The 130,340-nt window shown below is 39.9% G+C and overlaps 3 protein-coding genes across 23 annotated transcripts; all 3 read left to right on the forward strand.

The window, feature by feature from the left end:
* The first annotated feature begins 271 nt into the window (after positions 1 to 271).
* BRDT (bromodomain testis associated) lies at positions 272 to 71,458 on the forward strand. 17 transcript variants are annotated; one of them, XM_063625461.1, is made up of 24 exons: positions 305 to 430; positions 548 to 592; positions 802 to 870; positions 1,218 to 1,387; positions 1,624 to 1,719; positions 14,923 to 14,962; positions 16,962 to 17,190; positions 19,184 to 19,321; positions 22,592 to 22,706; positions 30,064 to 30,236; positions 30,843 to 31,193; positions 31,961 to 32,089; positions 33,351 to 33,539; positions 34,420 to 34,592; positions 34,666 to 34,955; positions 35,045 to 35,158; positions 35,415 to 35,555; positions 47,164 to 47,225; positions 48,233 to 48,283; positions 50,360 to 50,531; positions 58,538 to 58,638; positions 60,879 to 61,084; positions 61,586 to 61,766; positions 71,243 to 71,458. In XM_063625461.1, exons 7-24 carry the CDS (start codon positions 16,999 to 17,001, stop codon positions 71,309 to 71,311), a joined length of 2,847 nt encoding a protein of 948 aa, XP_063481531.1. In that variant the 5' UTR covers positions 305 to 430; positions 548 to 592; positions 802 to 870; positions 1,218 to 1,387; positions 1,624 to 1,719; positions 14,923 to 14,962; positions 16,962 to 16,998; the 3' UTR covers positions 71,312 to 71,458. The 17 variants fall into 17 exon arrangements, with proteins under 17 accessions (XP_063481540.1, XP_063481543.1, XP_063481535.1 ...); XM_063625465.1 differs by lacking the exon at positions 14,923 to 14,962 and having other exon boundaries at positions 304 to 430; XM_063625457.1 differs by lacking the exon at positions 1,624 to 1,719.
* A 14,005-nt stretch (positions 71,459 to 85,463) lies between these two features.
* Positions 85,464 to 123,251, forward strand: EPHX4 (epoxide hydrolase 4). 5 transcript variants are annotated; one of them, XR_010117474.1, is made up of 8 exons: positions 85,544 to 85,959; positions 88,143 to 88,228; positions 99,038 to 99,195; positions 101,733 to 101,861; positions 106,806 to 106,909; positions 109,363 to 109,511; positions 114,935 to 115,038; positions 122,575 to 122,650. XR_010117474.1 is itself a non-coding variant. In XM_063625526.1 (8 exons), exons 1-7 carry the CDS (start codon positions 85,729 to 85,731, stop codon positions 119,331 to 119,333), a joined length of 891 nt encoding a protein of 296 aa, XP_063481596.1. In that variant the 5' UTR covers positions 85,544 to 85,728; the 3' UTR covers positions 119,334 to 119,341; positions 122,575 to 122,652. The 5 variants fall into 5 exon arrangements, 3 of the variants coding, with proteins under 3 accessions (XP_063481594.1, XP_063481596.1, XP_063481595.1); XR_010117475.1 differs by lacking the exon at positions 122,575 to 122,650 and adding an exon at positions 119,300 to 119,318; XM_063625526.1 differs by lacking the exon at positions 114,935 to 115,038 and adding an exon at positions 119,300 to 119,341 and having other exon boundaries at positions 122,575 to 122,652.
* Positions 123,252 to 126,490: 3,239 nt separating this feature from the next.
* LOC134734819 (lysophosphatidylcholine acyltransferase 2B-like) lies at positions 126,491 to 127,867 on the forward strand. Its single transcript, XM_063628211.1, is given in 2 exon segments — positions 126,491 to 126,579; positions 126,581 to 127,867. Coding segments are annotated over 2 exon segments (1,356 nt in total). The 5' UTR covers positions 126,491 to 126,510.
* Positions 127,868 to 130,340: the final 2,473 nt, after the last annotated feature.

Below are 130,340 nucleotides of genomic sequence, written 5' to 3' on the forward strand. Positions count from 1 at the left end.
AAAAAGCACGAAAACATCAGAAGCCAAAACTCAAGAACCTCTACTAGGCTAACTGATTAGTGAAAACGTCGTGTTAACAGCAAACGCCTTGAGGGTAGCGCTCCTACTCCTAAACCCCCAGCTCTCTGCACGGCAATCACCCGAACCCACTCTGCCTGCCCTAACAGGCCTGAGCTGCCCAGCTCCTACACCTTTTTTGCACCTCCCGGGACTGGGCGTGGTCACGTGACAGGTTCAGACCAATGGGCAGGCCGCCCGCGGGGGGTCTCCCATAAAGGCCCATCTGTCGCTGCCGCCTAGCGGCCGCCATTACAACAAAAACTGGCGGCGAGGAAACGCGGAGAATTGTTTCCTTGCACGACTTCATTTTGTGCAGCCTGAAAGGGACAATCACATAAGGTCCGTTTTGTAATATACAGGTAACATACAGGTAATGTAGCCTCCACAGGGGGTGCTGTCTTAGGGCGGCCCCGAGGCGCGGCCTTGGGTGGGAACAACCGTTTTTTCCCCCTCTCCCCTCCCCGACCCCATCAACATCGTGCGACAGTCCGGGCAGTTGAGAAGGCCACCCCGCTTCGTGCCTGCAGCCCAGGTGAGTTGCCAGTCGCTTTCCTTTGGCCTAACCAACTTCAGGCTCGTTGCCCCCAAGGGATCTTTTTCTCTCTCTCTCCCTCTTTCCCCCTAAATGTCTGGTTTTTCTTCAAGGGAGGGCTGGGAAGGAGGAGGTTGGGGCGAGGGAGTGGGAGGTCCAGTTGTCCAACTGCCTCCTCCCATTTTGAAAAATACTCATGGTCTTTGTAGTTCCTCTTAGGTCTTGGACTGGTGTGGATCGCTGCTGCCTGCACTGTAATTTTGGAAATGCAGGAGAAAGTACGGAGCTTTTAGCTTTAGCTGGCATTTTGTGTTTATTCTGCAAGTGGTCATTTGGGACGGGGAAGTTCGGGTTCTTGCTTCATTTATTTATTCAATTAACTTTATTAAGCCCCTGGAACATGCTGAACCCTCTTTTGGCTACTGCAGAATTGTGGTGGGGCTTACTTCAAGGCACGCTGGCCTGTATTAAGAATTAAGATAGAGGAGGCCGGGTGCAGTGGCTCGCCCCTGTAATCTCAGCACTTTGGGAGGCCGAGGCAAGCGAATCACCTGAGGTCAGGAGTTCAAGACCAGCCTGGCCAACATAATGAAATCCTCGTCTCTACTAAAAATACAAAAATTAGCTGGGTGTGATGGCAGGCGCCTGTAGTCCCAGCTACTCGGGAGGCTGAGGCAGGATAATCGCTTGAACCCAGGAGGCGGAAGTTGCAGTGCACCGAGATCACGCCAGTGCACTCCAGCCTGGGCGACAGAGCGAGACTCCGTCTGCCCCCTCCCCTCCAAAAAGAAAGAGGTATGTACAGGGACTTTGGGACTCAGGGGAAAGGCCTGGGTGGATGGGAGGGAATGAGAGAGGCTCCTGGGCAGAAGTGATAACTCATCTTGATTTTGAGGGACAAATAGAAGTTAGACTAAAAAGTGAGGAGGGAAGCTCAGGTAAAGAGAAATTTCTCAAAGGCATGGATGTATGTACACCGAGTAGGGTGGGACTGTGGATAATTGCTTTTTTTTTTTTTTTTTTAAATACAGATAGCTGCTATGGCTGGGCGATCTCAGAGGATGGCCTGAGTGGCTCACGCCTGTAATCCCAGCACTTAGGAGACCGAGGCGGGTGGATCACCTGAGGTCAGGAGTTTGAGACCAGCCTGGCCAACATGGCGAAACCCCATCTCTACTAAAAATACAAAAATTAGCCAGGCATGGTGGCGGGTGCCTGTAGTCCCAGCTAGTTGGGCGGCTGAGGCAGGAGAATTGTTTGAACCCAGGAGAAGGTGGATGTGGCAGTGAGCTGAGATCGGGCCACTATGCTCTAGCCTGGATGACAGTGAGACTCCATCTCAAAAAAGAGATGGGCCTGCTGTGTTGCCCAGGTTGGAGTACAGGGGCTATTGACAGGCACTGTCATGGCCAACTACAGCCTCAACTCCTGACCTCAAGCGATTCTTCTGCCTAAGCCTACTGGCTAGCTAGTACTACAGATACCCTGCCTCACTGTGGCTGACCGTGTTGGGAATTGGTGAAGTAGCAAGAGATGAGTCTAGTAAGGTGGCCAAGGGGGCAGATTATAAAGGGGTTTGTATAGCATGAAGGACAGTGATTTGAACTGTATGATCTTAAGCAACACCATTGCATAATTTATGTGGTGACTAGTGATTGAACAAAAGCAGTGGTTTATTGGATGGAGAATAGGAAAACAGTAAGTATCTCGAATATTTAAATTATATTCAGCAGTCATTTGTGCCCATGTATTTGATACTTTGAAGTGGCTGAGATTGGCATAAGGTGGGGCGGCAGGGCAGCAGGGGTGTGTGTATAGATGGAATTAAAAAAAAAAAAAAAAGTCCGGGCATGGTGGCTCACGCCTGTAATCCCAGAACTTTGGGAGGCCGAGGGGGGTGGATCACGAGGTCAGGAGTTCAAGACCAGCCTGGGTAACATGGTGAAACCCCGTATCTACTAAAAATACAAAACAATTAGCCGGGCATGGTGGCACGTGCCTGTAATCCCAGCTACTCTGGAGGGTGAGGCAGAGAATTGCTTAAACCTGGAGGGGCAGAGGTTGCAGTGAGCAGAGATCACACCACTGCACTCCAGCCTGGGTGACAGAGTGAGACTCTGTCGCAAAAAAAAAAAAAAAAGTGGGGGGAAGGCAAGGTGGCTCAGGCCTCAAATCCTGGCATTTTGGCAGGTTGAGTCAGGCAGCCAGGAGTTCAAGACCAGCCTGGCCAACATGGCAAAACCCCATCTCTACTAAAAATACAAAAAAATATTAGCCAGGTGCAGTGGTTCATGCCTGTAATCTCAGCACTTTGGGAGGCCAAGGTCAGAGGATCGCCTGAGTTCAGGAGTTTGAGACCAGCCTGGGCAATATAGTGAGACCCTATCTCTATAAAAAATACAAAAAACTCTGCAAAGAGACTGTATCCCCAAATTCTAGCTCAATGCTTTGGCACCATTTGTAGGTGCTTTATGTTAGTACATAGTCAATAAATGAACAAATAGAATTTGGAAAATGGTATCCTGGAAACCAGAAGAGCATTTTAAGAGTCATAATAGTTTAGTGCAGATGTTCCTGGGAGGTCAAGAATCAAAAATAATTCATTGGATTTAACAATTTAGCATGGTAAGTGTTAATCTTAGTGTAAGGGGAGTTTTAGAGGAATGTTTGGGGAAAAGCCAAGTGTGAAGTAGGCTGTAAAGACAGTGGGTGGAGAGAGAGGCCACAGGATCATGCTGAGGGGCTCAATTGAAGCTCTCTGGCTTCCTCTGCAGTCCGGCAGGTGCACTGGCCAGAAAGGGGCTCTTCTGCTGAATGCTATGCGTCCGCTTCAGTAAGAGAAAAAAGGTGGAAAATGCTCTGGGATGAGGTATGGAAGAAAAGATTGAGGCCACAAGAAAATGATAGGATTAAGAGAAGAATTTTAAAGGAGACTTGACAAAGTTTATATGGAGGGAAGCTAGTAGATAAATGTCGAAGATACAGAAAAGATGGACCAGCACAATGGTTCATGCCTGTGATCCTAGCACTTGGGGAGCTTGAGGCAGGCAGAGGAGTGCTTGAGCCCAGGAGTTCAAGACCAGCCTGGGTAACGTAGTGAGGCCCATCTCCAAAAAAAAAAAAAAAAAAAAAAAAGAGGGACCAAGGGCCTTCCAGGGGTGGTGGGGGAGTGTTATCTAGAGTCCCTGGGAAAACAGTTCTAGATAGAAAAAGTGCCTCATCCTTAGACTGAAGGGAGAAGCAAATGAGAAGATTGAGTCATTGTAAGGAATAAATATTGTAATTCATTTCTTTTTTATTATTATTTTTATTTTTTTATTTATTTATTTTTTTGAGATGGAGGCTCACTCTGTCGCCCAGGCTGGAGTGCAGTGGCGCGATCTCCGCTCACTGCAAGCTCCGACTCCCGGGTTCAGGCCATTCTCCTGGCTCAGCCTCCCAAGTAGCTGGCACTACAGGCGCCTGCAACCACGCCCGGCTAATTTTTTGTATTTTTAGTAGAGACGGGGTTTCACTGTGTTAGCCAGGACGATCTCGATCTCCTGACCTCGTGATCTGCCCGCCTGGGCCTCCCAAAGTGCTGGGATTACAGGCATGAGTGACCGCGCCCGGATTTTTTTTTTATTATTATACTTAAAGTTCTAGGGTTGTGCAGGTTTGTTACATACGTATACATGTGCCATGTTGGTGTGCTGCACCCATTAACTCATCATTTACATTAGATATTTCTCCTAATGCTATCCCTCCCCCCTCCCCCCCACCCCAACATTGTAATTCATTTCTATGAATTACCTCTGGCCCAAATTGAAGCCTGATCTAAGTTTGTAGAAACTATTTTCTCCCTTGGATTGGAGACTGCTCATTTGATGGTGTAGGATTTGGAATTAGTGTATGAGCTCATCAAGGGCCAGGTTACTTTTGACCTCCAGAATCCAAGCTCTTTAGTTCTATGCTGTACTGTTTCCTGAGATTCAAGTATGCACATAGGGCAACACAATTTAATAACTGATTACAGTTAGTAATCACTGAGGGAATTCAAAAATTTGTCCTCTGGGTGTTGTGGCTTACGCCTGTAATCCCAACTCTTTTTTTTGAGACGGAGTCTCGCTCTGTCGCCCAGGCTGGAGTGCAGTGGCGCAATCTTGGCTCACTGCAAGCTCTGCCTCCCGGGTTCACGCCATTCTCCTGCCTCAGCCTCCCGAGTAGCTGGGACTATAGCCGCCCGCCACCACGCCCGGCTAATTTTTTGTATTTTTAGTAGAGACGGGGTTTCACCGTTTTAGCCAGGATGGTCTCGATCTCCTGACCTCATGATCCGCCCGCCTCCGCCTCCCAAAGTGCTGGGATTACAGGTGTGAGCCACTGCGCCCGGCCCGTAATCCCAACTCTTTAGGAGGCTGAGGCAGGAGGATCGCTTGAGCCCAGGAGTTCAAGACCAGCCTGGCCAGTATGGTGAAACCCCATCTCTACTAAAAATACAAAAATTAGCCAGGTGTGATGGCGGGTGCCTGTAATCCCAGCTTCTTGGGGAGGCTGAGGCAGGAGAATCACTTGAACCCGGGAGGCAGAGGTTCCAGTGAGCCGAGTTCACGCCACTGCATTCCAGCCTGGGTGACAGCAAGAAAAAGATTCTTTTTTTTTTTTTTTTTTGAGACGGAGTCTTTCTTTGTTGCCCAGGCTGGAGTGCAGTGATGTGATCTCGGCTCACTGCAAGCTCTGCCTCCCGGGTTCACGCCATTCTCCTGCCTCAGCCTCCTGAGTAGCTGGGACTATAGGCGCCCGGCTAATTTTTTTTTTTTTTTTTTTTTTTTGTATTTTTAGTAGAGATGGGGTTTCACTGTGTTAGCCAGGATGGTCTCCATCTCCTGAGCACGTGATCCGCCTGTCTCGGCCTCCCAAAGTGCTGGGATTACAGGCGTGAGCCACCAAGCCCGGCCAAAAAAGATTCTTTTCAGAGTTCCCAAGGTTATTTATTTATTTATTTATTTATTTTTATTTATTTATTTTTTTTTTTGAGACGGAGTCTCGCTCTGTCACCCAGGCTGGAGTGCAGTGGCGCGATCTCGGCTCACTGCAAGCTCCGCCTCCCGGGTTCACGCCATTCTCCTGCCTCAGCCTCTCCGAGTAGCTGGGACTACAGGCGCCCACCACCACGCCCGGCTAATTTTTTTGTATTTTTAGTAGAGACGGAGTTTCACCGTGGTCTCGATCTCATGACCTCGTGATCCGCCCGCCTCAGCCTCCCAAAGTGCTGGGATTACAAGCGTGAGCCACCGCACCCGGCCCAGAGTTCCCAAGGTTATTTTGAGAGTTATTGAGTGGGCAAGAGACATGTGGTTTTCAGGCAATTTATTCATTCAACCGTAGACTGATGTAACGAGGGGATGCTACATTTTTGTGTGATTGTCTTCAACAAAGTGAATTGAACTTTTCATTATCATTTGTGATACATTGTTTTTGAACAGTTGTAATGAGTGGTTACTATGTAACATTGAATTCTTGACATTAGATTTCATCTGCTCATGACACATTTTTTTTTTTACTACCATTTTCTTCTCCTACTTGTTTTTTTGTTTGTTTGTTTTGTTTTTGAGACAGAGTCTCCCTCTGTTGCCCAGGCTGGAGTACAGTGGCGTGATCTCAGCTCACTGCAACCTCCCCCTCCAGGATTCAAGCAATTCTCCTGCCTCAGCCTCCGAAGTAGCTGGGACTACAGGCACATGACACCACACCTGGCAAATTTTTGTATTTTTAGTAGAGACAGTTTCACCATGTTGTCCAGGCTGGTCTTAAACTCCTGACCTCAGGTGATCCATTTGCCTTGGCCTCCCAAAGTGCTGAGATTGTAGGTGCAAGTCACCATGCTCGGCATTTTTTTTTTTTTTTTTGAGGCAAGTTCTCACTCTGTCACCTAGGCTGGAGTGCAGTGGTGCAATCATGGCTCACTGCAGCCTTGACTTCATGGGCTCAAGTGATCCCCCCACCTCTGTCTCCAGAGTAGCTGGGACTACAGGTGTGCTCCATGATGCCCAGTTATTTTTTGTATTTTGTGTAGACACAGGATCTCACTATGTTGCCCAAGCTAGTCTCGAACTCCTGGGCTCAAGTGTTCTTCCCACCTTGGCCTCTCAAAGTGTTGGGTTTACAGACATGAGCCACCGTGTATGACCCATCTTTCTAGAGATATATCCACAGGTAAAAAATGTTTTGAAAGGAGAAATAACAAAATGACAACTCACTATAAACATTAGAAGCAATAGTGGAGGCTGGGCGTGATGGCTCACGCCTGTAGTCCCAACACTTTGGGAGGCCGAGGTGGGAGGATCACTTGAGACCAAGAGTTTAACAAGACCAGCTTGAGCAGCATGGTGAAACCTCATCTCTACTAAGAAAAAATTACAAAAATTAGCCAGGTGTGGTGACATGCACCTGTAGTCCCAGCTACTTGGGAGGCTGATGTGGGAGGATGGCTTGAGCCCGAGATTGAGGCTTCAGTGAGCAGTGATCATGCCACTGCACTCCAGCCTGGGTGACAAAGCAAGACCCTGCCTGTCTCAACAAAACAAAAAAACAGTGGACTTTCACTTAGATGGGTTAGACTGCAGATTATAGTTGCCAGTATAATGGTAACTCTATACTTTTTTTCCCTCCTTAAGGTAGCATATTGGAATGTGAGTGTAAGTGCTTTTTAGAGAGAACCTTAAATTAACCAACATGTTTACTTCTGACACTTCGCAAGTGGTTAGGACCCACCATTAAGATGAAAATTGTCTGGGTGCGGTGGCTCAATCCTGTAATGCCAGCGCTTTGGGAGGCTGAGGCAGGTGGGTCACTTGAGGTCAGAAGTTCAAGACAGCCTGGCCAACATGATGAAATCCCATCTCTACTAAACATACGAAAATTAGCGGGCCGGGCGCGGTGGCTCACGCTTGTAATCCCAGCACTTTGGGAGGCCGAGGCGGGTGGATCACGAGGTCAGGAGATCGAGACCCCGGTGAAACCCCGTCTCTACTAAAAATACAAAAAATTAGCCGGGCGTGGTGGCGGGCGCCTGTAGTCCCAGCTACTCAGAGAGGCTGAGGCAGGAGAATGGCGTGAACCCGGGAGGCGGAGCTTGCAGTGAGCCGAGATCGCGCCACTGCACTCCAGCCTGGGCGACAGAGCGAGACTCCGTCTCAAAAAAAAAAAAAAAAAAAAAAGAAAATTAGCTAGGTGTAGTGTAATGCCTCCCTGTAATCCCAGCTACTAGGGAGGCTGAGGCAGGAGAATTGCTTGAACCTGGGAGGCAGAGGTTGCAGTGAGCCGAGATTGCTCCATGGCTCTTCAGCCTGGGAGATAGAGTGAGACTCCGTCTTAAAAAAACAACAACAACAAAAACCTCTTTTGGGTTCTTTTGTAGGACTCTTGTGGTGGCTTTTTTTTTTTTTTTTTTTTTTTTGAGACAGAGTCTCGTTCTTTCACCCAGGCTGGAGTGCAGTGGCGCAATCTCGGCTCACTGCAGGCTCCGCCCCCCGGGGTTCACGCCATTCTCCTGCCTCAGCCTCCCGCGTAGCTGGGACTACAGGCGCCTGCTACCTTGCCCGGCTAATTTTTTGTATTTTTAGTAGAGACGGGGTTTCACCGTGTTAGCCAGGATGGTCTCGATCTCCTGACCTCGTGATCCGCCCGCCTCGGCCTCCCAAAGTGCTGGGATTACAGGCGTGAGCCACCGCGCCCGGCTGTGGTGGCTTTTTCTGTTTGTTATTAAAAATTAAGAACTAAAATTAATAATAAAGGCTTTAGGGAAAGTGAAATAGTAAAACTGACAGCTGTCTAGCATAGAAGTTTGCCAAGTATCATAAAAAGCCACATAAGCCCATTTTTATTTTATTTATTTATTTATTTTTTTTTTTTTGAGACGGAGTCTTGCTCTGTCACCCAGGCTGGAGTGCAGTGGCGCAATTTCGGCTCACTGCAGGCTCTGCCCCCCGGGGTTCATGCCATTTCTCCTGCCTCAGCCTCCCGAGTAGCTGGGATTACAGGTGCCCGCCACCTCGCCCGGCTAATTTTTTGTATTTTTAGTAGAGATGGGGTTTCACCGTGTTAGCCAGGATGGTCTCGATCTCCTGACCTCGTGATCCGCCCGCCTCGGCCTCCAAAAGTGCTGGGATTACAGGTGTGAGCCATGGCGCCCGGCCATAAGCCCATTTTTAAATGTTTAAAAGAAACAGAAGATTAAAGTAATTGAAACAGATGAGTAATGACAGTGGATACATTATAAAAGGGAAAATTTTTAGTCATATATTGCTGGACAGTGAGCTTCACTTCGCACTAGAAACCAGGGCCTCCGGCCAAGAAATGCAGAGAATTCACCACTGAGAAGATAATCAGATTATCAAATATTAGCTATTGTTTTGCTCAGTGACAATGATATCAGAATTATTTGTTAATGTTTGGTCCATTCATGTTCAAGCCATCTGTGGCCCTCAATTACAGTGTATTTAAGGCTGTTATTAAAATTTTCAAGCATACAGAAAGGTAAAATAGTACAAAAAACATCTCTGTATATCGGCAGTTGTCAACATTTTGCCATATTTGCTTTTCTATATAGCCTTCCCACAAGCCTTTTAAAGATATATTACAGATATGACTTCACAAGTTTTTTTGAGCAACACTTAACATTTTTTCCTGTACACCTTGCTATTATATTTATCAAGATGAACAGTCCCCTAGATTTCCCTAGTTGTCTCAAAATGTTTGTTATGACTGATCTTTTTCTTTTTTTCTTTTGCCACCTTTCTGGCTGGAAATATGGCTGATGTTTTAAAACCAAGATTTGATATAGAAAAACCAATTGAGTTTGGTTATATGGTTCTTCCCGCCCCCTACCCCCCGCCTGCTTTTCCTGAGTTGTATGTCATGGATCTTAATGTAGAGTCATTTTTCTTATTTTCTGTAATGACCTGGACTTTTGTAAAATAGGCCATTTTAGCACTGTCTCTTAGAACTTTTCTGCCATGATGGCAGTGTTCTATATCTACATTGTCTCCTACAGTAGCTGCTAGCCACATGTGGCTATTAAGCACTTGAAATGTGGCTAAGTTTTTAATTCTGTTAAGTTTTGGGTAATTTAAATTGTTATGGTTAACTAGGGGCCATCATACATCACAGCTCTAAGTCCCTGAATTTTCTGTAAAATAAAAGTTATATCTAAAAGCTTGATTAGGGCCGGGCGCGGTGGCTCACGCTTGTAATCCCAGCACTTTGGGAGGCCGAGGCGGGCGGATCACGAGGTCAGGAGATCGAGACCACAGTGAAACCCCGTTTCTACTAAAAATACAAAAAAATTAGCCGGGCGTGGTGGCGGGCGCCTGTAGTCCCAGCTACTCGGAGAGGCTGAGGCAGGAGAATGGCGTGAACCTGGGAGGCGGAGCTTGCAGTGAGCCGAGACTGCGCCACTGCGCTCCAGCCTGGGCGACAGAGCTAGACTCCGTCTCAAAATAAAATAAAATAAAATAAAAGCTTGATTAGGCTGGCTTGGTGTCTCACATCTGTAATCCCCAGCGCTTTGGGAGGCTGAGGTGAGAGGATGACTTGAAGCCAGGAATTTGAGACCAGTCTGGGAAACAGTGAGACTCTGGCTTCCCCCTTTCCCTGAAAAAAATAATTAACCAGGCATGGTGATATGTACCTGTAGTCCTGCTCGGGAAGCTGAGGCAGGAGGATTGCTTGCGCCCGGGAGTTCAAGATTGCAGTGAGCCATGATTGAGCCACTGCACTCCTGCTTGCGTGACAGAGCAAGACCTTGTCTCCAAAAAATGTTTAAAAATAGAAATAAAATCTTGATTACATTCAATTGTTCACATTTTTGGCAAAAAGGCTTTATAGGTAATTTATAGGTACTATGTACTTAGCCATGTTAAATACTACAGAGAAGTCTAGGAAGGTAACTGAGGAAGGCCAGTGAGGGATATGGAATTATGGAATGTTTTAAGGTATTTATGATTTGTGGGAGAGCAAAAACTTTTGTGTTAGCGCTGAACATAGTGGGAGAGGATTTGTATGTATGTGTGTTTTAATAGATTTTATTTTTGGCTGGGGGCAGTGGCTCATGCCTGTAATCCCAGTACTTTGGGAGGCCGAGGCAGGCGGATCACGAGGTCAGGAGATGGAGACCATCCTGGCTAACATGGTGAAACCCTGTCTCTACTAAAAATACAAACAATTAGCTGGGTGTGGTGGCGGGCGCCTGTAGTCCCAGCTACTCTGGAGGCTGAGGCAGGAGAATGGCTTGAATCTGGGAGGTGGAGCTTGGAGTGAGCCAAGATTGCACCACTGCACTCCAGCCTGGGCGACAGAGCGAGACTGTCTCAAAAAAAAAAAAAAAAAAAAAAAAATTTATTTTTTAGAGGAGTTTAGGTTCACAGCAAAACCGAGCCCGAGCAGTAAATAGTGTTCCCATCTACCGTGTTTCAACACTAGTACAGCACCAGAGTGGTACGTTTGTTACAATCAATGACCCTACATTGACACGTCATCACCCAACGTTAATAGTTTCCATAGTTTCTGTTTTGGTGTACATTCTATAAGTTTTGACAAATGGATCTACCATTATACTGTCATACAAGATAGTCTCCCTTCCCTGAATATCCTCTGTGCTCTGCCTATTCCTTCCTCCCCAAACCCCTAGCAACTGCTGATCTTTTTACTATCTCTATAGTTTTGTGTTTTTTTGGTTTTTTGTTTTGTTTTGTTTGAGATAGAGTCTTGCTCTGTCACCCAGGCTGGAGTTTAGTAGGGCCATCTTGGCTTACAACCTTCACTTCCCAGATTCAAGCAATTCTTGTACCTCAGCCTCCGAGCAGCTGGGATTACTGGCAATGCGCCACATTGCCTGGCTAATTTTTGTATTTTTATTAGAGACAGGGAAGTCTCACCATCTTGGCCAGGCTGGTCTTGAGCTCCTGACCTCAAATGATCCACCTGCCTCGGCCTTCCAAAGTGCTGGGATTACAGGCGTGAGCCACCATGCCTGGCCAAGTTTTGCCTTTTTTTTTGAGAATGACATTCAAGCTTTCACGATGTCTTTTCATGACTTGATAGCTCATGTCTTTTTTTTTTTTTTTTTTTTTTTTTTTTAAAAGGAGTCTCACTCTGTCGCTTAGGCTGGAGTCCAGTGGTGGGATCTCAGTTCACTGCAACCTTTGTCTCCTGGGTTCAAGCGAGTCTCATGGCTCGGCCTCCTGAGTAGCTGGGATTACAGGCGTTCACCACCATGCCCGGCTAGTTTTTGTATTTTTAGTAGAGATGGGTTTTCACCATGTTGCCCAGGCTGGTCTTGAACTCCTGACCTTGGGTGGTCTGCCCACCTTCACCTCCCAAAGTGTTGGGATTACAGGTGTGAGCCACCACGCCCAGCTAATAGCTCGTTTCTTTTCAGTGCTGAATATTTCATTGCATGAATGTAGTAGAATGTATTTATCCTTTCACCTACTTAAGGACATCTTAGTTATTTTCAAGTTTTGGCAATTATGAATAAAGCTGCTATAAACATCCTTGTGTAAGTTTTTTGTGTGGCAAGGTATTTTTTAAAAAAATCAAGGCTGGGGAATGTCTGTAGCCAAAGATACCAGTGGAAAGTAATTCTAGATAAAAAATCAAATGTAGAAAATGAGGCAGGGAACCGTGGGCTTACCTGTAATTCTAGCACTTTGGGAGGCCAAGGAGGGCAGATTGCTTGAGCTCAGTAGTTCAAGACCAGCCTGGGTGACATGACAAAACCCCATCTCTACAAAAAACAAAAAACAAAAAAAAATGAGCTGGATATGGTGGCATGTACCTATAGTCCCAGATAATCAGGAGGCTGAGGTGGGAGAGTCGTTTGAGCCCAGGAGTTTGAGGCTGCAGTGAGCCAAGATCATATCGTTGCACTCCAGCCTGGGGGACAGTCAGACTCTGACTCAAAAAAACAGTAGAAAATGAAACCATGAGACTGCAGAAAGTATATTGTGTAATATATATATATATATATATATATTTTTTTTTTTTTTTTTTTTGAGCCAAGATCGCGCCACTGCGTTCCAGCCTGGGCGACAGAGTGAGATGCCATCTCAAAAAACAAAAATGTAATACATGGTAAATAATACCATATGTAAGGTTCAAAAATGTTCACAGCTTGGTCTGTAGTGATAAAAGTCAGTGGAGTGGTTAACCTTTGTGGATGAGGGAGGGTACAGTGACTGGGACCCCTAAAAAGTAGGTTAGCTTTAAATAATTACAAAGCCAGGGTAAGAGCCAGTTTAATTGTGACATCCATCTTTGTTATTAATGATTTTTCTTTCTTTTTTTTTTTAATTTTACAGGTGAGGTCTCACTGTGTTGCCCAGGCTGGTCTTGACCTCCTGAGCTCTTTTTTGAGACAGGGTCTTGCTGTGTCACCCAGGCTGGAGTGCAGTGGCACAATCTGGGCTCATTGCAGCCTCTACCTCCTGGGTCAAGTGGTCCTTCCACCTCAGCCTCCCGAGTAGCTGGGACTACGGATGTGCACCACCATGCCTGACTGATTTTTGTAATTTTTGCAGACATGGGAGGTTTCATCTTGTTGTCCAGTCTGGTATTGAACTCCTGCCCCAAGCCATCTGCCCTTCTCAGCCTACCAAAGTTCTGGGATTATAGGCATGAGCCACAGCACCCAGCCTATGACTTTTATTAAGTGCTATATTTCCATATATGTGTAACATGAAAATCGTGAAAGTAGAAGATTGATAACCACCTTCAATTCATTTTAATGTAGTAGTACTCAGTCTTGGCTGCACATCAGAAGTAACAGGGAACTTTTAAGAAACCAACAAAACTGATTCCCAGGCGCTCTCTCCAGAGATTGGGACCTGAGCATTGGTATTTTTAAAGATCCACAGCTCCTCATACCTATTAGGATGGCTAGTATTAAAACAAAATATTACTACTGGCAAGGATGTGGAGAAATTGAACTCTTGTACATTGTTAGTGGGAATGTGAAATCATGTATTGACCATGGAAAATGGGATGGGCTTCCTCAAAAAATTAGAAATAGAATTGCCATATGACCTAGCAATTCCACTTGTGTATATATATCCAGAAGAATTGAAAGCAGGATCCTGAGATACTTGTAAATCCATGTTCATAGCAGCAGTATTCACAATATAGTCAAGAAGTGGAACCAACCCAAGTGGCATCAATGAATGAATGGATAAAGAAAATGATACACATAGAATGGAATATTATTTAGCCTTAGAAGGAAGGGAAATTCTAACACATGCTACAACATGGATGAATCTTGAGGGCTTTATATTAGGAAAAATAAGCCAGTCACAAAAAAGATAAATAATATGATTTGTCACTTTAATGAAGTATTTAGGGTAGTCAAATTCATGGCATCAGAAAGCAGAATGGTGGTTGCCAGGTACAGCGGGGACAGAATGAGGATTTGTTGGTTAATACGCACAGAGTTTCTGTTTTGCAAGATGGAAAAGTTCTAGAGATTGGTTTCACAAAAAACATGAATATACTTAACACTGCTGAACTGTACACTTAAAAAGAGTTAATATGGTAAATTTTGGTATGTATTATGCCACAATTCAAAAATATCTACAAGTGATTAATATGCAACAGGAGGTGAGAGCTAATACTACTTTAATTCAGACAGATATATTATTGGCTAAGTGTTAACAGTGGTCTTTAAAAGTGGGCAACTTATTTTTTTTTAATTAAAATAGAATTTATTAGCTTTTAATATAAACAAGTAATAAAAACCACATAAATTGTAGCATTCTTTTCAAAATAAAACTGCAATCAATACTTGAATCTCCAAGCTCTGAATTCCATAAACAATATTTGTGTTTTTTTGAGGTGGTAGATTGTAATATTTTTATACTATTATTTATCATTTATGTCTCTGTCCTTTAAAAATGATGGAAACTGCAGCACAATATGATGTGAAGCATTGCTATAGTAGAGGAAGTACTCCTGTCCCAGAAATGCTTTGTTTATAAGCAAGATTCCTAGGATTAGATTTGAGAAAGTAGGAGAAACAAATTTCACATAGTTGAGAACACTAACCTCTTTTTAGTATTTCAAATTTAGGTGACATTATCGGTCTCCTAAAATTATTTGCTCTTTGCCTTTTAAAGCCTGAAGTAAGAGTTTCTAAGGGTTATGTAAGTATTTCTTAAATAGCAGGACTTAATGGGACACCTACAGCTTGGTAGCATGTAGGACGATAAAACAGCTGTTCATATCACCTTCTATCATTAGGGTCCAATTCCTTTTATTACATGTTAATTAACACTGCTCTTCAAAATCTTCCTTTAAAGAAACTTCGGTGATCAAAGCATATAGAGCACAGCTCTGCAGGTAACTACTTTTAAAAAGAGGAGGGCATTTTATGGAGATACACGGTATTCCAAAAGTTCAGTGTAATTTTAAGCTTTGATACTTGTAGAAATATAAATGCTACAAACCTTTACAAAACCTTATCTGAACATTTTTCTTCTGCTTTTTTCTTTGAGACAGGGTCTGGATGTCGCCCAGGTTGGAGTGCAGTGGCCCACTGCAGCCTTCACCTCCTGGGCTCTACTGATCCTCCCACCTTAGCCTCCAGAGTGGCTGGGACTACAGACACATGCCACCATATCCAACTATTTTTATTTATTATTATTGTTTTACAGATAGGGTCTCACTATGTTGCCTAGACTGGTCTTGAACTCCTGCACTCAAGCAATCCTTCCACCTCAGCCTCCCAGGATACTGAGATTATAGGCATGAATCACTATGGGCAACTTATTTCATAACTACTTTTCATTTTGCTCATGTACTTGAGGTGTATTATGTGCACATTGATAGTACCTTTATTATCCTTAAAGTAATGATGCTGTCTAGGAATATTAAGTACTGTCTTTCTGAAACACCTATGAAATTTAAAATATATTATTCTAGATGTAGCAATATGTGCCACAGAGTAACATTTTAATCTAATAAATTTGGTTTTAAAATAAATCACTTTGGGTCGGGTGCAGTGGCTCACGCCTGTAATCCCAGCACTTTGGGAGGCCGAGGAGGGCGGATCACCTGAGGTCAGGAGTTCCAGACCAGCCTGTCCAATGTAGTGAAACCCTGCCTCTACTAAAAATACAAAAATTAGCTGGGCATGGTGGCAGGTGCCTGTAATCCCAGCTACTCAGGAAGCTGAGGCAGGAGAATCACTTGAAGCCAGCAGGCAGAAGTTGCAGTGAGTGGAGATTGTGCCACTGCACTCCAGCCTGGGCGGTAGAGTAAGACTCCATCTCAAAAAATAAAAATAAAAATAAAATCACTTTGGCTGGGCATGGTGGCTCCAGGTTGTAATCTCAGCACCTTGGGAGGCCGAGGTGTGTGGATCACCTGAGGTCAGGTGTTTGAGACCAGCCAGGCCAATATGTTGAAACCCCGTCTTTACAAAAAATACAAAAATTAGCTGGGCATGGTGGCATGCATCTGTAGTCACAGCTACTTGGGAGGCTGAGGCTAGAGAATTGAACCTGGGAGGCAAAAATTACAGTGGGCCAAGATTGCGCCATTGCACTCCAGCCTGGGCAACAGAGTGAGACTCCATCTCAGAGAGAGACCATAAATAAATCAATCACTTTTTTCAAATTAGCCAGAATATTTTTTTACTTTTTCTCTCTTCATTGAATTAACATTGTAGAATACTTACATACTTACACACTGATCATATCTTTAACATTCTCTGTTATTTCTTCCAACTAGGAATTTATAGACTTTTCTTGCTAAGACCTCAATTTGTGTTTTTTTGAAAGGCAGAAAGACTGAGATGTTGAAATAATTTAAAACATCCAAGACTAAGGCATATATAGTGAAACTTTTACTACTTGTATATAAAAAGTTTGTGTTTGTTTAAAAATTGATTCCTTTGCCATTTGGCTTTTTTTTTTTCATCCTGTCTTAATCATGATGTGCTTTAAAATACAGTATTTGTTGCTCTTTTTCGAGACGGAGTTTCACTCTTGTTGCCCAGGCTGTAGTGCAATGGCACAATCTTGGCTCACTGCAACCTCTGCCTCCTGGGTTTAAGGGACTCTCCCACCTCACCCTCCTAAGTAGCTTGGATTACAGGCATGCGCCACCACGCCTGGCTAATTTTTGTATTTTTAGTAGAGACGGGGTTTCACTACATTGGTCAGGCTGGTCTCGAACTCCTGACCTCATGTGATCCACCCGCCTTGGCCTCCCAAAGTGTTGGGATTACAGGCCTAAGCCACTGTGCCCGGCTTCTGTTACTCTTGAATAACACTTTTCAGCTCCTGTGGAAACCATTCCTAAAGTGCTTCTGAAGTACTCAGTTTTTGTTTTTCAGGACATGTACTTGTAGACAGGATTCGAAGCAGTTAAGAATGTCTCTGCCAAGTCGACAAACAGCTATTATTGTTAACCCTCCTCCACCAGAATATATAAATACTAAGAAAAATGGGCGATTGACAAATCAACTTCAGTATCTACAAAAAGTTGTCCTAAAGGATTTATGGAAGCATAGCTTTTCATGGCCTTTTCAACGTCCTGTGGATGCTGTGAAACTAAAGTTGCCTGTATGTATGTCTTCAACTATGTTAGTTTCAAAAAAAGAAAAATCCTGTAAATTTCTGTAAGACATAACTAGTCTTTAATATTATAAAACATATTTGGCCAGGCGTGTTGGCTCCCGCCTATAATCCCAGCACTTTGGGAGGCCAAGGTGGGCAGATCACCTGAGGTCAGGAGTTCGAGACCAGCCTGACCACCATGGGAGACCCCCGTCTCTACTAAAAATACAAAATTAGCCGGGCGTGGTGGCACATGCCTGTAATCCCAGCTACCCAGGAGGCTGAGCAGGAGAATCTCTTGAACCTGGGAGGTGGAGGTTGCGGTAAGCGGAGGTTGCGGTAAGCCGAGATTGCGCCATTGCCTGGGCAACGAGTAAAACTCCATCTCCAAAAATAAAAAAATATTTAACAACTGATTTATTTAGCATCATTAAAGTCTATCCCAATGAGTAATTTTTTCCAAAAAAAAGCTTATTTTTCTGAGCATTCGCATTCTTATTTCTTTCTTTTTTTTTTTTTTTTTTGAGACGGAGTCTCGCTCTGTCGCCCAGGCTGGAGTGCAGTGGTGTAATCTCGGCTCACTGCAAGCTCCGCCTCCCGGGTTCACGCCATTCTCCTGGCTCAGCCTCTCCGAGTAGCTGGGACTACAGGCGTCCGCCACCACGCCCGGCTAATTTTTTGTATTTTTTTTTTTTAGTAGAGACGGGGTTTCACCGTGGTCTCGATCTCCTGACCTCGTGATCCGCCTGCCTCGGCCTCCTAAAGTGCTGGGATTACAAGCGTGAGCCACCGCGCCCGGCCCTCGCGTTCTTATTTTAATAATTTGTGATAAATTGTAATACATGTTTTCTTATTATAGTATATGTCACTTCACCTTTTGGATGCAGAGTTATCTTGAATTTTACCTTTTCCGTGAAGTTTCTCTTGACACCTCCTGGCAGGCTTAGTTGCATCACATACAGAATTTGACTTTAGGTCTTACATTAGGAATTTTTAGCCATTCAGTAATGCAATGGTTGAGTAGTTTACAATATAGCTAGTCAACCTGAAGCTGGAATTTTATTCTATGGAGTCAGACTCCATAAAAACAAGGTTCTTTTTCCTCATGTCCTTTTTATTTTCAAGGATAATTTTATTCTGAAATTCTTACCTTTGTTCATCTTTATTGGCTTTTTTTTTTTTTAACATCTAAAAATAATGCCATAGCAGTCAGCTTTGTTTCTCATTACTAAAGGTTCTAGTTTCTAGAATATGGCCTTTTTTTTTTGAGACAGTCTCACTCTGTCACCCAGACTAGAGTGCAGTGGCGTGATCTCAGCTCACTGCAACCTCTGCCTCCTGGACTTAAGTGATTCTTGGGCCTCACCCTCCCAAGTAGCTGGGAAGACAGGCATGTACCAGCACGCTTGGCTAATTTTCTGGGTTTTTTTTGTTGTTGTTTTGTTTTTTGAGACAGAGTCTCGCTCTGTCCCCCAGGCTGGAGTGCAGTGGCACAATCTTGGCTCACTGCAACCTCTGCCTCCCAGGTCTGAGTGATGCTCCTGCCTCAGACTCCTGAGTAGCTGGGATTACAGGCATGCGTCATCACGCCAGGCTTATTTTTGTATTTTTAGTGGAGACGGGGCTTCCCCATGTTGGCCAGGCTGGTCTTGAACTCGTGACCTCAGGTGATCCACCCGCCTTGGCCTCCCAAAGTGCTGGGATTACAGGCGTGAGCCACCATGCCCGGCCAATTTTCTGTATTTTTATTAGAGATGGGTTTCGCCATGTTGGCCAGGCTGATCTTGAATTCCTGGCCTCAAGTGATCCTCCTGCCTCGGCCTCCCAAAGTGCTGGGACTACAGGCGTGAGCCACTGCACCCAGCCAGAATATGGCTTTTTAAAGATAATCAGTTGTTCTCTGTAGTTACAGGTGTATAGTGTATTAAATTTCTTTGTGTTATCAGTAGTTGTAATGTATTCATTCTTACTAACATTTAGAATTTGTTCAAAACCGTAGGATTATTATACCATTATAAAAAACCCAATGGATTTAAATACAATTAAGAAGCGCTTGGAGAATAAATATTATGCGAAGGCTTCAGAATGTATAGAAGACTTCAATACAATGTTCTCAAATTGTTATTTATATAACAAGGTATGTAAGCCTTATGTTATACTTGCTAATTCTTTGCCATTACATATAGGAGAGAAATGTATAAAATCATGTGATCATTTCAGATTTCAAGTCTCTTCATTTGAGATATTTTACGTATGTGTGTGTGTTTGTGTGTCTGTGTGTGTATATATAATTTTTTTTTTTTTTTTTGAGATGGAGTCTGGCACTGTCACCCAGGCTGGAGTGCAGTGGTGTGATCTCAGCTCACTGCAACCTCTGCCCCCAGGTTCAAGTGATTGTCCTGCCTCAGCCTCCCGAGTAGCTGGGAATACAGGCACCCGCCAACCTGCCTGGCTAATTTTTTCTATCTTTTTTTTAGTAGAGACGGGGTTTTACCATGTTGGCCTGGCTGGCCTCAAACTCCCGACCTCAGGTGATCCACCCACCTCAGCCTCCCAAAGTTCTGGGATTATAGGTGTAAGCCACTGTGCCTGGCCGAGATCTTTTACATATTTTTAAGGACAATACTTTTTCACTGAATTTCATAATTTTCACATACCAATACTTGTTCAATCTATTTGCTATAATATTTTTGTGCCTGAATAGCTGTAGTGGCTTGTTACGTTTTTAAAAACTGAGATACCAATGAGAGCTAGTTTCTGTGAATAAGGTATTTCAGAATGTTTTCTATTGCATTCCTGTCATTTTAGTTATGAGATAAAGGAAAAGCCTTAGTATATACTAATCTTCATTAAATTTTCACAGTATGGATCCCTGGCCATAACCTAAAAAGCCAAACCAATTGCCTACTTCGAAACTTCACAAGTTGATTTAAAGATCAGATATGTTCTGGTCAGGCACGGTGGCTCACACCTGTAATCCCAGCACTTTGGGAGGCTGAGGCGGGAGGATCATGAGATCAAGAGATCGAGACCATCCTGACCAACATGGTGAAACCCCGCCTCATTAGAAATACAAAATTAGCTGGGCGTGGTGGCGTGTGCCTGTAGTCCCAGCTACTTGGGAGGCTGAGGCAGGAAAATCGCTTCAGCGCAGGAGGTGGAGGTTGCAGTGAGCCTAGATGCCACCATTGCACTCCAGCCTGGTGACAGAGCAAGACTCTTTCTCAAAAAAAAAAAAAAAAAAAAATCCACTTTCCTGGGATGAGTCCTTTGACTCTCCCTTTTGCCTTTCCCTGTCTCTTGTTTCTCCGTCTAAAAAAAAGATCAGATATGCTCTTTGTGCTATCCCAGTAGTAGTACTTGGATTTGTGTTAATGAATTTGCCTATATGATATATGTAGAGATTTTATTTTATTTTATTTTTTATTTTTATTTTTTGAGGTGGAGTCTCGCTCTGTTGGCCAGGCTGGAGTGCAGTGTATGTGGAGATTTTAAACTTAATCTTCATATTGGCTCTCATCCATAAAATTGGATTTGTGTATTTGGTTTTCTTCCATATAGTATTCCCATTTCCCACAGTACTGTATCCTTTTCTAGCTGTTCTAGGGCATCTAAATATTTTAAAGCTTATATCTTATTTAAATATGATAATTCTAAGTATTTGTGATTTCGTTTATTCAGAATCACTGGTGAGTTGACACTGAATTGTAATAGAAAGTTTGATTTGGCTCCCAAGAAAACTACCAATGCCAGCTTATATGTATGAAAGATTTAAAACTATTAGCCAATGGGAATGATTTTTTTTTCTGAGACAGGGACTCACTGTGTTGCCTAGGCTGGACTTGATCTCCTGGGCTCAAGTGATACTCCCACCTCAGCCTCCTAAGTAGCTGGGATTATAGGCACACACCACTGCATCCATCTCCAATGTGAATTTTTAAAAAATCAGTACCATTGGCAACTTCATTTTAATTTAACTACAATTCCAAAGGGTCCTTTCAGATGTAATATTTTAAAATGAAGTTTAGTAATTTTCCTGAGCTACCTTAGAAATAAATGTTCTCTTTATTTAAGAGAACTGTTGCTTTGTAAATTACTTACTTTTTTTCTCAGTCATAAATTGAAGCAAGAGGAAGACTTGTAAGTGAATAGTTAAGATTGAAAAATTGAATATGTTGGCTGGGTGTGGTGGCTCATGCCTGTAATCCCAGCACTTTGGGAGGCCAAGGCGGGTGGATCACAAGGTCAGGAGTTCAAGATTAGCCTGGCCAAGATGGTAAAACCCTGTCTCTACTAAAACTACAGAAAGTAGCCAGACACGGTGGCAGGCACCTGTAATCCCAGGTACTTGGGAGGCTGAGGCAGGAGAATCGCTTGAACCCAGGTGACAGAGGTTGCAGTGAGCCGAGATTGCACCACTGTACTCCAGCCTGGGAGACAGAGTGAGACTTTGTCATTGAATATGTTGGTAGAGTTGGCTTAGAAAAAAATATTAAAAAATTGAGTCAGTGCTACAGTGTTATTCTATTAATTAGTTAATTAAACAGAATTACTTCTAATCAAACCATGAGATACTTTGTACAGCCATGAGTAAGTTTTGTTTTAACCTATTTGTGAGTAGAACTTCTCTTTTTTTTTTTTTTTTTTTAAGACAGAATTTTCGCTCTTGTTGCCCAGGCTGGAGTGCAATGGTGCAATCTCAGCTCACCACAACCTCCGCCTCCCAGTTCAAGCAATTCTCCTGCCTCAGCCTCCCGAGTAGCTGGGATTACAGGCATGTGCAACCACACCTGGCTAATTTTTTTTTTTTTTTAAACGTAGTTTTGCTCTTGTTGCCCAGGCTGGAGTGCAATGGCATGATCTCAGCTGACCGCAACCTCTGCCTCCCGGGTTCAAGCAATTCTCCTGCCTCAGCCTCCTGAGTAGCTAGGATTACAGGCACGCACCACCATGCCTGGCTAATTTTGTATTTTTAGTAGAGACGGGGTTTCTCCATGTTGGTCAGGCTGGTCTCAAACTCCCGACTTCAGGTGATCCACCCCCGTCAGCCTCCAAAAGTGCTGGGATTACAGGCATGAGCCACCATGCCTGGCGAAATTCTCAGTTTTAATGCCTGTTTGATTTAGTAGGATTGGTTGGATTGTAATTCTTTAGTGTTCAGAAAGCCATTTGGGTCCTTTTTAGAAGTTGAAGGAGTAGGATGCTAGAATTTTAAATGTGAGCTGCTTTCAACCATAGAGAATAAGAAAATAAAATGTGAGCAGCTTCACTCTTTTCTAAATTTATAAGAGATGAATACCGCCTAGGAGTACTGTGTTACTGCCTTCCATAAAGTGGGCTGAATTTAAAACATTTGGTACAGTGACCATACTGTATATGCTTATGGTATATTTAATATATTTTGTAGCCTGGAGATGACATTGTTCTTATGGCACAAGCTCTAGAGAAGCTGTTTATGCAGAAATTATCTCAGATGCCACAAGAAGAGCAAGTTGTGGGTGGTAAGGAAAGAATCAAGAAAGGTAAGGCAGGAGGGAAACACTTTATGCTTCTCTCTCTTTTTTTCCCCTCTCTATCTGTCTCGTGTGTGTGTGTAAATCCCTCAAAGGAGACAGACATCCAGAAGTCCTACATCCTATTCTATTGATAAAAAAATGTCCATTTAAAACAATCTGCCAAACCTTGATCACAAGGATGGGTATCATTCAAGAATAGTGAAGGCTGCATTGATTATGGCCTCGGAGCCAGCTTTCTTGTAGCATAATGCCATTCACATAGTAGGGATTTAGAAAATCATAGCTGTTACTACTGTTTTCAGTGGATCTTGTATCTGTGCTGTACTGATAAGAATGCCCAAATTGCTAGTGCTGTCTGTATTAAAAAAAAATTTCCATAGCTGAGAATGAAATGTTAGTATTGGGTTGGAAGATTGTCTTTTTTTCCTAACTTTTTCTTCACTCACAAACATCTTTAGAGGAAATCATCTTTTGTTTTTTTGAGACGGAGTCTCGCTCTGTCGCCCAGGCTGGAGTGCAGTGGTGCAATCTCGGCTCACTGCAAGCTCCGCCTCCCGGGTTCACGCCATTCTTCTGCCTCAGCCTCTCCGAGTAGCTGGGACTACAGGCGCCCGCCACCACGCCCGGCTAATTTTTTGTATTTTTAGTAGAGACAGGGTTTCATCGTGGTCTCGATCTCCTGACCTCGTGATCTGCCCGCCTCGGCCTCCCAAAGTGCTGGGATTACAAGCGTGAGCCACCGCGCCCGGCCGGAAATCATCTTTACAACTAATAATCATATCATTTAAATATGGTGTTTCAAAAATCTTAAATCTTAAGTATTCAAATAGATTTATTGTAGAGGTTAACCAAGAATGTAGTAAATGTTGGTTTATCTTTGGATCACTTAAGCAGTGTAATCTTTAAGTTCTTAGTCATTCCATGTTAGTTTCCTCATTTATAATATCAGGAAAATATTTATTTATTTATTTATTTAATTTATTTATTTATTTATTTGAGATGGAGTCTTCACTCTGTCACCCAGGCTGGAGTGCAGTGGTGCAATCTCGGCTCACTCTAAGCTCTGCCTTCCAGGTTCAAGTGATTCTCCTGCCTCAGCCTCCTGAGTAGCTGGGATTACAGGCGTGTGCCACCATGCCCAGCTAATTTTTGTATTTTTTAGTGGAGATGGGGTTTCACCATGTTGGTCAGGCTGGTCTCAAACTCCTGACCTCGGGTGATCCACCCGCCTTGGCCTCCCAAAGTGCTGTGATTATAGGCATGAGCCACTGCACCTGGCCTACATTTAAGTTTTTTGTTAGAAATAAAACTTGAAAAAAATTACAAGACAGTGCATTATGGAAAAAAATTAAGACTGCATTATGACACGTGTCAGATGAAATTACAAGTAATACATGCTGTATTTCAAAAGAATGAGAAATTTTATTTCGAGACAGGGTCTCATTCTGTCACCCTGGCTGGAGTACAATGGCACTCCACGATCAGTTCACTGCAGCCTCGAGCTCCTGGGTTTAACGGTCCTCCCACTTTAGCCTCCCAAGTAGCCAATATTAAAGACATGTGCCACCACACCCAGCTAATTTTTTTGTTTCTTACAGAGGTGGGGTCTCATTTTGTTGCCCAGGCTCATCTTGAACTCCTAGCTTCAAATGATCCTCATGCCTTGGCCTTCCAAAGTGCTAGGGTTACAGGCGTGAGCCACCATGCATGGCCAAGAGTGAGAAATTGATATGTGATGTGTGCTAGTACATTTTGTATCGCTATAAAGAAACACCTGGCTGGGCGTTGTGTCTCATGGCTGTAATGCCAGCACATTGGGAAGTCAAGATGGGAGGATTACATGAGCCCAGGAATTCAAGACCAGCCTGAGCAGGATAGGAGGACCCTTTATAGAAAAATTTGAAACTTTGCCAGGTATAGTGGCATGCACCTGTAGTCCCAGCTCCTCAAGAGCCTGAGGTGAGAGGATTGCTTGAGCCCAGTAGGTTGAAGGTGCAGTGAGCCGTGATCACACCACTGCAACAGAGCGACAGAGGCAGACCCTTTCTCAAAAAAAAAAAAAAAAAAAAATGAAAGAAAAGAAATAAATACGTGAGGCTGGGTAAAAGAGGTTTATTTGGCTCATGGTTTTGCAGGCTGTAGAAGTATGGCACCAGCATCTGCTTAGCTTCTGGGCCTCAGGAAGCTTTCAATCATGGTCAAAAGCAAAGAGAGAGCTGTTGTATCACATGGCGAGGTGGGGGTAGGGAGGAGGTGTTCTTTTAAGCAACCAGATCTTGTGTGAACTCATAGAGTGAGCACTCCTTCATTATGTCGAGGACAGCACCAAGAGATTTATGAGGGATCCACCCTCATGACCCAAACACCTCCCACACCAAGACCCACCACCAACATTGGAGGTCACATTTCAACATAAGATTTGAAGAGGACAAAACATCCAAACCATATCACGCTGGAAAAGTTGGGAAAGGCTTTAGAGGTGATATAAGTTATGTTTGACCTCAAAAGATAGGTGGGATTTGGCTTCAGAGTGAATGTCTAAGTTTAAAAAACTTTTGACAGAAGCATTCCACTACCAGAGTCATGTCTTTGTTAGTCACAGTGGTAGGAAAATTGTCATATGATGGTAGCTAGTTTAAAATAATGTGGTTACGTACATGTTGATAATTTATGGCAAAGAAAACTTGGTGTTAAACTGATAATGTTGATTGAGCAAATACTTGAGTGCTGATTATGTTCCACAACACTGTTCTGTGCTCTTGAGATATTATCAGTGAATAAAACAAAAACTTTGCCATCTTGGAATTTATATTCTAGTAGAAAGTGAGAGACAAACATGAGAGATTCCGTGGAGGCATCATTGAGAAGTGAAGATTTGAAAGAAGAACATTCCAGCTAGAGGAATCAGCTAGAGCAAAGGCCTATAACAGATCTTTTCCTTCTCCATCACTTTGAGCCAGTGCCTTCATTTGTGAACGGATCTTGCCATCTGAGCCATTTTATTCCTTTGGTTATCTCCCTTTTTTCTTGGATAATTAATCTCTCCTCCTCTATGGGGTTAGTCTCATTACCCTATAAACTTGCTCTAGTATCTCATCTTTAAAATACTCCTTTATCCATATCCTTCCAGCTATTGTTCCTTTTTCTTTCTTTCTTTCTTCCTATATACTCATGTAGTCTCCTTAGCACAAGTTCTAGCTTTAGTTCACCACCAAAAACGTTTTGTCAGTCAGGGTCACTTGTAGTCTTCATGCTGCAAAATTTAAGTAGTGTTTTTCTATTCTCATTTTATTTGACTTCTGTCAGTATTTACCTTAGAAGACTACTGTGTCTTTCTTAAAATGATTTTATTTCTTCGTGCACACACTAATCATGTGGACTTACTTCCCATTCTATAGTTCTCTTGACCTGGCTGGCTACATCTTACCTTTATAGTGACATCTTAGTTGTCAGCTTTAGAGAGGGAGGCCTTCCTTGGCTACCCTCTCCATAATAGTTCTCTACCTTAATTTAGTCAGTAACCTGTATATTTCCTTCCTAACACTTAGCATCACTTGTACTCAGTTTGATTACTAATTTTTTGTCTGTTTCTTACACTAGACAGTAAGCTCCAAGAGCAGATACTATGTCTGTCTTGTTTATTTTTGTGCCCTAGCACCGAAAATGGTGCCCAACACACAATAGGCATGCAGTAAATATTTACTGTGTTTCTCTCATGTACCAAGTACCTACCGCATTAGGCACAAGGGATTTAGGTGTGACCAAAACAAAGTCCCCTTACCCTCACAGAGCTTTTTATTCTTGTGAGGGATAGAGACAAAATTAAATAATTGTAACTGTTCCTCACTATGCATATCTAATTAGCTCCTGAGTTCAAAGAGCAACAGTTGGAATATCAAAGGATGTGAGATTATCTGAATGTATTTGATTGCTAAGTTTCAGAGAGTAGTGACAACTCAGATATTGAGGAATATCAGCCCTATCTTAAAATACATTCAAATTTACTTAGTTCCTGAGTTTGTTTTGCAAGAATTGAAGAGCCAGAAATAGCTATATGTTGTATATCAAATGTGATAATGGCATGGAAAAAATAAAGCAGAATAAGAGCTAGACAGTTGGTGAGTGGGGATAGGTAGAGTGAAAATGTTATTTTATATAGGGTGGTTGAGAAGGTGACATTTGAGTAAATGCCTGAAGAAAATGTTGGAATGAGGTATAAGGATATCTTCTTTTAGGCAAAACAAATAGTCTGCTTCTGCTTACCAAATTTGAGCAAGAGTGAGGTAAGGGCAGAGGGAAGTAATAAGAAGTGAGGTTTGAAGTGAGGTAGCATGATGCCTCCAGCTTTGTTCTTTTGGCTTAGGATTGACTTGGCAATGCGGGCTCTTTTTTGGTTCCATATGAACTTTAAAGTAGTTTTTTCCAATTCTGTGAAGAAAGTCATTGGTAGCTTGATGGGGATGGCATTGAATCTATAAATTACCTTGGGCAGTATGGCCATTTTCACGATATTGATTCTTCCTATCTATGAGCATGGAATGTTCTTCCATTTGTTTGTGTCCTCTTTTATTTCATTGAGCAGTGGTTTGTAGTTCTCCTTGAAGAGGTCCTTCACATCCCTTGTAAGTTGGATTCCTAGGTATTTTATTCTCTTTGAAACAATTGTGAATGGGAGTTCACTCATGATTTGGCTGTTTGTCTGTTATTGGTGTGTAAGAATGCTTGTGATTTTTGCACATTGATTTTGTATCCTGAGACTTTGCTGAAGTTGCTTATCAGCCTAAGGAGATTTTGGGCTGAGATGATGGGGTTTTCTAGATATACAATCATGTCATCTGCAAACAGGGACAATTTGACTTCTTCTTTTCCTAATTGAATACCCTTTATTTCCTTCTCCTGCCTGATTGCCCTGGCCAGAACTTCCAACACTATATTTAATAGGAGTGGTGAGAGAGGGCATCCCTGTCTTGTGCCAGTTTTCAAAGGGAAAAGTTTTCAAACTATACTACAAGGCTACAGTAACCAAAACAGCATGGTACTGGTACCAAAACAGAGATATAGACCAGTGGAACAGAGCAGAGCCCTCAGAAATAATACTACACATCTACAACTATCTGATCTTTGACAAACCTGACAAAAACAAGAAATGGAGAAAGGATTCCCTATTTAACAAATGGTGCTGGGAAAACTGGCTAGCCATATGTAGAAAGCTGAAATGGATCCCTTCCTTACACCTTATACAAAAATTAATTCAAGATGGATTAAAGACTTAAATATTAGACCTAAAACCATAAAAACCCTAGAAGAAAACCTAGGCAATACCATTCAGCACATAGGCATAGGCAAGGACTTCATGTCTAAAACACCAAAAGCAATGGCAACAAAAGCCAAAATAGACAAATGGAATCTAATTAAACTAAAGAGCTTCTGCACAGCAATAGAAACTACCATCAGAGTGAACAGGCAACCTACAGAATGGGAGAAAATTTTTGCAATCTACTCATCTGACAAAGGGCTAATATCCAGAATCTACAAAGAACTCAAACAGATTTACAAGAAAAGACAAACAACCCCATCAAAAAGTGGGCAAAGGATATGGAGAGACACTTCTCAAAAGAAGACATTTATGCAGTCAACAGACACATGAAAAAATGCTCATCATCACTGGCCGTCAGAGAAATGCAAATCAAAATCACAATGAGATATCATCTCACACCAGTTAGAATGGCCATCATTAAAAAGTCAGGAAACAACAGGTGCTGGAGAGGATGTGGAGAAATAGGAACACTTTTACACTGTTGGTGGGACTGTAAACTAGTTCAACCATTGTGGAAGACAGTGTGGCAATTCCTCAGGGATCTAGAACTAGAAATACCATTTGACCCAGCCATTCCCATTACTGGGTATATACCCAAAGGATTATAAATCATGCTGTTATAAAGACACATGCACACGTATGTTTATTGCGGCACTACTCACAATAGGAAAGACTTGGAACCAATCCAAATGTCCCACAATGATAGACTGGATTAAGAAAATGTGGCACATACACCATGGAATACTATGCAGCCATAAAAAATGATGAGTTCATGTCCTTTGTAGGGACATGGATGAAGCTGGAAACCATCATTCTTAGCAAACTATCGCAAGGACAGAAATCCAAACACCGCATGTTCTCACTCATAGGTGGGAATTGAACAATGAGAACACATGGACACAGGAAGGGGAACATCACACACCGGGGCCTGTCGTGGGGTAGGGGGAGTGGGGAGGGATAGCATTAGGAGATACGCCTAATGTAAATGACGAGTTAATGGGTGCAGCACACCAACATGGCACATGTATACATGTGTAACAAGCCTGCATGTTGTGCACATGTACCCTAGAACTTAAAAGTATAATACAATTAAAAAAATAAGAAATGACGTTGGAAGGAGGGAAGAAGTACGGAGAAGAGGACAAGCAGATCATACACATGCTATGAGCAGTTTGGATTTTACTTAGCGAGATTACAAGCCGTCACTGATTTGAGTTTTAAAAGATCACTTTGGTAGCTGTTTTGAGGATAGACTATAGAGTACCAAACCAGAAGAAAGACCTGCCTGGATGTTATTGCAGTAATTGAGTTGTGCACTGATGATGCCTTGGGCCGAAGTGAATGCCACTTGTGAGAAGTGTTTGGAGTCTAGATAGGAAGATAATGCTAACAGGGTTTGCTAGTGGGTTGGATATGGAGTTTGAGAGACAGTGGAGTCAAAGATGACTTCAAGGTTTTTGTTGTGAACAATTAGAAAAATAGAGTTGCCTTGATGGAAGATTGAACTTTTGAAATAACAGATTTCAGAGTGATATGATCCAAATGTCTTACGTCATAACATTCTGTGAGAACAGGGCAGAAGAACGTGACAATTGTTTCTTTGGCAGAATTTTCTGAAGAATGTATTGATAAGAGAATCATATTTACATCTTTTGTTCTGTGATGGACTATGTGTAACAATTATGAAGTCCTTGGATATTTATGCAGAGCATTCTGAAGACCTCACATACTATTGTGTGGTTGGTCTCCAGAGTATCTGAAATTTTTGCTCATGGTCATAGCTCTATTATTAGTCTTGGTTTAAGCCAGGTACCTTTTTGAATAAAACTGATAAACCTACCATTAATAACAAATGTTGAAGTCTCCATTATTATATCTAAATTGGTCTAACCTGTCTAATCCTGTGTGTGTAGATTTCAAAATGAAATAAGTATCCTATGCTTATATTGCTAAAAAGCTGAACTAAATGAAATAGAAAATAAGACAGAAAGTGGTATTTTATACTTTATTCATTCATATATGTGATTCTGGCTCATACTTTTCCAGGCACTCAACAGAACATAGCTGTTTCTTCTGCTAAAGAAAAATCATCGCCCAGCACAACAGAAAAAGTATTTAAGCAGCAAGCAATTCCTTCTGTATTTCCTAAGACATCTATTTCTCCCTTGAACGTGGCACAGGTAGCTTCAGTCAACTCCAGTTCACAAACTGCAGCCCAAGTAAGTTTGTTGTAGTTTTTAAATCATTGCTTTTTAACATTGGATTTTTTTTTTACGTTAATAGGAAAATTAGTCTTCAGCATCTAGCAATTTTTCTTTTTTAATTCATTTAGCATCTAGCAATCTGAAATAATACTGTTTCCGCCTCTCTATGCATTTTATGAATACAGACCTAAGAGGCTAGCCAAATTTTAGATATTTCTTAGGTAGAATTTGTACTGTTTGGGTATCTTGATAGTAATAATATCAGAAGTTGTTCCCTACATAATTTTCTTTTAAAAATCATATATTCTTGCTGATTTTCAGGTATTCAGAAACTTTTTTTGGTATAACTATGACTTTGATTTTTTACTTTTCATTCATCTTAAGGTTTGCACAAGACATTCTTTGGTATGTGGGAAGATAATATTAGAACTATTTAGTTTGCCTACAAAAGGAAATTAACCTTTAGCAATATTTAATGCATGGATTGACAACAATATGTAAATTATCTATATAAAGACTTGGTGCCAATAATCTTTCCCTTTTTTTGTTTTAACTGATGAGGAACTATTGCTCTGAATATCATCTTAAATATGTTTTTGTTGTTGAATTGTTCTGTTTTAGGTTACAAAGGGTGTGAAGAGGAAAGCCGATACAACAACTCCTGCAACTTCAGCAGTTAAAGCAAGTAGTGAATTTTCTCCAATATTCACAGAAAAATCAGTGACATTGCCACCTATAAAAGAAAATATGCCAAAAAATGTTTTGCCAGATTCTCAGCAACAATATAATGTTGTGAAGAGTGTTAAAGTAACTGAACAATTAAGGCACTGTAGTGAGATTCTTAAAGAAATGCTTGCAAAGAAACATTTTTCATATGCATGGCCCTTTTATAATCCTGTTGACGTTAATGCTTTGGGACTCCATAACTACTATGACATTGTCAAAAATCCAATGGATCTTGGAACTATTAAGGTAAATGTTGCCTTAAAAGGAAGAACTTCTTTTTCTTGATTATAAAAGTAATTCATCATTGCAAAGAAATCTTAAAATCTAGAAAAAGTTGAAGGAAATTAAGATCATCCGAGTCATACTACCTGGAGTGAGTCTCTGGAAAATTTAAAAATATATCTTTTTGTTTTCTGCCACTTGAACACGTTCATGGTTCTAGGCCGGGCACAGTGGCTCGTGCCTGTAATCTTAGCACTTTGGGAGGCCAAGGTGGGCGGATCACTTGAGGCCAGGAGTTTGAGACCAGCCTGGCCATGGCAAAACCTCGTCTCTACTAAAATATAAAAAAGCTGGGAATGGTGGTACATGCCTATGGTCCCAGCTACTCCAGAGGCTGAGTCACGAGAATCACTTGAACCTGGGAGGAGGAGAGGTTGCAGTAAGCAGAGATCATGCACTGCACTCCAGGCTGGGTGACAGAGGGAAACTGTCTCAAAAAAAAGATTATATGAAAACACTCTGCTTCTCTGCTTTTGTGATTTTGTTTCAGTTCTCTTTACTTGGAATGTCCTCCTTCCTTATCTCTACTTGTCAAAATTCACTGGATTTTTTTTCAAAGTCTAAAAAATATGAAACAAATGTAGCAAAATTTTAACATTTGTCAAATCTGGATGGTGGGCAACTGTTTTCTGTATATTTGAATTATTTTGTAATATGAACATTTAATATAGGTGCTCAAATAATTATTGAATTGAACTATTTGTGAATCCTGTAGTTTTTCTTTAATTTAGGAGAAAATGGATAACCAAGAATATGAGGATGCATACAAATTTGCGGCAGATGTTAGATTAATGTTCATGAATTGCTACAAGTACAATCCTCCAGATCACGAAGTTGTGACAATGGCAAGAATGCTTCAGGTGAGCCGTTACTTGTGCTCTGAAAGTGTTTTTCCTCTGAACATAGTTGAAATGTTTTTTAGAACCATAACTTTTAAGAGATAAAGAATAATAACTCCTACACCTCTAAGTATTAAATGGCAAAAACCACAATTACTTTTGCACCAACAAAACAGTTTATGAATTATACTTTTAAAAATGAGAGGGTTGTGTGTTCTGTTTTGTTTTTTTTTTTGAGTTCTTGCATCCTTTAGTAGCGAATCTTTTAATGAAGCTGCCCTGCATACAAAGGAAACTGGGGAAATATTAGTGAAGAGGGGATGTAGATATATTATATATAGGGTTGACTAGAGCCCATGTCCCACTGAGGGGACAGTCTAAATGGCTGGAGGTATTAGAATGATCTACCAACTACAGGGCCCTTGAAAGAAGATCCCCTGTGCCAGCCGGGCACAGTTGCTCATGCCTGTACTCCCAGCACTTTGGGAGACTGAGGCGGGTGGATCACGAGGTCAGGAGATCGAGACCATCCTGGCTAACGTGGTGAAACCCCATCTCTACTAAAAAATACAAAAAAATTAGCCAGGCATGGTGGCGCCTGTAGTCCCAGCTGCTGGGGAGACTGAGGCAGGAGAATGGCGTGAACCCGGGAGGCAGAGCTTGCAGTGAGCCGAAATCGCGCCACTGCACTCCAGCCTGGGCGACAGAGCGAGACTACATCTCAAAAAAAAAAAAGAAAAAGGAACCCCTATGTTACTTGAGAGGTCTATCTCGCCTGAAAAAAATGGAGAAAAGTTGTTAAGTTTGGCAGGCAGAGAAGCATGAGTCTTTTTTTTTTTTTTTTTTTTTTTTGAGATGGAGTTTCGTTCTTGTTGCCCGGGCTGGAGTGTAGTGGTGCAATCTTGGCTCATTGCAACCTCCGCCTCCCGGGTTCAAGCGATTCTCCTGCCTCAGCCTCCCAAGTAGCTGGGATTACAGGCATGCGCCACCACACCTGACTAATTTTGTATTTTTAGCAGACACGGGGTTTCTCCATGTTGGTCAGGCTGGTCTTGATCTCCCCATCTCAGGTGATCCACCCCCCTCAGCCTCCGAAAGTGCTAAGATTACAGGCATTAGCCTTAATACGTTTGAGTCTTAATACGTTTCTTCTGATATATCTTAAAGGAAAAAACAATTCTGGTCAAAATATGACACTGAAATGTACTTTTTATTAAAAGCTATGATTGCTGGATTAAATAAAAGATACAGAAAACCATAACAAACTAATTTTTCATTATAGGATGTTTTCGAAACGCATTTTTCAAAGATCCCAGTTGAACCTGTTGAGAGTATGCCTTTATGTTACATCAAAACAGATATCACAGAAACCACTGGTAGAGAGAACACCAATGAAGCCTCCTCTGAAGGGAACTCTTCTGATGATTCTGAAGATGAACGAGTTAAGCGTCTTACAAAGCTTCAGGAGCAGGTAGTTGATTGTATTGATACAAATTTTGATAATCTATGAGCTGCTAATCTATCAGAAAATTTTTTCTGCAGATTTAAAGCTGGTATAGTTAGATCGCTTCATAACTGTGGCTTTATTTACTTATTGGCAAATTTGTAATGTTTAATAGTTTTTCCTAATCAAATATTTATTGTCATAAAAATCTGTTATTTTTAAAAATTATGTTATCTATTCCTAATCATGAGTGGTTGATTCTCATTGAAATGATTTATGAAATAACCAGAGATATTTTATAGATGAAGTCTTATTTAACATTAACTACTTTTTATGATAAAATGTTAAACTGTTCTGGAGCTCAAGTCTGAAAAATCAATGATTAAAAACTTAAGACCAACCAGGCACCGTGGCTCATGCCTGTAACCCCAACACTTTGGGAGGCCAAGATGGGAGGATTGCTTGAGCCCAGGAGTTCGAGACCAGCTTGGGCAACATAGTGAGACCACGCCTCTACAAAAAAATAAAAAAAATGAGGCAGGAGGATCACTTGAGCTTAGGAGGTTGAGGCTGCAGTTAGCCAGGATCACACCACTGCAGTCCCACCTGGATGACAGAGCAAGACCCTGGCTCAAAAAACAAAAAACTTAAGACCACCTGGAAATGTTATTTATTCTTGATCTGTTGGTAGATGAATATTTAAGTTTATGGGTAGAGCACATGATAGTTTTTGTAATTTAATATATGCCTTTTAAAAATTCAGTGCATTTGTGAAATTAAATAAAAACTTGAAGGAAATGTAATAAGAAATGAATTTCACAAAAGACACTCTTGACTTTGGAGTGGCTTGATTTTTTTCTAGTTTATTTAGAGACATGAATGTTTACAGATTTTTTTCTTTTATCAGCTTAAAGCTGTACATCAACAGCTCCAGGTTTTGTCCCAAGTACCCTTCCGTAAGCTAAATAAAAAGAAAGAGAAGTCTGAAAAGGAAAAGAAAAAAGAAAAGGTTAATAACAGCAATGAAAATCCAAGAAAAATGTGTGAGCAAATGAGACTAAAGGAAAAGTCCAAGAGAAAGTAAGTATCTTTTATTATGATAGCTTATTAAGACAATAACGACAAGTTGGACTAAATTTAGTTTTTGTTACAGTCAGCCAAAGAAAAGGAAACGACAGTTCATTGGTCTAAAATCTGAAGATGAAGATAATGCTAAACCTATGAACTATGATGAGAAAAGGCAGTTAAGTTTGAATATAAACAAACTCCCTGGAGATAAACTTGGGCGAGTAGTTCACATAATACAATCAAGAGAGCCTTCTCTGAGCAGTTCCCATCCTGATGAGATAGAGATAGACTTTGAAACACTGAAAGCATCAACACTAAGAGAATTAGAAAAATACGTTTTGGCATGTCTAAGAAAGAGACCATTAAAACCTCCTGGTATGTATTTCCGCATATTAATAGAAATCGGTTTTGTATTTATGTTGGTTTTTGGTTATACTCACTTTCTTCCCTCCTAAATCACACAGCTAAGAAAATAATGATGTCCAAAGAAGAACTTCACTCACAGAAAAAACAGCAGTTGGAAAAGCGGTTACTGGATGTTAATAATCAGTTAAATTCTAGGAAACGTCAAACAAAATGTAGGTGGCAGTTTTTATATGTATGTATGTATGTATGTATGTATGTATGTATGTATGTATGTATGTAGAGACAGGGTCTTGTGATGTTGCCCAGGCTGGTCTTGAACTCCTGGCCTCATGTGATCCTCCACCTTGGCCTCTCAAAGTGCTGAAATTACAGGCATGAGTGACCATGCCCAGCCTAGGTGGCAGTTTTTAAATATTCCTGCAACTATTTAATTCTTCCGGCATTTTAATATGTTTCTCTGTTTTGTAGCTGATAAAACGCAACCATCCAAAGCTGTTGGAAGTGTTTCCCGACTGAGTGAGAGCAGCAGCAGCAGCAGCAGCAGCTCATCAGAGTCTGAAAGTAGCAGCAGTGACTTAAGCTCTTCAGACAGCAGTGATTCTGAATCAGGTTAGCTGTCCCCTTAAATGTACCTCTGTTGATGGGAGCATTTTTTTCCTGTAATATTGATTTATATTTTGAAGAAATATTTGCTACTTACCCAGAATCCATGGTTTGTATATCATGCTAATTATTTAATTGCATGTTGACAATCTTAGTATTTTCCCTAAAAGAGATACTGTGTAAGATGAAACTTCGTATTATATGTACATGACGTGTAGGTTTGTAATGCTGAAAAAAAGTTTACTCAAGGAGGGATAGTCTCAATAAATAATTTCAAATCTTAATATCAAAATATATCAGATAATAAAATAATGACCTTTACTTGTTTTATAAAATAAAAGATTATTTGAGAGCACCTTTCGCTTTACTCTCCATGATCTATCAGATCACTCTAATGTTGCAAGGGTTGCCATGTTGTGGTACTATGTTCTGAATTGAATAATCCTTTTGAGTTAAGAAACCAGTCATCCTAGAAGCTGTAAATCAGATTTTTTTTTTCTACTTCTTTGGTTTCTTCACTGTAGAATATTTTCTTCCATCTATAGAAAAATGTACTTTAAATTCAGATTCTCAGCTATGCTCAAGTGCCATATTATCTTGTATAGTTTAGCAGTTGTATCAAGCTTAGGTCATTTATGGTTTTTTTGTGCTTTTCTATTAATGATTACATAGTTGATAAGTAATCACTACCCCAAGAATACTGACTTGCCAGTGGTGTTCCATCTTTAGTGACCAAAAGGCAAATTCAGAATTTGGACACTGTTATCCCTAAATTTTGCTTTATTTTAAATGAGGTGTTTCTTGTGAGATTCAGTTCTCTTTTTAAAGAAACATCTCACACAGAATATTGTGACATCAGGAATTCTTAGCATTATTAAAAGCATCCCTCTTTTTTTCAGTGTGGTAGTATGGTCTGCTGACTTGCAATACATTCTATTTAACCCTTAGTTCTGTTTAGTTTGCATTTATATGGTGCTGATTGCTGTATTTTGTTTTTACATTTCTAAAGTATATAGTGATAAACATTTTTTGGAGAATAAACAGAATTTTTACTTTGGGATTTGTCATACTAGAAAATTTTAAAATGTAGGGCTCTGATTATATAGTATTTATTTGACTTCTTTCTTTTTTTTTTTTTTTTTTTTTTTTTTTTGAGACGGAGTCTCGCTCTGTCGCCCGGGCTGGAGTGCAGTGGCGCAATCTCGGCTCACTGCAAGCTCCGCCTCCCAGGTTCACGCCATTCTCCTGCCTCAGCCTCTCCGAGTAGCTGGGACTACAGGCGCCCGCCACCACGCCCGGCTAATTTTTTGTATTTTTAGTAGAGACGGGGTTTCACCGTGGTCTTGATCTCCTGACCTCGTGATCCGCCCGTCTCGGCCTCCCAAAGTGCTGGGATTACAAGCGTGAGCCACCGCGCCCGGCCTTATTTGACTTCTAAGCATAGAACAATACTGGAAAAACTTAAGTTGCATTTAGTATTTTCAATTGTAATTAGCATTTGTAACTTCATCTAATAAAGCATTTGTGGTCTAATAAGTTAGAGCACTTTGTCTTTTATTTGTAGGATAAAACTCTTACTGTTCCTGTTAGTTTGAATTATCTAATTATAATAAATGCTTCAAGTGTTAGAGGTAAAGGACAATATAATACAGAGTTTTCAATAAAGTACCTTAATTTTAATATGAATTATCAGTTTCTGATACAATATTTTTATATGTTGCTTGGAGGAAAGAATGTTTATCATTAACTTGTGTTCTTAAAATAGTGCAATATATATTCTCTGTTTTTCTAACATTCTATCAGAATAATTCAGCCTCAGAATTCAAACCTTTTTTTTTTTGGAGACGGAGTCTCCCTCTGTCGCCCAGGCTGGAGTGCAGTGGCACGATCTCGGCTCACTGCAAGCTCCACCTCCTGGGTTCACGCCATTCTCCTGCCTTAGCCTCCCAAGTAGCTCGGACTACAGGCACACCCAGCTAATTTTTTGTATTTTTAGTAGAGACGGGGTTTCACCATGTTAGCCAGGATGATCTCGATCTCCTGACCTTGTGATCCACCCACCTCGGCCTCCCAAAGTGCTGGGATTCCAGGCATTAGCCACTGCGCCTGGCCTAGAATTCAAATCTTAAAATATTGCTGTGTTGAATTTTTATTTTATGGCTGACATTTTTGTTTAATGTCATCTTTTTCAGTTAAGAGGAGTTTTAAAATATATAATGTTGAAATCAAAGTAGCAAGTTTTTGTTTTTTTGGTTTTTTTTGAGACAGATTCTCACTCTGTCGCCCAGGCTGGAGTGCAGTGATGTGATCATGGCTTACTGCAACCTCTGCCTCCTGGGTTCAAGTGATCCTCCCACCGCAGTCTCCCAAGTAGCTGGGATTACAAATGTATGCCACCACACCCAGCTAATTTTTGTATTTTTAGTAGAGATGGGGTTTCACCATGTTGTCCAGGCTGGTCTTGAACTCCTGACCTCAAGTGATTCTCACTCCTTGGTCTCCCAAAGTGCTGGAATTACAGGCGTGAACCACTGTGCCCAGTCTAAAGTAGCAAGTTTTTATATTTGAACCTACATTATGGATAGTGTACAATTTGTGACACAAAGTCAATTTGTCTTCTAATCTGATAGTGTGAGTTGTTTATTTTTGAAATTTTAATTGTTTTGTGAACAAACTGCTTTACTGGAAAAACACTTTATATATGTTATAAATTGCAAATGCAAAGACAAATGGGAAAAAATTATATCTTTGCTTAATACTAAATGAAGTAATTGGACCTTTTGTCCTAATTTTTTTTTGCCTTTCTCCACATCTTCTAATGTTCTAAATATCAATTTCAGTTGCAGCTGTTATTTTAAAGGCTCTTAATTTCTAGCGTATAAACTAAGAACATTTTTTACTTCCCTGGGAACAACAACACACACACAAAAAAAGCCCTGAAAATTGTGAAAAATAAGCAAGTCAAATCATATCATTAGCAATATCTACTATAAAAATAATTAAAGCACCTACTATTCTTAATTATACCAGTAACATTCTCAAGTAACAGATGGCAAATTCTATGTCAAAGTTTCAAGCATGGGCAGAATGAGGCTATTTACTAAGAAAATTTAATTTATGAAAATTAGGCACATCAGCAAAAGCTTTATCTGCTACATCAGTAAAAATTGACTGAAAATATAAATATGAAAAAATACAAATATGAAAAAATAAAAATAAATTTCTTTTTTTTTTTGAGACAGGGTCTGGCTCTGTTGCCCAGGCTACAGTGCAGTAGCATGATCACGACTCACTCCTCTGCCTCCTGGGCTCAAGCCATCCTCCTGCCTCAGCCTGCCAAGTAGCTGGGCCTACAGGTGTGTGCCACCACACTGGGCTAATTTTTGTACTTTTGACAAAAAGGTATAGGGTTTCAACATGTTTCCGAGGTTGGTCTTGAACTCCTGAGCTCAAGTGATCCGCTCACCTTGGCCTCCCAAAGTGCTGGGATTACAGGTCTGAGCCACCATGCTTGGCCCATAAATATGATTTTTACTGCTTTAAAAATAATTATGATTTGGCCAGAACTGAAACTTGCTGTTGGATATCATGATTCCAGAATTCTGTTTAATAGGCTTTTGATTATTTATTGAAGATAATAGGCTTTGATTATTATTTTATTTATTGTTTTTTGAGACGGAGTCTCACTCTGTCCCTCAGGCTGGGGTGCAGTGGCACAATCTTGGCCCACTGCAACCTCCGCCTCCCAGGTTCAAGTGATCGAGTAGCTGGGACTACAGGAGTATGCCACCACACCGGCTAATTTTTTATTTTTAGTAGAGACGGGGTTTCACCATGTTGGCCAGGCTGGTCTGGAACTCCTGACCTCAGGTGATCCGCCCACCTCGGCCTTCCAAAGTGCTGGGATTACAGGCGTGAGCCACCGCTCCTGGCCGGCTTTGATTATTTTTATTGTAGACAAAAGATATGAATGTAATTGTATTTCTTCAAAATTTTAATAGAGGAAACTTTTCTGAAAGCTTCTGTGAAAAATTATCTTCTAATAGATATTAATCTTTAGTAATTTCTTCTTCTTCTTTTTTTTTTTTTTTGAGATGGAGTCTCACTCTTTCACCCGGGCTGGAGTGCAGTGGTGCAATCTTGGCTCACTGCAACCTCTGCCTCCCAGGTTCAAGCGGTTTTCGTGCGTCAGCCTCCCAAGTAGTGGAAATTACAGGTACCCGCCACCATGCCTAGCTAATTTTTTTTTTTTGGAGACAGTCTTGCTCTTGTCACCCAGGCTGGAATGCAGTGGCGCAATCTCGGCTCACTGCAAGCTCTGCCTCCGGGGTTTACGACATTCTCCTGACTCAGCATCCCGAGTAGCTGGGACTACAGGCGCCTGCCACCATGCCCGGCTAATTTTTTGTATTTTTAGTAGAGACGGGGTTTTACCGTGTTAGTCAGGATGGTCTCAATCTCCTGACCTGGTGATCCGCCCGCCTCGGCCTCCCAAAGTGCTGGGATTACAGGCATGAGCCACTGCGCCTGGCAATTTTTTGTATTTTTAGTAGAAATGGGGTTTCATCATGTTGGCTAGGCTGGTCTCAAACTCCTGACCTCAGGTGATCTGAGCACCTGGCCTCCCAAAGTGCTGGGATTACAGTAGTGAGTCATCGTGCCTGGTCTTTAGTAATTTTTTCTTAATGTAATTTTCATTTAGTATCTGTCTTCCTGGATTTTCTTATAGCAATTTGGCTACATGCAACTTTTCAAAGCAAGTCAGTCTTTTATAATGTTTGTGTCAGAGACAGAGCTTTAATTACTTTTTCTTTTTTTTTTTTTTTTTTTGTCTTTTTGAGAGGGAGTCTGCTCCGTTGCCCAGGCTGGAGTTCAGTGGAGCCCTCTCGGGTCACTGCAAGCTCTGCCTCCTGGGTTCATGCTATTCTCCTGCCTCAGCCTCCCTAGCAGCTGGGGCTACAGACGCCTGCCACCACGCCCGGCTAATTTTTTCTATTTTTAGTAGAGACAGGGTTTCACCGTGTTAGCCAGGATGGTCTTGATCTCATGACCGCATGATCCACGCGCCTCGGCCTCTCAAAGTGCTGGGATTACAGGCATGAGCCACCATGCCTGGCACTTTTTCTAAAGTCTTTTTTTTTTCTTTTTCTTTTTTTTCTGAGACTGAATCTTGCCTTGTTGCCCAGGCTGGAGTGCAGTGGCGCGAACTCGGCTCACTGCAAGCTCCACCTCCCGAGTTCACGCCATTCTCCTGTCCCAGCCTCCCAAGTAGCTGGGACTACAGGTGCCCGCCACCATGCCCGGCTAATTTTTTGTATTTTTTAGTAGAGATGGGGTTTCACCATGTTAGCCAGGATGGTCTCCATCTCCTGACCTCGTGATCCGCCCGCCTCGGCCTCCCAAAGTGCTGGGATTACAGGCATGAGCCACCGTGCCTGGCCTAAAGTTTTAAATATTATTGACTTCTTATAGTTATACTGTGTTATGAGTTGGTCTCTCTTTACTACAATATCGTTATTCTGTTTAGGTGTGGCAAATGTTTTAAGGTTTAATATCTGAAAAATCTTTGAGTGTTGTAAGTAGTATTGAAGCTATTTATTATTCCACATTACTTAAGTGGTTATCTTTCATCATCCCCAAACTTCAGTTTATGCACTTTTAAAAATATAGACTTAGGTCTGCTTTGAGAGCTTGTTTGGAGGGTCTAGCAGGGGAGCACAGCTACTCGTATACCCTTGACCGATGAACAGTCCTCCTCTATCAGAGAAGGTTCTCTTCTACCAAGTGCACAGCTTCAGGAGGGATGTACATGGAGTGGTGAGGGAGAAAAAGATCAGCCAAATCAACCCTTTTATCAATGGGGTGACAGGTGTTGCAGCCAGGTCACCCTCACTTCCTTAATTCTGCTTTGTTAAGTAGGATTGATCACATGGGTGGAACATTAATTTCCAAGGAAAGTTTTATTTAAAAATCTAGCAAATTCACTTAATTCTCATTTTAAACAAGATATTAAATCAGTTTCAAGATAGTTGTAATGAAATCCCAAATCCCTTTTTTTTTTTTGAGACAGAGTCTCACTCTGTTGCCCAGGCTGGAGTGCAGTGGTGCGATCTCGGCTTACTGCAAGCTCCGCCTCCCTGGTTCACGCCGTTTTCCTGCCTCAGCCTCCCGAGTAGCTGGGACTACAGGTGCCCGCCACCACGCCCCGCTAATTTTTTGTATTTTTAGTAGAGATGGGGTTTCACCATGTTAGCCAGGATGATCTTGATCTCCTGACCTCTTGATCCACCCACCTTGGCCTCCCAAAGTGCTGGGATTACAGGCGTGAGCCACTGCGCCCATCCCAAATCCTTGAAAAATGAAAATGAGAGCTCTATGGACTGGAAGCAGCATGTCATTGCAAATTTTAATGTGATTTGATTTTATTTATCTTTTGACTGGTGTCAGCATATGCAGATAAGTCAAGAACATTTATTAAACATCAGTATAAATATAAAATATTTTAAAATGATTTTTCATAACTAAAATCATTAAATGTCAGATCAAAGATGTAGCCAAGCCTTGAAAATGAAATCAATTCTAATGCATGTATCTTATGTTGACTAGGCTGTGCTAGTATGCACACATAAGCTATTGAGAGTTTTCTAATGCTCAACAACCTTGGGGTTACCTTGAGTGATTTATAGGGAGGAATATAACTAATAGCTTTAATCCTGTGACTAATAATATACTGAGAAAAAAAAATCAAAAGGAGCAGCTTATCAATAGGAATGCTTTTAATTAAAACCTTATAGAAAATAACTCCAGGAACTGTCTAAATATAAGCTCAGATACTTGATTAGTGTGAAATAGAATTTTTTCAGTGTACTTAATTTCAATTTTTACAGAGTTAAACACAAAGAAACTAAATGGTTATGACATCAATTCACTGTTTTTCTTTAGCTGTTTAAGACTTAAAGTGAATTTGTCACTTCATCCTTTGGACTTTTTGCTATTTTATCGGATTTAGTGTGATGTTCAGAGAATGAAATTTATAAGTTCTTTAAATAACATTTGTTTCTTTTTTTAAAAAGCTTTCTTAGTTATGGGTGACATCAAACAGGAATAAATAAATTTGTAATTTTAGTACTACCACCTAGGTCTTCTATAGACATGACAAGGATATGATTTTTTTCATGCAAGGTTTGGAAACCGACAAACTTTGTTCAAGCCTAGATTTTAACTTTTTAGAGGAGGATGATTTAGTAAGTGCAGGAGGTATACAAGGAAAGCCTCTAAATAATCTTTGCCATTCAAACTAGAAAGCTAAAGGTAAATGACTAGAGTTTATTAAATTATTTTAGACTTTCATAAATTTCTCTCTTTTTTTTTTGGAAACCGAGTCTCACTGTTGCCAAGGCTGGAGGGCAGTGGCTCGATCTCAGCTAACTGCAACCTCTGCCTCCTAGGTTCAAGCCTTCCAAGTAGCTGGGCAACAGACATGCACCACCAAGCCTGGCTAATTTTTGTATTTTTAGTAGAGACTGGGTTTCACCATGTTGGCCAGGCTGGTCTTGAACTCCTGGCTTCAAGCGATCTGCCTGCCTCGGCCTCCCAAAGTGCTGGGATTACAGGCATAAGCCACCACACCTGGCCTACCAATCTCTTTTCTATAATCTGTCCTCTATAACAAAAGTGTGATTTCTTTTTCTAATTTAAAAGTCTTTGGTAATTATTTCTGCTATATATATTCTGTTTTTTTTTTTTTTTTTTTTTGAGATGGAATCTCACTCAGTTGCCCAGGCTGGAGTGCAGTGGTGCGATCTCGGCTCACTGCAACCTACGCTTCCTGGGTTCAAGCAATTCTCCTGCCTCAGCCTCCTGAGTAGCTGGAGCTACAGGTGCACACCACCATCCCCGGCTAATTTTTTTGATATTTTCTAGTAGAGACGGGGTTTCACCTTATTGGCCAGGCTGGTCTCAAACACCTGACCTCATGGTCTGCCCGCCTCAGCCTGCCTCAGCCTCCCAAAGTGCTGGGATTACAGGCGTGAGCCACTGCGCCCGGCCTTGTTTTTTTTTTTTTTTTTTTAATTAGACTATGTTCCTATTCAACTCTTCACGTTTTTTAGTTCAAATTGGCTTGCTGATAATATTTAGTATCTCTGGAACATTATCTCAGTGCTTTGATTGGTGATAGGTATTAAGTAAACTCTATAATCAAATCTCTATGATTACAGATCTTTTTTTAGTTCTATAGTTTTTTTTTTTTGTTTTTTGTTTTGTTTTGTTTTGTTTTTTGAGACAGAGTCTCACTCTTTCACCCAGGCTGGAGTGCAATGGCACAATCTCCACTCACTGCAACCTCTGCCTCCCGGCTTCAAGCAGTTCTTCTGCCTCAGCCTCCCGAGTAGCTGGGATTACAGGCACCTGCCACCACGCCCAGCTAATTTTTGTGTTTTTAGTGGAGATGAAGTTTCACAATGTTGACAGGCTGGTCTGGAACTCCTGACCTGGTGATCCTCCCGCCTCGGCCTCCCAAAGTGCTGGAATCACAGGTGTGAGCCACTGTGCCCGGCCTATGGTTAACTTTTTTTGACAGTTTAAAATGAAAACTTTGGTAATAAAGTTTTATATTGAGTTTTTAGGGGAGATGTGAAATTAGAACATTTATAATTAGAATATATGCCACAGTATGCATTTGTTTAATAGTACATATATTATCCACTTTGATCCTCTTAAGGTAGGTATATACATGCTGTCATACTTCCCTAGAGAAATTAGTTGGCAATGTGTAAGTTGTCATTGTTATCGATTTTATTTATTTATTTTTATTTATTTATTTATTTATTTATTTATTTATTTATTTATTTATTTTGAGACAGCATCTTGCTGTGTCGTCCAGGCTGGAGTGCTGTGGCACCATCTCGGTTCACTGAAACCACTGCCTCCCAGGTTCAAGCGATTTTTGTGCCTCAGCCTCCCAAGTAGCTGGGATTACAGGTTTGCACTACCACGCCCAGCTAATTTTTGTATTTTTGGTAGGGGGGTGGTTTTCACCAGGTTAGCCAGGCTGGTCTCAAACTCCTGACCTCAGGTGATCAGCCTGCCTTGGCTTCCCAAAGTGCTGGGATTACAGGTGTGAGCTACCACGCCCGGCCTTGTTATCGATTTTAATTGATGTTTGCTAGCACTGATAGAGCTTCTTCACTAATTGAAATATGGTTGTAAGTTTGGTAGTGAAAATATGTATGTTTGTCTTTTAATTTCAAAGGCCAGGAACTTATGAATAAGCATATATGTGTAGTTTTAGTTTATTATACTCTTAAAAAATCAGTTATATAAGATTAGAATGAGAAGCAAAATGCTGAGAATTTTATGAGGCATATAGTAGGTGTTTTTATTTTTTAATTAAAATTCCTTGATGCCTTTTGCTAATATCTTTAGATTTTGAGGTGCTAAGTTTTTGGGACTTCTAACTCCTGACCTCAAGTGATCCACCTGCCTCAGCCTCTCAAAGTGCTAGGATTACAGGCGTGAGCCACCACGCCGGCCTTGAGGTGCTAAGTTTTATAATAATTTTGAGCTTAGTTTTATATATTAAAAAACTAAAGTGATGCCCTTGAATTTTTTTTTTAGTAGAACCCAATCTGGTATATTTGTGCTAAAGAGTTTATATTGTAGGATAATGTAGTTTTAGGTGCATATTTGAATAATTTAGATGTATAGATATACATATATGATCATATTAATGAAGTCTTTTTGGTTTTTGTTGTTTTTTTTTGTTCAAAGCTGAAACCATAATTTCTCCTTTATGATTACGATTATTTTTAGACAGGGTTTGGCTCTGTCACCCAGGCTGGAGTGCAGTGGTGCAATCTCGGCTCACTGCAACCTCTGCCTTTTGGGTTCAAGCAATTCTCTGCCTCAGCCTCCCAAATAGCTGGGACTACAGGTGCACACCACCACACCCGGCTAATTTTTGTATTTTTACTAGAGATGGGGTTTCAACTTGTTGGCCAGGCTGGTCTTGAACTCCTGACCTCAAGTGATCTAACCGCCTCAGCCTCCCAAAGTGCTGGGATTACAGGCATGAGCCACCATGCCCTGCCTAATATGTCCTTTAAATGCGAAAGCTACCTGGATGTATATTCTCAATCTTCTCAGTCTGTCTCCTTCTCTTCCCCCTATGCCTAGCCTGCAACACTTAAGTAATACTTAGCTGAGTGACATTAAGAAGGTTTATGTCATTTTAAATACTTGAATTATTTAAATTAAAGGATGTCATTGAGTGGCATTTAGCCATTTTAACAGTGTCCAGCATCAAACATTTTAGGAGAGGAAAGAACAGTAACACATCCAGTGAAAACTGATGGCTTTTCAGAAAAGGCAGAAAGTAATTATTAAAATTAGAATGTTTTAAGTTTGAATAATGTTTGGTGTTGACCATCCGTGGTGTCCTGGAGCATGAAACAAATAACACTCAGGTGGTCATGAAAGCTGGCTTGGAGAGACTGATCAAGGCAGTTACTACCAGTTTGGTGCTTTACCTTACTGACCCAGGATTATGACTGGGGAGGATAGCATCAGAAACAATTGTAGGATAAAGAAAGAGAAATCCACTAGCACCCTGTTGGAGAGATCTCTTTTTATGTCTGCTTCTACTGCCAGTGTCAACTGTACAGTATTTCTAAAGGCAGAGGAGATACTATAAAACCCATTTCTTGCTGTATAGCTGAGGCTGCCAAATAGCTTAGAAGTATTTAATCAGATAGAATCTTTATTATAGAGTTTAGCAAGCACAGCAGACCTTTCCACAGAACTAAAATAGCTTTACTTTTAATAAAAGACTGTATCCTCTCAGATAAATGACATCCCCTTCTCTTATAGTAAATTATTTTTTAAAATTAAGCCTCTTAGGGCTATATTTATGGCTACTTGATAAAAGGTGATTTTAGCATAATGGATGCTGCTTGTTTGAAACCTTATCTCTGTTGCAACATATTCCTTTTTAAACTGTCAATTATTCAAGCTCTTTACTGTGATGTAACATACTGCACTTTTTGGCCTAAACAATGTAAATTAAAATTTGTGAGTGGATATTTACTCCACTATAGGAAGATAAAGTAATCTTGAAAGCAGGTATCCCTTTAGAAGTTTTAGCTGATTCAAAGAGGGTGAAAACCTGTGACTCAGGATTTCTTGATATGAGAGGTTGGTAATAAAGGCATTTTCTTGAAATCACCCGTGTATTTCTTTCTTTTTTTGAGACGGAGTCTCACTGTCTTGCCCAGCCTGGAGTGCAGTGGCGTGATCTTGGCTCACTGCAACCTCCGCTTCCCAGGTTCAAGTGATTCTCCTGCCTCAGCCTCCCGAGTAGCTGGGACTAAAGGCATGTGCCACCACACCCTGCTAACTTTTTGTATTTTTAGTAGCAATGGGGTTTCACTGTGTTAGCCCAGATGGTCTCCATCTCCTGACCTCGTGATCCACCCGCCTCAGCCTCCCAAAGTGCTGGGATTACAGGCGTGAGCCACTGCGCCCAGCCCCCACTGTGTTTCTAATATGGAAAAATTGTAACTTCGTATTTTTTAAGCTAATAAATATTAAAATATTTATGTGTATACATTTGCAGAAATGTTCCCTAAGTTTATAGAAGTAAAACCAAATGATTCTCCTTCTAAAGACAATGTAAAGGTAAGTGAATTCTTTATTTGTATCTCTGAATTTTAAAAGTATGTATAACTCATGGGTATAGTAGTAGCTTTCTTTAAAATTGTTTTTAGTTTTATTTACACGAAGAAAGTTGTCACTGTTTTTAGCTTATCAACTAAATGTTCAGTGATTTCTTCCTGTAGAAGACTGAATAGGGAAGCTATTTGGCTTCATTTTTCAATAGGATATAACTGTTATATAAGCCAAATGGATAAGCAGAACAAATTCTAGAAGCTTCAGCTTATCCCTGAGAGTCTGAATACAGAGGGATGGCCTTGGTATCCTGAATGAGTGTACAGAACTGTGTGTACAGTGAAGTGAAATTTCTCAAAAGATGGTAGGAGAATGGTAGTTAAGGTTTCTACAGATAAAGCTTATAATTGCCAGCTATCCATTTTGGCACATCTATGTTTGACTAGTAGTTGATGTGCTTTGAAAAGAACAGAAGTGGCCGGGCGTGGTGGCTCACACCTGTAATCCCAGCACTTTGGGAGGCCGAAGCGGGCAGATCACCAGGTCAGGAGATCAAGACCATCCTGGCTAACACGGTGAAACCCCGTCTCTACTAAAAATACAAAAAATTAGCCGGGCGTGGCGGCATGTGCCTGTAATCCCAGCTACTTAGGAGGCTGAGGCAGGAGGATGGGGTGAACCCGGGAGGCAGAGCTTACAGTGAGCCGAGATCGTGTCACTGCACTCCAGCCTAGGCGACAGAGCAAGACTCTGTCTCAAAAAAAAAAAAAAAAAAAAAGAAAAAAGAACAGAAGTGATTTTTTTACTAGCTCAAGTTGTCATCCTCATATACATTTTTTTTCCCTTCGTACCCCTTCCAAACATAGAATTATTTATGTAACAACATCTACCTAGGTTAGGGAAACACAATAACAAATAATACTGTCTTAAAAGAGCTCTAATTTGTGAAAAAGGAATATAATCACATGGTTAAGAGGTAATATGATTAATGCTATAATCTATATAATTATTTTTAGAAAATGAAGAATGAATGTATACTGCCTGAAGGAAGAACAGGCGTCACACAGGTAATGCTTAAAATGGGTTTTAAAGAACAGGGGAAGAAATGGTTTACTTATAGATTAGGGGCTTATTTTTTAAAATAAGTAATAGCATGAAGAGAGGCAAAAAAAAAAAAAAAAACCACAGCAAGTATATTCAAAGAAATATGGAAGCTGAGGGTATTTATTAGATGGTTTGGAGTATATAACGGGGCTTTGGACACGTAAGTGAAATCATATATATATTTATTTATTTTTTATTTATTTATTTATTTTTTTTTTGAGACAGAGTCTCGCTCTTTCACCCAGGCTGGAGTGCAGTGGCGCGATCTCAGCTCACTGCAGGCTCCGCCCCCCGGGGTTCACGCCATTCTCCTGCCTCAGCCTCCCGCTTAGCTGGGACTAAAGGCGCCCGCCACCTCGCCCGGCTAATTTTTTGTATTTTTAGTAGAGACGGGGTTTCACCGTGTTAGCCAGGATGGTCTCGATCTCCTGACCTCGTGATCCGCCCGCCTCGGCCTCCCAAAGTGCTGGGATTACAGGCGTGAGCCACTGCGCCCGGCCTATTTATTTATTTTGTTGTTGTTGTTGAGACAGAGTCTCGCTCCATCACCCAGGCTGGAGTGCAGTGGCACGATCTTCCCTCACTACAACCTCCGCCTTTCGGGTTCAAGCGATTCTCATGCCTCAGTCTCTGGAGTAGCTGAGACCACAGGCACATACCACCACGCCCAGCTAATTTTTGTATTTTTAGTAGAAACGGGGTTTCACCATGTTGGCCAAGCTGGTCTCGAACTCCAGACTTCAGGTGACCCACTCACCTCAGCCTCCCAAAGTGCTGGGATTACAGGCGTGAGCCACCATGCCTGGCCTTCCCGTTCCTTTTGAATAGGAAGAAGTTATAGATGGTCTGTCTTGCCAAAGGTGTATTAGTGGAATAAAAAATAAATGTCAAGTTATGAAGGAACTTTGGAAGCATTTTTATCTCGATACGTAGCATGTAGAATGCCACCTTTTTAATGGTCTATTTTTGGTCAAAATTTTTTCACTTTCACTCGCTGAGGAAAAAAATGCCTATTTATGGCAAAAGATAGTATATATTAATCCATAGGTTCATGTATGAATGTATATATTTGTGTAGTTCAGAAAGTGAATTTTTTCTTTGGCTGATTTAAACCTGAGCATTAGGCTTTGAGCTTTGGCCTGGGTCTATATTGTTGTAATAAACATTCCTATGGCATTTGTTTTATTCATATTTGCATAGGTGTTACTTGTACACTTGCCTACCTACTCACTCACCCCAATGCCTTGTTAGACAAAGGAGAAAGACTGTCTTATTTATCTCTGTACCATCTACAACTCAGAGCTTAGTTAGATAAGGCTACTGGGCTTTGCAACTGTAACTTTGCTTGCCACAGAATAGGTGTGAGATTTTAGGTAAGCTGCTTCTATTATTTCTAGAAAATGTAAGTAGAGATAAAAATTATACCTAACTCATAGGATTATTGTGAGAATTAAAGAAAAACCATATAAAGGACTTACCCTGGTACCTCACACATAGTAAACATTAAATAAATGTTAGCTATTATTACACTACAGCTTTTACTTAATAGTTACCTGAATATTGAATTAGAATTTATTGATAGTCTTGTGGGTTGACCATAATGTAATTTTAAATTTCTCCCCATATGTCTATAATACAGTAAGTGGATTGGTCTCTAGATTTGCTATAAAAGCTTAGGGGTTTGTTTTGTTTTGTTTTTTAGTAATTACAGGAAAGCTTTAAATGAATAGCATTGTTTAATAATATACATGTATACTCATGTAAAATATACATGCATACTGATAACTAAGATCATAGGCTTTGACTTACTTTACCTCTTATAAGCCATATAATGGCCAAGTCATTTAATGCTTTTAAACCCCAGTTTCCTCATTTGCAAGATAGGGATAACTATACATTATAGATTTGTGTGACTTAAATGATAAGGTATTTTAAAAAGGTAGCATTAAATTATATTCTTGCCTCTTGTGTTTCTGTTCTCTTTGCTATACCTCTTGTATGGTTAAAACTAAGTGATATCTTTGATTTTGTTTTAACAGATAGAATATTCCGTGCAACACACAACCTCTGCCAATACTACCCTTGTTCATCAGACCACACCTTCACATGTAATGCCACCAAATCACCACCAATTAGCATTTAATTATCAAGAATTAGAACATTTACAGACCATGAAAAACATTTCACCTTTACAAATTCTGCCTCCCTCAGGTAAGAAATTAACAAGTAAACAACTGTTACTGAGAAATTGACTTCTAAACCTATACATATATGAAAATGTTATGGTCATCTTAAATGTTAAATATCTGGGAAATACCAACAATCATAACTAGTAAATTCCAGGTTGCAAATAATCACTGAAGCACATCATTAGAAATTATCTGCTTTATACCTGTAGGCATTCATTATATTTAAAAGAAAGAAAATTATGTATACAGTTCACACCCAATTTACTTTCATGTAAATTATATACATTGGTATGATATATATACACACATGCACTACATATATAAATATTATATATATAAATTATATACACATTTATGTGTATAATATACATACATTTTACGTACACAGACAGACACACACACACCTGTTACTGCTGGAGCCCATACTACCAAGTTCTGAGCAGATCTGGGAAATGCTGCTTTAACTTCCATGACAACTATCTGGGTTAGAAAAGTAGGAAAGAATAAAGGAAAGATACTTAGAGATTCTATAGGTAAAGAAATGAAGTTACAGATATATAAAATAGTTTACAGTTAAGGAAACTTGGGCTAGAAATACTTGCCTAAGGGTAGTTCCTATTTGTCTAAAACTGGTTAAATTTTTATATTTTTAGATTCATTTGACTTAATATCTTATCAGAAGGGAAAGTTTTGCCTGTCTCAACTTGGTTCTGGTGGGTCGAAGGGGATGTGTGGCACGAAGGGTACTTCTGATAAGAGTTTAGCCTTGAGCATGACTAAACCTTGAGACACTAATGTGTTTAGGCCTAAGTTAAGGGCAGATATGAATATTCCTTGTCTATTCTTCTTCCCTCTAGAATGTGCCCTGGTTTCCACTTGGCCACCCAAGGGCGGAGGTATCTCCCTAGCAGAATAAATTTCCAAGCTGTTTTACTGCAACACAGATTAGGAGGAAGAGGGAGACGTTTTGATCCTTCTTCATAGCTTTCAGTTTAAAAGCTCCCTACTATTCTATGTGTGTGTGTGTGTGTGTGTGTGTGTGTGTGTGTGTGTGTGTGTGTTGTTTAAATTTTTTTTTTGAGATGGAGTCTCGCTCTGTCTTGCAGGTGGGAGTGCAGTGGCACAATCTTGGCTCATTGCAACCTCTGCCTCCCGGGTTCAAGCGATTCTCCTGCCTCAGCCTCCTGAGTAGCTGGGATTACAGGCGTGCGCCACCATGCCCAGCTGATTTTTTTGTAATTTTTTGCTTTTTTTTTTGAGACGGAGTTTCGTTCTTGTTGCCCAGGGTGGGTGCAGTGGTGCAATCTTGACTCACTGCAACCTCCGTCTCCCAGGTTCAAGTGATTCTCCTGTCTCAGCCTCCTGAGTAGCTGTGATTACAGGCATGTACCACCACGCCCAGCTAATTTTTTGTCTTTTTAGTAGAGACAGGGTTTCACCATGTTGGTCAGGCTGGTCTCGAACTCTTGACCTCAGATGATCTGCTTGCCTCAGCCTCCCTATTCTGTGTTCGAATATTCCATTTTGTCTTTAATTAAAGTTATGTCTCTTCATTGTGGGAAAGGGAATGGAGATCAATGGAGAAAATATCTAAGGTCACACTGGAGGGCATTCCAGGAAGAAGAATAAACAAATATCCAAAGTATGAAATATTTATGTCTACTCTTTTTCGGAAATACATTTTCAAGATACTTGGAGAATAACAGAAGATATGATAGCTATAGGTCATGAGTTACCTAGAATACCAGTGCTATTAATTTGTATACAACAAATTGTATACAAATTTGTATACTTTTATTTGTGTACAACAAGGAGCTTCGTATAGGAAGCATAATCAGATTTTATTCAATTTTATTTTATTTATTTATTTTTTTGACACAGAGTCTCGCCCTGTTGCCCAGGCTGGAGTGTAGTAGCACAACCTCTGCTCACCACAACCTCTGCCTCCCGGGTTCAAGCAATTCTCATGCCTCAGCCACCCAAGTAGTTGGGACTACAGGCATGCACCACCATATGCGGCTAATTTTTGTACTTTTTGTAAAGACAGGGTTTTGCCATGTTGGCCAGGCTGGTCTTGAACTCCTGGCCTCAGGTGATCCACTCACCTTGGCCTCCCAAAGTTCTGAGATTACAAGCGTGAGCCACCACACCCAGCCCCAGGTTTTATAATAGGGAAAAAATTGCTGCTTACCATGTAGAGGATGGATTAAGATGATGCTCTGATGTAGTTAGGATCAAGTAAGGACACTGAATGCTGTAGTCTAGGAAATAAATTATTAGGACCAAAACTAACATAGCAACTATAGAAAGGATGTGAATATATAAGGCATTTTTGTGGCAGAATTGATATACTTTGTTAGGATGAATGAGTTACTGGGAGATTATCTAATAGTTGGATTGAAAACAGGAGACAGAACTCATTTGGCACATGTTTGAGATGCTACAGAATATCTAAGTGGAAATATAAAGCTAGAAATAGGTTTCTAGAACTAATAGAGTGTAACAGGAATTACAAATTAGGAATTAACAGTATGTAGAAGCTACTTGAAGCCGTAAGAATGCATGAAAACACCCAGGAAAATCTGCAGAGCAGGAAGAGAAAAGCTTAAGGACAAAATTCTAAGAAACAAAACGTCCTCAGTAAAAGTAGAAAAAAATAGTTAAAAGAAGAGGTAATCAATGGTAGAGAAAAAGGAAAAATAGTATAATAAAAGCCCAGGAAGATAGATTTTTTTTTTAGAAGGAAATCAAAAGTATCACATACTGCAGATCATTTAAGTAGGATAAGGAATGGAGAGAGAGCACTACATTGGGAATGTGAGAATTTTTACTTTTGCGGAAGCTTTTTTAGTACCCATTGTGATGGGGCAGAAACCAGATTGTTGTAAATTGAGAAGTAATGGAATTTGAGTGTAGTGAATGTAAAGCATTCTTTGAAGAACTTTGTTGGTAAAGAGGATGGGAAGACATTTGTGGCTTTAACAGGAAAATAGATTTTTTGGAGGAGTGGGCAAGATTGTTTTGAGTTTTTTAATTGGAGAGATTTGAACATTTGAAGGCTCATTATAAACAGCTAAAGTAGGAAAAAGTTACTCTTTTAACTAGAGTATGTTTTAGAAGAATGCTAGGGTAGCCTTGCCCTTGAAAAGGAATAGATTATGAAAAACAAAAGTGAGAATGTAGTCAAGGTGTTCTCTTATTCCTAATTTAAGAAAACACCCTATCTATGAAAAGTCAGGCTTTTAATACCTACACCTTCAGTAAGGATCAGTTTATTATATTACTTGAAATTCTGTTTATATGATGCCTATTAGTAAGCTAATATATAAAGGAAAGTTTGGATGATGCCAGAGTAGCTGTTCTTTTGCAGTTAGCAAGATTCTCAGAAACAACATGGTTTACATTTGCCAACTGTAGGTGGCACTGTGCCCAAGGGAAATTGCAAATGTATGTGAGCCATAAAATTTATAGAGACATTTTCTTTTTCTGGAGTTAAATCTCAATAGAAATAATTTTTTTGTTAAATCTTACAATTAAATGATAAAAGCAATATGTTGAAGTTTTCTTATTGGAAAAATAGTTTGACAAAATGTTAGAGTGCATAAAAGATTAAAAAGTGAATTTTTAAGTGTTACTGGTTTTCATCACACCTGCCCACGTATGATCTCCACATGAAATGGACAATGTTGAATTTTTTTTCCTTATAAGTTGAAGCTTTTAGCCATACCCTCATCCTTATAGTTTACCCTTTCCCCGTCTCATAAAAACTTCACTAAATTGCTGCCATAAAAAGAGATGAATTCATGTCCTTTGCCGGGACATGGATGAAGCTGGAAACCATCATCCTCAGCAAACTAACACAAGAACAGAAAACCAAACACTGCATGTTCTCACTCATAAGTGGGAGTTGAACACTGAGATCACATGGACACAGGGAGGGGAACATCACACACTGGGGCCTGTTGGGGGATGGGGGTATAGCAGAGGGGTAGCATTAGGAGAAATACCTAATGTAGATGACGGGTTGATGGGTACAGCAAACCACTATGGCACATGTATACCTATGTAACCTGCATGTTCTGCACATGTATCCCAGAACTTAAAGTATAATAAAAAAAAATTTTTTTAAACTTCACCAAATTATATTGAGTTTTTAAAATATTTAGGCTGTTATATAAACATGAATTCATAATTGCAAATGAAAAAGTAAATCCAGGAGTTTGCTATCTCATAGGAGAAATAAACAACTGGTATATAAAGTAAAAATAATGTGCCCTGAAAGAAGCTAAAGTGAACTTTAAGGAGGTGAAGAAGACAGAATCACCTGATCTGTTTGGCAGATACGTATTTTACAGAATGAGTATCATTTGAGCTGGATATTGCAGAAAAAAAATCAGGCTTACCTATATTTATTTAGTATGGAAAGGCATTTGGATGGAGGAAGCAACATGAATGTGAAGGTATTTAGGCAACTCATAATTCCGTGTGATTAAAGATTTGGTTGGATTAAACAGGAATGTGGAAAATTACAAAGGTAGACCAGGTTTAGATCATTTAACCCTTTAAGTCTAGATACTTTGGACTTAATTATAATACCCTAGTCACTGGGGAGGCAATGAAGGTTTTTTGAGTGAAGGTGTGCCTCTGGGTGATTAATTTGCCAATATTATTTAGGTGAGTTGAAGGAAAGGAGAATATAGAGACCAGAGAAGGGAGGAGACCAGCTGGGCTGTTGCAGTAGTAGGGAAAAAATGACATAAAGTGATAGAAGGAAAGAGAAGGGGAAAGTTAAAAGAAATTACAAGAGTTGAATGGGCAGGTCTGCAAAATATGAAAACATGTTGGGTTAATAACCCAGGGATATAAGCTTTGGTGGCTCACAGGATACTGGCTGGATACTGTCCAGCTTGACAGACCTGGGACACAGATGAAGAATGGGCTTCTAAGGAAAGATGAGTTTTGTAGTGTTTTGAGGTATCACAGGGTCATTCATATAAAAATATTTTTCAGAGAGTTGGACCCTTGGCATACTTCCTAGGCTTTTATGACACCTCTCTTAACCATCCCATCTCTCTGTTCCTTACAGATATCTCTTTATCTGCCTCCCTTTAGATGTTGATAATTCTCTGAATTGCATTCTTAAGCCCTCTATGTTTTTTTCATCTACTCCAGAATTTCCCAACCATGTTTCAAAGCACAGTCTTCCTGAATGAATGTCTCCTCAGCTCTTATAGCAATGAGCTGGAGCAGCCTTCCCATTTATGCAGGTGGACATACATTGATCATTTTCTATATATCATGACATGGAAAAGGTTGGAAGCAGTGCTTTATACTTGGGTGATCTTTGGCATCCATGACTTCTAGTCTCATTTTTATAATTCAAATGTATCCAGGCCCCAGGCATGTTTATACAACTCTACTAAATGTCTTTACTTAAACATCACATAGGCATTCCAAACACAGCCATGTAAAAACTTTTAGTCCCCAGATTTTATTTATTTTTTTGAGACAGTCTTCCTGTGTTGCTCAGGCTGGAGTACAGTGACGCAAACATGGCTCACTGCAGCCTCAACCTCCTGGGCTCAAGTCATCCTCCTACCTCAGCCTCTCAAGTAGCTTGGACCACAAATGTGTGCCACCATGCCCAGCTAAGTTTTTATTTGTTTGTTTTGTTTTGTTTGGTAGAGATGGGATCTCACCATGGCTGGTCTCAAACTTCTGAGCTTAAGGAATCCTCCCGCCTTGGCCTCCCAAAGTGCTGGGATTGCAGGCCTGAGCCAGTGCACCCAGCCTGGTCCCCAGATTTTAATCCTTCCTCTTTAATTGTCAATAATGGCACTATCACCACTTACCAACTTAGAGTCAGCAAATTAGGGTCACTTTAGAATTTCACTTACCATACATACTTTTTCTCCTTCCTAAATAATCACTGACAGGAAGCAGAGAAGGGAAGGTAGTCCTGTACTTACAGCTTTTCTCACTATTTTTTTCCTTTCCTTGTTGAAATGAGGAAACATGGCTACATTGGGGCTGTGTACGGACGTACAAATTAAAAATTTGAGCTTTTGTTCTGCCTTCTTTGACAGTGTTTTGTCTTGCCCTCCTGTGCTCACTGCTATTCATTGATGTTCCTTGCTCTCTTCTTCTAACCTCAACCTCAGAGTATGATTTAGCCAGAGAATCAGTCAAGGGATTGATGGGTGGTAGAAGCTTAAATGTAAGTCCCTATAATATGTCAGTGGCCAGGATTTTGTTAGTTTGGGTTAGTTAACAAAGACAACAGCTCAGTTTTGCTTTGTCCCTCTTGTTCTTCAGCCACTAATTAGAACCTGTAGACTATGACTAGAGAGAATTGAATCAAGTGGTCAATTAAGTTTCATGCATGCGGATGTTCCATGTTGCAGATGACAGAAAACTCAGCCCAAACTGATTTAATAAAGGAATTTTGTTGGCATACGTAAGCAATAGTCCAAAGATAGGTCAATCTTTTATTCATGGCTTGATCAGGGCTCACACTCTGTAGTTAATCTTCACCAATAATAATAAATGAAATATTTGCATGAAAACTTAAGAATTAATGAGATTGCATAGTTTGTTCTCCTGACCTCAGAGTCAGACTTACTGCATTTCTCATCCCTGTTCCCTTGGTAGCTATTTTGAGTGTCTGGTATCTTAGTTCCCCTCTCTGTGTTTTTTTGTCTCCAACTGGCCACCCAGGCAGCATCTTTCCCTTGGAAGCCCTGCACTGGCTTAGGTCTGCTCTTCCTAAATGAGTTACTGATGGTGAGATAGAATTACCAGGATTGGCTTGGCCTAATTAAAACCCACCTCTAGGCTGGGCGCATAATACCGGAGGAGTAGTTATTACATTTTAGTCATCCTTATGTTCCCAGTGCTTAGTACATAGTATGTGCTCAGTAAATGTTTAGTGATAACTGGGTTTTATCAGCAGTCTAAATTGCTTTAGATAAGTTATGCTATGGTTTTGAATGTTTGCCCTTTCCAAAACTCACATTGAAATTTACAGGCCTGGCCAGCCACAATGGCTCATGCCTGTAATCCCAGCACTTTGGGAAGCTGAGGTGGGCGGATCACTGAAGGTCAGGAGTTCAAGTCCAGCCTGGCCAACATGGTAAAACCCCATCTCTACTAAAAACACAAAAATTAGCCAGGCATGGTTGTGGGCGCCTGTAATCCCAGCTACTCAGGAGGCTAAAGCAGGGGAATTGCTTGAACCCTGGAGGTAGAGGTTGCAGTGAGCCACGATTGCACCACTGTACTCCAGCCTGGAGCATCAAAGCAATACCCTCTCCCCTCCGCCAAAAAAAAAAAAAAAAAAAAAAAAAACACCTCTAGAGCTGAGGTCAGTCTAAACTGGAGGGCTGCTATAGCATGGGGTCAGATAAAAAGGTTTTGGTGGGTGAGTATGATGTCAGCTATACTTCATGCTGACCAGAACAAGCAAAAATAACAAAAAAAAAAAAGCAAAGTGGTACCTTTCAAATGAGAAATATTTTACAGTATAACAAGTCCCTAGTTAAGAATATTCCAGCCTGGGCGCGGTGGCTCGTGCCTGTAATCCCAGCACTTTGGGAGGCCGAGGTGGGCGGATCACGAGGTCAGGAAATCGAGACCATCCTGGCTAACAGGGTGAAACCCCATCTCTACTACAAAATACAAAAAAAAAAAAATTAGCCAGGCGTGGTGGCGGGCACCTGTAGTCCCAGCTACTTGGGAGGCTGAGGCAGGAGAATGGCTGAGGCAGGAGAATGGCATGAACCCGGGAGGCGGAGCTTGCAGTGAGCCATGATCACGCCACTGCACTCCAGCCAGTCCAGCCAGGGCGACAGAGTGAGACTCCGTCTCAAAAAAAAAAAAAAAAAAGAATATTCCAAAGTTAAATGACACATCAAAAAATTAGTCTCTTTGTTTTCATAGTGTCTAACCTGGAAGGAAAAATAAAATCAAATTCTGGGTAAGTAGGATGAAATACATTAATTATACTATTCTAAAAATGTGTGCATCCAGGTGATTCTGAACAGCTCTCAAAAGGCATAACTGTGATGCCTCCATCTGGTGATAATGACACAACGATGTTAGAATCTGAATGTCAAGCTCCTGTGCAGAAGGTAAAAGTAATGTTGTTTTTTTTTTCTAACAAATCTTGAAGGGATTTGAAATTGGGTTTGGAAGTGGTACAAGAGGTATTTAAAAGCCCTGACTTAAATGAAATATTGGATCTCTAAGCCTAATTTTTGCCTACGTAATTTTTTAAAAAAGTACTTGTGAGCAACATCCTTCTGCTACCCACCTACCTACCTATCATTGGTCCTCTTGTTTGTGTTTTTTTGTTGTTTTTTTTGAGACGGAGTCTCACTCTGTCGCCTAGGCTGGAGTGCAGTGGCATGATCTCGGCTCACTGCAACCTCTGCCTCCCAGATTCAAGCGATTCTTATGCCTCAGCCTCCCAAGTAGCTGGGATTACAGGTGTGTACCACATGCCCAGCTAATTTTTTGTATTTTTATTGGAGGAGACAGTGTTTCGCCATGTTGGCCAGGTTGGTCTCGAACTCCTGATCTTAGGTGATCCACCCACCTGGCCTCTCAAAGTGTTGGGATTACAGGCATGAGCCACCACGCTTGGCCCTCTTGTTTGTGTTTAATTGAAAGTTCTAGAATGTTGATATTTGCCAGTGATCTCAATTTTAAAGCATGTCATAAAACCATCTTTTAGAATCTATTCTAGGGATATCTAAGAAATCCAAGGGATTTCCTAATGGAGTCTTATGGTCTACTTAATCTTCAAATTATCTACTGATATAATTCTTTCAACAAATATTCTAGATGATTGGGATACATTAAGATACATAAGGTACTGTTCAAGGTGTTTTCAGAAACTATGAAAGGAATATTTTTATATATTCTCTCTCTATCCTCCTCCCTCCCTCTGTTCCATTACCCTCTACTTCTTACCTTTTCCTTACAAGTACTTTAGAGGACAAATCTAAAGGTGAGAAGGTGGAAGGTGAGATGCTTTAGTTGAGTGAGTCATAGAACTAGTAATTAGCCCATTCCATAGGTAGAGACAAAAACAAGTTTTATTGACAACTTACAGGAAAGCACAACTGGCTGATCATTGGTGATTGGTAAAGGTCCTTGTGTTGGGGGCAGGGAGGGATGTTTTGACTCCTTTTATTACTTCAGGACAGAAATAAAAGGCCTATAAATATATCTAGTCATACATTTTCTTTTGCCTTATATGGGGCCCTAGACAAGTTTTCTCCTCATATTTCATGGAAATATATCAAAAGTGCAATCAAGCATAATTATTAAGGAGATAATTATTTTTAGAAATTCAGCAGAGGATGTTTCAGTATTGCACAGCCCTCTTTCCTTATTATAGATGGACAGGTTTAACTGTAGAAAGGGCCATCTAGACTTGTGCCTATCTAATATGGTAGCCTGTGGTCACGTGGCTAATTGAGCCCTTGACATGTAACTAAAGGAACTAAGTTTTAAAATTTGTCTTTTAATTAAAATTTAAAACGGACGTAATTCAGTTTCGGAAGACTTAGATGTGTTTGGAACAGTTTGACTATACATAACTAGTTTTTCAACTGTGAATTTTATGAAATCTAATTACAGATCAATTGTTTCTAGTAGGAATTTAGCATTTGAAATTGAAATGTCCTACAAATGTAAATAATTGGGATGACTTAGTATGAAAAAATATGTCTTATATTGATTACCTGTTGAAATAATGCTTTGGGTATATTTGGTTAAATAAATATATTAAATTTACTTAAATTTTTAAAATGTGGCCATTAGAAAACATTAAATTACATATATTTCTGGTGGGCAGCACTAATCTCAACCATGGTGTATCTTGTTTAAGAAGAGTAGTCACATCACTTAAGTTTTTTCTTCTTAACCACCAAAAGGAAAAATATATCCATGTCAGAGGACTCTCAACAAACTCCATGACATTTTTAGGATACGATCTTACTTTGCCTCTTATTAATCCTTTGACCATTTGCTTTATTTTCCCTATAGGATAATAAGTTATCTTGATTACACTGAGGGATTTATTTATTTTTTATGCATTCTGCAAATTATGCAGTTAATATATATGTCTTAAAATAATTGGCAAGTGTGCTACTTTAATTTGGTCTCAGATTAATAATTGAGTTTGATGATCTATTATGTTTTTGTATTTTTTTTCTGACTTTAGTAAACTTTAACTTTATTAAAAGTACATGAAGGCCTTTAGAATCTTAATTAGATCTATTGCTGTATCAAAAAATGTTTTCTTCCTTCCAAAATTTGGTTAACATCTGTAGACATAGACTGAACCAAATATTTGTTTTAGGATATAAAGATTAAGAATGCAGATTCATGGAAAAGTTTAGGCAAACCAGTGAAACCATCAGGTGTAATGAAATCCTCAGATGAGCTCTTCAACCAATTTAGAAAAGCAGCCATAGAAAAGGAAGTAAAAGCTCGGACACAGGAACTCATACGGAAGCATTTGGAACAAAATACAAAGGAACCAAAAGTATCTCAAGAAAATCAGAGGTCTGTAATTTACTGGATTAAAGGAGGCTTTGGGAGATGTAGAATGTATTTTAAATACATTAAATTTCTTATTTGTTAAGTGACTATGATTCAACTATTTAGTAGAACACAGCAAATTGTAATTGCAAAAAGTACATTTGTATTGATACTTTTTCTAAGTGGTGATATCTCTTTTGAAAACAAATAATCAAGGGATTAAGCTACTAAAGATACTAATTACTAAATTATATAGTCATTGTTTTACAGAAATGTCTTAAAGTTTTTCTGGTCTATGTGTTAGAAGATAGTGGTTCATCTTGGTCACAGTTTTCTAAAACCATTTATTTGTTAATATAGATTAACTTATGTATAATTTGATGCATCAAAAATAAAGCTTAAAATAATGTTATAACATGAACATGGTTGTCTAATATATGGCTTTATATTTGTCATTTAATAACATTTTTGTAATACTTTTAAGGAACTTGAAACCTACTTTGAGCTATACTTTTTTTCTTTAAGGGATCTTGGGAATGGATTGACTGTAGAATCTTTTTCAAATAAAATACAAAACAAGTTCTCTGGAGAACAGCAGAAAGAACATCAGCAGTCATCGGAAGCTCAAGATAAATCCAAACTCTGGCTTCTCAAAGACCGTAATTTAGCAAGGGAGAAAGAACAAGAGAGGAGGAGGAGAGAAGCAGTAAGTGAATTTTAGTTTACTAAATCTAATTTAACAAGGGAAAAATTTAACAGAGCACTGTCTTTTGTATGTTCAAGGATGCATTCGGGGTAATTTTTCAGTGACAGCAGACTTACCTCTTTAGTGAGGATCAGGTCCTAAAATTAAAGCTTAAAATAAAAAAATTCATAGCCAAAAGAGGCAATGCAATAATAGAGTATTGATCCTGGAAGTACTAGACTACCTGAGTTAAAATGACGGTTTTGGAGGTGGGAGGATCTTTTGAGGCCAGGAGTTAGAGGCTGCAGGGAGCTATGATCACGCCACTACACTCCAGTGTGGGTGACAGAGCAACATGGTGCTCTCAAACAAACAAAAAAAAAGATGGTCTGCCTATTTACTAGACTCTTAGACCTTGGCAATTATCTAACTCCCTAAAGTGGGAATAATAATACCTATTGTGAAGGTGAAATGAATGAGCATGTATTAAGCACATAGGAAAATGCCTAGCACTAGGTGAAGTGATTTATCACTTACTGTTATTACTGTTTAAAAATCTGTAAACCACCTATGAATTGTGGCCAGAAGATATGCCATCTGTTCCTGGTCAGCATTTCTTCAGTTGACTGCTAGATTAAGAAGCTGATTTCACTTAGGAGTCCTAATATGCAGAAAATAATTTTTAAAAGCTACAGTTGATTCCTTCTTTTATTCATGGATTATTTCAGAAGTGTTTAGTTTCCAGATATTTGGGAATTTTCTGATTCTAGTGGTTTCTGTTAGTGATTTCTAATTTAATTCCATTGTGGTCGTACCCATATCTGATTGAATTGTTTGAAATTTATTAAGACTTATTTTATGGCCTGGCTTATGGTCTACTTTGGTAAATATTCTGTGTGCACATGAAGAATGTGTATTTTATTGCTGTTGGATAGGGTATTAATCAGGCCAAGTTGGTTTGTCTTTTTCATTATGAAATGATCTTTACTTCTGGTAATAATTACTCTGAAAATTACACTGAAATTTAAAATAGGCACTTCACCTTTTTATGACTAGCGTTGGCATAGTAAAATTCTTTCCATCGTTTTACTTTTAACCTATCTTGTGTTTTTTTTTTAATTATTTAAAGTGAGTTTCTTGTAGGCAACATGTAATGGGAGCTTGCTTTTGTTTGTTTGTTTGTTTTTATTGAGACGAAGTTTCGCTTTTGTTGCCCAAGCTGGAGTGCAGTGGTGTGATCTCAGCTCACTGCAACCTCCACCTCCTGGGTTCAAGTGATTCTTCTGCCTTAGCATCCCCAGTAGCTGGGATTACAGGCTCACGCCACCATGCCTGGCTAATGTTTTGTATTTTTAATAGAAATGGGGTTTCACCATGTTAGGCAGGCTGGTCTCAAACACCTGACCTCAGGCGATCGCCTTCCTCGGCCTCCCAAAGTACTGGGATTACAGATGTAAGCCACCATGCCCGGCCTGTTTTTTATTTTTATTTTTTTTTATTTTATTTTTTTGAGACAGAATTTCGCTATTGTTGCCCAGGCTGGAGTGCGGTAGCACAATCTGGGCTCACTGCAACCTCTGCCTCCTGGGTTCAAGCGATTCTCATGCCTCAGCCTCCCGAGTAGCTGGGATTACAGGCCCATGCCACCACACCCAGCTAATTTTTTGTATTTTTAGTAGAGACAGGGTTTCGCCATGTTGCCAAGGCTGGTCTCGAGCTCCTGAGCTCAGGCAATCCACCCACCTTGGCCTCCCAAAGGGTTAGGATTACAGGCATTAGCCAAAGATCGCTGCCTTTTAATCACATGTTTAGACTAGTTATATTCAGTATAATCATTGACATTGTTAAGTTTGAATTCATCATCTTTTTTTTTTTTTTTTTGAGACGGAGTCTTGCTCTGTCGCCCAGGCTGGAGTGCAGTGGCGCAATCTCGGCTCACTGCAAGCTCCGCCTCCCAGGTTTACGCCATTCTCCTGCCTCAGCCTCTCCGAGTAGCTGGGACTACAGGCGCCCGCCACCACGCCCGGCTAATTTTTGTATTTTTAGTAGAGACGGGGTTTCACCGTGGTCTCGATCTCCTGACCTCATGATCCGCCCGCCTCGGCCTCCCAAAGTGCTGGGATTACAAGCGTGAGCCACCGCGCCCGGCTCATCATCTTGATAATTGTGTTCTGTTCCTGTCCTTCTTCTTTCTCCCTTTTTTTTTCTGCCCGTTTTTGTATTAAGCTTTTTTGTTGTTAACTTTTGTTTTAGGTTCCGGGGTACATGTGAAGGTTTGTTGCATAGGTAAACTGGTGTAACGGGGGTTTGTTGTACAGATTATTTCTTCACCCAGGTATTAAGCCCAGTACCCATTAGTTATCTTTTCTGCTCTTCTCCGTCCTCCCAACCTCCACCCTCAAGTAGACCCCAGTGTCTGCTGTTTCCTTCTTTGTGTTCCTATGTTCATATCATTCAGCTCCCACTTATAGGTGAGAACGTGCAGTATATGATTTTCTGTTCCTGCATTAGTTTGCTGAGGATAATAGCCCCCAGCTCCATCCATGTTCCTGCAAAAGACATGATCTCGTTCTTTATGTCTACAGAGCATTTTTTTAGTCCACTTCATCTCCTTCATTGACATAATCAGTAACTCTTTGTTTTCCTATTTTACTGGTTGCTTACGGTTTACAATATACAGCTTTAACTTAATCGCAGTCTGCTTTCAATTTATGTTATACCACCTCATGTTTAGTGTAAGAGCTTTACAATAATTGCTTCCATTCCTCCCCATCAGCCTTATGCTATTGCTTAAATACTGATAATATCTCTTAAATTGTTTTAAATAAGGAAAGAATCTTATATTTATATATGCAGTTACCACTTCCTGTGCTTTTCATTCCTTTGTTTATTTTATTTATTTATTTATTCGTTCATTCATTTATTTTTGAGATGGAGTTTCACTCTTGTCACCCAGCCTGGAATGTAATGGTGCAATCTCGGCTCACTGCAACCTCCACCTCCCTGGTTCAAGCGATTCTCCTGCCTCGGCCTCCCAAGTAGCTGGGATTCCAGGCATCCACCACCATGCCTGGCAAATTTTTGTATTTTTAGTAGAACCAAAGTTTCGCCATGTTGGCCAGGCTAGTCTCGAACTCCTGACCTCAGGTGATCCACCCACCTCGGCCTCCCAAAGTGCTGGGATTATAGGCATGAGCCACCGTGTCCGGCCCATTCCTTTGTTTAGATCCAGGTATCCAAATAGTGTAATTTTCCTTTTGCATAAAGGACTTCCTTTGAACATTTCTCATAGTGTGAGTCTGCTGGCAATAGTTCTTTCCACTTTTGTGCATCTGAAAATGCCTTTATTTGGCCTTTTTTTTCCATTCATAGACTTTATTTTTTAGAACAGTCTTACATTCGTAGCAAAACCGAGCTGAAAATACAGAGTTCCTACGTGCCATACCCCTCTATATATACGCCCTCCCCAACCATCAATGTCAACACATCATTGTCAGCCTTAGTATAATCAAGTAAAGTCTATAGTTTACACTAGGATTCATTCTTCGTGTTGTAGTTTTTATGGATTTTGACAAATGTATAATGATATACATCAGCCATTATAGTTCCTTACAGAATAGTTTTCTTGCCCTGAAAGTTTCCTGTGGCCCACCTATTCATCCCTCCTCACAATCCTGGCAACCACTGATCTTTTTACTGTCTCCACAGGTTTATCTTGTCCAGAATGTCATATAGTTGGGATCATGCCCTATGCAGCCTTTTCAGATTGTTGTCTTTCACTTAGCAATGTGCATTTAAGGTTCCTCTCTTTCTATGGCTTGATAGCTGAATTTTAAAAAATTAATTATCTTATTGGCAGACAAATTATATATATTTATGGTATACAATTAGTTTTGAAATATGTGTACATTGTGGAATGGCTACATCAAACTAACATGTATCACCTCACCTTTTGTGGTGAGAACACTTGAAATCTATTCTTTAGTAATTTTTTAGTATATAATACATTGTTTTTAACTATAGTCTCCATGTTGTACATTAAATCTCTTGGAATTCCTACCGTCTAACTGGAAGTTTGTATTCCTTGAATAATATTTCGTATCTCTATCCCCAACCTCTCCCCATATCCTAATAAACTACCATTTCATTCTCTGCTTCTATGGGTTCAACTTTTTAAGATCCCACAGATAAGTGAGATAATGCGGTATTTGTCTTTCTGTGCCTGGCTTATTTCACTTAATATAATGCCCTCTGGGTTCATCTATGTTATTGCAAATGATGGGGTTTTCTTTTTAAAGACTGAATAGTATTCCTTTATATATATATAACATTTCCTCTCTTCAGCCATTGATGGACATTTAGGTTGATTTTGTGTCTTGGCTATCACAATAGGTCATTTCTTTTTAGCACATTATATGAATATACCACAGTTTAGTTATTACTTACCTATTAAAGGACATCTTGGTTGCCTCCAACTTATGGCAATTAAGAATAAAGCTGCCATAAACATTTGTTTGCAGGTTTTTCAACTTGCCACTTTTTTTTCTTCCTTTTTTTTTTTTTTTTTTTTTTTTTTTTTTTTTTTTTTTTTTTTTTTGACACAGTCTCACCCTGTTGCCCAGGCTGGAGTGCAGCGGCATGATCATGGCTCACTGCAGGCTTGACCTCCCAGGCTCAAGCGATCCTCCTACCCCAACCCCCCAGTAGCTGGGACCACAGGCATGCGCCACCACACCCGGCTAATTTTTTTATTTTTTATTTTTTTTATTTTTATTTTTTGTAGAGACAAAGTCTCACTGTGTGGCCCAGGGTAGTCTCGAACTCCTGAGCTGAAGCAGTCTGCCTGCCTCTGCCTCCCAGAGTGCTAGAATTACAAGTGTGAGCCACTGCGCCTGGCCCTGCCTTCAATTTTGAAAGATACTTTTGCTGAATTTAGAACTCTAGAGCTTTAATGTTTTTTCTTTTAGCACTTTAAAGGTACTTGTTCACTGTCTCATTGATTCCATTGTTTCCACTGAGAAATCCAATACTACTATCTTTGGTCTTCTGTATATAGTATGTTTTTCCTTTACTTGCCTTTAACATTTGTATTGATCACTGGGTTTCAGCAATTGTTTTCTTCATGTTTCTTGTGATTTGTTGAGCTTATTCGAGATGTGTGTTTTCATTAAGCTTGGGGAAATTTTGGCCATTATTTATTCAAATAATATCCCCTCTCACTCCCTTGTGAGGACTCCAATTATTTATGTATTAGACCATTTAAAGTTGCCCCATAGCTCACTAATGCTCTTTTAATTTTTAATTTTAATTTCTTTCTTTTTTTTTTTTTTTTTTGAGACTGAATCTCACTCGGTTGCTCAGGCTGCAGTGCAGTGGTGTGATCTTGGCTCACTGCAACCTCTGCCTCCACCCAGGTTCAAGTGATTCTCATGGTGCAGCCTCTTGAGTAGCTGGGACTACAGGCACATGCTACCATGCCCAGCTAATTTTGTTTTTACTTTTTTAGTAGAGACAGGGTTTTACCATGTTGGCCAGGGCTAGTCTCAAACTCCTGTCCTTAAGGGATCTGCCTGCCTCTGCCTCCCCAAGTGTTAGGATTACAGGCGTGAGCCACCTGCACCTGGTGGGCTGCTCTTTTAATTTTTTAAAATTCTTTTTTCCTTTTGAATTTCATTTTGGATAAATTCACCAGTCTTTTCTTCAGTGTCTAATCTTCTGTTAATCCCCAGTGTATTAATTTTCATCCCAGACATTGTAGATGTGAGATTTGGGTTTATTAAAAATGTGTGTGGTTTTTTTTTTATCTCTATTAAACTTTTGAAAAAGTGGAATACAGTTAAAATAACTGTTTTAATGTGCTTCTCTGCTAATTCCAATATGTATGTCAGTTCTGGGTCAGTTTCAATTGATTGGTTAGTCTCTTCTTTGTGAATAGTGTTTTTCTGCTTCTTTGCATAACTAATAATCACAAATACCAGGTGTCGTGAATGTTACCTTGTTGGGTGCTAGATTTTTTTTTTCCCCAGCAATCTCAGTCACATAGAACTAGATATTTTTGTAATCCTAGGAAAAACATGTAAATTCATAGGACATATAAGAACGTTAGTTTGAGAAGAGAAGAGCCATTGGCTTTAGCTATAGTATTGGTTAAAGTACAAATTAATTTTCTAGGGAATAACAAAAGTTTTGTCAGCCACATATTTTATAATACTAAGGTAGAAACAAATTGCATTTAATAGTGCTGTACATTTAACATACGGTGAAGTTTACTTTAGAGCAGTGTGATCTTAATGGAACTTTCTACAATGATAGAAATATGCTTTATCCATTCAAACATACTAGCAAATAGCCACATAGGGCTGTTGAGCACAGGAAATGTAGCTAATGCAACTAAGGAACTGAATTTTAAAGTTTAATTTTAATGAACTCAATTTTAAATAGAAACTTTTTGGTATTGTCTTTTTGGAGGTTTTTAGGAACTCATTGTTAAATTTCATTAGTAGTTGACCTAAAGTCTTTTTTTTTGAGACAGAGTCTCGCTCTGTCGCCCAGGCTGGAGTACAGTGGCGTGATCTCAGTTCACTGCAAACTCTGCCTCCTGGGTTCATGCCATTCTCCTGCCTCAGCCTCCCGAGTAGCTGGGACTACAGGTGCCCGCCACCACGCCCGGCTAATTTTTTCTATTTTTAGTAGAGACGAGGTTTCACCATGTTAGCCAGGATAGTCTCGATCTCCTGACCTCATGGTCTGCCCACCTCGGCCTCCCAAAGTGCTGGGATTACAGGCGTGAGCCACCACGCTCATCCGACCTGAAGTCTTTCTGTAGTGATGTAAAAATGTTTCCTGTTGGCACTCACACGGGCCTGACTTAAGTCACCCCCAAGTGATTTCACTGCACCCTAGTTGCGGCCCAATAACACAACTAGGTAACCTGATACATTTCCCAATATCCTAAGCACTTTTCTGGACCATGACTAGACTAGGAACCCACTGAAAGTTGACTAATGATGTTACGTCTAGCAGCTTGATAACTAACAACCTGACCTTGCATCTATTTGCTATCATTTTTGACAGCCCAGCCTCTTGCTGCCAGTCAAGAGAACCATACTCTATAAAGCAATAATAACTTGACACTTAGCAGAGTTCCCAAAAGTTCACCTCATGCCAGTTCCCTTGACCAAACTTTTGATTTTAAATTTGAATAGTTGAAGAGTGTATTTAGGACCACACAGTAAGGAATAGCCAGCTTACAGTGTCAGCTATGGGGAGCATTAGTATTAAAAATCATGGTATTGGCCGGGTGCAGTGGCTCACGCCTATAATCTTAACACTTTGAGAGGCCAAGGCAGGCAGATCACTGGAAGTTAGGAGTTCGAGACCAGCCTGGCCAACATGGTGAAACCCCATCTCTACTAAAAATACAAAAATTAGCCAGCCATGGTGGCGCACCTGTAATCCCAGCTACTTAGGAGGCTGAGGCAGAAGAATCATTTGAATCGGGAGGTAGAGGTTACAGTGAGCTGAGATCACGCCACTGCACTCCAGCCTGGGCAACAAGAGCGAAACTCCATCTAAAAAAAAAAAAAAAAAAATCATGGTATCTAAGGTTAATTGGTACAGAGAATACTAGTTCTCTATCAATAACTGTTCCACATGCACAGATTTTAGTCAAGAAGTAAGAAAATCTAAAATAAGCCAATACACACAAACTTTAAATAAAAACAGGTTTCATTACATATTCTACAAATTTTGCAGTATGTCTGGATACTTATAGCAGTATCACATGATATTTAAACTAGGATAATGTATCCAATGCCTATATTGGAGGCTTAGAATAGAACTTAAAGGAACAATCTGTGCTAGACATTTGGCATCCTAGAAACTGGATGTTAAGAATGTAGTCTGGGGCCGGGTGCGGTGGCTCATGCCTGTAATCCCAACACTTTGGGAGGTCAAGGCAGGTGGATCGCTTGAGGTCAGGAGTTCGAGAGCAGCCTGGCCAACATAGTGAAACTCTGTCTCTACTAAAACTACAAGAATTTGTTGGGCTTGGTGGTACGCACCTGTAGCCCAGCCACTTGGGAGGCTAAGACATGAGAATCATCTGAACCTGTGAGGCAGAGGTTGCAGTGAGCTGAGGTCATGCCACTGCACTCCAGCCTGGGCAACAGATTGAGACTCTGTCACAAGAAAAAAAAAAAAAGAATGTAGTTTATGCCAGTTGCAGCAGCTTGCTCCTTGTAATCCCAGCACTTTGGGAGGCTGAGGCAGGTGGATCACTTGAGGTCAGGAGTTCGATGCCAGCCTGGCCAATGTGGCAAAATTCTGTGTCTACTAAAAATGCAAAAATAACCTGGGCATAGCGGTGCACATCTGTAATCCCAGCTCCTCAGGAGGCTGAGGAAAGAGAATCACTTGAACCCAGGAGGCGGAGGTTGCAGTGAGCTGAGATCACGCCACTGCACTCCGCCTGGGTGACAAAACAACACAATGTTTCCAAAAAAAAAAGATAAAGATAAAAAATTTAAAAAAAGTCTGAATTAAGATTTAAGAAGTATTCTTTTGTCTGTAAGGCAGATTTAAAGAAGTTTATATGGTTTGTAAGAGTCAGACATACCTTTCAAATACTTTCAGTAGGTAAATCACAATTCCAAATCTTTTCCCAAATATATTCTAATGAGAATGCTAATTCCCATTCAAGAAGCCAACCAACTGATTGCAAATTGGTGCTTTTACCTACCACTCTGGTCTGTTGCTGTTTATTGACTTATTTTTTAAAAATAATTTTGTGAACTTTAATATTTGGTGTCATCTCAGATGCTAAAGAATATCTATAAGGGCAGTTAGAAAAGTCTTCAGAATATAATTGACATTTGTTTCCTTTGTCTTAATTAGCTTTTTCTCTACTTTGGCTTATTTTTTAAACAGCTTTTTAGTGATTAATATGGCATTTTGCTGAATGTTACATGTAATCTGATTCTTCATAAATGCCTATACGTAGAATAGACTTACTAGGTTACACAGTTAGTAAGTGGCAGAATCAAGGAAAGCCCATAGTTTTAGCATTACATATTATAGTTGTCTCACATAACAAAGATATTGGTTCATTCAGAAAGTAATTTTGTGTGTCTGGCATTATGTTGGGTTTAGAAGTAAGACAGTGGGCCCTCAGCGTTCATGTTCTTATTCATACCCACTCTGTCAACATTGAACTTTCTCTTTTACTTGTAGGGAGGGGTCAAACTTATTCTTAGTGTTCTTGTAGGTTTTGTTTTTTATTTATTACATGAAGAATATATTAACAAATCAGGTAGTATTTGAACAGAAATAATTATGTACAAATTTATTGTTCAACCTGAGAAAATAAAAATTAAAAAATTATTGAGTAGTTTTCTTTTGTATGATCTATTGCCAAATGTTGCATAATCATTATTGTATAGTTGTAGTAAAGACATACATTTTCAAAGTAATATTAAAATTTTCTGCTTTTTCTACAGATGGCGGGTACCATTGATATGACCCTTCAAAGTGACATTATGACAATGTTCGAAAACAACTTTGATTAAAACTCAGTTTTTAAATTAACCATCAACTTAAAATGAATGGTAAAAGATCAAAATGCATATGGTAAAGTGATTGCTTTCAGATAACAAGATACCAATCTTATATTGTATTTTGTCTGCTCTAAAATGATTAAACAGTTTTCACTTACATTTTTAATAGCTATATGCTTATTTTTTAAATGACATAGTTGAAAGGAAATTTAATAATTTTGGATCCCTAAAAATTGGACAAATTCCCAGATATTCATTCATTCTATAAATAATTGTCTATATATTATAGGCCCTGTGCTAAGCAATGAAAATCCAAGAGATAGTTCCTGCTTATTTAAAAATGAAGAGTATGACTTTTCTAATTCAATAAGTGAAAAATAAGAATATATGAAAGTGTATAAAAAACATAGTTCCTGTTGAGTTTTTAACTTTTAAAACAAATATTTGTCTGCCTTCAAAAATATTTAGATTCTAACAAATAATACTTGGTTTCACTGAATGTCAGATTTCATAAGATTCTCAGCTGGTTCTATATTAAAAATTTATATTGAAATGTAGTTTTAAAGAAATATGGCTGGAACTGCCAGTTGTGGTGGCTCACACCTATAATCCCAGCACTTTGGGAGACCAAGGTGGGCAGATTTCTTGAGCTCAGGAGTTTGGGCCTGGGAAACATGGTGAAACCTTGTCTCTACAAAAAATACAAAAACTCAGCTGTGTGTGGTGGTGCGCACTCGTGGTCCCAGCTACTTGGTAAGCTGAGGTGGGAAGATCACTTGAGCCCAGGAGGCAGAGGTTGCAGTGAGCTGAAATCGCACCACTGCACTTCAGCCTGGGTGATAGAGTGAGACCCCTGCCTCTACAAAAAAAAAAAAATTAGGCATGGTGGCGCACGCCAATAGTCCCAGCCACATGGAGGGCTGAAGCAGGAGGATCATTTGAGCCCAAGAGGTGAAGGCTACAGTGAGCTGTGTTTGTGCCACTTCACTCCAGCCTGAGGAACAGAGTGAGACCTTGTCTCAAAAAAAGAAACAAAAAAAAATAAGAAATATTGCCGATGGTTTGAAGGATGTTGAATTTGAGTCAAAATAACTAAAATATTTATTTGTAATATTTAATAGTGAATATTATGTATGTAAGTTTCTATATAAACTTATGAGACATTTCTTAATATGCATATGTGATAGCAATGAATGTTTAAAATATTTTAACTACAATAAGACTTATTTAAATATTCTGTAAAATATTTCTCTTTTGTTATTTTCAAGTTGCAATTATGTGTAAATCATGTGTATCAGCTTAATGTATTTTAAAATTTTGAACTCTGGAAGTGTGACATGATTCAGGCAGTGTTCTGATACCATCTAAAGCAAAAATTCAAAGTGTATGTTTATTATAGAGAAAGAGAAAAAGTTATCCTGACTTCGCTTATTTTTATAATTAATATGATAAATTTTTGACATATCTTTAAATTATCAGGCATTTAAAAAACATGATTAAGTAGTAACTAAATGGTGATGTGACCTTTATGACACAGCCAGAATTAACGTGACAGTTAGGGTGGCTCACGCCTGTAATCCCAGCACTTTGGGAGACTGAGACAGGCAGATTGCTTGAGCTCAGGAATTCAAGACCAGCCTGGGCAACATGTTGAGACTCTGTCTCTACAAAAATAATACAAAAATTAGCGGGGCATGGTGGCACACACCTGTAGTCCCAGCTACTGGCAGTTGGTGGGCGGAGGGGCGTGGGTCTCTTGAGCCTGGGAGGTCAAGACTGCAGTGAGCCAAGATCATGCCACTGCACTCCAGCCTGGGCAATGAGAATGAGACCCTGTCTAAATAAATAAATAAATAAAGTGATAATGTATTCTTATCCAGCTATACCTATTTTAATTAAGAAATCAGTTTGTGCTAAACAGTACAGATTGTCCTATGATTATATATATATATATATATATATATATAATTTTATTTACATAATATAAAAGATTATAGAGAGCTATGTTTGGTTATTCTGTTTAACTGACTTGGCACTTAACCTCTTCTTAGGCTATAAGGGGCCTGGCACATTGCAGATACTCAACAAACTTTTAGTGGGTTAAAGTCAGTTTAGCAAATAAAAGTCAATACTATTGGTTTATAACCAATGCTTCCTATATTATACATTATTTTTAGTAAAAGATTGGCTTCTCTTAACATCATGCATATAACTGTCTTCAACTAAAGCCTGATTTTGTGAAGACTCCGTTTCTGGCCCCATCTCACACCTGCTCCAACTCCTAGAACCTTTTTTTATTGTGTTTTCTAGAATCCGTGATAAGTCATCAATGATGTTCTCTACATAGTCAATCCTTTTGCTTTTTTCTTTCTTTTGTTCTGAGTTGTTCTGAATGTGTAGTCCGTGGACCACACAGCAATGCTTGGGAACTTTTTAGAAATGCAAATTCTCAGACTTAAGACTTATTAAATCAGAAACTCTGTGTGTGGGGTCCAGCAATCTATAGTTGAACTAACCCTCTAGGTCATTTTCATACACACTGAAGTTTGAGATCCCCCTGCTCTCACAGAACTCTGGCTGTCTCCTGCAGCCTCTCATTTGGTGCTTGTTTTCTTGTGGTTTTTCTTATCTTTGTAGTGCTGCTTGTAGACCATTCTCTTTCTCACCTCCCTCCTCCCTAAAAACTTCCGTCTTAAAATTTTTCATGATCATCAGACTATACCACCCATTGTCATTTACGATTCCTGGTTCACTCTTTCTTGTTCTCAGAGATTTTAGTCTCTACCTCACAGTCACTCTCCAAATGATACTTCTCAGTCGTTTGACCTCTCTGCTAATGATCCTGAGTAGCAAGATCAGCCTCAGCCACTCACTCCTTTGTCATTACCGATAACAAAAACCCTTAGTCTCAGTTTCAAGCATCCTGTTCTCTCACTACTTTCTCCTATCTTTTTTCTAGCATACTCCTTATAGGCCCTTGACGCCAACAATCCTTAGACCTCATGAAGACCTGCAATCCATTAATCCTAGTGTTTTCGCAGCACCTCTCCTTTCGTGCCCTCACTTCTGTGCTTATCCCGAGTTTTTAGGACATTATTTATCTTTTTATTTATTTATTTGAGACAGCATCTTACTCTTGCACAGGCTGGAGTGCAATGGCACGATATCGGCTCACTGCAACCTCCACCTCCTGGGCTCAAGCAATCCTCTTGCCTCAGCCTCCTGAGTAGTAGCTGGGATTATAGGCACGTGCCACCACGCCCAGCTAATTTTTTTGCATTTTTAGTAGAAACGGGGTTTCACCATGTTGGCCAGGTTTGTCTCGAACTTCTGACCTCAAGTGATTTGCCCTCCTTAGCCTCCTAAAGTGCTGGGATTACAGGCGTGAGCCACTGCACCTAGCCTGTAGTACGTTATTAATAATCACTCCTTTGCATGCCCTGTCAACTCCATTGTTCCTTTCTTTGTTGTATTCGCTTGGCAAAGCTCAAATCCTTATTAAATATGAACACCTACTTTGCACTCAGAAAGCTGAGTGTGGTTAGAGAAAGATATGTGACCATGATAACCAGTCTCACTTTAAATTTGTGAGCATAAATTCAAATTAACTTTAATGCTGCCCTGAAGTCTTACTGTTTCCATGGTTCATTTACTCTCCCTAGGGAGTCAACTATTTTATATCTCCATTCTACTCAGACCACTAATCAACACTACCCCACTATCAGTCTATGCTACCTATTTCTTGCTTCTCTTGGACTGAGAACAGAAGCAATCTGAGAGACCTTCCACAGACTTCCAAAACCACATCTACAAGCATCACTATTCAGACGCTCTGCTATCTCCTCTGTTACAAAGGATGAATTGTCTGTGCTCTCGTTTAAGGGGAATCTCTTACTTTTTACCTTCCTAAGGGCATTCTACCAATTTTGGTTTCTACCATCAGTGTTTCCTCCTATAAATAATTATTAGCTTATACACTGGTTTTTCTGTAAGTACAATTCAATTAGAAGAAAACCTGGGTTTTCTTCTCTAAGTTGGCTCCTCACATCCTTGGCCCATTCTTTTTTTGTTTATAGTAATTTAATTTTTTTTCTCTTTTTTTTTTTTTTTTTTGAGGTGGAGTCTCACTCTGTCACCCAGGCTGGAGTGCAGTGGCAGGATCTCAGCTCACTACAAGCTCCACCTCCTGGGTTCACACCATTCTCCTGCCTCAGCCTCCCGAGTAGCTGGGACTACAGGCGCCAGCCGCCACGCCTGGCTAATTTCTTTTTGTGTTTTTAGTAGAGATGGGGTTTCACCGTGTTAGCCAGGATCATCTCAATCTCCTGACATCGTGATCCACCCGCCTTGGCCTCCCAAAGTGCTGGGATTACACGTGTGAGCCACCACGCCTGACCTCTTTATAGTAATTTTTTTAAAATTACTAAAATAAAACCCTTTAAAGTGTGAAATTCAGTGGTTTTTAGTATAGTTACTCTATATGGGAATTCTTGTTTCTTTATAATTCTTTGTATATTCTGGATGTTAATACTTTATGTAGAAATACTATCTATATATATCATTCATTAATTTATTAATTTGTACACAATTAAGTAGAAGCCAATAGTCAAAACCAGTTTGCCAGTCCAAAAATTGTTATAAATCATTTATACATGAATACTATATCAATTATGAATTTTATAATTTTTAAATTATAAAGCTTTTAGATATGATTCAAAGATAAAATTTAGAGGTATTAAAGTTTCTGTCCACTCAGATACTGAGAGGTGAAATCTTTTTTTTTTTTTTGAGACAGAGTCTTGCTCTGTCGTCAGGCTGGAGTGCAGTGGTATAATCTCGGCTCACTGCAACTTCCACCTCCCAGGTTCAAGCAATTCTCCTGCCTCAGCTTCCCAAGTAACTGGGATTACAGGCGCATGCCACTACACCCAGCTAATTTTTGTATTTTTAGTAGAGACAGGGTTTCACCATGTTGGCCAGGATGGTTTCGATCTCTTGACCTCATGATCTACCCGCCTCAGTCTCCCAAAGGAGAGGTGAAATCTTATATATTATTCTGTCTTATTTATGCCCATTCAAATATGAACATATAGAAGGTTTGAGGGACTTGTTTTTACAAAATTATGATCATCTATATATGTTACTTGGCAACTGATTTAATGCATCTTGAGCATTAAGTCATCAGGATATACACTAATTCATTTTTAAAGGCTGTACAGCATTCATTAGTATAGCTATATTATAATTTAAATAAGTCCCTGTTCATTCAGTTGATTACAGCCTTTTCCCACCATGAGCAATCACATAATTTATATAATTATACTTCTATTTCCAAAGGGTGGAGCTCCTAAAATGGGATTGCTGGGTCAGAAGGTAATAGTCAAAGGGAGTAGTTTTAATATTAATAGATTTTGAATCCAATAAGTGTTAGAGCAATTCACACCTTTGTAAGTTTGAAAATACCACTTTCCCATTATCTTCACCAGCATTGGATATTATTGTCTTTTTTGTTGTTTTTGTGTTTTTGTCTTTTTTGAGACAGGGTCTTTCTCTGTTGCTCAGGCTTCAGTGCAGTCACAGGATCATAGCTCACTACCATCTGAAACTCCTGGGCTCAAGTGATCCTCCTACCTCAGGCTCCTGAGTAGCTGGGACCACAGGTGTGTGCCACTGCACCCAGCTAATTGTTTGTTTGTTTGTTTGTTGTAGAGATGGAGTCTCACTATGTTGGCCAGGCTGGTCTCAAACTCCTGGCCTCAAGTGATCCCCCTGCGTGGGCCTCCCAGAGTGTTGGGATTACAGGTGTGAGCCATTATGCCTGTATTTTTTGTTAATCTGAATGAACAGGTTTCTTTAATTTGCATTTCCCAGACTACAGGTGGAGTTGATCGTCTTATATTTGTTTGCCATGTGACTTGCCTACTCATTCTTTTGGGATATCTTTTTCTTACCAATTTGTACTCTGGTTTTTAATCTGTTGTTTGTCCCTCAAAGCTTGTCTTTTTTTTTTTCATCAAAATTTTAAATTTTGTATAGTCAAACTTTTCCTTTATTGTGTCTGATATATTATGCCTCACTTAGGAATGTATTCTCACATCAAGATGCTAAATAAAACATTCTTATATCTTTTGCACTTAAAATCCAGGTATAATTAATTTTTACACTAAAAGTTCAGATGTATTAAAGATATTTTTACGTATGGGATGAGGTAGAGAGCCAGCTTTCTTTTTTCCCCAAAGGAATTGTCAGTTATGCTACCTCTGAATTGCTTAACTGTGGCCATTTACTACTGAACCTCTGAATTGCTTCACTGTCACTCTATGAGAAATTTATAATCACTCTAAGTTGCAAAAATTGAGTGAACTAAAATTAGAATTTTGATTGAGATTACTTAGAATTAAACTTAGAAACCTATCAACTTTATTTCCAGTTTTACAAATATATCCTGCATGGTTATATTTTTCTGAGGCACAACCCGTCTCAGAAAAGGTGAGGGGGTTCCCAGGTTTTTCACCCTCAAATTAGCTGGGAGCAGAGCAGTCAGCAGCTGGGATGGTGGGATTTGCTTTAGGTCAGATGCTTGGAGTCATGTTAACATGCTAATTGTGCCATGGGCTAATGGTGAGGTGGGAAAGTTGAATGAAGGTCTTCAGGAAGCTAAAGGTCCCCAACTGGCTATTGGCAGAAGCAGGATCAAGATGAAGAAATTAGCTCATGATCAAAGGTGAATTCCATTAAAAAGCAAGCTATAATAAGTAGAAGCAGAAATAATGAACAATACATATAGACCCACTAACTTGCACCCCATTCTCCCTAGGACTTCAGTAGAACAGCTGTTTGTAAAATCTTTAAGACTTTTGGCCAGGTACAGTGTCTCACTCCTGTAACCCCAGCACTTTGGGAGGCCAAGGCAGGCAGATCACTTGAGATCAGGAGTTTGAGACCAGCCTGGCCAGCAGGGTGAAACCTCTTCTCTACTAAAAATACAAAAATTAGCTGGATGTGGTGGCACCCGCCTGTTATCCCAGCTACTCAGGAGGCTGAGGCAAGAGAATCACTTGAACCCGGGAGATGGAGGTTATGGTGAGCCAAGATCATGCCACTGCACTCCAGCCTGGGTGACAGAGCAAGACTCCATAAAAAAAAAAAAAAAAAAAAAGACTTTTGGGAGGAGGAGAATAGGCAGATTTAAAAAAAATGAAACTGCTAGGTAAGAAAATGTTGACATAGACTCAGTTTTTAAAAATCTCAATGGATAGGTTAAAACAATTAGACATAGGGGAAGAGAAAATTAATGGGTTAGAAGCTATATCCAAATAAAGATACCAGGATACATCACAGAGAGACAAGGAGAAGCAAAATAAAAAAAAACCCTCAAAGGCAAAATATTTAGTATCTGACCTCTTATTGAAAAAATGTCAGAAAGTTTGCCAACCCCTGATCTACAGGATAGAATGGAAAGACCTAACATATATCTAAATTAGAGTCTTTGGAATCAACTACAAGAATAAGGAGGGTCATTATTTGAGGAGACAATAATTGTGATTTTCTTAAAATTTAAAAAAGTCATTCTATCCTGTAAGTATAACATTCCAAACAAGATAATTAAAAAGGAATTCATACCTAAAACATTTTTCAGTGGCCTACACAACACCATAAGCAAAATTTTGCAAGCAGCAAGGGAAAAGCAGCTTATTTTTATTTTACCAAATATAAATGAGTTATCAGTAACAATGAATACCAGAAACAGTAGAATTAAATCCTCAAAGTTTTGAGAGAAAAATAACTGTCGACTTGAAATATGGAGAAACTTTGGAGGGCTGTGATTTTTTTCCAGTATTAAACATGCATGTATTAATCTTATAGTTTATTTTCTTGTTGTATATCTATATATAGGTTTTCTCTGCAGCACAGTTTCTCTTGATAGTGTCCCTTAGGGCACAACTAGTTATCAGTGACTAAATGTATCTCAGTCATACTTGTTTCTGTTTTTTTTTTTATTAACAAAGTTTATATATATGTTAGCATATTTTTTGTACCCTGTTTGTGTCTGAACTATGTCACAGCAAAGTGTGTGCTGATAGGATTCTAAATTTGTATGGTTTAAAAACTTTTTTGCCAGGCGTGGTGGCTCATCCTAGCACTTCGGGAGGCCAAGGTGGGCAGATCACTTGAGGTCAGGAGTCCAAGACTAGCCTGGCCAACATGGTGAAACCCCACCTCTACCAAAACAAAAACCAAAAATTAGCCAGACATAGTGGTGCATGCCTGTAGTCCCAGCTACTCAGGAGGCTGAGGCATGAGAATCACTTGAACCCAGGAGGCAAGGATAAGATCACACCACTGCACTCCAGCCTGGGTGACAGAGTGAGACCCTGCCTCAAATAAAATAATGTTTTTTAAGCAAAGTAAGGAAAAGCTGTATGTGTGTCATTGTGGACTGCAGATTCCTTTTAGATTAAAGGTCTGTGTATACAATATGAAGGATTGTGTGTATACGACATGGAGAATTATCTGAATTGTGCTGTAATTATGTTTATCTGCCAATATTTGATTAAATAAGAAGGAAAACTGGGGTGGGGGAGGCAGCTTGGGATTCTTAACTTGGCAAAACTATCAAAAGGAGGATGATAAAAAAAGTTTACCACAAAATGCTCTACTCTATAAGAAATGTAGAAATAATATTCCATTTTCATAGACATTGAAGCAGTTTGAGCGGCTCTACTCCATCACATAGTTATGCCACCTGGAAAACATGTCTAAAATTGATACAGCACAGGAATATAGGGTCAGAAGATTACACAGAATTTTTTTGTTTTTTATGGTTTTTTTTTTGTTTGTTTGAGACAGGGTCTCACTCCTGTCACCTAGGCTGGAGTGCAGTGGTGCAATCACAGCTCACTGCAGCCTCAACTTCCTGGGCTCAGTTGATCCTCTCACCTCAGCCTCCCAAGTAGCTGGGACTACAGGCACACACCACCATGCCCAGCTAATTTTTTGTATTTTTTAGTAGAGACAGGGTTTTGTCATGCTGCCCAGGCTGATCTCAAATTCCTGGGCTCAAGTGATCTATCTGCCCCCCTCAGCCTTCCAAAGTGCTGGGATTACAGGCATGAGCTATCACACCAGTCTACAGTGTTTTTAATGCCCAGACTTGGGAGAAACTTAAACCTCTTGCACTCATATCCCTCTGGCCAGAACCCAATCACTTGGCCACACCTGACTAAGCGTGAGACATTTGGAGCAACATGTGGATATTGTTAATTTCTGCCACACACAGGCATTTCACTTCAGAAGAAACATAGGTTAAAAAGTTGAAAAGATGCTCAGATTATTTAATACTGAGAAATGAAAATTGAGACCATAGGAGATACCACTTTTTATCCATCCATCACATTAGCTAAAATAATTTAGCATTATCAAATGTTGGGAGAGGATCAGTAAGGACTCACACACTGGTGGTCAGGAGTATAAATATAACAACATTGACTGAGTGCAGTGGCTCACGCCTGTAATCCCAATACTTTGTGAGGCCAGGGCAAGAGGATCACTTGAGGCCAAGAGTTCAAGGTGGCAGTTGAGCCATGATCATGCCATTGCACTCTAGCCTAGAAGACAGAGAAAGGTTAAAAGAAAATTTTTTTTTGAAAACAATTTAACATTATTTTATAAAATTGAATAGTGCTATGGTTTGGATATGTGTCCCCACCTAAATCTCATGTTGAAATGTAATTTCCAATGCTGGAGGTGGGGCCTGGTAGAAGGTGATTGGATCATGGTGTTGGAGTCTTGATGAATGGTTTAGCATCATCCCCTCTTAGTACTGTATAGTGAAAGTTCTCACAGATTTTTGTTGTTTAAAAATGTGTGGCACCTCCCCCTTCTCTCTCTTGCTCCTGCTTCTGCCACCTTGCCCCCCGCCCTTTGCCTTCTGCCATGATTGGAAGCTCTCTGGGGACTCCCCAAAAGCAGGAGCTACTATACTTTCTATACAACCTGCAGGACCATGAGCCAATTAAATCTCTTTATAAGTTACACAGTCTTAGGTTTTCTTTATAGCAATGAGCAAATAGACTAATACAAATAGTTCTGTAGTCATAACTCTGCAATTTGCTCAAAGTATATAACCTAGAGAAGCTATTACAAAACAGACTAAGGAGACATGTACAAGAATATACAAAACATGCAAGGATCATAATAGGGAAGGAGGGAGAAGAGAGGGAGGAGGGAAGGAAAGACAGGACCAACCCAAATGCTGTTAATAGAAGAATGAATAAACTATCATGATCTCACAGTGGAATATTATCAAAAATTAATTGTATGCAATAATACAGGGGAATGATACAATGTTGAGCTCTCCTGCAATCTGGTGAATGCAGTTTCAATTTCTAATTGGTTAATGCTAGGATATGGAAAAACTATTGCCTTTGTATACTTACCTTGTATCTAGACACCTTACCAAATTTTATTCTATTAATTTTTTTAAGGTTTTAAGAAATATAATCTGCAAATAGCTATATTTTTGCCTTTTTTCCAATTTTTATGTAATTTTAAAAATTTATTTGGTTCTTTTTGGGTTATTTCCTTAGCTTGAATTTCCAAAAATAATGTTAAATAATAGAGCTAATAGCAATCATTCTTTCTTATTCCCAACTCTTAAAATAGAGGATTTCACTATAGGTTACTGTTTTCTGGTAATTGTAATGTTTAAGCAGTGTCTTGCTACCTGGGTTAATTTAGCTTTTAAGGAATAGCTGCTGAATTTTGCCACATGCCTTTATTGGCATTTGTTGATATGTGGTTTTTCTACAAATGTCAATATAGTAGGTTTATAGATTTCTTGATGTCGGACCATTCTTTCCTGAAATTAAACTTCCATAGTTGTATTATTCATATTATATACTGGTAGATTCAATTTCTAATATAATTATTGAAACTATTTTCATTCAAGAAGTTGTCTATATTGCTTTTTAATCTTCATCAGATTTTGGTATTGTGATCTATAAATTGAGGAACTTATTTCATGTGAATGAATTTAACAGGAAGTCTCTCATTTAAAAGTTGATATAAGCTGGGTGTGGTGGAATGCATCTGTAATCCCAGCTACTTGGGAGGCTGAGGAAGGATGGTCACTTAAGCCCAGGAGTCCGAGGCTGCAGTGTGCTTAATGACTGAATAGCATTAAGCTATTAGCAGTGTGCTTAATGACTGACTCCATCCTGGGTAACACAGCAAGACCCTGTCTCTTGAAAAAGAAAAAAAAAAAAAAAGGTAGGACACAAGCAGCCAACATGATCTAGCAGGCAAATGTAGAACACTCTATCCACACGTTTTTTTTTTTGTTTTTTTTTTTCTTTTTTGAGATGGAGTCCTTCTCTGTCCCCAGGCTGGAGTGCAGTGGCGCGATCTCGGCTCACTGCAAGCTCCGCCTCCCGGGTTCACGCCATTCTCCTGCCTCAGCCTCCTGAGTAGCTGGGACTACAGGCGCCCGCCAACATGCCCGGCTAATTTTTTGTATTTTTAGTAGAGACAGGGTTTCACCGTGTTAGCCAGGATGGTCTCGATCTCCTGACCTCGTGATCCGCCTGCCTCGGCCTCCCAAAGTGCTGGGATTACAGGCTTGAGCCACCGCGCCCGGCCCACACGTTTTTTTTTTTTAAACAACCATGGAACATTCACCAAGATAGACCATATCCAAGATCATAAAACAAATTTAGAAGAATAGAGGTCATGTGAAGTATGTTCTTGGGCCATAATAGAATCAGATACAAGTCAATAATAGACTGCCAGGCACAGTACCTCATGCTTGTAGTTTCAGCACTTTGGGAGGCTAAAGTGAGAGGATTGCTTGAGGCCAGGAGTTCAAGACCAGCCTGATCAATATAGCAAGATCTCTATCTTAAAAATTTAATGTGTTATGAGTTAAAAGTTTGGAGGACTGAAAATAATAATAGAAAAATTGCTAAACACATTAAAAACACACAATGGGGCAAGGAGGAAGACAGGAATCTTTGTTTTTGTTTATTTATTAATTTTTTGAGACAGTCTCCCTTTGACACCCAGGCTGAAGTGCAGTGGTGCAATCTCAGCTCCCTGCAATCTCTGCCTCCCGGGTTCAAGCAATTCTCATGCCTCAGCTTCCCAAGTAGCTTGGACTACAGGTGTGCACTACTATGCCTGGCTAATTTTTTTGTATTTTTAGTAGAGATGGGGTTTCAACATGTTGGCCAGGCTGGTCCAAAACTCCTGACCTCAGGTGATCTGCCCACCTCAGCCTCCCAAAGTGCTGGGATTACAGATGTGATCCACCACCCCTGGCCTTGTTTTTTGTTTTGTTTTGTTTTGTTTTTTGTTTTTTGAAACATAATCTCACTCTTTAACCCAGGCTAGAGTGCAGTGGCGTGATTTTGGCTCACTGCAGCCTCAACCTTCCAGGGCTAAGGCGATCCTCCCACCTCAGCCTCCCAAGTGGCTGGGACTACAGGCGTGCACCACCACACCTGGCTAATTTCTCTATTTTTTGTAGAGACAGGGTTTTGCCATGTTGCCCACGCTGGTCTTGAATTGCTGAGCTCAAGCGATCCTCCTGCCTCAGCCTCCCAAAGTGCTGGGATTATAGGTGTAAGCCGCAGCACCCAACCTAAAACAGGACATTTTAAAAAATAGATAACAAATGGCAAAATACAACATATCAACACATATGTAATGCGATTAAAGAGTGCTGAGAGAGGCCAAGTGCGGTGGCTCACACCTGTAATCCCAGCACTTTGGGAGGTCGAGGCGGGAGGATTACGAGCTAACCTGGCTAACACAGTGAAACCCCGTCTCTACCAAAAATACAAAAAACTTAGCCGGGCATGGTGGCGGGCGCCTGTAGTCCCAGCTACTCAGGAGGCTGAGGCAGGAAAATGGCGTGAACCTGGGAGGCGGAGCTTGCAGCGAGCTGAGATGGAGATCGCGCCACTGCACTCCAGCCTAGGCGACAGAGTGGGACTCCGTCTCAAAAAAAAAAAAAAAAGTACTGAGAGACATTTATAGGTGCTAAATGATTGCATTAGAAATAGCAAAGGTCTCAATAAGTTCCTAACTCAAGACCCTAGAAAAAGGAGAGCAAAATACAGTTAACCCTCGAACAACATGTGTTTGAACTGTGTAGGTCCACTTACACATGGATTTTCTTCCACCTCTTCCCTCCCCCTCACCCCAAGACAGGAAGATCAACCTCTCCTCTTCTTTCTCCTCCTCAGCTTACCTAACCTGATGATGACAAGGATGAACACTCTTAAAATAATCCACTTCCACTTAATAGTAAATGTATTTTCTCTTATGATTTTAACATTTTTCTTTATTATAAAGATACAGTATGTAATACATAAACATATATGTTAATTGTTTTGGTCAGTAGTAGGCTATTAGTACTTAAGTTTGGGGGGACTCAAAAGTTATACATGGATTTTCAGATGTGAAAGGGGTCAGCAACCCTAACCCCCAGCATTGTTGTTCAAAGGTCAATTGTATAACTCACACATGCTGAAGTAAATTCAAAATTGTACAGCCACTTTGGAAACCAGTTTGACAGTTTCTCATAAAAATGAACACTTAACACCTGACCCAGTGATCGGGAAAAGGCTTAGTGAAATTCTAACAGTGAACTGGACGATAGAAGAGGTCAGGACAAGAGTGGCCACGTCGGTGCTCAGGCTGAGATACCTACCAAGGACTGTCACTCTCACGGCTTCCAGCCCTTCGACGAACTCTCAGGTGTGTGGCCTTCTGGCCAGGCTTCTGCAGCGTCACGTTGTTGGAGCATTCGTTGTATCCCTGGGGTTGCAGCTCTCTGTAAGTTTGCTGTGGCTGAACCAGGCAAGGCATAGGCGGATTTCTACAGAAATTATGATTCCACGAAAGATTTTGAGAAGAGGAAGGCTGGTATCTTTCAGAGTGCAGAGTGATTTTGCACTATAAAGAATCTCTTTGGGTGTAATAGCATGGAAGTTTGTGGCTGACCTGTGTCCCTGAACTATGACACACGAATATGTGGGCTTAGAAATAGTTTTGCTTGATACATTGAGAACAACAAAGAAGAACGAGTGGCGCTTCCTTCTTTGGTGCCCAGGATGGTTTGGGAAAGTCTCGCCTTCATCCTCCCCCACAGTTTTGCGATTTTGAAACGGGATCTCGCTCTCCGCGGAAGACAGCCAAGCTCTGCACCCCGGCCTGGCCCGCTGCACCCCGCAGGCCCAGCTCTCCCCTGCGCGCTCCGGGCTGGGTGCGGCGCGTGTGCGGAGCCGCCGCGGTGACACGGAACGCCGGCCGCTCCGGGCCGGGGGAGGCGCGCGTCGAGCGGCGACGGCGGGCTGGCCTGGAACGCCGCGGCGCTCGCTCACCGGCTCCTGAGGAAGGGTAGTGGGCCCCGCCGCCGCCTCCGGATGGCGAGGCTGCGGGATTGCCTACCCCGCCTGATGCTCACGCTCCGGTCCCTGCTCTTCTGGTCCCTGGTCTACTGCTACTGCGGGCTCTGCGCCTCCATCCACCTGCTCAAACTTTTGTGGAGCCTCGGGAAGGGGCCGGCGCAGACCTTCCGGCGGCCAGCCCGGGAGCACCCTCCCGCGTGCCTGAGCGACCCCTCCTTGGGCACCCACTGCTACGTGCGGATCAAGGTGAAGGGCGGCGCGGGCCTGGCGGGAGCGGGAGGGAGCGTGACCGCCGTGAGGGTGGGGGGCTCCGCGCTGCTCCTTCCGAGACGCCGGCTCAGCGTCCCCTAGTGTCCTGGCAGGAGGGGAGGAGGGGTCGGGTCCCTGTGTGTCTCGTGTGTGTGTGTGTGTGTGTGTGAGAGAGAGAGAGAGAGAGAGAGAAAGAGAGAGGGAGAGAGAGAGATTCAGATAAACAGCACTCGGTCTTTGCAGGCACCTTGATTGGTTTCTGAATGTAGAACTTCTGTAATCAGGGTCCTCTTATATTACTGCCCCCCGGCGCCACAACAACCCAGAATAAACCTGCTCTTTTTCCTACTGCAAGGGGAAGCTGTCTCCTGTCACCCTTTTGCCCTTTAGAGCTCAGATCAGCTGTAGAGTCTCAGGAGGCTGTTCTTGCCCAATTTTAGAGATAATAAGAGTAAACAGTAAGTCTTTGGGAGTCATGAGTTTATTATGATCACAGACGACTTAGGTAGCATGAAACAATAAGTAAATTGTGTGTGTTTGTGGGGAGGAATGCAGACTTATGAAGTCAGGGACCAAAGAAAGGAATGGAAGGTAAATCCAGCCGTGCCTGCAGACTCTAATTGTTTAAGCTTCCTCACAGCCCACAAATATTCTGTTTCCTGAGGCTCCAGGTGGTGAAGGGAAATAGTTCCCGTGATACACCCTGCAGTCTGACTCACAGGCCTTTCAAACCCAGCCTCATAAGAGGGGATGTTTATATCACCAAGTCCTTATGTCCTGTTAGGAGCTAAATTGCCCCACAGCTGAAGTTCAGAAGGGCAAGAGAACTTCTTTCTTGCCTGGGGTCGACATGAGAATTAAATAGGTTAATATTTATAAAAACAAACACGAAAAACTTAGAACAATGCCTGATGCATAGTCAGTGCAATAAAGTATCTATTAATTAAATCCAATCCAGTGCCCATAACATTTAATCCTCCAAGACTCACCACCAAAAAAAGAAGTTATTGAACCTCTAGGAAGCCATCGTGCAGCTGAGGGTAAAGTCAGATTTGTTATCTCTGTTCAATCTGAGGAGTAAAAGTAGTATAAGAATCATCTGGAATTCCATAAAACACTTTTCCCCTCGCTCTGGCCGCCTAAAGAGCTTCCCCAGAGACAGAGAACGGAGTGGAAAGAACATTGTCCTGGGAGTTAGGACAAGATGGAGATTCTGGTCACAGCCCTGCTCTCAACCATTTTATGACTCATGTTACCATCTTTGGGCCTCATCTTCTGAAACTGCAAAATGATTCTTTCACATCTGAAAACTCAGTTGCTTGAGTTGCCTGATATAAAAACCCAATGTCTGTGTTCAGCTTTTGGTTCTTGTTGTTTCCTAGCTTGCTTGCTTTCAGAGTTTTTTATTTTCCTGCTGTTCCCTCTACTTTCCTCCATTCAGCTTGCTTAGTATTTGCTTGAATTCCTGTCTCATTCCCATGTTTTTTTTAAATTTCCTTGGGTTTTCTTGTCTCCCACATGCAGAGTGAAGTCTTGAGCACTCACAGCATTCTGTTATTAGAAACGCACACTGACATGAGATGAGCAGGCAGCAAGGGGAACAGAACATGCAACACTCAAAATAATAATGTGGGAAGGAGAGACCTAAAAATAAGAGAAGGAGGTGTGAATTATATAACTGATTGCACAGCTCTTGACGGGCAAGCTGAGAAAAGTAGATGACTAGGATGTAAACATGGCAGAAATATAAATTCAGATTAGAATTATTTACATATCCTGCAGCATTTGAGGGAGATGAAATGTGACACATCAGTAAGATGAAAGTTACAAATGGTAAGATGAAAGTTACAAATTGTGACATTGCTTCAGAAGCTCATAATATATAAATTGACTGTACTAGAACAAGAAGAGAAGATACTGTCAAGGGAGTGTTGACAAAGTGAATCTGTCAATTTACCCTATTAATAAGTCATGGGGTTTGCTTTTCTTTTTGAAAATTAATAAAAGTAAATTTATTTCCTGATGTTAAAAATAAGGCAACTGAGTGTCATGAAGATATTGTAAATACACAAATTTTTTAAAATAAGGCAATTTATTTTTTTAATGAAATGGAAATGCTAAATATATTTCTTTGTCAATCAACACAAACATCACTAAAATTCCATGACCTCTACTTTCAGGATTCAGGATTAAGATTTCACTATGTTGCTGCTGGAGAAAGAGGCAAACCACTTATGCTGCTGCTTCATGGATTTCCAGAATTCTGGTAAACTTACCAACTAACATTTATTGTTACATTAAAACTTGGCTGATTTTCTCAGTTCATTTTGTGCTGCTGTAACAGAATATCACAATCTGGGTAACTTAAAATGAACATAAATGTATTTTCTCAGAGTTCTAGAGGCTGGGAAGTTCAGGATCAAGGTGCCAACATCTGACAAGGGCCTTCTTGCTGCAACATCACATGGCAGAGGAGGAAGGGCAAAGAGGCAAAAGGGGGCTGAAATTGCCCTTTCATGGTGACATTATTTCCATCCATGAGGGCAGAGCCTGCGTGACCTAATCACCTCTTAAAGGTCCCACCTCTTAATACTGTTACAATGGCAATTTTTGAGACAGGGTCTTACTCTGTCACCCAGGCTGGGGCACAGTGGCATGATCACAGCTCACTGCAGCTTCGACCTGCTGGATTTAAGCAGTCTTCCCACCTCAGCCTACCAAGTAGCTGGGACTACAGGCATCTACCGCCACACCTAGCTTTTTTTTTTTTTGGAGATGGGATCTTGCTATGTTGCCCAGGCTGGTCTTGAAAGCCTGAGATCAAGCAATCCTCCCACCTTGGCCTCCTAAACTGCTGGGATTACAGATGTAAGCCACCACACCAAGCCTCTTGTAATGACTTTTAACAGACCCTACTTTTTGATCATGTGCCCAGAGTTAATATTCCTAAATGTTCCTGAATCACAGGTCTTTTTCCTCCTAAAAAGACCTACCTGCTACCAATTTAAATTTATATATTTTTTGAGGATTAAAAGAAGTATCTTTTAATGTTTCAAATTTCTGAAATAGTAACAAAACAGTTTGTATAGAGTATCTACTATAGACAAAATACAACACTGGGTAGGGAAAGGAGATTTTAAACAAACCAAAGACATGGAGTGATTGTTATCAGGAAGATTTTGGTGAGGCTGGGGCGAGGAGAAGACAGAGAGTAGAGCACTTACAGAAACTGAAAATGAACTATTTCCTATGCACAGAGCAATAGGCTTATATGAATGCAGGATAATTTAAGTACCTAAATATTTCACATTAGGAAGAAAATCTAGAGGCCCAAATATGTAATTATTAGTTACTATCTTTGTTCATTTTTGTTGCTAACAAAATACCTGAGACTGGGTAATTTATAAAGAACAGAAATTTATTTCTCACCGTTCTGGAGACTGGGAAGTCCAAGATCAAGGCACCAGCAGGTTCAGAGTCCGGTGACATCCATGTCTGTGTGTCCAAGATGTTGCCTTGTTGATGTGTCTTCTGGAGGCAAATAAACTTCATCATATGAATTTTGGGAGAACATATTCAGACCATAGCAGTTACCTAAGGGGAAGTGTTCTATTCTCTATTGACCCCACTGGGCCAAATAAATACAGATGAAAGCAACACATGTTTAAACTTTTTTTTTTTTTTTTTTTTTTTTTTTAATGAACATCTTTAAAAGAGGTGGTACATATCAGGAGGCCGAGGCGGGCGGATCACGAGGTCAGGAGATTGAAACCATCCTGGCCAACACAGTGAAACCCCATCTCTACTAAAAATACAACAACAAAAAAAAAATTAGTTGTGTTTGGTGGCAGGCGCCTGTAGTCCCAGCTACTCAGGAGGCTGAGGCAGGAGAATGGTGTGAACCTGGGAGGCGGAGCTTGCAGTGAGCCGAGCTCATATGCCACTGCACTCCAGCCTGGGCAACGGAGGGAGATTCTGTCTCAAAAAAAAAAAAAAAAAAGGTGGTACATATCATGGCAGTAAAAGAAAACCAGTTTTTGGGCCGGGCGCGGTGGCTCACGCTTGTAATCCCAGCACTTTGGGAGGCCGAGGCGGGCGGATCACGAGGTCAGGAGATCGAGACCACGGTGAAACCCCGTCTCTACTAAAAATACAAAAAATTAGCCGGGCATGGTGGCGGGCGCCTGTAGTCCCAGCTACTCGGAGAGGCTGAGGCAGGAGAATGGCATGAACCCGGGAGGCGGAGCTTGCAGTGAGCCAAGATTGCACCACTGCACTCCAGCCTGGGCGACAGAGCGAGACTCCGTCTCAAAAATAAATAAATAAATAAATAAACCAGTTTTTGATAGCACAGGGTTATAAGAAATAGTTCATAAACTAAATAGGTCAAGAAATTGATGTTTTTAAAAGCCCAGTTCCCTTAGTTGACTCAAAGGTGGAATATCTGGTATATTTTGAAAGGTCTAGGACAATATCCTGTCCCCAAATTCTCCCTTACTATCTTATAATTCCTAGAATTCCAGCATTACAGATTTCTTACCTCCTTTAGAGTCTTAAAGATTTTATGTCACCTGATTTAAAATGCATCTAGCGCTGAAAGGATTACTACCTTAAGACACTTCTTTTTTTTTTTTAGACAGTCTTGCTCTGTTGCCCAGGCTAGAGTGCAGTGGTGCAATCTCAGCTCATTGCAACCTCCGTCTCCTGGTTTCAAGTGATTCTCCTGCCTCAGCCTCCTGAGTAGCTGGGATTACAAGTGCGCACTACACCCAGCTAATTTTTGAAGTTTTAGTAGAGACAAAGTTTTACCATGTTAAACAGGCCAGGCTGGTCTCGAACTCCTGACCTCAAGTGATCTGCCCACTTCAGCCTCTCAAAATGTTGGGATTACAGGTGTGAGCCACTGCACCCGACCCACTTTAGTTAATACTTTGTGAGTGAAAGGGACTTTATGAATAAATGTATTGAGGATGTTAGTGTACTAGGAGGTATTAGGCATAGAAGAAAAGAGTGGAGGATGGCAAAGACACCTATACCTAATAATTTTTCCAGAGTGAGAAGTCTTCCTTAGAAGATTTTCCCTGCATGAAGATTTTTTTCCCCTTCTGGATTTATGTGCATAAATAAACATAAGTCATTTTCATGTTATGCTTTGATCTGTTCTTTCATTTGGAGACAGCTTAATGAGGTGGTAGATTAGCTGCCCAGTGCAATTTGAGCATGTGCATATGGTCTCACGTTATGGAGTGCATGGCATAATTAGTTCACAATAAAATGTTACTCTGAAACATTGATCAAATCTGCCTAACAGAGCATGGGCAGTACATTCTGGCTCAGCCACTAGTTTGCTGCAGAACCCTCAACAGTCATCTACAATGATGTTGCAGAGTTGGGTGAGGATGAAGAGAGTCAAAATGTGAAAAATCTTTCACGTGGCCCCAGTGAATACTCAGTAAATGTTCATTTTCTTCCTTCATTGCCATTCATTCGGTGTGGAGATCCATGTGTCAAATAATAATTTCCTAACTCTGGTGATGATAGTTAACATTTTCTGAGCATTTACTATGAGCCAGGCACTCTCTTTTTTATTTTTAAGTTCTGGAATACATGTGCAGGACATGCAGGTTTGTTACGTGGTAAACGTGTGCCATGGTGGTTTGCTGCACGTATCAACCCGTCACCTAGGTATTAAGTCCAGCATTCATTAGCTATTTATCCTGATGCTTTCCCTCTCCCCACCCCCCACAGGCTCCAGTGTGTGTTGTTCCCCTCCTGAGCCAGGTACTTTTGTAAGTGTCTTATATATACCATCTCATTTAAGCCCCATAGCTACCCTTCTGAAGCTGGCAGTGCCAGAAAGTCAGGTGTCCCTTGTTTTTGAAAGTCAGGGCTGACCTCTGCAGCTTGTTCTCATTCTATAGGAATTATAGTAATCTGATCTGATAACATGCATGGATTTTTACCTTTCAAATGTCACACCTTATACAAACATTCAAGATGGTATTAAAAAATCAGCCAACAATATAAAAATACCTTAATTTAACATTTTAAATCATCGTCCTAAATAAAATTCATGCATCGGGGAGATGATACTTAACTTTTTAGAAAGAAAACATTTGTAAGCTATTTTTTTCTCTACCTCACACCAACCCCAGTACTTGGCCATCCTTATTCCTCTGGAACTTCACCTCTTTACATGCAGAACAATATACACAAAGATAAAAATGAACCTACAACTACTTTCATACAGGACAGTAGATGCTCTCTGTCATATTCTAAGAGATTTTGTGCATGTTTTTCAGTCATGTCTCATTATTTACTCCTCATGAGAGCCCTTTTGCAAAATAGAAATGGCTGGTGATGCTTGTCCTAGAATCTTCAGGGGATGAAACAGCCTAGGAGGGGTCCCGCACTGGTCCCTGGACATCATTGCCATTTGCCCCCGCAAAGTCAAGTCTTGGATATATCCAAAAGGGATTTGGTCATTGTGAGGAATAGTTTAGTTTTTGGGAAGCTCCTAGAGATATTTTCACTCTGAAAAGCCATAGATTAAGAAATATGTGAAGATCATAGATAGGCATGAGTCCCTTCTATTCACTAAATCTGTCATTTGTTACTCCAGCAAGAACATTGGTAGAATTTAAAACAGCAACAACTACTAACGCAGATAGCTCAGCTACTCAGATAGATCATATTGAATTCATTGAACTTTGCTGATCATTAATCTGAAAGCTACCTGGTTGTTTAGGGAGCAACTGAAAATACTACATGGAGATTGTTGGTAATCAGGTATCTCTGGAGTCATACTCTAAACCAAGACCTCTGTTGATGCTCACTCTGTCTTTCCTTTCAATCAATCAAATTGCCACTGTTACCCATTATGAGGTCTAGTCAATCTCATTGAGGTGCTAGTGGAAACAAACAATAGGAAAAAAAAAGGTCTTAGAATTTAGGACAAAAGTCTAGGGTTTAAGTTTAAGACAAAACTCTTTTTTATTTTTTTCATTTTAAAGGCCAAAAAAACTTCATGCGTGGCATTTCAAACCAATTTCAATTTACATTACAAATGTAAATGTTATTCCTCTAGCAATTAAGTTTTGCCTAAATACGCATGAAAGTGTATGCTTGATTGTAGATTAAGTAGGTAATAAATATTTGATACAGTGAAAACAAAAAAAACATGAATTGATAATGTGTGTGTAAGTGCTTTGTAAACAGAAAAGCACCATGCAAATGTAACATATTATCTGCATTTATCATCGTTGCCTGAGAATAGCTGTTGAGAAATGGTGATATTTCATGTATACAATTAGCTGTTACACAGCAACAATAAAATCCTGGGTCTTCTTAAAATCTAAAGGAAATACTAAACAAGATACACATCTACAGGACCTTTGACTGAATTAACCCCAAGTAAGGCTGTTTGTCAAAGGATGATCTTTCTCCCACTCTCTCTCTCCACTTCAATTTGCATCTCCTTTAAAAATATTTTGAGCTGAGGCGGGCAATTTCTTTGAGTCGTCTTCCTCTCCAGCTGTATGGAATACATGCGTCATCACTCAAGTGCTAAGGCGAGTGAGGGGCCTTCATCACACAGCTGAGCACAGAAGCTGACAACTGTGGCATTTCTCTGTGGTAAAGAGGAGGAGGATAATCTACATCTGAAAGTGTAAGCTGGTAAAACCAGGAGCCCTCCTAGGTAAAGAGCAATCACGGGGAAAGAGATCGGTTATTTTTCCTGAGTGTCCTCTGCTATTACCTAAAGCTACCAGAAGAAAGGCAATGTAGATGAAAATAGTTTTGCTTATTTATAATCTTTTTAGGGTTACTGCTTTTGTAATGTGTTTCATTCCTGTATCAAGGAGATTGTTTTTGCTTTATTCATGTAAATGATATGTCCATCAATCTAATACTGGGGTGACTTCTTTTTCAGTTTAGGACTAATGTGTACATCAAATGTGTTTTATTTATGAACTTCAGGAAGATGACAGTTAAAAATTTTTCCTTAGTAATTTATTAAAAATATGCAGTTGCCCTATTTCTTAGAATTGTTTAGGATATTGTTTGGCTTCACTCATTGTTAAAAGCAGTAGCTGGATTTATTTTTAAGGCAATTTAAATTATTTCTAATATGACATGGAAGCATCATGTTTGCATAATCTCTAATCCAATTCTAAATGTAAAATGTTGCAGGATTATATAAAGTCAAATTTCTACCTTGAAATCTCTAATTAAATCCTAAATGAAGACATGGATCCTTAAGGTATTGAAACAATGTGCAGTTCAACAGAAATTGAATACAAATTCCCCAATAGGAATTTGGGACCATTAGCTGTCATTGTCTCAAGGTTTGAACTGGGACAAAAGTCCTACTGCACAACTGGTACTTCTAGCACTATCATTATTCAGTGTTTTTATTCGTTTGTTGTTTCACTTATTTGACATATCTTTATTAAGCACCTACAGGGGCTAGATATTCTCACAGACTACCCAGGAAACGATCGCGTGGAAGAGCCAGGTATCAAAAGCGAGGTATGCCCCAGCCCTGAAGAGTGCACATACAAGTGCGAAAGCGTGGAAGGGGCCCACGCACCCCAGCTGTAATGGAGAGAGCTGGGAAGTCTCCTAGAAGAGGAAATGCCCAGTGTGATAAGGATTTAATTGAGGGGTGAGAGTCAGGGATTATGGGGTAATAGGGGAATGGTGGGGAGTGATGGTATTTCAGACAAAGGAAACCATATGGAGAAAGTCATAAAAGCAAAAACCAATATCTCTATTTGTTCACCTATTTCAACCTAGTGCTGCAGAGGCAGTATAACATGGACTACGGGGCCAGACTCCCTGGGCTGGAATCCTGGCTCTGCTGTTTCCTGACTCTGTGACCTTTGGTACTTCAATTAACCTTGCTTTCCTTCCATTTCTTCATCTGTTAAGTGAAGATAATAATAATACCTACTTTATAGTATTGTTTTGAAGATCAATATTACCATACAAGAAACACTTAGAATTGGGCCTGGCATGTAGTGAGAATGGTATAGATGTTAGCTCTTTTTGTTATAAAGCAAATGAGTGTAAAGTAATCTGGCTGGAAGATTGGGCAATAGTCAAATCTTTCAGATATTTTTCTGCTAGAATAATGAGCTGGAGCTTCATGTTATGAGTAACAGGGAGTCAAGAAAGGATTTTCAGCAAGGAAATGACATGAGTTTGTGTCTTTGCTACATCACTGGTTTTGTAGAAGATAGAGCAGAGGGGAATGAAAGGGACACACTTAGACCAAGCAATAGGCTGCTGCCTAAATGGAGGCCTGAATTAAGGTAATGATAGAATGGTAGACAGGAGTGTTTAAATGAATATTTAAGAGGTTAAATGAACAGAACTTGGCCGGGCGCGGTGGCTCAAGCCTGTAATCCCAGCACTTTGGGAGGCCGAGGCGGGCGGATCACGAGGTCAGGAGATCGAGACCATCCTGGCTAACACGGTGAAACCCCTTCTCTACTAAAAATACAAAAAATTAGCTGGGCGTGGTGGCGGGCGCCTGTAATCCCAGCTACTCAGGAGGCTGAGGCAGGAGAATGGCATGAACCCGAGAGGTGGAGCTTGCAGTGAGCCGAGATCGTGCCAGTGCACTCCAGCCTGGGGGACAGAGAAAGACTCCGTCTCAAAAAAAAAAAAAAAAAAAAAATGAACAGAACTTTATGGATTGGGTATGATGGATTATAAAGAGGGAAGAATTAGGCTTCAGTTATGAAGACATAAAAAATCAATTCAAAATTTTAAGTAAGGCAAATCAGAAAAAATAATACAATCATATGTGTTGACAGATGAGTATCTTTAAGGAAACAAGCTACTTTATTTGTTACAATCTACAGACAAGATTAACAACATTACTACAACCTAGCCAAAAAAGACACATTTATTTAATTAATTAATTTATTTATTTGAGATGGAATTTCGCTCTTGTCGCCCAGGCTGGGGTGCGGTGACTCGATCTCGGCTCACTGCAACCTCCACCTCCCAAGTTCAAGCGATTCTCCTGCGTCAGCCTCCCTAGTAGCTGGGATTACAGGTGTCCATCACCACGCCTGGCTAATTTTTGTATTTTTAATAGAGACGTGGTTTCACCATGTTGGCCAGGCTGGTCTCAAATTCCTAACCTCAAGTGATCCGCCCACTTTGGCCTTCCAAAGTGCTAGGATTACAGGCGTGAGCCACTTTGCCCAGCCAGAAGACATGTTTATTAGCATTTTCTTTTTTGTTGTTATTCTTTTATTGTTTTTGGTTTTTGTTAACATTTTCAAATCCATCTTAGTTGGCAATGCTTTGGCAGATTTTCATAAATCATAAATATCCTAGTGATAGATCAAAAAATTCTATATTCATTCATAATTCCAAATATGTGTCTGACACTCTTCCTGATGATGTAAGGTGGTTGATTTGTTACAACGATTTTTTTTGGCAGGTTCTGGCTCTGTCACCCAGGCTGGAGTGCAGTGGTGCGATCACAGCTCACTGTAAACTCTGCTGCCTGGGCTTAAGCCATCGTCCCACCTCAGGCTCCTGAGTATATAGGACCACAGGCACACAACACCATACTTAGCAAATTTTTTTTTTTTTTTTTGAAAGGGAGTTTTGCTCTTGTTGCCCAGACTGGAGTGCAATGGGATGATCTCAGCTCACCTCAACCTCTGCCACTTGCCTCAGCCTCCCAAGTAGCTGGGATTACAGGCATGCACTGCCATGCTGGCTAATTTTGTATTTTTAATAGAGACGGGGTTTCTCCATATTGGTCAGGCTGGTCTTGAACTCATGACCTCAGGTGATCCGCCTGCCTCGGCCTCCCAAAGTGCTGGGATTACAGGCGTGAGCCACTGCGCCGGGCCTAATTTTTTAATTTTTTGTAGAGACAGGGTTTCGCCATGTTGCCTAGGCTGGTCTCAGACTCCTGAGCTTAAGTGATCTGCCCACCTTGGCCTCCCAAAGTGCTGGGATTACTGGTATGAGCCACTGCACCTGGCCTGTTTGTTACATTGATCTTACTGTTGTGTGTCACTTCACATCGCAGCCCCCCTCTCACTGTTGGCTTATAATCTTATATTACAATCTTTACACTGGTTTATAATCTTAACATTCAGTTGCGTTAGCTTGCCTACTGCACTCCAAAAGTATTTTCAGACAATGATCTCCCACTTGGCTTGTGTCAGATAATTTTACACTGTATTTCCATGAACAAATGTGCACGCAGATGCTTTTTTTTAATGCATATTTTGAGTCCCATAACATAGTGAGTCACTTTTAAAAATCCATGTCTTTTGTTTTCTGCTGGTTATCTAAAATGGTTTTGCTTATTTGAAGAAGAAAATCTTATGGAGCTATTTCGATTAATTCTGCAGTTCCATGATCAAGCGGAGGGGGAATGCCTGGCTCAGCAATGGCCTCCAGAACTTGGCTCCAGCACTGTGGCCATTCTAATTGGTCAGCGCTGGTGCCATTTTGGTTGTTAAATGTTTTTAGTATCACTCTTGCTTATACTCATGGTTCAGGATCTTCTCCACAGAATTTTGCTTTAGCATAAGCAGAGGTTTATCTTAAATGGTTGTTTTATTATTAGATTATTTCCGTGATAATCTTTTAAAAAAAAACCTTCAGAATTTTTCACCCATAAATAAGCTGTAGTTATTACTAAAACTTTGACCGTATTTAACAGTGGAGTAAGGTGAGTAAAATCTACTTGTGAGAGAAATATAAAATTTCATCTAGTAAATTTTTTCAATCAGAGAATCAAATGGTTCTGCAATACAGAAGCATTTTACTTATGTTACTCCACCAAAATTCCTGGGCCAAATAAACATTCGGATGTTTTGGTAAAACTGTCAAGCTCATCTTCCCACTCACTTTTTTATACTTGATAATCAATTTATTATCTAGAAATTCGGGCTGTAAAATAACTAACTGTTCATAGTACAGATTCCCTGGTGGCTATACACACCATTTAAGAAAAGCTTAAAAAATTGACTTATTTGGCCAGGCGCAGTGGCTCACACCTATAATCCCAGCACTTTGGGAGGCTGAGGTGGGCGGATCACCTGAGGTCAGGAGTTCAAGACCAGCCTGACCAACATGGAGAAACCCTGTCTCTACTAAAAAGAAAAAAAATACAAAAATTAGCCAGGTGTGGTGGGGCATGCCTGTAATCCTAGCTACTTGGGAGGCTGAAGCAGGAGAATTGCTTGAACCCGGGAGGCAGAGGTTGCAGTGAGCCAAGATCATGCCATTGCACCCCAGCCTGGGCAATAAGAGCGAAACTCTGTCTCAAAACAAACAAAAAATTGACTTATTGGCCAGACATGTTAGCTCACACCTGTAATCCTAGCACTTTGGGAGGCCGAAGCAGGAGGATCACTTGAGCCAGGAGTTCGAGACCAGCCTGGGCAACATAGCGAGACCCTGTTTCAATTTTTTTAAAATGGACTTATTAAGACATATATAAGTACAATGATTTTAGTATCTGATACTATGTAGTTTCTGTAAATAGTGGCACTTTGTTACCCTCCAGTGGAACTGGTAAAAAGACAAAATAATTCTCATAGAATGTCAGTGTTTCCTTCTCAAGTAGGTCTCTTTCCTGCTTATTTGCAGCTATATATCTGTTCTAAAAATAAGGAATTTCTTACAGTTTTCCACTGAGAAAATATGAAATGTGGCCAGGTGCAGTGGCTCACACCTGTAATCTCAGCACTTTGGGAGGCTAAGGCGTGAGGATCACTTGAGCCCAGAAGTTTGAGACCAGCCCTGGCAACATAGGGAGATCCCGTGTCTACAAAAAATTTTTTAAATTAGCTGAGTGTGATGATGTGCACCTGTAGTCTCAGCTTTTTAGGAAACTGAGGCAGGAGGATCACTTGAGCCAGGGAGGTTGAGGCTGCAGTGAGCTGTGATTGCACCACTGCACTCCAGCCTGGGTGACAGAGCAAAACTCTGTCTCAAAAAAAAAAAGAAAAGAAAAAGAAAATCTGTAATGTTACTGTTTGTACTAGTTAATATGATATTTTAAATGCTTCCTTTTTTCCTGCAGGTATTCTTGGCGTTACCAACTGAGAGAATTTAAAAGTGAATATCGAGTTGTAGCACTGGATTTGAGAGGTTATGGAGAAACAGATGCTCCCATTCATCGACAGAATTATAAATTGGATTGTCTAATTACAGATATAAAGGATATTTTAGATTCTTTAGGTAGGTTAGTTTGAAACAAAACAACTCTTTTTAAGGGACAAACATTCAACAAATTGTGAATCAATGACTTCTTTTCTTGGGAGGATGCATATTCCATCTACCCAAATTGTCTGGATCCTGTCACCATGGTTTCAGGTAGTGAGCCCAAAATATCTATACAGGAAATTTAAAATGATGCATCTAGAGCAACTATTCTGTCTACCAGCCAAGAATGACTTTTCAGATTTGTTTTTAAACACAGACCTAATGGCCCGGGCACTGTGGCTTGCGCCTGTAATCCCAGCACTTTGAGAGCTGAGGCGGGCAGATCACCTGAGGTCAGAGTTCAAGACCAGCCTGACCAACATGTTGAAACCCTGTCTCTACTAAAAATACAAAAATTAGCCAGGCGTGAACCCAGGAGGTGGAGGTTGCAGTGAGCCAAGATCATGCCATTGCACTCCATCCTGGGCAACAAGAATGAGACTCTCTCCAAAAAAAAAGACCTAATGTATGCTGTTTATTATTTTCAGAAATAATTATTGAAAAGTTTATTTTTGTACTTAGAAAATTTATTTCTTTAGAACACACACGTATTCATTTTTAAATGTTATAAGATACAGATGCACTTGCATTATTTCTGTTGTATCAATCAGTTAGAACCACATAATATTGTGGAACAAACCACCTCAGATTCGGTGGCATAGGGTCATAACCATTTTTTCCCGTGCTCATGGATCTGCAGGTTAACCATAGGCTGGACTCCTCTGGTCTTTGCCTGAGGCTGCAGGTCCAGCTGGGACTGGCTTCTCTCTGTGAGTTGGGCTGGAGCCCAAGCTAAAAGGGAGTGGCTGCCTGAGGGAAGCTTTTCTCCTGGCAATGGCAGAGGGTGAGCCGAGGGTGAGCCCAGGTGCACAAGCTTAAGTTTCTACCGGCAGCCTATTAGTCAAAGCAAGTCATATGGTGGAGCCCAAAGTCAAGTTATACAGCCACCACGAGACCAAAGCAAATCAAAGGGGCAGCAAGTAGACTACTGTGACAGCAGGGAGAAGGGGAAAGTAAATATTTTTTAACAATAATCCAATCTATTAATACTATATCCCTTTTGACTGAAACCAAGCTGCTACCATCAGTATGTTAATGGAAGCAATATAGTGAGAAATACCATGAAATCAAAGGCACTTTCTACAGTAATCTAATAAGAGCATGGATCAGGCCAATATTTTTAGGGGGGAAAAAATGAATGGGGTCTGGGGGTGTCACGTACAATATTGTCATTTAGTCTGATTACAATAGAAGAGACTCAGACACTGATTTTGAACAATTATATTTCAGATTTTGTGATAATTCAGTCAGACCTGGCCTAAATTTGTCATCATGAAATTTTTAGGCAAATAATTAATATAAATAAGATTTATGCATGTGTGTCTATGTCTATGTGTGTGTATTAGTATAGTGGTGAGGAGTGATGGTGAGAAGTACTTCCTTGAAAGAATTAAGCAATTTTAAGTACTCCATGAATAAATTACAAATGAATTTTATGCATCCATACAATGGAAATCCTGTAGGAATCTCTATTAATCAACATTTTAACCTACTTTAAATTAACTGAGTGATTACATGAAATGAAACTGGTACAAAATTGGTGCTATAATTAAGACTTTCCATTACTTCAATTTGACTTCACAGTTCCAAATTACTGACAAATTTTCTGTGTTGAATTGTACATAGGATTTATGAAGTTAGGAAAGAGATAGATGCTTCCTGGAAATAAAGATTTATGAGTTGGACATAGATGAGGCATTTATAATTTTACTATAACTAGAAATTTCTGAGCATTCAAAAAAAAAAACAAATAATCTTGCTTTTGACTTCATTATGTGCAGTATTTACCATGGTTTCCAAACTCAGGTCCATGGGACCAGAGCTGAGCAACAGAAGCTATTACAGATGTTTTTTTTGTGTGTTTTGTACCCCCACCCCCTAACTTTTTTTCTTTTTTAGAAACAGAGTCTCAGTCTCGCTCTGTCACCCAGGCTGGAGGGCAGTGACATGATCATGGCTCACTGCAGCCTTGAAGTCCTGGGCTCAAGAGATTCTCCCACCCCAGGCTCTACAGTTGCTTGTACTACAGGTGGACACCACCACACCTGGATAATTTCTTTATTTTTTTGTAGAGATGGCTGGGTGTGTGTGTGGTGGGGAGGTCTTGCTATGTTGCCCAGGCTGGTCTCGAACTCCTGGCCTCAAGCAATCCTCCTGCTTTGGCCTCGCAAGTGTTGAGATTATAGCTATGAACCACCACACCGGCCTATTTCAGATTCTTTTTTTTAATATGGATTCCTGGGAGAGATTCTCAATCTATAGGTTTAGAGTGGAGCTATCTAGGTGATGTACAGACAAGTTTTGGAACCACTGAACTCAGTATCTGCACAAAGTACATAATTAGGATAAGATAATGAAAAGAGGTACTTCAGAAGTATAACTATTTTATGTGAGGTAACAGTGCACCCACCTGTTTCTTTTTAATGATGTCAACATTTATTTCTTGATTGCAGGGTATAGCAAATGTGTTCTTATTGGCCATGACTGGGGGGGCATGATTGCTTGGCTAATTGCCATCTGTTATCCTGAAATGGTGATGAAGCTTATTGTTATTAACTTCCCTCATCCAAATGTATTTACAGGTGAGTTCAAGTTTTTATCAAAACAGTTCTGCTAATGTGACAATTCACTCTTGCCACTGACCTTTTGGATTAGAAACAGCAAAATTTGGTTACTATCATATTTTAAAATTAAATGACTAAACCATGATAGCACATGACAGTGTCAGATACCTTGGTTTTCAATCTTCCTGGGGAATCTAAGAAAATTTAGCTTTATACTTGCTTACATAATTTTATTCCTTCAAAAAAAGATTTTACTGTTAACTTGGGGAGGGATAAAGGGAAACATACAATGACATTGCTTTGACAGTAATGAATCCTGACAGCCTAGAAATAAATTCTCCTCTTGCTTGACTGCTTTGGCTGTCAGGAATAGCAGTATTCTTTAAAGCAGTTCTCACATTTTTGGTCTTGGGCTTCTTTATGCTCTTAAAATTATTAAAGACCCCATTGAGCTTTTACTTATATGGTTTATAAATATTCACTGTATTAGAAATTAAAATAGAAATTTAAAAATATTTATATGTTAATTCATCAAAATAAATAAACCATTACATGTTAACATAAATAACATATTTTAAATGAAAGCTAACTACATCTTCCAAAACAAAATTTTAGTGAAAAGAGTGTCATTGTTTTACATTTTTGCAAATCTCTTCAATCTGTTGCAATATGTTGTTTGAATTGAAGTATATGAGGAAATTTGGCCTCACACAGATCTGTAATTGGAAAAGGGAGGAGTATTTTAATAGCCTTTTCAGATAACTGTGGATTTTCTTTCTTAATACTACACCAAACTTAAAAATTAATTGTTTTGTTTTCGTTTTTGTTTTTTTTGAGATGGAGTCTCGCTCTGTCGCCCAGGCTGGAGTACAGTGGCGCCATCTCGGCTCACTGCAACCTCCGCCTCCTGTGTTCAAGCGATTATCCTGCCTCAGCCTTCCGAGTAGCTGGGACTACAGACACCCGCCACCACGCTTGGCTAATTTTTGTATTTTTAATAGAGACAGGATTTCGCCATGTTGGCCAGGCTGGTCTCAAATGCCTGACCTCGTGATCCGCCCGCCTTAGCCTCCTAAAGTGCTGGGATTACAGGCGTGAGCCACCGCGCCTGGCCAATGGTTTCTTAAAGGTAACAATGTGGAATGTAATGGCATATAAATGATTTTTTTATACTGTGCTCTATTAAAACCCACAGGTCTCCCTAGCACTTTTATTGGATCTTTTATCCATGCCTGGTTTTGTATCATCATGCATTGGAAGATGTCGGTTCACTGATATATGCAGATCTTCCATAAGTTGACACATTTCATCATACAGTATCAAAAAAATCACATTCTTTGACATCACCCTAATCTCATCAGAAAAGCCTTTAAAGTATTGCAAAGCTGTGAAGCTCACAGTAGCAGATATAAGTTTTCCAAAGTTCTAAGGTTCATTTGAAAGTCTGATTTTTATCAATGGCAACAACTACTGATGATTGTTTTCCTTGATGTGACAGGCTCACTTTGTTAATTTTCAAGAGATTATCTGCCAAATGCCCATGTCTGACTGATGATTGGTTGTTAGTCATTCTTTCAAGTAAAACAATGTTACATTTAAAAATGCAGCTAAAAATTAGCTGGGTGTGGTGGTGTGCACCTGTAGTCCCAGCTACCTGGGGGGCTGAGGCAGGAAGATCACTTAAGCTTAGGAGGTTGAGGCTGCAGTGAGCTGAGATTGTGCCACGCACTCCACCCTGGGTGGCAAAGTGAGACCCTGTCTCAAAAAAAAGAAAAAAAAAAAGCAGCTAATTCAACCCATCAACTCAAACAATTGTAGAAGTGCTTTTCCTTGGGACAATCATTGTATTTGTGTTGTCTTGAGACAACAGAACTGCTTTATGTGTACTTTCTATTTAATTGCATAGAATATTAAAAAGATGTACTCAAAGGTCAAGTTTAATTAATGTTTTTTGCTGTTTCATCAAAGACACTGTTAAGTGAAACTAGCACTTAATTAAATTTAATTAATTAGTTAGCCACCAGTGTGTGGTGGTGAAGAATAGGATGACTACTAGCATTGTTCAGTGCCACTGCCTTGATTTGTGCTAAACCAACAGTGGCTTTAACCATCATTGCTTTTGTAGTATTGGTGCAAATATCAATATGGTGAGAAAAAAGCAAATAAATATCTTAATATCGCTATGAAATAGTTTTGACCACCTGGATACCTTAAAAAGTCTTGGGAATCCCCAGGGATTCACATGGACGGTACTTTGAGAACCTCCACTTTAAAGGCAACTCTTAAAAACTTAATAGTGATTAAAGACCTGTGAACCATGGCCAGGCACATTTTTATTTGGTTTTGGCAAAAAATAATAATTTTGTACTCTTTACCCTTGTTAAGTTTTCTGAGGTTCAAGTACTACTACTACCCACAGCAGGACTCTAGGAAATAAAAAATTCAGAACCGCATATTTCTATTTCTTCCTAAAAATTAAACAGGTAAGGAAGAAAGGGCCCATGACTATGTAAATATATAAGTCAATATAAGTGTTGAGTTGAATTTTAGATACATATCCAACTGACCTATCACTACTGAGGTATAGGGGGATGGATGCTTAGGATTCAAATGTCCTGAGAGTCACTGTATTTTTCTAGGTTGAATTAAACAGCAGAAGTCACGATACATGCTTGTTCAATTGATCAGGACCCAAGAGTAAATCTTATTTTGGTGGTGGTGCTATATGAACAAACTGTAGCTGGTGATTTCAGCAAGAAAATACTTGGGGCTGGGCGTGGTGGCTCATGCTTGTAATCCCAGCACTTTGGGAGGCCGAGGCGGGCGGATCACGAGGTCAGGAGATCGAGACCACGGTGAAACCCCGTCTCTACTAAAAATACAAAAAAAAAAAAATTAGCCGGGCATGGCGGTGGGCGCCTGTAGTCTTAGCTATTCGGAGAGGCTGAGGCAAGAGAATGGCGTGAACCTGGGAGGCGGAGCTTGCAGCGAGCCAAGATTGCGCCACTGCACTCCAGCCTGGGCGACAGAGCAAGACTCCGTCTCAAAAAAAAAAAAAGAAAATACTTGGAATATTTCTGGAATTATTTTATCAATAATTGTTTCTGCCCTGTCAGGTCAATATGAGGCTTTCGAATAACTTGCCTATATTTTTCCCTTAATTGTATTGATATCTCTTAATGCAGGGGTGAATAAATCTTGTTCAATTATCACTTTGCAAAAACTATAGTATAACAATGGTATACTTATCTGAAAATTATATTTCTAAAAACTCCATGTTGAATATAGTTATGAAATTGGAAATAAGAAAAAATGGCTTTTATAGTAAGGAAAATAAGATTGCATAGTACTCAAGCATAGACTCTTTTTTTCCCATTTTTTTAGAGACAGGGTCTCATTTAGGATCTCATTTTGTCACCCATACTGGCGTGCAGTGGCATAATCATAGTGCACTGAAGCCTTAACCTCAAGGCTGGGCTCAAGTGATCCTCCCACCTCAGCCTCCCAAGTAGCTGGGACTACAGGCTTACACCACCGTTTTTTTTTGTAGAGACAGTGTCTTGCTATGTTGCCCAGGGTGGTCTCAAACCCTTGGCTTCAAGCAGTCTTCCTCCCTCAGCCTCTCAAAGCACTGGGATTACAGGCATGAGCCACCAGGCCTGGCTTTACACACTTTTTTATTATATATGATTTTATATATATATATAAACTCACCAGTTTAAAACTTTAGTGTCTTCCCAAAGCACTTAAAATAAAATCTTACCATTCTAGTCCTACATGATCAGGCTTCTGCTTTTCTTTCTGACTCATCATATACCATCTTCCTCTCATTCATTATACACCAGCAACACAGGCCTTTCTGCATCTGGAATGTACCAAGCCCAGGATCTACTTGCTGTTCCTGGATGTTCTCCCTCGATCTTTGCACAGCTGACTCCCTGTGACCATTCAGGACTCAGCAAACATCGCATCCCGGACAGGCCTTCTTGACCACTTCTACTATGTAGCAGTCCCTCCACTCCACCCTACCATCACTGTCAATCAGTTTGCCTTCTTTTCTTTTCTTTATGGTATTATTGCTCTCTAAAGTGATCTTGTAAGCATTTGGACTTATTTATTGTGTACGTTCATTGTTTGTGGGAACCTTTTCTGTCTTGTTCACTGCTAAATCCCCTGGCACACAGTAGATAGTCAAATATTCATTGAATGAATGAGTTTTCTAGATACATCAATGAATTTATAGGAAAAACTTCAGTTCCTTTTGAGGCCAGATGAACAAGGCATTCAATTTGAATCAACTTTAAACAACCGAAAATTACATCACCATGTATTCCTAGGAAAAGTGGTAGGTCACTGATAATGACCTTGGAGGAAAAGCAGTGTTGTTTGGGCTTCCTGTTCCCTTTTGAGTCAAGATTTCATAAAGTGAAACTTTCTTTTTATTTAAAGTGGTATAAGACCAGGCATGGTGGCTCACGCCTGTAATCCCAGCACTTTGGGAGGCCTAGGTGGGCAGATCACCTGAGGTCAGGAGTTCGAAGCCAGCCTGGCCAACATGGCGAAACTCTGCCTCTACTAAAAATACAAAAAATTAGCCGAGAGTGGTGGTGGGCACCTGTAATCCTAGCTACTTGGGAAGCTGAGGCAGGAGAATCGCTTGAACCCGGGAGGCAGAGGTTATAGTGAGCTCACGCCATTGCACTCCAGCCTGGGCAACAGAGCAAGACTCTGTCTCAAAAAAATACAAAATAAAAAAAATAATAAATAAAGTGGTATAAATTTTGGAAATACCGGAAATACTCATAGTAAGATATAAGAGCATAGAAATTGTTCCAAAGAAGTCTTACTTATGGATTCTTTTATGGGATCATCTTAAAGTGAAATTGTCCTAAAAAGAAGTTCTTCTAACAGTAAGTAATTTATACCCCTTGGATAAGGTCTAACATGGCATTTTAATTTCAGAATATATTTTACGACACCCTGCTCAGCTGTTGAAATCCAGTTATTATTACTTCTTCCAAATACCATGGTTCCCAGAATTTATGTTCTCGATAAATGATTTCAAGGTAAGCCAAACAAATCAAACAAATAATGTATTATTATTATTATTAATGAAAAATATTTTAAAGTCCACATTTAAGAATAATGAAAAATGAAAGGAAATTATTATAACTTAAATGATTTTAAGAACTTACCTATAGCCTTGCTTATTTTCATAGTCTCTGTTTATGTATTTAAATACCTGGCTGTTCTTCAATTTTTTGTGAGACTGTGCCCCTATAGGCATACCCCTTTCTGGAGAACATCTCATGGGGAGATGAGGGAATACAAATGTCAGGTTTAATAGCAGCAGAAGTAGAAGACTTTGGGGTTAAAAAAAAAAAAAAAGCCCTAAACAAAGTAAACATGCAGATATTAGTGTCGCACGTACACTGACACCAGTAGTGTAGCATCTTGGAAATATCTTGGAAAGTATCTTGGAAATTTATTAAATTCTTTACTAAATTCTTCTTTTTTATTTTTATTTTTTTGTTTTGCTTGGTTTTTGAGACAGGAATTCGCTTTGTCACCCAGGCTGGAGTGCAGCTCACTGCAGCCTCAACCTCCCAGGCTCAAGCAATCCTCCCACCTCAGCCTCCCAAGTAGCTGGGACTACAGGCATGTGCCACCATGCCCCACTAGTTTTTGTATTTTTTATAGAGACTGGGTTTTACCATGTTGCCCAGGCTGGTCTGAAACTCCTGGCCTCAAGTGATCCTCCCACCTCAGCTTCCCAAAGTGCTGGGATTACAGGCATGAGCCACTATTCCCGGCATAAATGCTTCTTACATGTCCAACATGGTGTTAGATATTGGTGAGGATTTTTAAAAGGCATAATATAATTTTACCTGTAAATAATTCTATGTATAACTGTGATGGGATAAGAACTTAAAAAAAAAACCCAATGCCACTATCAAACCTAACGGAATAAATGACAACCCCTTAATATCATTTAGTACCCATTCAAATTTCATTAACTGTCATAACTGTCTTGATATACTTCATTTGTTTGAATCAGGAACCAAAGTCTATGCCTTGTATTTAGTTGTTATGGTTTTTAAAATGTATAATAGTGCCTTCTTTCTTTTCTTATTTTTGTTTAATATCACTTATTTATTGAAGAAATTTGCCCTGAGGAAAGATCCATATTTTGGATTTGGCTGATTGCTTCATCATGGTGGTATTTAACTTGTTCCTCTAACACTTGTTTTTCCTACTTCATAGGTATTGGTGATCTAGAGGCTTGATTAAATTTTAATTTGAAAAGGATACTTAATAGATGATGCTGTGTATTTCCTAACGCATCCCATCAGGGAAGTGCATGATACCTACTTGGTCCAGTTTTACTAATGCTAACAGTGATCAGTGGGCTCATGAGTTGTTAGCCTATCCAAAATTTCCTAACATCCTTCCACCAAATTAATTTTAGTATACATTAGTGATCATAGCCTAGGCCCATTATTTCATTAGGGTATGAAAAATGGTTATTTTCTAATTTTAGAATTCTTTCTGCTTTTAATTGAAATTCTGCTATAAAGAATTTTTCCACATCTACTATTTATTCTGAAATATAGTTCACACAAGAATGGCAGGATATATGCTCATTCTTTTTCTTTTTACAAACAACTTTTTTTTTTTTTTTTTTTTTTTTTTTTTTTTTTTTTTTTTGGAGATGGAGTCTGGCTCTGTCGCCCAGGCTGGAGTGCAGTGGCTCGATGTCTGCTCACTGCAAGCTCCGCCTCCCAGGTTCACGCCATTCTCCTGCCTCAGCCTCCCGAATAGCTGGGACTACAGGCGCCCGTCACTGCGCCCGGCTAATTTTTTTGTATTTTTAGTAGAGACAGGGTTTCACTGTGTTAGCCAGGATGGTCTCGATCTCCTGACCTCGTGATCCGCCCGCCTCGGCCTCCCAAAGTGCTGGGATTACAGGCGTGAGCCACCGCGCCCGGCCTACAAACAACTTTTAGAGTAATGAATATATATTTGATATATGTCGATCAGTTAGAGTCATTATTCTTTTGGATGCCCAAATTATCCCACAATAGGCATCAAATGAGGCATCCCTTCAGGTTGGCTCTTGTGGCTTTTTGACATAATCCCTTTAGTCATTGATAGCTTGCCTCCTCAATGCCCTGGGCTTATCTTTTATTTCCTGCCCAGAAGGGGAATTAGTCATTTATCCAAGGAACTCTTGAGCTGGGCCTTATAGAATATGAATAGGCAACAAGAAGACAGGATGCTTTTTATAAAAATACAGTGTGCAGGGGTGATTAGAAGGGAAGAATATAGAAAAAATAAAGCCAGGAAAGCAGAAATGCATAGAATATGTATGTATAAACAATGAGATCTCAAACTTGGCTAGAGCAGAAATTAGGAGTTGTCACCGCACAATGACCACCATCCCCTTTCCAAAGCCAAAGACTTAGCTTATTATTAGATAACAAAAAAGTTTTAATTATTGTTTTCTCACTTAAATTAGGTTTTGAAACATCTGTTTACCAGTCACAGCACTGGCATTGGAAGAAAAGGATGCCAATTAACAACAGAGGATCTTGAAGCTTATATTTATGTCTTTTCTCAGCCTGGAGCATTAAGTGGCCCAATTAACCATTACCGAAATATCTTCAGGTCAGTATAATTTCTTTTTAGTTAAATGAAAATATTTCAGTCTGATCCTAAAGGGACAATATTTTATTTTTAAGGTTAACTTCACCACTTATTCAAAGACTCAAATAAGGTATTTTAATTTTTTTAGTAAGTTGAATAATCTTTTTATGGACAATTTTAAACTTATGGAAAAGTAGACAGAGTAATGTAACAAATCGTCCATGTAGCTGTCACTTGTTTTATCCATAACTCTATCAACTTATTCTCTCCTTTTAGATTATTTGGAATAGATGTATATTTTTAATTCTTTTTAAATGATGATTTATTTATTCAAGAAATATTTATTAACCACTATGTTCTGGGCTGTGTTAGTTACTCAGAACATAGTAATGAGCAAAACTAGATAAGGTCTCTGATCTCACAAAACTTGTAGCTACTAATAGGGAAAACAGACATTAAGCAAATAACCACAGTAATGAGTGAATAGTTATAAACTAACAGAAAGGCTTTGAAAGAAAGAGATGAGAACCGAGGAAATGATGTGAGACCAAATAAGTGAAGGATGAGTTAGGTATTGACTAAACAAGATTGAGGACAGGGGGACTGGCATTCCAGAAAAAGGAAACAGCAGGTACCAAAGCCCTGTGGGAAGATGGAAGAGGGTTGTAGCTTCAAGCAACAGAATTAGGGCTTCTTGGCTGGAGCACAGAAAGTAAGGGTGAGAAGAGCATTATGAGGCTGGGTCCAAGAGGTGGGTAAGTAGACCATATGAAGGATGTAAAAGCCATGAATGTGAAGCCAGTGAATGAGAATCTCAAGCAGAAAAGAAAAACAACCTACATGTGTATTTGAATAAGTTCAGTGTGGCCATAGTGCAGAGAATGTACTGGAGAATTTTCAGAGTAAATGTGGGAAAACTGCAGCAGTCCAGGCTAGAGATGATGGTAACTTGAACAACTAGTCTGAAAACAGTGGAGATGGAGAGAGTAGGCAGATTTAAGAGATACTTAAGAGGTAAAATTGACAGGGGTTGGCAATGGGTTGGAGGGGGAATGAGAAGAGAGATATCAAATATAGCTCCTGGATTTCTGGCATGTACAACAGTATGGATAAGCATGCCATTTACTGAGACAGGAAACACTAGAATGGGACTAGTTTTTATGGGAAAGTCATGAATTTTATTGATCTTAGGCTAGTTGACTTTTGGGTGATACCGTAGATATTCAAATACACAGTTGGATAGTAGGGTCTGGAAATCAGAGGAGAGATTCTGGGATGAAGATATGTAAGATCTGGGAGTCGTTGACGTAGAGACAAGCTTTGGTTTTAGAACATGTTGTCTGGGGAGAAAGTATAGCGTGAAAGATGAGACATGGACATTTGTCAGTTTGGGTCTGTACTTAGGGAAAAAAACGAGATTCCATTTCTCTTAAGAATTAGGAGCCACAGCTGGCCTTGAATTTGAGGTTTAGGGATTTGAATTTGTGCTACCTCCATGATTCTGGAATTCTCAGGGCAGAAATTATGTGTTAACATGCCTTAGGCTGTTAACATTCCCTAGGAAGCCTGGCAGAAACAAAGACAAAACTTCTCTAGGATACATCTCAATTCAGGCCTCACAATATTCCCACAGATGAAGTCCCCTAAAGATTAGTTCATAATCCAAATTTAAAAATATCAACCTGGGCCATGCCTATAATCTCTGCACTTTGGGAGGCTGAGGTGGACAGATCACCTGAGGTCAGGAGTTCGAGACCAGCCTGGCCAACATGGCGACACCCTGTCTCTACTAAAAATACAAAAATTAGCTGGGTGTGGTGGCACATGCCTGTAATCCTAGCTACTCAGAGGCTGAGGTAGGAGAATCGCTTGAACCTGGGAGGCGGAGGTTGCAGTGAACCGAGATCACACCACCGCACTCCAGCCTGGGTGACAGAGAGAGACTCCATCTCAAAAAAAAAAAAAAAAAAAAAAAATTAACCTACTATTAATAGCAGTCAGAATACAATCGCAGCCAAACTCCTACAACTTTCAAATACTAGAACTAACAGGGACTATAAAGTATGTTTAAATAATTAAACACAAGAAAGAATAAAAAATATGAGAAAAGAATAAGGTAATATCAAGACAGGCTGGAAAGAGCTGAAAAAGAACTTCTAGAAAATGAAAAATATGGTCATTGAAATCTAGAAGTCTATAGATGAGTTAAATTGCAGATTAGACAAGCCAAAGAGAATTATGAATTGAAAGATAAATCCCCCCAAATTACCCAGAATGTAGCTTAGAGAGATAATGAAGTAAAAATGTAAAAAGCAAGTTGTAATTTATATGGAGGATAGAATTAGAAATTGCATATGTATATATATGCTAATAATTTTTTGTGATAAAATAATAGAACTAGAATAGTATTATTTTCAAACCAGTAGAGGGGAACAAGAAAATGATCAATTAAAAACTGTCAATAAAAAAATTTAAAACTATCAAAAAGGCAGAAAGGGAGAAAAAGAAGCAAAGCAGGGTAAATAGAAAGCACAAACTAAAATGACAAAACAATTTCAATATGTCAGCATGCACAACTAGCATTTATATATTAATATTGCCAGTTACAAAACAGAGAATATCAGATCGGATTTTTAAAAGAATCCATCTATATGGTGTTTGCACAGTTACAATTAAAGCACAAGGACACAAAATGGTTGAAAGTAAGAGATGGAAAGTTACACCAGGTATTGATTTAAATAAAACAAAATCTTTCAAACTCTGTGGAATCCAAAGGGAGTCATGAGATTATATGAATGAGGGAAGAAGAGGTAAATCCAAATCTTTTTTTGAATAACAAGAGGAAACTTATATACATATATCTTTGGCAAAACCGAGATGTTAATTTAAATGGTCTTTGTAGGTAACAGTTTATCAAACAAGGCAATGATTAGAAAGGCAGATAGATTGCAGAGGCTACAGGTTATATTTTATAGGATATAGCAACAATGTCTGAAGCAACAATGTCTGAAGTTCACGTCTTGTTTTTTGTTTTTTTTTACAAATAACATTTGTAAAGAGAAAATAGAATGGCACATTTTCAAACAAGTCTTTTTTTATATTCAAGAAAAAATATTTAAAATCTTAATTTTGGATAGGAGACAAGAATGACAGTTTTCAAACATGTTCTCAATTTATCTTTTTATCAGCGCTTGCTTTGAGTTGTAGAACAGTACATTGTAAGTATCTATAAGGAAAGAGGGAAAATATTCTGATCTTTCTGAGATTCTTTTACTAATAGTTGTTTATTAGGAGGACTTGCATTCCCAAGAGAAATCACTGGAATCCTGTTAATTAGCAGAGAGAGAGAGAGAGAGATAAAGAGAGAGAGAGAGAAAAGAATGAGAGCGAGCAGGCTTATAAACTTCAAAACAATTTTATCAAGGCAAAAGATGGAGTTTTAAACTGTTGGTTGTAGGTTAAATCTAGCTGGGGGAAAGTTACATTAGACCTCTAGAAGCTCTCTGACCCCCCTCTGAGCAACTCTTTATATAGATAAGCAAAGCTGAGTATATCATTAAAAACAGGGCTATGTAATGCACATTAAGACTACAAATAAGGTATAGTACATTATAGTCAGGCATGAAAATAGCCCTCATTTATGACCCTAAGCCTCCTTGGGACTATGTCCTCATCCAAAGACTTGCCAAAATTTGGACCTGAGGAACCAGGATGAACTGGGAATAAGACTAGCTACAGGACCTGTACTGCAAAAAGATAATTCTAAACATATAACAAAGCATCAAATAATAAAGCAAAATGTGACAGTCTTACAAGAAAAAAATGGACAGATCCATAATTACTGTAGGATATTTTAACCCACCTTTCTCTGAAGTTGATCAATCAAGCAGAAACAAATTAACAAGGATATAGAAGATTTGAACAACTCTATTAATATCTTTGATCTGATGAAAAATTTTACAACTCTGCACCTAACAATTAGAAAAATACACATTCTTTTCTTTTTTTTTTTTAAATAGTGGTGAGGTGTCACTATGTTGCGCAGGCTGGTCTCCAACTCCTGGGCTTAAGTGATCCTCCCACCTCAGCCTCCCAAAGTGCTGAGATTACAGGTGTGAGCCACTGTACCCAGCCTATTCAAATATGTAAAGAATATTACAAATATTGATTACCTACTGGACTACAAAGCAGATCTTAACCAATAACAAAAAAATTACATAGATTATTTTCTCTGAACACATTACAGTAGAAATCAATAACAATAGCAACAAACTTTTAGAAAACTTCATATATTCAGAAATTTGACTTCTGAATAACTCTGGGTAAAAATCTATGGAAATTAGTAAAAACTTAGAAAAAATGATATTTCGTAACATGAGGAATAGTTAAAACAATACTTAGGAAGAAATATATAGCATTAAAGGTTATATTAGAAAAGAAGATTGAAAATCAGTGAGATAAGAGTTCAACTTAAGAAGTTAGAAAAAGAACATGTAAACAAAAATAAATTAGAAGACAAATAATTTAAATTACATATATAAAGCAAAAATTAATACAATAAAAAACAAAGACACGGCCGGGCGCGGTGGCTCACGCTTGTAATCCCAGCACTTTGGGAGGCCGAGGCAGGCGGATCACGAGGTTGACAGATCGAGACCACGGTGAAACCCCGTCTCTACTAAAAATACAAAAAAATTAGCCGGGCGTGGTGGCGGGCGCCTGTAGTCCCAGCTACTCGGAGAGGCTGAGGCAGGAGAATGGCGTGAACCCGGGAGGCGGAGCTTGCAGTGAGCCGAGATTGCGCCACTGCACTCCAGCCTGGGTGACAGAGCGAGACTCCGTCTCAAAAAAAAAAAAAAAAAAAAAAAACAAACAAAGACATAATAGAGATAAGTGGCAAAACCAAAAACCAATTATTTGAAGACTACTAAGATAGATAAACTATTGGCAAGAATGGTTAAGAAAAAACAGAAGGCACAAATAAACAAAGTTAGGAACCAGAAAGCAGTAAAAAAAATAACTATTAATATAAATATAACAGACATTAAGGTATAAATGTTTAAGTTAACAAATTTTAGAACTTTGACAAAATGGGCAATTTTTAAGAAAAACATAACTTATCCAAAACTACTCATGAAGAATTCAAAAACATGAAAAGACTTATAGCAAACCAATATGAATTTAAAGCATATCTATAATAACACACATAGACATTACAAATACACACCCATATATAGAAGCCTAGATGGTTTTACAGGTGAGTTTGTTTTTTTTTTTGAGACGGAGTTTTGCTCTGCCATCTGGACTGGAGTGCAGTGGTGCAGTCTCAGCTCACTGCAACCTCCGCCTCCCAGGTTCAAGTGATTCTCGTGCCTCAGCCTCCCAAGTAGCTTGGATTACAGGTGTGTACCACCGTGTCCGGCTAATTTTTGTATTTTTAGTAGAGACAGGTTTTCACCATGTTGGCCAGACTGGTCTCGGAACTCCTGACCTCAGCCTCCCAAAATGCTGGGATTACAGGCGTGAGCCACCGGCACCCGGCCTACAGGTAAGCTTTACCACAGAAAAGCCCACTGTTAAATACTCTTTCAGATATTATAAAAGGAAGATATGTTTCAGCTCATCTTATGAGGCTAATATAACTTTCATACCAAAACAAGGATTGAATAAGACAGGCAAATTATAGGTCAAATTAAGTTATAAACATAGATCCACACATTCAAAATAAAATCAAAATGAATTCAGCATGCATTAAAAAATTAAACCAAGGATGAGTTAGCATTAAAAATCCATTAATTAGGCTGGGTGCAGTGGCTCACGCTATAATCCCAGCATTTTGGAAGGCCGAGGTGGGCGGATCACCTGACTTCGGGAGTTCAATACCAGTCTGACCAACACGGAGAAACTTCATCTCTACTAAAAATACAAAATTGGCCAGGCGTGGTGGTGCATGCCTGTAATCCCAGCTACTCGGGAGGCTGAGGCAGGAGAATCACTTGAAGCTGGGAGGCGGAGGTTGCAGTGAGCCAAGGTCGTGCCATTGCACTCCAGCCTGGGGAACAAGAGCGAAACTCCGGCTCAAAAAAAATCCATTAATTTAATTACCGCATTAACAGATTAAAGGGGAAAAAATGACCGGCCAAATAAATTAAGAAAAAGCGTTTAATAAAATTTAACACACATTCATGCAACAATTCTTAGTAATCCAGAAATAGAGGAGAAAGGAGTGGACCTCAGAGAGGTGGGATAAGCCTGCATCTGCTGAAGGGATATTTCTGGGAAACTGACCTTTGCTTTACTCAATTGTCCCAGAAAAGAAATAATAATAATAAAACATCAAGGGTGTTTTGCACTGGTTATTTGCACCTGGAGAGCTGGCAGGCACAGAAGATTCTTCAGGAGTTGGGGCCAAGGAGATACAAAACCTCTATTAAAATGGTAAAATACTTGCTTTGTATTACAAAGTAAGTAATACATTTATAGTACTCTCCACAGTTGTATTTCCATGGGAAACTTTGGAGGGCCTGGAAAGTTCTACTGATATCTGAGAGAGTAATATATTGTCTCCTGCTTTATGGAATCATCTTTGTAAATTTCTTTTTCCTTTGTCATTAAACTTTATATTCCCTTTGTCAGTTGGTGTCTTTCTGTTAATCATATTACGGTTCCATTACCACAACAGTGAAGAAGGGAACTTCGTCTACCAAAAACCTATAGTAAACATCATTTTGTTTACTATAGCATTTCTTTCAAAAATAAAGAATAAAGGTAACTCGAGGGGCCAGGCGCAGTGGCTCACACCTGGAACCCCAGCACTTTGGGAGGCCGAGGCAGGTGGATCGCATGAGGCCAGGAGTCCGAGACCAGCCTGGCCAACATAGCGAAACCCAGTCTCTACTAAAAATACAAAAAATTAGCTGGGTGTGGTGGTGGGCGCCTGTAATCCCAGCTATTCTGGAGGTTGAGGCATGAGAATCGCTTGAATCCAGGAGGCAGAGATTGCAGTGAGCCCAGATCCGTCACTGCACTCCAGCCTCGGCAATAGAGCAAGACCCCGTCTCAAAAAAAAAAAAAAAAAGATAAACTTGACTACTATAACTGCTTCTATTCACCACTATATTATGTCTTAGCCAGCATGTAAGATAAGGAAAAAAAAATGAGAATTGGGGAAGGAAGAAATAATAATTCATAGATAATGTGTTTATATATCTAAAAAAACCAGGAGAATCTACAGAAAAATTATCAAAATTAAAACAGCTCAGCAAAGTTGATATATAAAAGTTCAAGATACAAAATTATGGTTTCACAAACCAACAACCATTATAAAACATTTATTTCTTAAACAGATGCACCTGCAAATGCAACAAAAAATTCTAAGGCATATAGGAATGACTCTAACAAAAGATGACCTTTATGCATTATCAAAATTTATTCTAAGACATTAAAGAATATGGGCTTAGAGCAGTGGCTATTTACCAACCAGTAGAGAAGTATTTTTTCTTTTCTTTTTTTTTTTTTTTTTTTGAGACAGGGTCTCGCTTTGTTGTTGCCCAGACTGGAGTGCAGTGGCATGATCACAGTTCACTCCAGCCTCGAACTCCTGGCCTCAAAGGACACCATCTCAAAGTGTTGGGATAACAGGTATGAGCCACCCTGCCCTGCCGAGAAGTATTTTAATAATTTCACAATTGATACAGACTTGCTGGTATAAACTACTGAAAACCAGCTCCGGTTTATCATGTTCATGGCTGGAAAACTGCAATATCATAAAGTTATTGGGGCCAGGTACAGTGACTCATGCCTGTAATCCCAGCACTTTGGGAGGCGGAGGTGGGAGGATTGCTGGAAGCCAGGGGTTAGAGACTAGCCTGCAATACAGCAAGACCATGTGTCTAGAAAAAAAATATATTTTTTTAATTAGCCAGGTGTTGTGGCATGCCTCTGCAGTCCCAGCTACTCAGGAGGTTCAGGTGGAAGGATCACTTGAGCACAGGAATTCCAGGCTGCAGTGAGCTATGATGCTGCCAGTGCACTCTAGCCTGGGTGACACAGCAAGACCCTGTCTCAAAAAAAAAAAGTTTTTAAATTAATAATTTAAAAATTAAAAAATAAAATTATTGGATCCTCCCAAAATTCTATAAACTTAATGCAACTTCAGTGAAAACCATAAGAAAGTTTTTAAATGAAATTTGACAAGCTGATTTTAAAATTTATATGGGAGAATGGCCAAGATCATTTTAAAGAAAAGAATAGGTAGCTGGATGCGGTGGCTCACGTCTGTAATCCCAGCACTTTGGGAGGCCAAAGTGGGTGGATCACATGAGGCCAGGAGTTCAAGACCAGCCTGGCCAACATGGCAAAGCCCTGTCTCTACTAAAAATACAAAAAATTAGCTGGACTTGGTGGTGCACACCTGTAATCCCCACTACTTGGATGGCTGAGGCACGAGAATCACTTGAGGTTGCAGTGCGCCAAGATGCCACTGCACTCTAGCCTAGGTGACAGAGTAAGACCCTGCCTCAAAAAAAAAAAAAAGAATAGGGTGAATAGCTCTATTAGATATCAAGACTTATAATAAAGCTATAAAATAAATAAAATATGGTATTCACTCTGGGATGGACAAATTGATTAACGAAACAGAGAAGAAAGCCCCAAAACAGAACCACATATGTGGGAACTTGGTATGACAGAGATAGCATTTTAAACCAGTGGTGAAGATTCAATAAATTTTGTTGGACTAATTGGATATGCATATAGAATAAAACTAAATTAGGTCCCTGTATTTTATTTTACCAAACAAAAAATAAGCTTCAGGCATTGGGTATTCATGGACATAAAGATGGGCACAATAGACAATGGGACTCCAAAATGGTGGAGGGAGGGAGGGCAGCAAGGGTTGAAAAACTTCCTATTGGGAACTATGTTCATTATTTGGGCGACAGGATCAATAGAAGCCCAAACCTCAGCATCATACAATATACCCATGTAACAAACCACACGTGTACCCCCTGAATCTAAAATAATAGAATAAAGTAAAACAAAAATAAGCTTTAGGGAAATAAAAACCCAAATGTGATAATAAAACTTTAAAATGTCTAGAAAATAAAACTTTCATGACCTCATGTGGGAACGATTTCTTAAATAAAGCACAATAGCTCTCAAATTGTGAAGACTGATACATTTGATTACATTAATATTTAAAAATATATGTCAAAAGATATAAAATGATGAGCAACCTTAGGTGGGGAGAAGTTATTTGCCATACACAATTTTGAATTAATATCTAGAGTTTATAAAGAGTACCTCTAAATTAATATTAAAAAAGTAGCTCAATCAAAAAATGGATAAAGGATATGAGAAAGCAATTCACAGAAAAGGAATCTAACAGCCAATAAACACATGAAAGATGCTGAACCCTAATGGTAGATAGGGTAGATATAGAACATAAGTATTACTGCTTGTAAGAGAGATACGAAGTAACAGTGGCATAAACAAGATAGAATTTCTTTCTCTCACAAGTAAAAGTCTAGGCTGGTGTGGTTTTGCTCCATGAAATAATCACAGCTATGCTATTCTTTGGTCAGAAGCCTTGGTGCTTTCTGTTTTGTTGTTCTGTTATACATAGGGTGTCGCCCTTGTCTGTGTGGTCCATGGTGGCTTACCACCACATCTGCATTTGTCAGTGGGAAGTGGGAAGGGTCAGAGAGGGCATGCTGGGCACACATTACATTCTCACCTAGCAATAGGAAGTCTAGGAATTCTGGATGGCCAATTGTCCTGCCGAACCTTGGATTTTTTAAACACTATAGCGGAAGCGAAGAAGTTTTGTGGAGCAGTATCTAGCACATCAGGTAAGTGAAAATGTTTCACACTCATTTGATTGGAAAAAAATTAACCAATTGAGAACATGTTGGCAGTGAAGTAGAGGAACGAGAATTCTTACATGCCGCTTGTAGAGCATACAATCAGTTTGAAAAACAGTTTGACAATATCAAGTAAGGTTGAGGATGTGTATACTCTGAAAAGCAGTTCTATTTCTGGGGATGTACTGTAAGGAAACTCTTGTACATGTGCATAAGTGGATGTGTACAAGAATGAATTTGGTTATTATTTGAATTATCAAAATAATTGGAAATTTTAAAATGTCTATTAACAGAAAAATGGATCAATTGCAGTATAGTCATATAATGGAATTCTATATAGGAATGAAAATGAGTGAAGTAGAACTTCATGTATCATTGATGCAGGGCAGGCAAGCCCCAAAATTGGGGCTTTGCCTAGAAGGGTTCTTGGCTTTGCCCAGGAGGATTCAAGGGCAAGCTGGTGGTGTTAGACAGCAACTTTTATTGAAGCAGTAGTGTACTGCAGCAGCAGAGGTACTCCTCCTTACAGAGCAGGTCTAACCCATAGGTAGTGTGCCCAGAGTGGCAGCTCAGGGGCAGTTCTGCATTCATATTTATACCCACTTTTAATTACATGCAAGTTAAGGGACATGTAATTTCTAATTTTCTAACTTCTAAATTTCTAGAAAAGGGGTGGTAACTTCTGGGTGTTGCCACAGCAATGGTAAAGTGTCATGGCACTGGTGGGCATGTCATATAGAGAAGTGCTTTTGGTGCCTCTTACCTGTTTCAGCCAGTCTTCAATCTGGTCCAGAGTCGAGTCCCACCTCCTACTTCATCATCATCAATGAATAAATCTTAAAAATATATTAAGGCACAAAAACAAGTTGTAAAAGGATATGTAGAGTATGATACCATTTATATATACAGTTTAAATGCATCCAAAACACCTTTATGTATTTGTAGAAATGCATGTACTATTGTTGGGTATTTGGGGGGAATCTGACAAATAGCGCCTCTTTTTGCTGCCCAATATTTGAACCAGTTGGGAAATCAAATGAGTCAGCAGATAAAAAATAAAATATCATCTTAATTACTGATTATTTCATATGTAACATATTTAATGTGAAATTTAGTAATTTGAAACCTCAGGGCTAGAGAATATGCTTTTCTTCTGTTTTCTGGAAACACCTCTCTTTTATCTCTATTTTGATCTGGTGAAGAGTTTATATTTCTCTTTGCTCTTTGACTAATGGTCTTTTAAAACTCCTCTTACTTTGCTAATTCAATTATTCTGTGCACCGATATTGCTAAACCATGCAGATAACTGTTAGAAAATGGTTCGGTTTTGAACATTATTGTGCTCTAGAATGTAAGTGGCTTTAAAGTTTGTATTCTTTTTTTTTTTTTTAAGACGGAGTTTGCCCTGTTCCCCAGACTGGAGTGCAATGGTGCGATCTTGGCTCATTGCAACCTCTGCCTTCTGGGTTCAAGCGATTCTCCTGCCTCAGCCTCCCAAGTAGCTGGGATTACAGGCGTAAGCCACCACACCCGGCTAATTTTTGTATTTTTAATAGAGACAGGGTTTCACCATGTTGGCCAGGCTGGTCTCGAACTCCTGACCTCAGGCAATCTGCCCACCTTGGCTTCCCTAAGTGCTGGGGCATGTGAGCCACCATGCCCAGATCTAAAGTTTGTATTCTAACCCATCAGTTAGTAAGTATAGAATACATTTTTCTGTCAATTTACCCATTTACAAAGAATTTAATTTTTAGGAGGATTACAACCGAATAGTGGCTACTTGCATGGTGTCAGAAATTAAGTCCATGGTGGGCATGTGTAATATCCTGCTGTCAACTCTGAATTGCCACAAATCAGGCTTTTTTATTTACTAGTAAAAATGTGACTCAGTGCTAAACAGTTAGATGTTCATTTTCATTCTTAATCAATAGGAGTATAATTAATACCATCAACTTTTCTGAAAAACAGTAACAGAAGATGTCAAAAGCTTTAAAAATATTTGTTCCCTTAAGCTCAGGAATTCTACTTCTAGGCTGTAGCTCAAAGGGGTGATCAGAAATACCAAGAAAAATCTGGGCATAAAATGCTTATTACAGCATAATTTAAAACAAGGAGAAATACCACAAAACCTAAATATTCAATTATAGGGGAATAGTCAAGTCATTTATGAGTTATGCCATAAACTAGTATCTTTTACAGTTATTTTTGAAAAATGTTATGAAATTAGAAAATTCTTGATATCATTTAATGTGAAACTTGCATACATGTACTGTGTATACATTGTCTATATTGCATTATATTTACAGTATGGTTTCAAGAATATGCATGGAAGATGCCAAAATATTACCCTTTTGATAATGGAATTATAAATGATTTTATTTTTGTTCTTTATATTTTTCTGTACTTAAGAAAGTATAGGCCATGTGTGCTGGCTCATGCCTGTAATCCCAGCATTTTGGGAGGCCGAGATGGGAGGATTGCTTGAAGCCAGGAGTTTGAGACCAGCCTGGTCAAAATAGCAAGACCCTATCTCAAATTAATTTTAAAAACATATATATACACAACAAAAACTTTTTTTAAAAAAATAATCTTCTTGCAAAATATAGTATCATGTAATATTAAAGCTCAGTTCAAATATATTTTTTGAGTTTTCAGCTCCAATTTTCACATAAAATGCATCAGATTATCTAAGAACAATTTAAAATAAAGCTAAACACTAATATAAATAGTTTAAATCTCTCTTTCATTACACCATTCAGTAATTCTGGTATCCTTTTGAAACAAATTACTCCTCATAGTGATGAATTTCCTATTTAACTTACAGCTTTTATTATACATTTCACTAGCCTCATCCAATTTAAATTTTATTGGACCTTTTCTTAAATAGCCTTTTAAATATTTTATAGTAAATGTTGATTACTTAATGCATTGTTTCTCAATCACTTTTTCATTATCACTTTCCTAAGGAGCCTTTTTAGACTTTTTTTTCCCTAATCACCCCCACCCTGTGAAATTTTAATATCTGTTTATGTACTGTATGTATATCCATGCTTTATTTATGCAAAGGGTAAGATTTTTTTCACCCTCCCAAGAACACAATTTTCACCCTTTTAGAGGCAAGATTGCCCGCTTCGATAATGAATGGCCTAATGGGGCACTATAGGAAAATGTCATTTTAACTTTGACAGTGAATCTCAAGCCCATGTATTTTGTTTTTATAGCTGCCTGCCTCTCAAACATCACATGGTGACCACTCCAACACTACTACTGTGGGGAGAGAATGATGCATTCATGGAGGTTGAGATGGCTGAAGTCACAAAGATTTATGTTAAAAACTACTTCAGGCTAACTATTTTGTCAGAAGCCAGTCATTGGCTTCAGCAAGACCAACCTGACATAGTGAACAAATTGATATGGACATTTCTAAAAGAAGAAACAAGAAAAAAAGATTGACTTTTCTTTATCTTCTATGAAGGGTCTGTAATGAAATCTCTAAATAATTTTTAAAAATTGTTCATCAACTTCTTTATGTTTTATTAGAAAAAGCCTGTTTTAATGTGCTTTATCATAAATAAATATCCTGACAAATGGTATTGAAAAAAATCTGAGATCATGTGAACATGTAATACAATGTTGATTTTCTTCTGGTGTATTTTGCACAGACAAGCATCTGCCTTAGAATATATACACTTGTACAAAAAGGAAGTTTGCAGTAAGTGGTTCCGTTTTGGTTTCTTGCTTTTTTTTTACTCTGTTAACATATGGTGCCTTTTACAAATGTATATTAAAGATTAGCTGTGCCACATTATAAGGCAAACCTGCAATGATATAAATTTTCATTCTATTGTTCAAAAGTTCTTTTTACTATTTTTAATCATTAAAAAGTTATATTATCGAATCTCTTTGGATTTATAGTATATCTATTAGTTTGAAGGCAAATATAACTAAATGAATATGCATTTTTAAAATGGGCCATATACTATTTATACTGGGAACCTTAAACCATTTTTGAAAGCTGACATCTTTGCTGGGCGTGGTGGCTCATGCCTGTAATCTCAGCACTGTGGGAAGCCAAGGCAGGAGAATCACTTGAGGCCAGGAGTTTGAGACCAGCCTGGCCAACATGGTGAAACCTCATCTCTACCAAAAATAAATAAAAAATAAAAGTGGGCAGGCGTAGGGGTGCACACCTGAAGTCCCAGCTACTCATGAGGCTGAGGTAAGATCGCTTGTGTCCAGGAGCTCAAGGTTGCAGTGAGCCATGATTGGGCCATTGCACTCCAGCCTGGGCAATGGAGTGAGACCCTGTTGGAACGGAAAGGGAAAGGGAAAGGGAGCGGGAAGGGAAGGAAAGGATCCTTTTACCTCATTCAATGCAACAAGAATTGAATACTACACATCTTATGTGCACTAGAATCTAAGTTCCACAGGGCAGGGATTTTTTGTTGTTTTATTAACTGATACACACCCAAGTCTAGACTAAGGGCCTGGCATATTGTAGGCACTCAAATATTTGCTTAATGGGGAAATATAAAAGAAGGATAAGGTGGTAACATAGAACTTTCCCATAAGAAGCCTTAAGGGCTGGGTGCGGTGGCTCATGCTTGTAATTCCAGCACTTTGGGAGGCTGAGATTGGTGGATCACCTGAGGTCAGGAGTTTAAGACCAGCCTGGCCAACATGGTGAAACCTCATCTCTACCAAAAATACAAAAATTAGCCAGGGATGGTGGCAAATGACTGTAATCCCAGCTACTTGGGAGGCCGAGGCAGAATTGCTTGAACCTGGGAGGCGGAGGTTGCAGTGAGCCAAGATCGCGCCACTGCATTCCAGCCTGGGCAACAAGAACAAAAGTCTGTCTAAAAAAAAAAAAAAGATGCATACATAGAATGCAGTTAAATTAAGCAAAGGTTCAAGAGTAGAAATGAACATTATAAGCAAGAGTTGAGAAGAGTTACAGAATAGAGAACAATACCAATTCAAGGGACTACGACTCATTCTTTTTTTTTTTTTTTGAGACGGAGTCTTGCTCTGTCGCCCAGGCTTGAGTGCAGTGGCACGATCTCGGCCCACTGCAAGCTCCACCTTCCGGGTTCACGCCATTCTCCTGCCTCAGCCTCTCCGAGTAGCTGGGACTACAGGCGCCCGCCACCATGCCCGGCTATTTTTTTGTATTTTTAGTAGAGACGGGGTTTCACCGTGGTCTCGATCTCCTGACCTCGTGGTCCGCCCGCCTGGGCCTCCCAAAGTGCTGGGATTACAAGCGTGAGCCACCGCGCCCGGCCAAGAGACTCATTCTTTTGGATTGTTCTCCTTTAACATGGGAGGCAACCAGTAACACTGCCAAATCACATCACATAACAGATAAGCCCTAAATTGGTGAAAGGATTGCTTCCCTCATTAAGCATAGTTCTGATCGTGACAGAACAAAGGAGAATGTCCCTAAGAATTCTCATTACTGTATCACAGCAACTTGTATTTACAACAAAAATCCAATTCTCTATATAACACATTGCTTCATAACAACACGCAAGGTAGGTATCACCAATTTATAAATAGTAAAAATGTGATTTAACGTGTAACTTTGCCAATGCCCATAGTGTAAGTTCTGGAGCTAGGATGTGACCTAGAGCCATCTGGTGGTAAAGCCCATGATCCCACTTACACCAGATACCGTTTAGCAGACTTGTGGTATCCACGCCACTCTTCCTGTTTCAGCAGCAATCTGGTGTGTTTCAATAGATGGAAATATCTCTCAGGAACCTACAATTTGACTTTTAATTTCTGGAGGGAAAAGGAATTCAAATTAGCAATTAGTAAACATAGGAATATTCTATAGAGCATTGTCAGAGTTGCAAATGCCACAAGGTATAGAAAAAGCCTGGTTCATACCAACTTGGTGCTTCCCTCTTGATCTCTCCAGAAGGGCAGCAACAAGGGAAAGAATGGTACGTGTGGACACAGTAAAGTAATCCTGACTTATTTTAATAAAAACCTGTTACTGACAAAGGTGATTTTAAGATTTGTTGTTGGGCCGGGCGCGGTGGCTCACGCTTGTAATCCCAGCACTTTGGGAGGCCGAGGCGGGCGGATCACGAGGTCAGGAGACCGAGACCACGGTGAAACCCCGTCTCTACTAAAAACACGAAAAAATAGCCGGGCGTGGTGGCGGGCGCCTGTAGTCCCAGCTACTCGGAGAGGCTGAGGCAGGAGAGTGGCGTGAACCCGAGAGGCGGAGCTTGCAGTGAGCCGAGATTGCGCCACTGCACTCCAGCCTGGGTGACAGAGCGAGACTCCGTCTCAAAAAAAAAAAAAAAAAAAAAAAAAAAGATTTGTTGTTGTTGCTACTTATGTCAGTTTAGGAAGTTGACAAGTTCATGTGGACTAGTATCAAGAATTTATCAAACAAACGTTCCATGGACAATTCTGGCCTATTACAATGAATGTACTCTAATTTTCGATGGATATGGAAAAGTACTTGTAACAGATATAAAGCCTCAAGGGTGCCATCAGTTAAACCTCTTAGGATAAACAGTTACTACTGTCGCTGTAGAAATCTATTTGTAGGGCAAGTAAGTGAATTTGACTTACTAGTTGCCAAAGCAGCTCACAGTAAATAAAAACAGGTAATGGCACCTAAATTAAAAGTTGCAATTATTAATAATATTCATCTATTCAAACTAATATATCCCTAGTAGCATATAATATATGCCTAATTTAACATCAGAAATTGCTATGTGAAAATAATTTATTAGGCATATGTCAAAAGCAAGATGTTTGCAAAAAAAAGAAAAAAAGATTGCGCTGTTGATGTGATTTAAATTCTCCTGTTACATCATTTACCATCTTTGATTTTTCTGATTTTAAAGGTAATGCAGCATTTTCTATTAACCTACAATTGCCTCTAAGAGTTCTAATTATGTGCAAACAGAGAAAGCAATTGGATGTGGGGTAGGGGTGCATGTCAAAGGCTGCCCCCAAATCCAGGCTACACACAGCCTGAGTCTACTAACTCGGTTTCATGGCTCTGCAGTCCACAGACCCTGAGTTGGAGGCGAAGGAGTCTGGGATCACGTAGGAGCTAATCAAGTCCTTGTACCCTCAGCAGACACGCATCTGTGCATGGTGCTGGACCTGCATCATCCTCGTGAGTATGAATGTCCTGCATTGCCTTCCTCTTCCTCTGGCCAGTGGCCATGCTTTCCACCTCTGGCTATCCTGCTCAAATCCTGCAACCCTGCCAAGAGTTGGAGGAAAAAACTGGTGAAACCAGTACTCAAGCTCATGCTTCAGGTGGGTTTCTTTTTAGCTGGGTTCCTGGCTAAAGTGAAAGGGAAAAAGGCAACCCAAGACAAGGCCCATATCTTCGTTACCGCACCACGGTCCACTTTCTTTGACTCAATCCCCTGTGTGGTGGTGGGGTTACCCTCAGTGGTCTCTGCAAGTCAAAACGTGCAGATCCCATTGGCTGGGAAATTCCTACGGTCAACACAGCTGGTGCTTGTGATCCGAGAAGACCCTAATTCCAGGAAGAATACTAAGGATGAAATCCTGAAGTGAACGACATTTGGAAAGAAGTGGCCACAGATTCTGATTTTCCTAGAAGGTGTGTGCACCAATCGCTACTGTCTAGTCACTTTTAAACTAGGGGCCTTCTGTCCAGGTGTTCCTGTGTAGCCAGTGCTGCTCAGGTACCCAAACACCCTGGACACGGCAATCTGGACCTGGCAGGGATTTACAGCCTTCCAGGCCTGTATGTTGACACTCAGTCAACTCTTCACCAGGGTAGAAGTTGAGTTTATGCCTGTTTATACCCCAAATGATGAAGAAAAAAAAGACCCCATCCTTTTTGCCAATACAGTACCCATCAACATGGCAAATGCTCTAGGGGTGCCTGGGACAGGGCACACTTATGAAGACCGCAGACTGATGATCTCCGCAGGTAACCTTCAACTACCCATAGAAGCTGGTTTGGTGGAATTTACAAAAATTAGCCAGAAGTTGAAGTTAGATAGGGATAACATTCATCAGCATTTGGATGAATATGCTGCAATTGCCGTTGCCTCAAAAGGAGGGAAGATAGGAATTGAAGAATTTTCAAGTTATTTAATACTCCCAACTTCAGAGCCCTTGAGACAACCCCCTGCCCTCTTTGGCAGGAATAATGATGGCAGCATAGACTTCAGAGAGTGTGTAATAGGTCTGACTGTTCTATGCAATCCTGCCAACATTGAAAAGGGTCTGCAAATGTCCTTTAAGCTTTTTGATCTTGATGCGGATGGTTTAATAACAGAGCAGCAGTTCGCTGCTATACTTCAGGCTGCTTTTGGAGTGCCAAATCTTGATGTTTCCAGGCTCTTTCAGGAAATAGCTGGACAGAAATCAGTGTACATTTCATATGAGAGACTTAAGAAATTTGCCCTGAAGCATCCAGCATATCCCAAGTTATTTAATTCACACCTAGACCTCCAGGCAGCCTATATATATTCATTACCCCAAAAAGTACAGTTTTAATCACTGTATTCAAATGTGACAAGTTAGCCCCGAAAATAGTGAAAGTATCTTCTAGGTAGAAATGATGATTGAAGTAAAAATTACTCTTTGAGGAAAAACTCAATAGTTTTCACTCTAAGAGGCATAGACAATTACGATATTTAAAATATGCTTGAGGAATATTTCAGTTAGATTTAATAGTATCTATTTTTCTTCTTTCTTAAGATAGCTTTTGTTTTGATGTGACCTAAATTTAGAAGAACAAGTGATCTAGTCATAAACTTTGTTCACCCAGCAGGGTTCTAGTTAGCGCCTTTATTGTATTTAATGCTAAAATAAGGCCAGAGGAACATTAAAGCCTATCACCTGTCCCTCACTGTTGCAGAAAGAAGTATCACATTAAGAGCTACACTTGGGCAGTCACGGTGAGTCACGCCTATAATTCCAGCACTTTGGGAGGCTGAGGTGGAAGAATCGATTGAGACCAGGAGTTTGAGACCAGCCTGGGCAACATGGCAAAACCCCGTCTCAAACAAAATACAAAACCAGCCTAGTGTGGTAGCGTGCGCCTATAGTCCCAGCTACTCAGGAGGCTGAGATGGGAGGATCACTTGAACCTGGGGGGCAGATGTTGCAGTGAGTGGATATTGCACCACTGTATCAGCTTGAGCGACAGAGATCCTATCTCAAAAAAAAAAAAAAAAAAAAAAAGAGCTACACTGACAGTAAATAAAAACATTAAATTACCATTTGCATTTCCTCCAAAAAAAAGGAAAGAGTTATATAAATACCTCTTTAGTAATTTCAAAAGTAGCCTCAATTTTCTTATTTATTTATTTATTTATTTATTTTTTTTTGAAGCAGAGTTTCATTCTTGTTGTCCAGGCTGGAGTGCAATGGTGCAGTCCTGGCTCACTGCATCCTCTGCCTCCCAGGTTCGAGGGATTCTCCTGCCTCAGCTTCCCAAGATGCCTGGGATTACAGGCATGAGCCACCACACCCAGCTAATTTTATATTTTTAGTAGAGATGGGATTTCTCCATGTCCGTCAGGTTGGTCTCAAACTCCCGACCTCAGGTGATCCACCCTCCTCGGCTTCCCAAAGTGTTGGGATTATAGGCGCGAGCCACCATGCCTGGCCACATCTTCTTATTTTTCAAGATAAAATAAATATTAGGAAGATACAGTGTTGGGAATACATTGCAACAATTATATATGGTATGCCTGTCCCCTGCTTGCCTTTTTAAAGTATAGAAGTGATTATTTAGAATGAGAAATCACAACAGATTACGATTTCTGGAAAGCTGAAAAAATATCATAAACATAGGTCATAAATATAGGAATTTTGACAAATTTCATTCTGTATGACTTTAATCAAAACACAAAAAAAGTGTTTATAATTAACATGTTCTGCATTACTGAAAATCTTCTTTTTGTTCCAATAAGGCATCAATGAGAATTGAAGCCTCTACTTATTTACACATTTATTTCCAATACCTGTCGCTATGTGACATCTTCACATAGTGATGTGACCCTTGGGCCCCTACCCCTTCATGTCACCATGCAGGATGAATCAGCAAAGTATTCCTGGAAACCATTCCTATACCGGACAGGGAGCAACAACCTATCTAGACATAGAAGTGAATGTGAACTGACAAACATACTCCACCAGCCCTAATCACTGAATCCCCTACTTAGTTTCACTGTGACTGAATCTTAAAGATGCTTGTAGCTACTCAGTAGCACCAGATATGAGGTAACATTTGATCAAAGTTTGCCAACTTTACAAAAACATAACCAAGTAAACACATTTTTAGGGATGCTACTAGAACCCTAGAAGGGGCTTATGGAAGTGGGGCACCTAAAGCTTTAACTTTGTCAGTTTCCTGATACTTTCAGAAGGTAGAAAGAAAGAAGATAGGCTGGGCGCGGTGGCTCACGCTTGTAATCCCAGCACTTTGGGAGGCCGAGGCGGGCGGATCACGAGGTCAGGAGATCGAGACCACGGTGAAACCCCGTCTCTACTAAAAAATACAAAAAATTAGCCGGGCGCGGTGGCGGGCGCCTGTAGTCCCAGCTACTCGGAGGCTGAGGCAGGAGAATGGCGTGAACCCGGGAGGCGGAGCTTGCAGTGAGCCGAGATTGCGCCACTGCACTCCAGCTCGGGCGACAGAGCGAGACTCTGTCTCAAAAAAAAAAAAAAAAGAAAGAAAGAAGAGAAGAATGGGAGAAAGGTAAGGAGATGAGGAAGGAAAGGAAAAGAAAAAAAAAATCAAATATTATTTTGAGATAATTTCCATGCAGTTCTGCCCTGAAAAAAAAAAAAGGATTTGGATAAGTGATTTTTCATAATCCCCATCCGGTGCAATATTCCCATGATAATAAATGCATATATATATATATAGAATTCAATACAATGATTTGTTTAAATGTACTGAAAATTATTCATTTAAATAAGAGCTTTCACTTAAAAGTAGTTATCAAGCAATATCTTT

The sequence above is a fragment of the Symphalangus syndactylus genome, chromosome 12 (assembly GCF_028878055.3).
Source record: "Symphalangus syndactylus isolate Jambi chromosome 12, NHGRI_mSymSyn1-v2.1_pri, whole genome shotgun sequence".
In the NCBI taxonomy this organism is placed as follows: Eukaryota; Metazoa; Chordata; class Mammalia; order Primates; family Hylobatidae; genus Symphalangus; species Symphalangus syndactylus.

Bases quoted from the DNA above. Each gene is read 5' to 3' on its own strand.
- EPHX4 (XM_063625524.1), top strand. From the start codon at position 85,729: ATGGCGAGGCTGCGGGATTGCCTACCCCGCCTGATGCTCACGCTCCGG. The intron at 85,960-88,142 runs GTGAAGGGCGGC...CTCTACTTTCAG, and splicing joins ACTGCTACGTGCGGATCAAG to GATTCAGGATTAAGATTTCA. The intron at 99,196-101,732 runs GTAGGTTAGTTT...TCTTGATTGCAG, and splicing joins GGATATTTTAGATTCTTTAG to GGTATAGCAAATGTGTTCTT.
- BRDT (XM_063625473.1), top strand. From the start codon at position 16,999: ATGTCTCTGCCAAGTCGACAAACAGCTATTATTGTTAACCCTCCTCCA. The intron at 17,191-19,183 runs GTATGTATGTCT...TCAAAACCGTAG, and splicing joins CTGTGAAACTAAAGTTGCCT to GATTATTATACCATTATAAA. The intron at 30,237-30,842 runs GTAAGTTTGTTG...GTTCTGTTTTAG, and splicing joins GTTCACAAACTGCAGCCCAA to GTTACAAAGGGTGTGAAGAG.